The sequence below is a fragment of the Podarcis muralis genome, chromosome 13 (genome assembly GCF_964188315.1).
Source record: "Podarcis muralis chromosome 13, rPodMur119.hap1.1, whole genome shotgun sequence".
Taxonomy (NCBI): Eukaryota; Metazoa; Chordata; class Lepidosauria; order Squamata; family Lacertidae; genus Podarcis; species Podarcis muralis.
The window spans coordinates 9,770,045-9,911,002 of record NC_135667.1 but is presented as its reverse complement, the minus strand read 5'-3'; the positions used below and the strand labels follow the sequence as shown (position 1 = coordinate 9,911,002).

The 140,958-nt window shown below is 44.3% G+C and overlaps 17 protein-coding genes across 17 annotated transcripts; 8 read left to right on the top strand and 9 right to left on the bottom strand.

Moving 5' to 3' along the window:
* Positions 1-19,701: 19,701 nt before the first annotated feature.
* On the bottom strand, positions 19,702-23,149 carry DAD1 (defender against cell death 1). The gene is made up of 3 exons (XM_028702379.2): positions 22,833-23,149; positions 20,696-20,842; positions 19,702-19,874 (listed from the first exon to the last, which is right to left on the bottom strand). Exons 1-2 carry the CDS (start codon positions 23,074-23,076, stop codon positions 20,712-20,714), a joined length of 375 nt encoding a protein of 124 aa, XP_028558212.1. The 5' UTR covers positions 23,077-23,149; the 3' UTR covers positions 19,702-19,874; positions 20,696-20,711.
* Positions 23,150-24,335: 1,186 nt separating this feature from the next.
* Positions 24,336-36,698, top strand: ABHD4 (abhydrolase domain containing 4, N-acyl phospholipase B). The gene is made up of 7 exons (XM_028702376.2): positions 24,336-24,601; positions 28,314-28,402; positions 29,942-30,317; positions 31,271-31,425; positions 32,607-32,718; positions 32,857-33,043; positions 34,610-36,698. The coding sequence occupies exons 1-7, from the start codon at positions 24,579-24,581 to the stop codon at positions 34,697-34,699; spliced, it is 1,032 nt and encodes a 343-aa protein (XP_028558209.1). The 5' UTR covers positions 24,336-24,578; the 3' UTR covers positions 34,700-36,698.
* Positions 36,699-60,995: 24,297 nt separating this feature from the next.
* Positions 60,996-62,176, top strand: LOC114583740 (olfactory receptor 6M1-like). The gene has a single exon (XM_028705168.2). It carries the CDS (start codon positions 61,004-61,006, stop codon positions 62,000-62,002), a length of 999 nt encoding a protein of 332 aa, XP_028561001.2. The 5' UTR covers positions 60,996-61,003; the 3' UTR covers positions 62,003-62,176.
* A 2,442-nt stretch (positions 62,177-64,618) lies between these two features.
* On the top strand, positions 64,619-65,613 carry LOC114583483 (olfactory receptor 6J1-like). The gene is made up of 2 exons (XM_077917996.1): positions 64,619-65,520; positions 65,556-65,613. The coding sequence occupies exons 1-2, from the start codon at positions 64,619-64,621 to the stop codon at positions 65,611-65,613; spliced, it is 960 nt and encodes a 319-aa protein (XP_077774122.1).
* A 5,759-nt stretch (positions 65,614-71,372) lies between these two features.
* LOC114583484 (olfactory receptor 6J1-like) lies at positions 71,373-72,341 on the top strand. Its single transcript, XM_028704799.2, has one exon. The coding sequence runs from the start codon at positions 71,373-71,375 to the stop codon at positions 72,339-72,341; it is 969 nt and encodes a 322-aa protein (XP_028560632.2).
* A 3,558-nt stretch (positions 72,342-75,899) lies between these two features.
* Positions 75,900-76,874, bottom strand: LOC114583485 (olfactory receptor 6C74-like). The gene has a single exon (XM_077917995.1). It carries the CDS (start codon positions 76,845-76,847, stop codon positions 75,900-75,902), a length of 948 nt encoding a protein of 315 aa, XP_077774121.1. The 5' UTR covers positions 76,848-76,874.
* Positions 76,875-81,416: 4,542 nt separating this feature from the next.
* Positions 81,417-82,367, bottom strand: LOC114583486 (olfactory receptor 6E1-like). Its single transcript, XM_028704801.2, has one exon. It carries the CDS (start codon positions 82,365-82,367, stop codon positions 81,417-81,419), a length of 951 nt encoding a protein of 316 aa, XP_028560634.2.
* Positions 82,368-82,383: 16 nt separating this feature from the next.
* Positions 82,384-86,928, bottom strand: LOC114583487 (olfactory receptor 6E1-like). The gene is made up of 2 exons (XM_028704802.2): positions 85,986-86,928; positions 82,384-82,403 (listed from the first exon to the last, which is right to left on the bottom strand). The coding sequence occupies exons 1-2, from the start codon at positions 86,926-86,928 to the stop codon at positions 82,384-82,386; spliced, it is 963 nt and encodes a 320-aa protein (XP_028560635.2).
* Positions 86,929-91,291: 4,363 nt separating this feature from the next.
* Positions 91,292-92,233, bottom strand: LOC114583489 (olfactory receptor 6E1-like). The gene has a single exon (XM_028704803.2). It carries the CDS (start codon positions 92,231-92,233, stop codon positions 91,292-91,294), a length of 942 nt encoding a protein of 313 aa, XP_028560636.2.
* A 3,590-nt stretch (positions 92,234-95,823) lies between these two features.
* LOC114583490 (olfactory receptor 6C74-like) lies at positions 95,824-96,768 on the top strand. Its single transcript, XM_028704804.2, has one exon. It carries the CDS (start codon positions 95,824-95,826, stop codon positions 96,766-96,768), a length of 945 nt encoding a protein of 314 aa, XP_028560637.2.
* A 6,961-nt stretch (positions 96,769-103,729) lies between these two features.
* LOC114583491 (olfactory receptor 6C74-like) lies at positions 103,730-104,662 on the top strand. Its single transcript, XM_028704805.2, has one exon. It carries the CDS (start codon positions 103,730-103,732, stop codon positions 104,660-104,662), a length of 933 nt encoding a protein of 310 aa, XP_028560638.2.
* A 3,363-nt stretch (positions 104,663-108,025) lies between these two features.
* On the top strand, positions 108,026-108,970 carry LOC114583492 (olfactory receptor 6E1-like). Its single transcript, XM_028704807.2, has one exon. The coding sequence runs from the start codon at positions 108,026-108,028 to the stop codon at positions 108,968-108,970; it is 945 nt and encodes a 314-aa protein (XP_028560640.2).
* A 7,147-nt stretch (positions 108,971-116,117) lies between these two features.
* Positions 116,118-123,970, top strand: LOC114582270 (olfactory receptor 6C74-like). Its single transcript, XM_077917975.1, has 2 exons — positions 116,118-116,999; positions 123,950-123,970. Exons 1-2 carry the CDS (start codon positions 116,118-116,120, stop codon positions 123,968-123,970), a joined length of 903 nt encoding a protein of 300 aa, XP_077774101.1.
* LOC114581951 (olfactory receptor 6M1-like) lies at positions 120,892-121,872 on the bottom strand. The gene has a single exon (XM_028702682.2). It carries the CDS (start codon positions 121,870-121,872, stop codon positions 120,892-120,894), a length of 981 nt encoding a protein of 326 aa, XP_028558515.2.
* Positions 123,971-127,413: 3,443 nt separating the features above from the next.
* On the bottom strand, positions 127,414-128,358 carry LOC114583493 (olfactory receptor 6M1-like). Its single transcript, XM_028704808.2, has one exon. The coding sequence runs from the start codon at positions 128,356-128,358 to the stop codon at positions 127,414-127,416; it is 945 nt and encodes a 314-aa protein (XP_028560641.2).
* Positions 128,359-134,761: 6,403 nt separating this feature from the next.
* On the bottom strand, positions 134,762-135,703 carry LOC144325268 (olfactory receptor 6M1-like). Its single transcript, XM_077917994.1, has one exon. The coding sequence runs from the start codon at positions 135,701-135,703 to the stop codon at positions 134,762-134,764; it is 942 nt and encodes a 313-aa protein (XP_077774120.1).
* A 3,783-nt stretch (positions 135,704-139,486) lies between these two features.
* LOC114583494 (olfactory receptor 6M1-like) lies at positions 139,487-140,434 on the bottom strand. Its single transcript, XM_028704809.2, has one exon. The coding sequence runs from the start codon at positions 140,432-140,434 to the stop codon at positions 139,487-139,489; it is 948 nt and encodes a 315-aa protein (XP_028560642.2).
* Positions 140,435-140,958: the final 524 nt, after the last annotated feature.

Genomic DNA, 140,958 nt, shown 5'->3' with positions numbered 1-140,958 from the left:
TTTTTCTTATACGGAGGTTTCCACTATGTAGCAAAAATGGAAACGATCTCATATGAAAACAATCTCAAATAACCTAATCAATCTAAATCAGGAACTAACTGCAACTCCCATCATTCCTCACCATTGGCCATACTAGCTAGGGTTGATGGGAGATGGAATCCAGCATCTGGAGGATCACATATTACCTATCCCTGATCTAGATTCCTTAGGTCATTTGAAATCTACTTCATATGTGCCATTTTATGCTACATGGTGACAACTGCTCTTAACTCTCTAGGTTGCTTTAGGTGGATGGCTGGATCTGCCCCATATCTGGAATATGAGCATAATGTTCCTGACCTAACTTGTAAAAATATAGACTACACAGATTGCTGCTGTGAACATACAGGCTACAATGTATGTAAGTTTTGCAGAAGACAAATTTAGCAGGGAGCACTACCTGTTCCAACATGGTGTAAAGGTGTGTCTCATAGTGTTAACACTGGTGGATGGAATAAACCCATATTTGGAAGTGGGACAAAACTTGTAATTCTGCCTAGTAAGTGAACTTCTTTATATATTTTTCCTTCATGTTTTTAAGCAATATTGATATGATAGATCAGGGGTTCCCAAGCTTGAGTCTCCAGCTGTTTCTGGACTACAACTCCCATCATCCCTGACCACTGGTCCTGCTAGCTAGGGATAATGGGAGTTGTAGTCCAAAAACAGAAGGCGACCCAAGTTTGGAAACTCTGTGATTGATTGATAGATAGATAGACTGAGCAATCAATAGAATTGAGAGGAGGACAAAAGTTACCTGTTAGAGAGGTGCCTTTTGTCTTGATTCATCCCATAACACAGTCAAGTGGGACTTTCTATTTTCAAGTTATGGTTACATTAATTTCCAGAGGACTCTGTTCTTGTAGGCTGTGAGATTTCTATACATTGTTATAGGTTCAGGGATGGAGAACCTGTGGCCCTCTAGCTGTTGGTCCCATCGCCCCAGACCATTGCCCATGCTGGCTGGGGTTGCTGGGAGCTGGAGTCCATCATTATTTGGAGGACCACAGGTTCCCCTTTGCTAGGTTGGATATGTGTCAATTCAATTAAACCTTTGGGCATTCAGTGCTGGTGACTAGCAACAGGAACTGACTAACTCATTCATGTCCTCTTTATCACCTTCCAGAAGGGACCTAACTGATGTCAGTTTGCATTCATAATGTTGAGGTAAATGCACAATTAGTCCTATGTCTATTCTGAGGAGGACAATACTATTTAGTCTAAAGATGGCAAGGTTGAAAGTCTGGATTCAACCCTCATACATTTCAGTTGTAGAGCAAACAAGTTTTTTCTTTTATAGATATGGTCTATAGTTTTTCTGTCTAAAACACGACTACATTTTCATATTTCCCTCCATGCAATAATAACCAAATGGGCAACTTGACTGATACATGTCAAATCTCACAGAGCCACCATTTTGTAGAGACGTGTCTTACAGTGTTAACAATGATGGTTGGTCTCAAATATTTGGAAGTGGGACCAAACTTCTTGTTATACCGGGTAAGTTAGCATTTCTGCCTATACTGGCATTATGGGAAACTTGTGTGTTCATTTTATGTGTATTTATAAGAAGACCGGTGACCTATGCAGGTAATACAATTACAGTGGTACCTTGGGTTATATACGCTTCAGGTTACATACGCTTCAAGTTACAGACTCTGCTAACCCAGAAATAGTACCTCGGGTTAAGAACTTTGCTTCAGGATGAGAACAGAAATTGTGCTCCGGCGGCGCGGCGGCAGCAGGAGACCCCATTAGCTAAAATGGTGCTTCAGGTTAAGAAAAGTTTCAGGTTAAGAATGGACCTCCAGAACGAATTAAGTACTTAACCCGAGGTACCACTGTATATTTGGGAGAGAGACAAGGTTGTCAGTGGGACATGGTGAGCAAATAACATTATTTGCTTATTTTGGCCAAGATCCCAAAGGCTACTCTATGCACTCCCAAAGGCTTTGGGTTCACCCTTTTGGATTTCCGTTTTCTCTTATTCATCTTAGAACAGTAGGCCTTATCACAAAGAAGTTGTGAAACTGTTCTGAAAACTAGTTTTTGTTGGGTGGGAAGTAAGGAGTGTGGATGAAAACAAGCAAAAAACCCCATATCCAAACCACTCATTGGTCTGTTCTTTGGATCTCAGACTACTGATGCTTTTTTAGACTGCTTAGAGCATCAGGTAGTATAAAATTAAACCAGGTTAGTTAGTTTTCAAGGTTACCAGCATGAGTTTGACCAAACTGCGGGAGGTAGTGGAGGACAGAGGTGCCTGGCGTGCTCTGGTCCATGGGGTCACGAAGAGTCGGACACGACTAAACAACTAAACAACAACAACAACAACAACAAGTCTGACGCAAAGAGACATGTACTGACCCATCCAACCATGTATTCTGTAGATTTGTTGATTTTTACCTTACCCAGGAGTCTCAAACCTCTTGTAGATCAAAATATTTACAAGACACTCAAAAGTGGACTTTTCATTCTGAAATATTACTTTTTTTAAGTGGGAAAGTCCCCACATGGTTCTAATAACATGCCATCCAGCAGGCTGAACCATGGCACACGTCAGCTTCCACAGAACCACCATTTCGTATAGACGTGTCTCACAGTGATAATAATGCTGGATTTAAATTCACATTGGGAGGTGGGACCAGACTTGTAGTTACCCCTGGTAAGTTGACACTTCTGTTTGTGCTGGTTTTGAGGGAACATAGAGAATGGTATAAAAATGTCTGTTATTTTCCTCCCCGCCCTCCATGCACACAATTTTAATGCATTCTATAGTTCTATAGCCATCTCTTGGATGGGAAGTTGTGATGTCATTTTCCAACCACACAGGTTCCAAAATGTTTTCTAAGCATTGGTCTGGTCCATTCATTCTGGTCCAGTCCACCATCTATTTATTAGAATTTTCAACTACCCCAAAGATCTGATTGGCTTGCAGCGAGTAAACTCTCATGCCCCCTTACTACTGGATTTGGTACCTCTTAGTTCCTTTGAACACTTAGTATAGTTAGCACTGTATGGGTTTTGTCTACCACCTTGACAGAGCATTCACACACTCATGCAGAAGAAGGCTCTTGATGGCTACTAGCCACGATGGCTATATTCTGCCTCCACAACTGGAAGCACCTGCTGGAAAATACCATTTTCTGGAAACCATAAGTGGTTGGAACTTGGATCCTCCTGCTTGTGGGTTTCTCACAGGTATCTAACTGGCTACTTTGGAAAGAGGAAGCTGGACTAGATAGGTCACTGAACTGATCCAACAGGCTCTTCTTATGTTTTTTAGACTCTCTCAAAATGCTTCAAACGTTCAGAGATGGCCACCAAAATCCATAGGCAGCTCAAAGATAAGCAAACAGGATTAATTTAAAACACTGCATATGTATATATTTATTTATGGAGCATTGGCAGTAGATTACGATAACTGTGTTAATAATAAATGGCGATAATTGATGGTGATGAATGACAACAGCAACATTGATGATGATTACATTGGTGGTGTCGACTGAGATTCAAAGAGCTAATGTAGCTACCCCAAGCCGTTGTCAGCAATGTACCCTGCCCACCTGCCCTGTTGATCCACAGAGAGATTGGGTGCACATGCAGCCCAACAGAGTTTCATCCAACACAGTTCAGCCAACTCATATTCGGACTGTTCCAGCCACCCATTAAGCCAAACCCTGGGGGTGGGGGGCAGGACAGGGAGAGAAGAACATGGGTTATTTACAGTGCTATCAGAGTACACACATTGAAACGAATGGGCATGACTAACTTAGATCCATTAATTTCAGTGTACCAACCTTGACAAGAACTTAGTTGGATACATCCTTATGCTCTTATGACTTCACCCCTAAACATAAAGGTGGGAAGGGTTGGAGGTCTGTGTTGCAGCATCTGCCTTGCATGCAAAATGCCCCCTGTTCAATTCCAGTTGTGTCTTTAAGTAGGGCTGTCCTGCCTGAAATCCTGGAAACCAAACAAACCCCTGTGTTGCAAAGAGAATGTCAGCAATGTCTAGGCAACACGATGACCATGTACATACACAATAGACAATCTTTATAGAATTCCTTCAAACCATAACAAGTACAAAATGAAATCTTTAGTTTCAAAGTCTCTGAAAATCTTTAAATGAAGCGAGGTACCAGACTTTGTACAATGAAAGACAAGCTGTGAAGCTTTGTGTATTCGGCAAATATGATGTCCAACACTGAACAGTGATTCCGGATATTGACTACTGTTTCGTAGAATTCTTCGTCAGCATGGTGGGAGGATATAGAATTGCTTCATAAACTGAAAATAAAATTTCACAACCTGAAAATAAAATTTTACAGACGATGTAAAATCGTCTGTAAAATTTTGTTTTCAGTTTATGAAGCAATTCTATATCCTTTTTGCTGAATACACAAAGCTTCACAGCTTGTCTTTCATCGTACAAAGTCTGGTACCTCGCTTCATTTAAAGATTTCAGAGACTTTGAGACTAAAGATTTCATTTTGTACTGTTATGGTTTGAAGGAATTCTGTAAAGATTGTCTATTGCGTATGTACCTGGTCATCGTGTTGCCTAGACATTGCTGAAATCCTGGAAAGCCGTAGCAAGTTAGCATCAGCCTTACTGAGCTAGCTGGGCCATTGGCCTAACTTGGTTGGAAGTAGCTTCCTGTGCTCCCATGACATTCTCTATTATGTCAATATGTGTTTTTGTCGTACCGTAACCCACTGGGTGACTTATGGAGGAACTGCTAACAAATTGTTATTTGGAGGTGGGACTCAACTGAGTGTTAAACCAAGTAAGTCAAGTATTGGAAACATTCAAATAGGGATGGAGCCGTGGCTCAATGGTAGAGCATCTGCTTTGCATCTAGAACGTACCTGGTTCAATCCCCTTCATCTACAGGTAGGGCTGGGAGAGACTCTGGCCTGAAATCCTGGATAACCTGTTCCCAGTCAGTGCAGACAGTACTGAGTTTGATAGACCAAAGGTCTGACTCAGACTTGTCCAGGAAAATACCTGTTTAAACATCTATTTACAGCAATAAATATTAGATAAAAATAGGTCAGTTAAAACAGAAACGTATTTTGGTTTATATAACATCACAGTGAAATAATCTAATGTGTACAGTATGTACATTACAGAATGCACAGTAATTGTTGTTAAAGCTTTTCTAGAATATCCTGAATTTAGGAATCTGCTACCCTAAATGAAAATTATTGTCTTGATCCCAAACAGCTTTTGTGGAACTTCCATTCATTTCAGTAGGAGTTATTTTCATATAAAGTTTTTGGGATTGGGGTGCAAATGTAATGTTAGCGTGCTGAATTGATTTTAGAATGAATTGATTTTAGAATGTATTTCAATTAATTGATTGTGATTTTATGTAAACTGTGTTACATTTACTGTTGTTAGCCACTCTGTTAGCGGCTTCGGCTGGGGAAGGTGGGATATAAATAAAATTTTATTTTTATTATTATTAAGGTAGCTTTCTGCGAGTGTGTCAGGGTGTATGTATGTGTGTGAGAGAGAGAGAGAAAGAGGGAGAGAAATAATATGCTCTGGAATATGTTTGGATCCAGTTATTCTTCACTGCGCAAGAGGCATATGCAGAATTAAGTATATTTGAATGAGAAGGGGGAATCATAGAGTTGGAAGGGACAAAAATGGTCATCAAGTTCAACCTCCTGAAATGCAGGAACCAAAGTGATGGGATGACCGGGTGTAGGGCGGTATATAAATTCAATAAATAAAATGGCTTATGCAAAAATTCCAACCGTGCCCCAGCGTCCACATGGAATTCTGGACCTTGACTGTTCAGTACCATCCAATTCACCATTACGCATATTTTAAGCTTTATTATAGTTATTGGTGGGATTAGTCGTTGCTCGTCAGCTGCTGACCCTGGAGTTGCTCTATAGCAGGGTTGGGGAACCTGCGGATATGCCTTCACCTACTCACTGAACTGTAGAGAAGAGCTGTGGGTTGCTTCTCATGTTGTGCCGTCATCCTCATAGCGAAACAACAGCCCACAGCGAGGTGTGAACTTTGTGGGCGCTTCTGGGAAATGGTTCCTGAGAGCTGGAGGAGTGTGCTCTCGGTTGCACTGAGCGAGAGCTCGGCGGAGCAGACGGGGTCCTTCGGTGCAAACTTTTTGCCAGTTGCTCACTGCAGAACAATGCAAAACAAGCATCTGCTCACTTGGGGTTGTAGCTAATGGTAATTCTACTCAGAGCAAGCTGTTGCAACATACATTCCAACATATGCTTGTTGAAAAGATTGGCTAACATAGAAGCATTATTTTCTCTGTTTACTCTGGGCTGCATTCATTCCATACATTTATAGTGCTATGATACTATTATTCCTGCATTGCGAGGCTGGTGGGCTAGTTGGTCTTTGGGGTTCCTTCCAACTCTATGATTCATGATTCATGATTCATCTTAAACAATCATGGCTTTTCCCCACCCACCCAAAGGATTCTGGGAGCTGTAGTTTGTTGAAGGTGCTGAGAGGTCTTAGCAGACCCCCTATTCCCCTCACAGAGCTACAGTGAGTTGTTTAACCATCAGCGCATTTTTACAGGGAACGCTGGGTATTGTAGCTCTGCGAGGTGATCAGGGGATTCCTAGGAACTCTGCACCTTTACCAAACTACAGCTCCCAGAATCCTTTGGGGGAAGCCATGATGGTTTAAAGTGGCATCACTATAAGTGCATGGTGTGAATGTGGCCTAAGAGTTGGATACAAACCTTTCTTCGGTTCGTTTATTCCAAGGATAAATGGAATCTCTCCAGAATCTCCAGCTCCCATAAGTCACCACAGCCAGCATGGCCAATGATCAGGGATGATGGGAGTTGGAGTCTGGCAATATCTGGAGGGGCAGAGATTCTCTGCTACTGATTTATTCTGATATTTTCTTTGAAGATTATTGTTGAGTGGTGCATTTTTATATTGTTTTACGTGAGTTTTCATTCTGAGATGCCTTGAATGCCTTTTTCTTGAAGGACCGGTGAAAGAGAGAGGGGAGATCATATGTAATTAGAGTCAGATTTTTGCAGAATGGATGGATAATTTAATCCTGCCTCTCACCCACGCCTTTGCCCATTATTAGTATGGCATTGACTTTCACGGCATATGTCAATTTCAGCTGCAGTTTCTAACCTCTGGTTATCCTTTTGTTTCTCCCCATTCAGAGCTTGAGGAATCTGATCCTTCCGTCTACAAACTACAGTCACCCAAGGAAGAAGACAGAGACATTTCTGCCTGCCTTATCACCGACTTTTTCCCCGCACCCATCAGAGTGGGGGCTGATGGAATTGATGAACATGAGGTCAACGGCTCAATCGTCATAGTGAAAGAAAGTGGCAAGGAAACACCCAGCTACGGCAAAGTGATCTGGGGCAAAGCCAAAGAGGCTGATGGTTGTTATGCTGAGCAAAATAAGAATAGATTTCCATCGGAGTCAGCAGGTAAAAAGCAGACTGTGTAAATGTTTGCAAGCCAATTGGGCGATGATCTGAATAGCTATATATTCTGCCTGGTCTTCAAAAAGTCTCAAGGCAGCTTACCATCCAAAATGCTAAAAAGCAATGAGGAGACAACAGTGCCCGCTGAAACCACAGCTGTTGGCGTCTCTGCTAAGCCCCCATAACCACAACCCAAAATAGCCATCAAAACAAAGGTCACATAAAGAAACATTCTTTAAAGCACATTATTTCAACCCAGAATAATTCTGCAGTTTCTCAGGCGTGCTAGACACTGTAGCTCAGTGAGGGGTGATCTGCAGTGTCCCAGGATTATTTTGGGGAAAGGATTGATTATTTGTGCTTTAACTGTCCACAAAGGCGAACCGGCCAAAGCAGAACAGTGGTGTGAAAGCATGTTTAGAAGCAGTAGTTTTCTTCTTACCAACCACCTAAAACAATTCAGTGAGGAGACACCACACCTGGCCAGTTGTGGTGTACAGGTTGGAAGCTGCAATAGCTTCGCCACCAGCCTTGCTTTCTGAGGTCAAGGGATCAGGAAATTCAATCCCATCCTTTTACCTCATATTTTGCATTGATGCTGCATAATGCTTTTCTTGCAACTTCTTTCTCTCTTTTCTTTCTCCAATTCCCTCCCCCCTTTCCTTGTAATTTTAAAACTTCACTAAAAATTACAGTATATGATAAAGGAAAGAGAATCAATGAAAACTGAAAATGTAATAATCCTTTATCATCATCATTAATTGTCATTCCCATCATTGTTACAGACGCTGCAACCACCTGCTCAGAAAAGAAAACAGGCGGTTTTGAGACAGGTACGTATGTGCAAAAAAGGATGTACAACTTGACTGGGAACCGAATGAAAATCAAATCATAATCTTGCCCCCGTGAGCAAGTAGGGTTGACAACCAGCCATTCTGCCTTAGCTGTCTGTAGATTAGTTGCCAGAATTTGACTAAAGCAGACCCAGTGAGAATATTAAAAGGGGGGGGGGGTATTCTACAACATGCCATTGGTGTAATAATAGCGCACTCTGGCCTAAAAAGAAAAGTAGGTTTGTTGCTTAAGAAGGTAAGAAGAGCCCGTTGGATCACGCCAATGGCCCATCTGGTCCAGTATCCTTTTCGCCTAGTGACTGAACAGTTGCCTGTGGGAAGCCAGCAAACAGGATTTGAGCACAGGAGCCCTCTCCCCTCCTGTAGTCTCTAGCAAGTGTTATTCAGAAGCATTTCTGCCTCCAACTGTGGCAACAGGGTGTCGCCATTGTGGCTAGGAGCCCTCTCCTTCATGCGTCTGAGCACGTTAATCCACTTTAATTGGGCCAACCTAAATATGCCAGTTTGTGATTGAATCCCTCCCACAAAAATGGCGAGAGTCCAGAAGAGACCTCGTTGCTTTAAAAACAACAACACTCACCGTCCAAATTGTCCATGACAGTAGCTTGCAAACGGACACCTGTTCTTTTGTGACATTTATTCTCTCTTTCTCTCTCCCCCCAACCTTTGTTTTAATCAGACGAGAGGTTGAATCTCCTCTCCCTCACCGTGCTAGGACTGCGAGTCATTTTCCTCAAGTGTGTTGCCTTCAACCTGCTGTTCACCTTCCACGCTTGGTCTAGCTGAGGTAAGCAAGGAACAGACTCACTTAAGAGTCCTGGCTGGGGCTGATGGGAGCTGTGGTCCAAAATGTATCTGGTCAGTGAAGGTTGTCTTTGGAGCTCTGGGTTTTTCCCTAATATGATCTCCGTATCTCACAGTTATTCACAGTCCACCATCAGTCCACCATTGGGCTATTGATTCACAGTCCACCATTGGGCTATTGCCCCAGAGGAACCATCATCGCTCCTTATCCTTGCGCTCTGGTACAGGAGTGAGGAACCTTTTTGGCCTGGAAGGTGGTGGCAGTTCTTAATCTCCCCACCTTCCCAGAAGGCCCCACCACCACCTGACATCATGATGATGTCAGCACCATGCCAAAGTTGACCTGCTGGAGAGGAGTGGTCAACAAGGAACATGCAGGCTTGAACTTTCCATTCACCAGCTGATGAGCAGAGGTGCCAATCCTGCTCTTTGCCGAGGTTTCGTTATGCCAGAGCATTCCCTACTGGGAACACATTGGGGAAGCTGCGCAAGGCAGGACTGAGCCATCAGCTGATTGACAGGTGGGCGTGGTTTGGGGAAAGTGGTGTCGCAGGGCAAACTGGCTGGTTGACCTGCAGACCGGAGGTCCTCTCCACTTCTGTTCTGATGAATGGGTACCAAGGTGTTAGCACAGAGGTACTTAGGCTTTGATTTTACATCCTCTTGGACTGAAGAACTGGATTAGTTATGGAAGCTTAATTTATAGAATTCACTGCCTGAGATGAATCCACAGAGGCTAAGAATTATCCTGAGGCTTTCAGTCCATGAAGGCCAAATGGGACCTTCAACCTGAGAGTGGTAGGCCCCTGGATACTGGATGGAGAGGGCTGATCTGTTTGTGGGCTTCACAAAGGCATTTGGCTGGGCAATGTTGCTTGCTGGGGGTGGGAGAGAAGAATGCTGGAATAAACAGACCCTCTAGATGTGGGAGTGTGGGACGCAGGTGGCGCTGTGGGTTAAACCACAGAGCCTAGGACGTGCCGATCAGAAGGTCGGCAGTTCGAATCCCTGCGACGGGGTGAGCTCCCATTGTTCGGTTCCAGCTCCTGCCAACCTAGCAGTTCGAAAGCTGAAAGTACAAGTAGATAAATAGGTACCACTCCAGCGGGAAGGTAAACAGCATTTCTGTGTGCTGCTCTGGTTTAGATATATTTAGCAGGTGCAGGGAACCTATGACCCTCCAAATGTTGCTGGACTACAACTCCCATCATCCTTGGCCATTGGGGATGCTACACAGGACTGATGGGAATTGTAGTCTCATCAAGATCTGAAGGACCACAGGTTCTCCATCCTTGACTTCTTCTGCAGGGCTTTGTTATTATGCAATTGCAAAAGTATCTAGGGGACCAGATTGCCTTCCCCACTCCCTGTAACAAATTCTCAGCTAGTTCTTCCCTGGTCTCCTCGCTGACCCAAATAGGACTAATTTAGCCAGCTAGCCCTGGTGATCATCTAATGTTTATTGGATGGATTTCCCCCGTAAGCTGATTTTTGAATTCTGAATTTATTGTTATTCACATTTTATACTGTATTTTATGCTGGTTTTTTTGTTGCATCAATTAAGTGTTTTAAATTTGTTGTTAGCCACCCTGAGCCCGGTTTTCTGAACTGGGAAGGGCAGGGTATAAATAAAATTTTATTACCATTATTATTATTATTATTATTATTATTATTATTAGCCATAAACCCTGTAGCTGAATGTATGTTTTCCTGTCTTTGATGCTTGCATCTTTCTCCAACTGCCTATGCAATGGCTTCCGATCTAGATAATAACCAGGATTTCTCAATCTCTTCTTCCAGTTCAGAAATGGCAGAAACATGGGGAACATATCTGGTACATTGTGGAAGAACAGAGACATGTACAAAGTCATCTCCAGCACAGAGCATACATGAGGAACATCCACAACTGCTTGGAAAGAACCACACTCTTGCACTCCTTTCAGCTAGGGGTGCCGCCAGCTTTTATTCTGGCAGGGGGAAAGCTTCAACTTCTGGATTTCTGCTTTGTTGTACAGCCACTTAATGCTTATGAGCTCTGGGAGAGAGATAAAGTCAACAAACCAACATCCTGCTTCATTGTATCGCACTATTTTGTGAATATAATCTACACGAAGCATCCTGTATTGTTACAGATTATTAAAAGTGTATATGTTTAAATCCTCTATGCATGTTTGGTGCTTTATGAATATGTGGTGGTTTTTCTCCACACACACACACACACACACACACACACACACACACACCCCGATCCACAAAAATGAAACAGTAGAATGCTTTCAAACCTCCAATGAAGCAGAGCCCAGCACTTTCTGAGGGAGTCTGTTCTACTGTCGAACAACTCTTGCTGTCAGAAAGTTCTTGCTGCTACATGATAGACAAATAAGAAATTCAGAAATGACAGTAACATAGGCGTGAAATGCATTGTTCTGAATTCTTATTCAGAAGTAGCTTCTAAGGAGAGTTCACATTTGTAGTCAAGAGGGAGAAATGAGAGAGACCGGAAGGGTTAGAGGTTAACACGATGCTAAAATATATCATACAATTACAATAGTACCTCGGGTTACAGACACTTCAGGTTACAGATGCTTCAGGTTACAGACTCCGCTAACGAAATAGTACCTCGGGTTAAGAACTTTGCTTCAGAATGAGAACTAAAATCACGCACTGGCGGCACAACGACCGCAGGAGGCCTCATTAGCTAAAGTGGTGCTTCAGGTTAAGAACGGACCTCCAGAACGAATTAAGTTCTTAACCCGAGGGACCATTGTATCCCTCAACTCAGTCTGCAACATCCTGTTTGCCCTTCTCGGGAACTGGATCTCATATTTTGCTAGTTATTTCTTGACCCCCCCTCCCCCAAGTTAGCAATGTGCCCTTATACAAATGTTATAAGGACACAAAAGCTAAACACCCAGATTGCATTTCCATCCCTTTGAGGCATAATGAGATGGAGTGTGGGAACTCTAGGAAAGGGGGAGAAAAAGTTATTTGCTTGTTACTTAATTACTGAAATGAGAGCTGTTGAGGCCTCATATGTCTGCAAGTCAAATACTCTAATCTTGAAACCCATTTTCCAATAATAGGTAGGCAGGTGAGCGAAGTTACTGTGAAGTTAGGGGAAGGCACTCTGCACATGCCCAGGGGTACTTTCTTTTGCCAGGTTGCGGTTTTGGCATGAAGAGCAGGACTCGTCCTTGAGTATGCTTCCTCCAAACTAGAGTGCTGTAGTGAGATGGAAAGAGCCCATCAATAGCAACTAGACATGATTGCTCGGTTCTGCCTCCGCAGTCAGAGGCAGAAATTCTTCTCAATACCAGTTGCTGGAAACCACAGGTGGTGAGAATGATCTTGTGCTCAGGTCCTGCATATAGGTTTCATATAGGCATCTGGTTGGCCATGTTGAGAATGGGAAGCTGGTCTTGATGGGCCATTGACCTGATTGCCTTCTCAATCCCCCCCCCTTTTTTTTACATATATTTTTTATTACATTTTCTGTTTTACAATTTAAAATACTCATTTAAACATCCTTAAAATATCAATGACTTCCCTTCTTCTCTTTCCATGGTTCATTTTACATATCATAGATCCCTGCATATTTTACAAAAATGCAACCATTCAGTATTCCATTATTACATCCATCAAAACTTATTTACACTGTTGAATTTATCTTATTGCTGCCAACGTTTTCAAGTGTACACAATTCCCCCCCCCCCATATATTCAATAAATGTTTTCCAATCTTCTCTAAACGTATGTTCTTTTTGTTCCCTGCAAGCTGCGCATATTCTGTCAACTTACGGTAAGTTGCCATTCTTCTTTAGTTGGGACCTCGCTCGTTTTCCATGTTTGGGCTAACAAAATTCAGGCCGCAGTAGTGGCACACATAAATAACCTTTCTTTCTTTCTTTTTTTGACAACTGGGAATATCCATTTGAATTATCCCCAACAAAAAAGGACTTTGGTTTTTTGTGTTTTTTTTGAAAAGCATTTTTAAACCTTTATGGATAATTTCCCAATATTCTTTTACCCTTTTACAAGTCCACCACATGTGAAAGAACGTTCCCTCAACCTCATTGCATGTCCAGCACATATCTGATTCAGTCGTATGTACATCTTAGCAAGCCTACTTGGAGTTAAATACCATCTGTAAAACATTTTCAAAGAATAGCATGCTGTAAACTTCAAATCGTTTTTCCCAGTGGTTAAAATCACCTTCTCAGTCCTTTATCTGCCTACAATGCAGTACATATTTTTTCTTTAGTGAGAGTTATTGGAATTGAAACGTGGCTGGGCATTAAGTCAGGTTTTCAGCCCTAAGCCCACATCAAAATGACATGTGTACACTCTTTCACACAAATGCTTGCACATGCGTAGAGATAGCTTGTACCTGTGTGTGTTCAGTGTAACATGTGAAAGGACCTTGGATCTCATGCTCTTAAGGTTACTACTGAAGGGTGGATTTCAGTTGAACACTAGGAAACGCTTCTTAACAATTAGAGGAGTTTGGAAATGAAACCAAGTTTTTTCAGGCTACATTCCTTTGGGGGAAATCGTCCATGGGTCACGTGGCAGTGATGGGCAGGGCCAGAGATAAAAATGGGTGGAGCAATGGATACGAATTTCAGTCACCTTGCTTTTAAAGCACATGCCCAAAGAAATGTAGGAACTAAAATGTGTTGAATGGGCTGGGAACTGTATACCTGCGAGGGGTACAGGATTCTTTGGGGGAACCAATGCACTTTGTTTTCCATCCAGACAGCAAGAAGCATTCTTGCAGTTCCATCACACATTCCAGCCTGACAAGAGACACCCAAGGAGGGTTATGAAGCAGGGCTGGTGAAGGAGAATAGCTTTGGGTGAGTCCTGAGGGGCAGATAGACAGACCTGGAGGTCCACATTTGGCCTTTGGGCCTGAGCTGTTCCACCCTGGCCTGCAACTCTGTGATTCCATATCTGATCAGTTACCATCACAACTGTCCAATGCACATCAGCAGAGGAGTGAAAATCCAGGTGTCTTCTGGGTCCGGTGTCTGCAGAAGACGTACAAACATTAGAGCCTGCTGAATCAGGCCAATGGCCCATCGAGTCCAGCAACCAGTTCTCACTGTGGCTTGTGGGAAACTGGCAAGCTTGACCTGGGCAGGAGAGCCCTCTCTCCTCCTATGATTTACAGCAACTGGTATTACTCTCTTTTAGGAGGCAGAGCAAAACCATCACGGCTGGTAGCCATGTAAGATCCCTATTTGTCCCAGATAATACTTTACTGATTTATTTAAAAAAATAACACCACCATCCATCCCATCAGCAAAGTGCTCTCTCCCACATAGATGAATAATGATCAGATTCAGCAGGGGTCAGGGTCCACACTCTTAGTGGAGGGAATTTTGGCCAGAGCTGCTTGGCATGGCAAGACCAAGAGAAGACGGCAAAACTCTCTCTTGCCCAACTGTTAAAAGGCAGAACTATAATAATTATTAATAACAATTGTATTATTCGTGCCCCAGCCACTCTAGAATCTGTTCCACTGCTTATCTTAAAGTTGGCACTCCTATCCTAAGTCCCATAGCTGTTGTGCAATGAATGGGACTTGGGTCACATCCACACCAAACATTTATCTGTCATTTATTACATTTATATCTCCTCCTGAGGAGGCTCATAGACTTCTCCCCATTTTACTCTGCCAACAACTCTGTGAGGAAGGTTAGGCTGAGAGAGTGTCTGCCTGGTCCAGTGGGCTTCACAACCGAGAGAGGATTTGAACCCGGGTCTCCCAGGTCTTACTCCAGCACTCTAAGCACCACAGCACACTGGCTCTTTAAAGCACTATTATACCACTTTAACAGCCATGGCTTCACTCAAGGCATCCTGGGAACTGTAGCTTGTTAGGGAGTCACGTAACAAGTCCCAGCACCCTTATTTCCTTCACAGAGCTACAATTCCCATTTCTCCGGGAAAGGGGATTGTTAAAGCACTCTGGAGATTTTGATTCTGTGAAGGGAACAGGAGTCTCCTAACAATTCTCAGCACTCCTAACAAACTACACTTCCCGGGATGCAGTGGGGGAAGCCATGATTGATAAAGAAGTGTTTTAAATGTATGGCGCAGATACCCTTAACTCATAGTCACATGTTCTACACAAGGAATCATCCACAAATAAAATGAACTATGACTGCAAGAAGATCAAACCTATCCATTCTTAGGGAAATCAGCCCTGAGTGCTCACTGGAAGGACAGATCGTGAAGCTGAGGCCTCCTCATGAGAAGAGAAGACTCCCTGGAAAAGACCCTGATGTTGGGAAAGATGGAGGGCACAAGGAGAAGGGGACGACAGAGGACAAGTTGGTGGGACAGTGTTCTCGAAGCTACCAACATGAGTTGGACCAAACTGCGGGAGGCAGTGGAAGACAGGAGTGCCTGGTGTGCTCTGGTCCATGGGGTCACGAAGAGTTGGACACGACTAAAAGACTAAACAACAACAAAGCAGATGTGGACTTATTGTGGGGGTGACTGCAGTTAGCACTGGTGTGCAAGACCGAGAATAACTTGTGCACAGCCAACCCGGGGGGGGGGGGGGGAGGGAAGACTTTGATGTTCAGCCAGCCTAGGTCAAAGACCCACTTTCTTTTAGAAACTTGACCTCGCGAGCTTATTTTTAGCCTCCGCCAAACAGGTGCCTTCAACCCCTAACCCAGTGACCCTATTTAAGTTTTAATTCTCAAAAATAACTTCTCCCCGCCACCCCCAAGCTAGGTACGGTGGCAACAAGGCAGCAGGAAGTGGAAACTATGTCAACCCCCTAAATGGGTCAAAGCCAACCAGCTCACTTCCATGACGTCAGAAGCGCGTGGGTTTTTCTGGGTCAGCGTTTGAAGCTCACCCCACAGAAACCGCTTCCTCTTGAAAAGAAGGGTTGTTTTCCAGAGAGGTGGGGAGCTTCAAAGAGGCGGCACGTGGCAGGGCTCGAGCAGGCAGCCAGGGAGGCGGAGAAAACGTTAGACCGCAAGCGCAGGATGCAAGGTGCTGCGTGGAGATGGAGGCTACAGGTGCAAAGTTGGGGGGGGGGGTGAGAAGCAGAGAATAGCTAAGTATATCACCACTCAAGGAGTCTGCAAGGTCTAAGAATAACTTTGTGGCTGCTTTAGTTGTGGGCAGGTTGGAAATGAAATCTGGGGCAACTGAAGACCTCCAACACCCTCTTTGAACGGGAGTCTGCCAGAGTCAAAACTGAATACTTTTATTTATTAAGACACCTATATATTACCTATCATGCCCTCCACTTCAGGGCAACACACATTAATGCACAGGTAGGCAAACTAAGGCCTGGGAGCCAGATCCAGCCCAATCGCCTTCTCAATCCGGCCCGGGAATCAGCATGTTTTTACATGAGTAGAATGTGTCCTTTTATTTAAAATGCATCTCTGGGTTATTTGTGGGGCCTGCCTGGTGTTTTTACAGGAGCAGAATGTGTGCTTTTATTTAAAATGCATCTCTGGGTTATTTGTGTGACAAAGGAATTCGTCCCCCCCCAAAAAAAAAATGTAGTCTGGCCTCCCCACAAGGTCTGAGAGACAGTGGACCAGCCCCCTGCTGAAAAAGTTTGATGAGTCCTGCGATTAATAGGCAAGATGCAAAAATGAAATCAAACCTAAACAGACCAGCTGTTAGGAATACTTTTTTCATCGCTCCCAGGTCTATCAACTTGGACAGCTTTAAGACGATTGAACAGATATATGGAGAACCTATCAATGGCTACCAGCCACGATGGCTATATTCTGAGGGTCTGGTGCAGTATTGCTTCTGAATACGTTGCTGTAAAGAGCAGGAGGGTATGTCTTGTGCTCAGGTCCTGCGTGCTGGATTCCCACAAGCATCTGATTGGCCACTGAGAGAAGGGGATGCTAAACTAAATGGGACGTTGACCTGATCCAGGCTCTTCCTATGTTTATGTTCTTAATACTTAAAATGCAACAGCATCAAAAGCCAGCAAAGGACATGGTGAACAGGATCATCATTTTTTTTTAAGTATGCACTCAAATTATATCAGCTGGTGCATGCCAGACCGTGGGGGTTTGGGGAGGAGAGAGGGCCATTCCAGAGTGCGGGCATCAATGCAGAAGACACTCTTTGTGGTGGTTGCTAGATAGACACCTGCAGGCTGTGGTACAAGGATGGTCTCTGATCTCTATAACAATCTATGCTGCCTCCCAGGTAACCTAGGCCCAAGCAGTTGAAACCTAAATCTAGCCCAGTATCAAACAAGTTATCAGCGCAGGTTCTTTAGCGATGCTGTTAATAGTCACTCGGTTGCCTCTCTATCCATGTACCAAATATTCAGCTCTGTCCATGTAGTCACTAGAGCCCAAGTGAAATAGGTGCAGATTTCCCAGCTACATATGGTGGGAAGTGTTATTTGGTTGGGTTATTTGGTAGACAGTGGAAAGATACGGAAGTGTTTATGAAACATGGGTTTTCCTTCCTGCAGTTCTGATATTGGCTAAGGCACCAACCATTGGCAACAGCTGTGTTCATCAAGATCAGACTGAGGTTCTATCTGTCCCCAGATTCTCTTTTCCAAGTGGTCAGTCAATGACCCCCAGAAGCCCATTTCAGGGAAATAAACCCAAAAGCGATCCCCTGCTATCTGCCCACAGCTTTTAGAGTATTCATAATTATGCTACCTCTGTACAGAAGAGATTCCACCTCTGGTGAGGAGTGGATAATGAAAAGCTATTATCAGACCTATCTACCTACTAGTTCACCTAGATACTGTTGGGAGACATCTACACCAGTAACCATTTATAGACGGGATGTAAGAGTTTGTACCCTATTTTCACTTCTTTGACATTTGTTTTGCATAGTATCTACTGGTCCTGGGACTGGTAAGGCACTATGGAGGCTCATCAAGCTATACTCACTAGTTACTAAGAATCCTATTGAACCCAACAGCTATTGAGATTTCAGTTATAATTGCTTACACTTTTGAGTATGCTGAATTTATGTATCACTTCCCACAACAGCAAGTCCCCATTGCAGCTTTTGGGGACTTCTGGTGAAGATGGTGAAAAGCTGCAATCAAGATGGCTAGTGGCCTATCTTGAGCAACAGACTGATAATTTTTTTATATTCCTCCACACATACACACACTTACCAGAGAGGGAGAACCCACATCTAAACATCACTGGTTTCCTTTACAAGCATAGATCACTGACTACACAACTCCAAACTGTAAACTGGCCCAAACCAGTCAACCAAGTCAAGGGAATAAGTCATATGACAAAATTGTACAAATCTAGCATATAAATGGGAAATAAGAGCCAAAAGCTTGTATCAATTGGGATGGGTGAATTCTAATATGCCATCCTCTGCATGCATATCCAAGGTGTCATGTTCCTATGAAGACTGTAGCAAGTAGTCTGCTGGGTGTTTTGTGAATTCTGACTTACTGATCTCAATACAGTTGTGCAAATGCCCATTTAGTCTAGTCTGGGAAGGTAGGTTTTTCAAGGTTGCTGGATCCAGATTTCAACAAACATGGGCAAGCGAAAAGCTATGGGCATTGGTGGAATTGTGCTGTCTTGAACTGTGGAAGATTTGTTTTGTTTCCTACAGATCTCAATATACTTTAAGGCAGTGCTTTTTTCTTTTAAAAATGTTTAGGGGTACTCTCATTTTGACTCAAGAAACTCACCATTTTATAGTTCAAATCAGGAAAAATACATGCATTAAATGAACAAAAGGACAAAGATTCACAAAATGTTTAGGGGTATGCGTATCTCTGCATCCCCCCAGAAAAAAAGCACTGCTTTAAGGACTTCTTCTAAATCTACCCTCCCAGTTAACATGAGGTTTGAAGATGCACTTCACAGAATCATACACAAGATGGCAGCAAAAGATAGTGAAAGAGAAAAATATTGCAAGAACTGTTGAGTAAGAAGTTCCTAGTCATCTGGGCCTATACTGGATTTGAGGATTTGGCTCTGTATTATCACTTTCTCTCTCTCCTGCCAGACAAATCTTTCCATTCCAATCATCCTAGTTATAAGGAATCATTATCTTGTTACTTCAGTTTAGCAGAGTTCAGGTGATGCCCTGTACTCAAAGGTTTCTGGACTGCATCTTACTCACTGGCTTGTCATTTAGTCCACGGCCTGGAAGCAGCTGGTGTGGAGAAGCAGCACCTCAGGAACATGTTCGCACTAAATGATAGTTTGGTTTAAGCTATGGTTTAATGTGTCATGCGAACTATGCCACACACTGCCACAGTGCGATTTTTGTTTAACTCAGTAGGGCTCAAATGACAGAAAGAGAATCCTGGATTAAGGTAATACTTAGCCTGCTGAGGTTAGTTAACACAGAAGTTTTAGGATAGGCTATTTATTTGTCATTTCCAGGACAGATCACAAGGAGTGATCTCCAAAAGAACAATACTCCAATAGGTTCTCCAAGATGGCCTTCATGAGTTTAAAGACACAGGAGAAGGATCTCACCCCAAAGCTCATCAAGGCAGGCCCTCTTCTCCACTTATCACCGAGAGTTAAGATACATGAAATGTAAGAACAGAGTTTTATTGAAAATCATAGAAAGTGAAGGCGATGGCCATATGTTTCAGGGAACATTCCCATCCCTACTGCCACCACGGAACTTATTCAGAGTCTGTGATGTGTGGTGTGATGCCTGTTCAGTGGAATGATGGGTTTTCAGCAAACAAGACAAATCCAGGACCTACAAGAAGGAAATAAAAAAGTGAAGAGTTTTTAACATGGAGGTTGCAAGAAATTGAGGACTTATATTGTATACCAAACACACTGTGTTGCAAATGAAACACACATACAAGTCAAATACTATCAGTCTCAACGTCAAACTGGAATTTAAAATGATTGGTAGCCACTAAACTCAGCCACATGTTAATCTTCTCTTTGGTGAAAAGCCCACCCAATGCTCAGATTCATAATGACTTATCGCCTTTTCAGTCAGTGCACAGGAACAGGGCTTTACAATCAAGAGTATAAAACTAAAGTTATGCCCGAAGTCCACACTTTATTTACTTATTTATTTATTTATTGGTAACACAAATAGTGTACCTTCACAAATATGGACTTCTAACATTGGTTCAAGCTGTGAACCAATCAAGCTGTGACTTCACTGACTCAAGACAAATTCAAGACAATATTCCAGGGGATTCTCTAAGATGTTCACAAGCTGAAAAGACACAGGAGGAGAGGATCTCACTCCAGGCCCTACTAAAGCAGACCCTCTTCTCCACCCATCTTTGAGACTCTCCGACCTTATTTGTATAATGAGGTTCAGCTGTAAGAAGTCATGATAGGAATGAAAACTATACCAAAGTAGTAGATAATACTCAGGCCACTTCTAAGCATTTTTTCTAGCCTACACTAGTACACAATTTCTAAGAGCTAAGTCTTGAATCTTACCTGGGAAATCTACCACCTACATAAGAGATGAATGTAAGGATGGCATCAGCCAATATTTTGACTACCAAGTCTTCCCTTCTAAAATCATATACCCCGACCAGGTATACATACCTCCTAGTCTTCTGTATCAGCCCACAAAGTTGATGACTACAAGATGCAGGATAGTGCTGGCAAAGAGGAAGTCAGCAAAGGCTCGCTCTGGTGAGATCCCCTGAAATTCTCCTTTGTTCTGTGGGTTGATCTGGATCCTCAAACAAACTTGAGAGGGAGAGAGAAGAAAAACCAAACTGTAATGGATTGTCGGAAGAAAATACAGCACATCACACTAAACAGTGGATCAAGCTTTAAAGAACGACCATAACCTCATACTCCAATTTAAGAACTACAGAGTGAGTCTGTGGATCCTTGCCACCAGTTATCTATTTTGGCAAGAACCTTTGCCCTTTTGAGTTTAGAAAATAAATCTCCCAGACCTGCTTTTATAGTAGGAACAGTCATCACACATCACTCCACCCTCTGGGCTCTGACATGTTTGCTTGGCAGTCAGGCAGGCCCTGTACTTTGTAAAGCACAACAGTGCTCTGACATCCAGGTATTGCATTTTTGGATATCTAAGATGGCAGCTTCTTCCTGCACAATGCTGATACTTCAATCACCAGTCAGAAATACATCCAGGGGAGGCAAGTGATGGGTAGTAGCATTCACACCAGGTGCCCAGCACTCACTCTGCAGCAAGGCCAGGTAGGTGCCTTGGGGGCATGGGAATGAGCCCTTCTGGGCCCACTGGCAGGTGTGCTGACCCCCAACGCTAGTCCTGGGGCTGAGTCACAACCATGACCATGGGGTAAGAGGCCCCAAATAGGGCGGCTTACTGGTCAGAATGAGATGCTTAAAAGGAGAGATAGGGACTATCTCTCTTTCAAATCAGAACCAGTGAAGGTGCCGAAGGTCCTGTGTGAGTGTCTGGAGGTGGTTGGAGGATGGATGGCGGCAAGACAGAAGTACTGTTTTGAGGGGACAGGAGGTGCGCGGGTGTGGAGGACTCCCTGGTCGTGAATGGGGTAACTGTGCCCCTGAAGGACCAGGTGTGCAGCCTGGGAGTCATTTTGGACTCACAGCTGTCCATGGAGGCGCAGCTCAATTCTGTGTCCAGGGCAGCTGCTTACCAGCTCCATCTGGTACACAGGCTGAGACCCTATCTGCCCACGGACTGCCTCGCCAGAGTGGAGCATGCTCTGGTTATCTCTCGCTTGGACTACTGCAATGCGCTCTATGTGGGGCTACCTTTGAAGGTGACCCAGAAACTACGGCAGCCAGACTGGTGACTGGGAGTGGCCGCCAAGACCATATAACACTGGTCCTGAAAGACTTACATTGGCTCCCAGTACATTTCTGAGCACAATTCAAAGTGTTGGTGCTGACCTTTAAAGCCCTAAACGGCCTCGGTCCAGTATACCTGAAGGAACGTCTCCACCCCCATCGTTCTGCCCGGACACTGAGGGCCTTCTGGCAGTTCCCTTGCTGTGAGAAGCCAAGTTAAAGGGATCCAGGCAGACGGCCTTCTCGGTAGTGGTGCCCGCCCTGTGGAACGCCCTCCCACCAGATGTCAAAGAGAACAACTACTACCAGACTTTTAGAAGACATCTGAAGGCAGCCCTGTTTAGGGAAGCTTTTAATGTTTGATGCATTACTGTATTTTAATATTTTGTTGGAAGACGCCCAGAGTGGCTGGGGAAGCCCAGCCAGATGGGTGGGGTATAAATAATAAATTATTATTATTATTATTATTATTATTATTATTATTATTATTATTATTATTATTACTACTACTACTACTACTACTCCTCCTGCAGATGCTGTACGAGTCCCTAAAGCAACTGCTTATATTGGCAGGGGCTGATGGGAATTGTAGTCCTGCTTGAAGGAAGCCCCAGGGGAGCGCAGAGGTGGGAGTCACTAGCATAGCCCCCACTCCCCTCCCACGCACACTCCGCAGTTGCCATGGCAATTGTCATAACCCCGCCCTGTCTCCATTATCTGAACCTTCGCGCCCCCCACCATCCCTAAAGGCTAAGTTTCTACGTCACCACATGGAACCCCCGCGACGTTGCCATGTGAACATCCCCCCTCCCTCACGGAAAGACCGTTGGTAGGCTGACCCGGCGACCGTTGCACACGCCCCCCCCCCCTTTAATTTAAAAAGCAACGGCTTCGCGTTCGAAGCTGCCAAGTCAAGGCGCGTCCTCACCGCCCAGGATGAAGCTCCCCACGGCGGAGATGAACCCCGACAGGAAGGAGTTGAAAGGGAAGGTGCCGACGCCGAGGCAGTAGCCGAACTGCAGCGCTCCCGTGAGCATGACGTAGAGCAGGTAGGCGTCCAGCACCTTCAGGCGGCTCGGCGTTCCGCTGCTGTACTCGGCTAGGAAACGCCGCACTACCGAGCCCACCGAGCTCGCTCCGGCCCCGGACGACCCAGAAGCTGCGCCTGACATAGCGACGGAGAGGGTTTCACACAACTTGAATTAAAGAAAAAATAAAAATGAGGTGGCCGGAAGCGGGTAAACGCTTCCCGTGTCAGTATGGGGCAAGGCGCATGCGCAGAGACGGTATAGTTCCCCACTACGCATGCGTGTTGTGCATTTCGGTTGCTGAAAGGGCAATTCTAGAATGGGCTGATTCGTGCGCATGCGTTGTGCAAGAGGGCAGCGCAGGCGCACAATCGGATTAGAAACTATCACGGACCTTTTCCTGGTAGGGGCTTTCTATTGCGCATGTGTAGTACACTCATCCTTACACATAAGCTTTTGGTTCAAGGGAGAAGTTAAAAGAAAACACGTCTTAAATTTAAAAAAATGAAAAGAGCAAAACTAGCAGCAGTAGTATGCTGTTAAGGGTCTATTAATCTGCGCTGCAGGCATCCGATTTAAGGAGAGAATTCAATGCGCATGCGTTTGTTCAACTGGCAGTTACGAGAAGGTGTCATATAGGTTACATATAGGTTCTGATTGCGCATGCGGAATCAGAACTCCCTGTTTCCAGCCTCACGGTAACGAAAGTAAACAGTCTTGGCTTTGCAAGCTGCAGCTTGAAAGGAAGGCGCTTTGCACATCATTATAGCTTCCCATTCCATAGCATGCCGCTTTCCACCCCATAATTATACCCTCAAACGCCCCATGCTACTAACAGCATAGGCTACCTAATACAATTACAAATGCCCTATGCGGTCGTTTCAAAATTACCTTAGAATTCGTGGTGGATGGAAGTAGCAGCCCTTAACTGAAAAAGAGGCAATGCCCCTCTGCTTGTGTTCAGAAACTCTCCCGGCCAACAACCCTGAGAACCATTTTTTAATGATGAGCGGGGAAAGAATAGTGGACATTTAATAAAGGCAGAATACAGTAATTTGCTAATGTCGCATCATAAGGGACGAAATAAAAAAAAATGATTTCAGTAAACGAATGCATGCAAGAAAGCATTAGCGTTGACACCGAAAACTAGTCCGGGGTGCAGGATCGTAGATTGCCCTTTTTCCTCCTAACTGGGACCCACACTACGAACGCTTTCCCCTCCCAACACTTGCAAGTTCTCTTTTCGGTATTGCACAGAAAAAACTCTCCATTATTTCCCCCTTTTTCTAATCCTGCCCCTCCTCGCTGCAGCCATCAATCACCCCCGCTAGACTCCTCCCCTCTTTATGATGCCTCCGCCCACATCAGGGGGGAAAGAGCCCGCCCTCTTGTTCTCTCTCTCACTCCAATCTACCCGGCAAGCGGAGGGAGTCCAGGGAGGGCTGCTGCGCTCTCTTTTGGAGAATCCCTCCCGCCCCCCTTATATAACCCAGCAGGAAGATTATACAACTGGCCTCACCCACACCTCCCCGCCAACCCCAAGCCATTCATAAAATATGAACCACGCCCCCAAGTTCTAGTTCCACCCCTTCCTTACGCACGCCTTTCCTCACCAGCTGTTGTGATGTTTTCCTTCTTGGGAAGTAATGGAGGAAGACCTTGAGCAGTCGTGAGTTCACTGTGGGATATTTCCGGGTCGCGGAGCCACTCAGTCATAGATTAATTTAATTTTGCTGCTTTAATACAGATCCTGGTTCTGGAGGGAAGGGGAGAGGGGATTAAGGTTTGAAACGGGGTGGTTGTTAATGTAGGCCCTACAGTGTATGGAGTTGTGCATTTCACTCGCTCCTACAGGTGGTTTCGGGTCCGATGTGCTTTGTTGTGGGGGTTGTTGGCTAAGCACTCTTTTGGCTCAGCACTTGGAAGGAGTTAAAGAGACCTGCTGATGGAAGCGTTGCTCTGGATTCTGCTGAGGGGGAAGGTGTTATGATCTGTCACCAAGATACCGTCCTTAGAAAGGGATGAGGCAGGCTGGGTTTGCAAAGAAGCTGACAGGGGAAGAAGGAAGAAAAGGCAGGCCAGAATCTATATAGCCTTAAACCTTAAGCCTAAGGTTTTCTTGGCTAAACCTGCCTTTCCTCCTAAGGCAAATGGGTGCTCAGGAGAAAGTTAGGTGTGGTGGGCAGGCAAAAGACCCTCCCAATGGTAAGGGAGGAAGGATTTAACAGGGGAAGATACTGAGGGAATCAGGCCTGTGAGATGAAATTATAGCCTGCAAGCCAAAGGGAAGTATGTGAAAAGAAGGAGGGGGATTAATTTCCAGGAGTTCATAAATTAACTTTCCCAGCAAACCATAATTAAACTATGAAGCTCGCTTCCACAGGAGGCAGAGATGACCACCAACTTAAATGGCTTTTAAAGAGCATTAGACAAATTTGTGGAGGAGAGGGCTATCAAAGGCTACTAAGCATAATGGCTTTGCTCTGCTTCCACAGAAATGCCAGTTGCTGTAAAACAAAAGAGGGGAGAATCCTCTTGCTCTTGGGCCTTCTTGTGGGTTTCCTACAAGCATCCGCTTGGCCAGTGTGAGAACAGGATGCTGGACAAGATGGGGCATTGGCCTGATCTTACATTCATATGAATTGAAAGGCAGAATATCAATCTACCCCATGCCCCATGAACTGTTTTCTGCACTAGAGTGTCTAGCTGGAATGTGTGAAGTCCAGACTGCATGTGAGCATGAATACAGTGCCCTCTCTGCTAGTTAAGCATAACATCCCTCCCTCCCACATAGAACTAAGTAACAAGGCTTGCAGCATTTTATGCAGAGTTTCAAGGTCTTGGCAAGAGACAGACTGCTATTCATAATTCCAGAGGCAGTGATGATTAAGTTCTAAATGAGAGGTGCTGGAATTCAGAGTTAGTATGAAAACAGATCTCTCTCTCTCTTCCAATCCTAGCTGGTGGGGTGGGACTATTCAGTGGTGAAGTGGGGTGGGGGGAGAAATCCTCTGCATGTGCTCAGAGTTTCTTGCATCTTTACATAGTCTGGGGTTAGGTGCTGGGTTCTTGAACTGATTTTGAAGGGGAGCAGTTGCCCAGGCAACAAGAGAGGCAAACACCTCTGAACTCCAGATGCTGAAGAAATATCCTTTGTGCCCAGATACAATTATTAGCTGTGGTGCTATCGGAAGGAAGCAGACTTGCCCGGTTTAAGGAAAGACTTTGGAATGGCTACTAGTTTTACTTGGCCCTGCAATTAAACCCTTTCAGAATGTCTCTCGCTGTGTAGGTCTGTGCTGTCTCTAATTCAAGGTACCAGGTGGTTGTGAGTTGGAAGTGATTCAGCAGAAAAGGAGAGTGACTAGGCAATTTGTCTAGCTGTCCTTATCATTGCATCATAACAGTAGAGCCTTGTTCTCCCAAGCTTCCCCTCCACCCTGGACAAGGAAGGCAGCCAATGTCTTTTCAATGTAACCATTTTCCATTCCCACAAAGACTCTGCAGGGGGTGTGAGTGGTGCTGTTTGGCAACTGACCCAGTGCTTGCGATGACTCTAAATGTGCTGATGTGTGCTATATGTTAGTTACAGTGTTGTTATCAACTTCCTTGGCTGAAGTTTGGAAAGGGAGGACCCTTACCTCTCCACTGCTTCTTTGCAAACTAAGCTCTCATAACTAGAACTTTGATAGTGGGGTTTATGTGGAAATGCAGGGGGCAGGAGATGAAATGGCAGAAACTTAAATGCGAGTCCAGTAGTTTAATCTCTCTCCCCCCCCCCCCCGCTCCGTCCACTGCAAACTGTTAAGAGAGGGAGGCAGGCAGGCAGGCACTGAAAACTGCCTATCTGATCACATGACTCTGGCTATAGGGGACCCTGTCACTCACAGGATCACGGAACGGACTCTGATACCACCATAAGGATAAAGTTCAGCGTTTATACAACATATTGGAAGTTTCATTGCATGTTGGAATAGAGGAAGCTGCCTCATGCTGAGTCAGTCCATCTAGTGCAGTACAGGCATACCTCGGAAGTCAAACACCTTGCAAGTCGAATGTTTAGGCTCCTGAATGCCACAAACCTGGAAGTGAGTGTTCCGGTTTGCGAACGTTCTGTGGAACCCAAACGTCCAACGCCAGTCGAAAGCCATGCCTTGGTTTCTAAACGTTTTGAACGGACTTCCGGAACGGATTCCGTTCGACTTCCGAGGTATGACTATATTGTCTACACTTGACTAGCAGCTACTTTCCAGAATTATATATTATATAGAATTATATATATATAGGTCCCTCTCCCTGGGACCTTCTGCATGCAAAGCAGGTGCTCTACCACTGAGTTAAAGACCTTCCCCCAAAATTTGATGATGGTGTACACATTATTCCTTACAACAGTCCCACAAGCTTGGCCGGTATTATCTAATCGTGTTTTTATTCTAGAGTGTCAGGCTAGGACCAGGGAGACCCAGGTTTAATCCACACTCTGCTGTGACCGTCATGGGCTGCCGTTCCCTAAGTGAAACAAAAAGATGAAAGTGGCTAGTCTTCAGGCTGTGGTGAAAACTGTGCATGCTTCAAAACTGAAAAGCACTGCTAGGATATTGGCAGGTTTTCAGCGATTTCAAGGATAGGTGTGCCAGTATCCTGCAGAACCTGTATTATCACCCTTGCAGTGAGAAAGAGAGGCTAAGAGAGAAGGTATTGCCTTTGGGCCACTAAGTGAGTTCAGGGCTGATTTTACTTAGGGATTTCCCAGCCCATTAATAAGCGTATTTACTTAGGTATTAACTCACTTTGCCCTTAATGGTTGCCCTAGGTTCAGAATGTAGGGTGGCAGCCTTGTGGAATCACAGAATTGTAGAGTTGGAAAGAGACCCCAAGGCTCATCTAGTCCAACCCCCTGCAATGCAGGAATCTCAACTAAAGCATCCAGGACAGAAGGCTATCTAACCTCTGCTTTGAAACTTCCATGTGGCCGCCCTTTCTGTTCATTTTCAGTATTTGTGTGTGGAGTTATTTGCATTGCATCAGCTCTCACTTTCGGGAAGTGAAAGCTTTGCATTTTGCTGAGAAAAACAAGGTGGCCCATCAGGAGTGACGCCTAGAAACATGGTAGCATTTCCTCTGGGTGCTTTTTGGGGAAATTTGAACATATCCCTTCTCTTTGTGCTATAGAGACCCTAGTTATTCAAGGGCTTTTTCCTGCTCTTATCAAGTCACATTCTCCTCCAAAGATCACAGAGTTGCAAAAGCTTGCTATGGGAAGCAGCTGTTTATCACTGACCCCCTCGACGTCTTCCTTTTCCTTCTCCCAACCCCTTTGCTCTCCCTTTCTGCCTGCCTCTGCCCACCCATGTCTCAACAAAACTATATCCCTTCCACAGGACCCAAGGCTGGCTAGGGGGCTGGCTGCCTGCCTGGCGTCCCACCTCCATGTCCCACCTCAAGAACGTGGAAGCTCGGATCCTGCAGTGTAAGTAAAGGAGGGCTTGAGGAGCGTCCTCTTTCTCCTTTGTCCAAAATAGAGATGCTAACCGATATCCTATAAGATCTGTCCAAAGACCCATCTAGTCCAGCATCCTGTTCTCACAGCAGCCAACCTATGGGAAGCCCCGTAAGCAGAACCTGAGCACAACAGCACACTCCCCTCTTGCAATTCCCAGCAACTCCCCTCTGACAGTGGAGGGAGAACAGAGTCATCAGGGTTGGTAGCCACTGATAACCTTGCCCACTAGGAATTTTGTCTGATCCTCTTTTGAAGCTGTCCCGAGTTGGCAGCCGTCGCTACCTCTGGTTGGGAACGATTTAAAAAAAAAAAAGCCATGGCTCCATAATAATCTTAGTTGACAAATAACAATTGGTGGGCGGAGTTTCTGTGGTTTAATTAAGATCCACCAGGAAGTGGAAGGGTTTTGTTTCTTACCTTGAGCATCAGTTTTAGGGTGTCTACACCTGGCACCCCAAGGCTCACTGTGGTTGCCTGCCCAGGGCTTCCCTGGTATTTGTTTTCCCCTGGCCCAGCACTCTTGAGCAAAACCAGGTGGTTGGGCCTAAGGTGCCATTTTTATTTCCCACAAGGCTCCTCGTGTACTTGTTCATGAGTTGTATTAGCAGTCGCACAATAGAACAAACAAGCAAAACAATTTTGAGCCAATTTTAAAAGCGGGTAAAAACACTTCCAAGCAAAAACAACTCAGTATAGATTTACCAGAGTAAAAGAGTTGGGTCTCATAACAATTGCCTAACTGTCAGGGTAAAGAGGTGTGACTTCAGCATACATCGGAAGCTGTGTAATGAAGATCCTAGATGTACCTCTGTGGGGCAGGAGTTCTTCAGCTTATAGGTTACCGCAGAGAGAGCCGTTCCCCACACTTCTGAGCGTGGCTGTCAAGAGAGCCCTCTCTGTCAACGTACAGCGTATAATACCTGGTAGTATTGTGATCCTGAATATGAAGATTTCCCCCCTAGATCTTATTGCTCATAACTAGAGCCACCGCCTGTTTAAAGAAATCTTGGTTGCTTAATCAGGTGAGTTTTAATGGATCAATCAGTTTATACATGCATGCATTTGCACAGCACACAGACAAATGCTTTTTGTAGGAAGAAAAGCTTTCTTTTGTCTAAGCTTCTTGGGTAGAAGAAGCATTTAACCGAGTGGGGTGAGAGAAAGAGGAATGCCTCTTCTAAAATGGATCTCTGCTGTCTGATTGTGATCTGATCTGGTATTTGAAAATTGCCATGGGCACCTTGCTAATTTTTAAGGTGGGACCTGAAGACAACAGCCATCTTTCTGGAAGATTGGCCATGCTGGGTGGGACTGATGATAGTTGGAACCCACAGGTTCCCCTATATCCGGGGTACATCTTTCCCCCCATCAAATCCCTTTCTGCATCCATTAGTGCTAGTGTGCCTCGCAACATCTGACAAAACCTGAGCCCCATGATATGTATTGGGTTTTTTGGGGTCCTGGGTAATAGATGCTCACCTTCCCCTTTCTGTCTCCCATCTTCAGGCCTCCAGAACCGATTTGTGGCCCGATACATCTCCCTCCCAAACCATGCCAAGATCTGGACCGTATCACTGTCTCCGGAACGGGGCAAGGGGCGTACCCCCCTGGTGATGGTGCATGGCTTTGGTGGGGGCATCGGACTCTGGATCCTCAACCTAGACTCGCTAAGCCAACGTCGCCCTCTCCACGCCTTCGACCTCCTGGGGTTTGGCCGCAGTTCCCGGCCCCCCTTTCCCCGGGATGCCCAGGGGGCCGAAGAGGAGTTTGTGAACTCCATTGAGGCCTGGCGTCGGGAGATGGGCATCCCCAGCATGATCTTGCTTGGCCATAGTCTTGGTGGCTTCCTGGCAGCCTCCTACAGCTTGCAGTATCCAGAGAGGTACGTTTTGTGGCTTTAGGCACGGATGATGGGAATTGGACAGGTAGGTCTTACAGAAGTTCCAGAAAGATCCTAAGGCTAGGACAGCAGAGAGTCTGTAGTATTGTCATAATTTCTAGTGGAATAGACCTGCCAGTAATGCCTGTCTTTCTGCCATTCCCATCTAAGTCAAGCATATAGAATAGATGTTATTAAGAAGCTGGCCTCCTTGGAGGTACTTAATTGGGTACCTAAGTAGGTTAAACATTGGATGGTATAGCCTTTGCTGGTTTGTACACTTGAGAATTTAGGTGTGGGAAATCAGATACTCAACTAAGTATCATAAATGAATGATCCTCGTATATAGTAAGCTAGCATATCAGAGAGAAGATCTTCCTAGCATGCTATTTTTCCAACATGCAGAGTTTTTAGAGTGGGGAATTATTATTTTCTTTAGCAGTCAGCTGGATTTGTGACCAGTGTTAGAAACTGAGATATGAAAACTAGGAGCTAAATGACACCATAAACCTGGGTTATGGGCACAACAATGGAATGTCTAGGTGCTCTTTAAAATAAGAATACAATGCTGAAAATGAATGAACTGCAGCTAAAATTTTGTGCTCATTTTTGGTATGGTCTAGTCCTTCTCCTGCCCAGTCCTCTAATAATCTTAAGAGGGTCTCTTCTCCAGTCTTCAGAGAGTAGCTGAAAGTGGGGAAGCAGAAAAAGGTCCTCCTTTCATTTCATTCTGCAGTTTTAATCTGAAATCTTAGGCGCAGTACTGCACCCAGAGCCCAGAAACGGCTCGTGCTAATGAAATTCCTGGTTGCAAAATGTGCATAGATTAAACAATGGAGATTTTGAACACTGTTTGTGAGTGGCCTCTGTGCGCATGTACCCTGAAGTAAATCCCACTGACTTCAGTGGTGTAGGATTGTAACCTTAGACGGATTTTCATGCCTCTCCTGACCCAGGGTGAAACATCTGATCCTCGTGGACCCCTGGGGCTTCCCCATGCGTCCGTCCGACCCGGCTCAGATCCGCGCCCCTCCAACCTGGGTCAAGGCTGTGGCGACGGTGCTGGGACGGTCCAACCCTCTGGCTGTGCTTCGAGCTGCTGGGCCCTGGGGTGAGTGAAATTGGCAAGAAGATTAAACGGAGGGTGGCAGGAGAATAAGCAGCGGGATGTGCCGGAATTGTCACAATAGTAGAAGTGGCCAAGCTTCTTATCTCTGTTGCTGAAAGTTGCTGAGGCGAGTGGGACCTGCAACAAAAATGTTATAGGTGAAATACTTCTGTCAGGGGTGACAGCCAGCCATACCCACTTTCATGGTACTCCATTGCATTCCGTTCTCCCTGGTTTTCTGGATCCCCCACCCCAATTAGTTAGCATTCTGTTGCCACCGTACATTCTCAGTCCTCTTTGGGCTATTTTACTCTGCCTTTGATTATTTCTATTTTTCCTTAAAACATTTTTTTTTTTTGTACTTTTGTAAATCTCAGGGTTTCCCCAAGCCTGTTGATAGCATGCATTTTGGCTACCTAAGTATCCATGCTCAAAGAATTCTGTTTTCTGGTATTTAAAAAAAGTGGATTCCCTTCCTGGAATACTTCATGCATCTGATGTGGATTATCCATCACAAAAGCTTAAGCCATAGCACAATTATTGATCTTTAAGGTGCCACAAGACTCTCTTGTTCTGAGTTGTTTCTACCTCTCTTCCAGAATATTCCCAAATTGGGTGACCCTAATATCTAATATTTAAACAAGTGGGAGAAAAGCTCTTTTCACTTTCTCCATTCCATGCAAACCTTCCTTTACTTATCTCCCCCCCCCCCCCTTAACAAGCAAACAATCCCAGAAGACCAGTTCCATAGATATTGGGGGGGACGCAATCCCAAGGCCATATGGGTAGGTTGAGATTGCATGGATGACGAAAACATTTGCCCTAGGACTTTATTCCAGGACACCTAGTCCCATATCTCACACGCTTGCGGGATGACCTCAAATGAGGCATCACCCACTTCCCTTAGCACTTCCATCTGTAAAATGGGCAGAGCTGTGTTTGGAGATAAACACAGAGAGAGAGCAGTTCTCACAGGAATCACTTGGGATGGCAGTTCTTTTGGAGATGTAAACAATGATGTTTTGAGATCTACAGTCCTGCTGATGGACCCTTGGCAAAGAGGAAGGCTGCTACCCAACTTGAAAAGAGAAATTCATTCATCGCTATGTTTTTATTTTTTATTGGAAGCTCAAGGAAAAGTTTGATGAGAACCTACTGACTGCATCCTCCACCCTTTCCTCCAGGGCCTGGGCTAGTGCAGCGCTTCCGTCCAGACTTCAAGCAGAAGTTTGCCGATTTCTTTGATGACGATACCATCTCGGAGTACATCTACCACTGCAATGCCCAGACACCCAGGTGAGGGCCTTCACTATTTCATGTCCGCTGTCAGAGGCAGAATGCCTCGGAATACCAGCTGCTATGGGGAATGTGCTGCAGTCCATGTTCCTGTAATTAACTCTACTGCGTTTCCATCCATGCACTCCCTCATTGCAGTGGCGAGGCCGGGTTCAAGGCCATGTCGGAGGCGTTTGGTTGGGCCCGGCGCCCCATGTTGGAACGCATCCACCTGGTGCGTCGCGACTTGCCGATCACTCTCATTTACGGTGCCAATTCCTGGATTGATACCAGCACCGGGGAGAAGGTCAAGATCTTGCGGCCAGGGAGCTACGTCTGCGACATGGTAGGAACTTTGGCATGTAGAGATGGGGAGCATAGCATGATCGTAGCTGTCATTGCATTGGATGTTCCCAGTGTGGGAATGGAGGCCTAAGTGGAGAATCCTGTAGCCCAGCAGTTTTCAACCTGTAGTTCTCCATGATGTTGGACTACAACTCCCATCATCCCTGAGCTCTGGCCTTCCTAGCTAGGGGTGATGGGAGTTGTAGTTCAACAACATCTGGGGACCCACAAGTTGAGAAAGGCTGCAGTCTAGCCTAAAATCCTCAGCATTTTTGCAATTCAGATTTCCCCATCCCTATGACTTAGGGGGAAAACGTGGCCAAATTCTAGTGACAGTCAGGAGCTAAAGAGGACTGAGCATAGAGGGTAGGAGAGTTAGAGTTCCAGTTTTCAACATACGTGCATAGGAGAATGAATCAGTGATACCCTGGCTCTGCCCCCCCCCCCCATAATCAGGCACTGGAATCCTTCTGCATAGTGACTTCTCCCCATTCAGTGACATATGACATTTTAACTTCTTCAGCTGCCCTGAAGACCTTGTGGTCAAAAAGCCAGCTAGAAGCACTTCTGATGTGTAACTCCAAAATGGTTTTGCTCGAGGCATCTCAGTAGAGCACTTTGGTGTGTCAGGGTTGGTTGGGGACTGCAGGGAAGCTGTCCTGTTTCATATCAGTCAGATATGCAGGGCCCTAAGCTCGACTCATGCACAGTGAGGCAGTCCATGAGTGGACCAATAGCAGCATCATAAGGGAAGACCAACGTCACACACAGCAGAGCAGGCCAAAGGCAGTCAGGATTCAAAAGTGCAGAGGTATTCACAGGGGTCAGTAGCACAAGGAAGCCAGTTGCACACAGCTAAGGAGCTGTGTTAAGCAATAAACCCTCAGGGTCTGAGTGCTCATGTAGGCTGAAGGCTCTGACTCAGGTGCAAATGGTTAGCCCAGACTTCAAGCTTTATTGCTTTGAAGGAGACACCTTGTTCTTGAAGAACCTTATTGATGGGGAGGTTGGTTCTTCTGGACCTTTTTAAAAATTTCATATTCTTTATTGAAAATAAGAAGTACAGTCATACCTTGGCTCTCGAACGCCTTGGTACTTGTACGTTTTGGCTCCCGAATGCCCAAAACCTGGAGGTAAGTGTTCCGGTTTTTGAACGTTTTTCGGAAGCCGAATGTCCGATGTGGCTTCTGCTTGAGTGCAGGAAGCTCCTGCAGCCAATCGGAAGCTGCGCCTTGGTTTTTGAATGTTTCGGAAGCCGAACGGACTACGCTCAAGAACCAAGGTACGACTGTAATTACAAGTGCACAAAGTAAGATGATACACAAAGAAGAAAAAGAAAAAGAGACAGCAAAAATAAGAAAGTTTATTATTGTAGTTAACCACACCTTAACCTAAGTCAGTATTTATAAAAATGAATTCCAAATATTGTTAAATTTGTCCATGGCGAGTCCGCGTCTGTACGCAACTTCTACCTCTGGACTTTGAGGGGCATGCTTTGTTGACGGGTGGCTGCCTGAGGCTGGGGCGTATTTCTGTCTCCCCTTCTGATTCTCCCCCTTGCCCTCAGGCTATTCCGGGTGCCTCCCACCACGTCTATGCCGACCAACCCCATGCCTTCAACGCTGCTGTGGCAGAGATCTGCGACTCTGTTGACTGACCGCCCGTGGCCCAGAAGAGCTGGTGCGACGCACACAAGACACACAGTGCACATGCAAGACATCGCTCGTGCGCCCCGAGAAGCGGGGACGCCAGCTCCTCAAGATGGCCGCAAGCTGGTCTTGGAGGATGCTTGCCCCCCTCCCCTCCTTCCCAGATTTGTCCCTGAATCTTCATTCTAACTTAAAGGTTGCAGGCCGCCTGCTTTGGGTTAATCGAAGCTCCAATCATTTTATTTTCCCCTAATTTCATGTGCCTCCTGGTGTGCTTTATCCTCCCTCCCTCCTCCAAGACATTCCTCTTTCTGTGCTGCAACAGGACTGTCCTCCTCTGCTACCTCACCCACCTTTCTGACCCACTTGGCTGTTGCTTCTTCCCATTCATTTTGTTTTTGCAATGCCATCCACAATATTTGCATGCTGGCAAGCTATTATTTTTTTTTTTAATTTCTGTTGCAACCACTGATGTCACACTGTGGTAACATTTGCTTATACCTGCACTCTCTCTCAGGCCAGTGGTTAAATGTGGAGACTGTTTTTCTCCCTGCCAGAGATGCTATTGCTGATCTGGTCAGTCAAGGCTACTTGGTTTATAAAGCTGGAGGGAATATGATTATATTTCCCTTTGGCAGATGCCACTTTTAACCTCACCTAAATCAAGAAGACAGCCAGGATTGGAGGGGAATTGGGATATGTGTTCCTATTGCCCCTTTCTCTTTAAGGTGGCGCCGTTCTGTACCGATATCCACTTGAATGGTCATTGGCTGTGGGAGAGGGCTGTGGCCATGTCTGCTCACCAATGGGAGAGCACGATCAGGGTGTGCACATCAAGGGAGTCTGAGCCCTTCGTGGGCTGCCATGCGATGCTCCAGACACAATGCAAAGACAGCAACTTGAGGCAGTCCTAAATCAGGACAGTATAATGAGTTTGGGAAGCGGGGATGCGGCTAAGACCTCTAGCCACATCAGATGGGATCAAGAAATCGGGGGGGGGGGGGCAGTTGTTGCTTGAGCATGATTTGCTGGCCCTACTACATCCTCTCTGATGCTAGGGGAGAATCAGATCACTAGAACAAGGAAACGATAGGTTGTCCTTCTAAAGGAAGACCTTTTTAGCACTTTTGTGGCAGGGAGGGGATGCTGAAAACAGCCCAGCACCCTCCATCAAACACAGAGCAGGCCAGTATTTGGAGCTGTTTGTATCCCTCGGCCACAACCATTTCTGCAATCTCATGGTATTCACAAATTCTGTTTTTGCCGTTTGTGAATTGGCCTTTTTTTTTTTTTTTGCAGGGGCAGAGGAATTTAATATTTTAAGAAAGCTTGAGAATCCTGACATAACCTCAGAAGTGTTCGGTTTATGTACCGTTGTCCAACTCCGGACGGCAGCAGTCAAAAATTGCCTAGAGAGGGAGGGAGAGAGAGCAAGCACGGTTGGCTTTCACAGCGCAAGGGTTTGGGGAATCGCTCCTGCTCTTCTCTCTCACTTGCCCCACCTAGTGGTGGAAAACAGACAACGAAGGCACCTAGTGGCGCAGGTTGTGTGACCATTTACCCCATGTGATGGGTTCCTGCCTGCAAAAGATGCTCCTTTCTTTCAGACACTTACACGTCCACAATCCCTACTAACTGCCATCTTGGTGGGAGGGCAGGAAAGAACCCCATGTTGCCTGCTTTCCTCTTCCTTTTCTATTTTTGCTGAGATGTTAGCTGTCTCGAACTCGCCCCCAACTCCCCTGCTGCATGAGGCAATGGCTGAGGTGGGGGAGATGCACTTACTGAAAGGGCAAAAATAAAAGAATCTATCCCGTCTCCTTAGGCCCATTGGGAGCTGTGGCCTTCTAGTAGCGCATGCCTGTGTAACCTGCTCGGTGGTGCCATGTTAACGTTATCTGTGGGAGGTTGTTCCTAATCGCCTGCCGGTGCTTTGTATAGAATTCACCTCGGTTTGTACTAAATTTTGTATGTTTAGTAAAGTAAAACAAAAGTGTTGTTTTGAAAGAGGCCGTGTCATTTCTCTGCGTTTCCTCGCACCCCTTTTCTCTACCGTTCCTTCATGCCCCATGTTTTTCTCTGAGGCATGAGCCATTTCCCTCATGGACCGTATGTCCGTGGTGGGCGGGGCTTTAGGCAAAAGTGGGAGGGGCAAAGGATGCAACACTTAGGATTGTGGAGCAGCCTTGCAAAATTCGGAGGTTTGTCAAAGTACATCCTGAAATGGACCGCTCAGTCAGTAGAGTGTGAGATTCTTAATCTCAGGGTTGTGGGTTCGAGCCACATACGGGGTGGAAGATTCCTGCATTGCAGGGGGTTGGACTAGATGATCCTTATGGTCCCTTCCAATTCTATGATTGTATGATCCAGGCACATTTTTCCACGCAGGCAGGCCAGAGGCATTATCGAGAACACACTTCAGCCAGGAAGTAGCATTTGAAGCTGAAGAGCAGGGGTGGTGAGGGGGGTATCCTGGGCACAGAGTCCTGAGAATTTGATAGAAGGAGCAGGTTCATAGCTTGGGGATCCTCCTGGATCCTTTGCTGTTGCTTGAGGCTCAGGTGGCCCAGTGTGCCTTTCATCAGCTTCAACTGGTGGCCCAGCTATGCCCCTATCTGGACAGGGATAGCCTAACTACTGTTGTCTATGCTCTGGTAACCTCAAGGTTAGATTACTCCAATGTGTTATACATGGGGCTGCCTCTGAAGGCGGTTCAGAAACTTCAGCTAGTGCAGAATTCAGTGGCCAGGTTGTTCACCAGAGCAAGACAGTTTGAGCATATTACACTGATCCTGGTCCAACTGCACTGGCGACCAGTTAGTTTCGGGGCCCAATTCATAGTGCTGGTTTTGACCTACAAAGCCTTAAATGGCTCAGGACCGCAGTACCTCAAGGACCTTTTTCCATATTGTCAGGGGTTCAGGGAGAGAGGCGCAGATGAGGGAGGAGACTGAGAGCGAGGGGGAAGGATCCCAGGGCGACGAGGAAGAAGATGACAACGAGTCAGGGACTTCCATGAGTCTCTCCAGTGAATCGGAGGATTCCCAAAAGGGAGCGCCCCTGGTCAGGCCAAGGGGAGCCACAGGGGGGAGTAGTCAGGAGCAGGGCAGCAGCAGGGGAACCCCCAGTGGGAGTTGGAGATCGGGACCGGCTTCTCCGCCGGAACGGAGTGAAGAGGGTGGAGTTCCCAGTGTGTCAGACGGAGCAGAGCAGGAAGCAGAGAGGGGAAGGAGATCGGGACAAGACGTCCTGCCGGAAGGGGCGGAGAGTAGTACCGAGAGCAGTGTAACTGTCAAAAGGAAGGTCAGAAGCAGCGTACGCGCGCCAAGTTCAAATGTGGAGGCGCGCGGAAGTGAGGAGAGCCCGGAGGAGGAGCCTGGTCCCAAAGCACGGAGGAGGGGGGAGCAGGCGTCAGAGGATTCTGCCTCTGGGGAATCCCGGAGGGAGGGAACTCAGGGGGGCAGAAAGACCCTGCGGAAAAGGAAGGAGAGGAAGAGGTGGTCCAGTGCAAGCCTCTTAAACTGGTGTAGAGGCGGGACTGATTCAGAAGGGACTTCAGCGGTCTAAGCCTAACAGACGTAGGGTCACACGCCTCGGATGTGGAGCTAACAATGTTCTTCAATAAAAGCTTTTGTACATAAGCTGGACTTGGCGTTGGTCTCTTGTGAGCTGGGACCTCGGGTGGCCCTGACACATATGAACCTACTCGGACCCTGAGATCACCTTCCAAGGCCCTCATTCGTGTGCCTCCTCGAGAGGTCTGGAGGGTGGCATCACGAGAACAGGCCTTCTTCCCCAGTGAAGTTCGCCTGGCACCTTTATTTTACAGCTTTAGGTGCCACGCCAAAACATTCCTTTGTAACCAGGCCTTTGGTTGATCCTACAGACATCCAACACCCTTTTAGAATGTGGCTTGAGGGGGGTGTATTGGGTTATTGCTTTTGGTTTGATTTTATATGTCGTGGTCTTGTTGTGAACCGCTCTGAGACCTCTATATATAGGGTGCTGTATAAGTTGAATTATTATTATTATCATAATATAATAATATATGATATATAATAATAATAGGGACACGGGTGGCGCTGTGGTCTAAACCACAGAGCCTAGGGCTTGCCGATCAGAAGGTTGGCAGTTTGAATCACCGCAACGGGGTGAGCTCCCATTGCTGGGTCCCTGCTTCTGCCAACCTAGCAGTTTGAAAGCATGTCAAAGTGCAAGTAGATAAATAGGTTCCGCTCTGGTGGGAAGGTAAATAGTGTTTCCATGAGATGCTTTGGTTCGCCAGAAGCAGCTTAGTCATGCTGGCCACATGACATGGAAGCTGTACGCCGGCTCCCTTGGCCAATAAAGCAAAATAAGCGCCGCAACCACAGAGTCGTCCGCGACTGGACATAACAATCAGGGATCCCTTTACCTAATTATTATTATTATTATTATTATTATTATTATTATTATTATTATTATTAAATAAAGTGACCTAGAGTTTGAACCTCCATGTGTACAGGCACCTTACGCCAAAGAATAAACGGACATAAATCTGACATCAAGAATCACAAGACAGAGAAACCAGTAGGAGAACACTTCAATCTCCCAGGACATTCTATACAAGATCTCAAAGTAGCTGTTTTACTACAAAGGAATTTCAGAAATAGACTGGAAAGAGAAGCTGCTGAATTGCAACTCATTACCAAACTTAAAACCATGGAGAGACCTGGTCTGAACAAAGACATTGGATTCTTATCTCATTATACATGACAAAGCCATTCTTCACCTTCTCACCCCTTGCTTTTTCCTGTAAGACCTATTGCAGTCGTTAAGAGTCGTCAACAGGCTCATCACAACTATCTGCCAATCACCCATTCCCACCACCCTTCTGAGTAATACCCCTCCCCACCTTCTCACTATATAGAAGGATCTGGCAACTTCTGTTTCAGTGTATCTGAAGAAGTGTGCATGCACACGAAAGCTCATACCAAGAACTAACTTAGTTGGTCTTTAAGGTGCTACTGGAAGGAATTTTTTGTTTAGGCACCAGTAGGTTGCTGTATCACATTGGAAGAGACGGTTCACATTGGAAGACATAGGTTCAGGTAAGAAATACTGAATGCTTGACAATGGGTGGGGTATGCTCAGTTGCAGATTGACTTGGGCACTGCTCAGTGAACAGGGAGAGGAAGGGGTGTGCAGTCAAAAGACACAGGAAAAACAGCATTCAATGCACATTTGAATTTAAAATGTGAACATAGCCTGAGAAACTTAGGCACCACCTGAAAGTACGGAGGCGTAAAGCTGAACTCTGCTGCCATCAGGTGGACTTCAATAAGCAACATCGGAAACAGCTTATATCTGTTAAATGTGATTTATTTTTTTGGGAGGGAGGTGGAATACTTACAGCTTCTCAACACATGAGAATGTACACTCCATATTTTGAGCCATGGGCTTCAAACTGCAGGAAACTAGCTTTCAAAATGTCCAGTTATCTTTGGCGGGGGGGGGGGGGAGTTGCTAAGTCTAGTTTGGTTTTGTCATGACTTAGAATGCCAGAAATGAAGGAGGCCAAAGCCTGTGGCATGGAGGCACGTGATGCAACCCATTTGCTGAAGCTAAGCCGGTCTAGGCCTGGTCAGTGTTTGGATGGGAGACTTCCTGCCCCCATGCACATCACTTAAGAGTTGCATGACGAAGGAAAGATGAAGTGTGAATGAAAAATAAGTAAAACCAATCAAGTCTCTGTGCACTGTTACCCTAAGTAGTAGATTTCACTGCCAGCCCCTTCCAGTTCCTCTCTTTGTGTAATCCCTGGCCGTTGGCCATGCTAACTGGCGATGATGGGAGTTACAGCCCAACTATAGAGGACCTTACGTTGGTCTGGAGAGATGGAAGAATAGAGAGCACAACCGAAACTACACCACAGTCTTATGGTGAGGATAGAACGTGGGTGGCGAAGGGGGTAATGTGCTGAGCAGCATGAAGGAAGGACTGTGTATAAATACAATAAATTTAAAAAGGAGGAATCTTCCCTATTCGGTCTGCCATTCTGCCTTGAAAGAGGAAGTCGCATTTGAAGGTACAAACTGGGATCCCAAGGCCCAGGTTGTGTCTGGAGGGGAAAAGAGAATTTGGGCATTGATCACATGCAGCATATTTCAGGGGTGCTATTCCTAGTGATATGGAAGTGAAAGCTGGACCATAAAGAAGGCTGATCGACAAAGAATTGATGCTTTTGAATTATGGTGCTGGAGGAGACTCATGAGAGTCCCATGGACTGCAAGAAGATCAAACCGATCCATTCTGAAGGAAATCAGCCCTGAGTGCTCACTGGAAGGACAGATCCTGAAGCTGAGGCTCCAATACTTTGGCCACCTCATGAGAAGAAAAGGCTCCTTGGAAAAGACCCTGATGTTGGGAAAGATGGAGGGCACAAGGAGAAGGGGACGACAGAGGACGAGGTGGTTGGACAGTGTTCTCGAAGCTGCCAGCATGAGTTTGACCAAACTGCGGGAGGCAGTGGAAGACAGAAGTGCCTGGCGTGCTCTGGTCCATGGGGTCACGAAGAGTCGGACACGACTAAATGACTAAACAACAACAACAATTCCTAGTGATATCTAATGTCACTCCCTTCTTGTCATCCAAAGCTGTGCAGTCTTGCTGGGAGGGTTGCTTGGTGGAGACTGATCCGGGCCAGGGCTTCATGACTCCTGCTCTACAGACATCCTCCTCCTCCCTCTTCAGGCAGGAGACAAAATTGCCATCCAGGTTGCTGCTGCTGCTGCTGCTGCTACTGCTTTCACCTTTTATTCTTCCCATTCTAGATCCTCTGCTGCCATCCAGCGGCCATCTTGTGGACACACAGCTTTCATGTCTTCCGTGTTTCCTCTGGAGTGACAATAATATTTAGCCTTGTTTTGTTGTGCGTTTATATTCCTCCACAGACTTCAAGGGGTGCACCTGGTTCTCTCCTCATTTTGTCATCACAATACAGTGGTACCTCGGGTTAAGAACTTAATTCGTTCTGGAGGTCCGTTCTTAACCTGAAACTGTTCTTAACCTGAAGTACCACTTTAGCTAATGGGGCCTCTCGCTGTCGCTGCGCTGCCAGCGCGTGATTTCTGTTCTCATCCTGAAGCAAAGTTCTTAACCCGAGGTACTATTTCTGAGTTAGCGCTGGAGTCAGTAACCTGAAGCGTCTGTAACCTGAAGCGTCTGTAACCTGTACCACAGGTTAGGCAGGTTAGGCAGAGAGACAGTGACTGGCCTAAGGTGAGCTTCATGGCTGAGTGAGGATTTGAACTCAGAACTCTGAGGCCCGAGCACTCTTAGCCACTAAAGTAGCCACCGCAGCTGTTTCTTTGAGGCAATGAAGGATAGAGGAGGGCTTCTTTACACTTACTTCTCCATAACTGTTCTTTTGCGTATCCAGGGCCAGGGAATTTCTTTAAATTAGACATCCTACCCCCCCCCCCCCATTGTCTCTTTTTTCCTCTTGGACCCTTTTAGGTTCAAGCACAAAATGGCAAAACATTTAAGTTTATTTTGCTGCAACAATTATGACCTTCATGCTTAAAGGTCCGAAACAAAAAAAACACAAGCAAGAAAATGAACTTGAAGATGACCTAAAAATCATTCAAAGCCCCACCTCAAAATTAACTTAATTCATATTACTTTCACCCAGCCTTTATGGTCACTATTGTCTGGCATAGCTTGGAGATTTTTGAGGTAATGCATTTAAATTTGTTAAACCAAACCAGTTCACTCCAACCACTAGATCTATCAGTCAGCGGAAGAGCAAACGATCAGTTCTGTTGCAGATCCTCCCCTCCTCTCCATGTTCTTTTGGAAATCCTGGTTTTTTGGGTAAGGGATAGATATTAGGGCTGTGCGCCAAATTTGGCTAAATCCTAGCCCCTGATCAGAATCAAGCCGATCCAGAAGGATTTGCGCTTCAGCTGAGTTGGGTGGTGATAAAAAAAAGGTAAAGGAAAAGGACCACTGGACAGTTAAGTCCAGTCAAAGGCGACTATGGGGTTGTGGCGCTCATCTCGCTTTCAGGCCGAGGGAGCCGGCATTTGTCCACAAACAGCTTTCCAGGTCATGTGGCCAGCATGACTAAACCGCTTCTGGCACAATGGGACACCGTGACAGAAACCAGAGCACAAGGAAACACTGTTTACCTTCCTGCCTCAGTGGTACCTATTTATCTACTTGCACTGGTGTGCTTTCGAACTGCTAGGTTGGCAGGAGCTGGAACAGAGCAACGGGAGCTCACCCCCTCACAGGGATTTGAACCACCAACATTCTGATCAGCAAGCCCAAGAGGCTCAGTGGTTTAGACCACAGCGCCACCTGCATCCCACTTGGGTGGAGATAGCCCCAGGCTGCCCTAGGTTGAGTCGAGTCACCTGGAGGAATCTGGTCCCTGCCACAAGGTGAGGCAGTAGTCAGGAAGTAGAGGCAGGCTGCCCCAGCAGGATTAAACCCTCCTGCTCACAGTGTGGTTGAGAGGGAGGGAACAGAACTTAGTGTCTCCTTGCTTCCCCTCCCAAATGTATCTTTAATTAGAAACCCTAATTAAACATGAGCCCCATCCTTGAATTGATATGGGGGCAGATCCAGATCAGGCATGATTTCCCTTGGGTTGTGGCCCTGTTCACAACCCTTACAGATATTGCAGAGATAGTGTGCATGGTTCCTCTGTGATTTCACCTTTGCATTGTGAGGTCAGGCGAGGTCTTGAAGCCACCAGAGCTGCATGGGAAGGGCTCCTTTCATTCCACATAGCCAAAGCCACGGCAGAGCCTCCGTCCCAACCAGCACCCTGGGGGGCTGATGGGGAGTGTTCCTTCCCAAGTTGGGCTCAGCCAGGCAACATCCAGCAGCCCAAGAAGACCGGAGAAACAGCTGGACCTGTTTGACTGCTGTTGGCCAAGGATTTGTTGTGCTGTGAGTATGGGGGAAGTGAAGGAGGAAGACAGGGAAGGCAACGTGAGGTTTGATGTTTTAACTAACATGCCAATGGAGGGATGCGGGTGGCGCTGTGGTCTAAACCACTGAGCCTCTAGGGCTTCCTGATCAGAAGGTTGATTGGAATCCCTGCAATGGAGTGAGCTCCTGTTGCTCTGTCCCAGCTCCTGCCAACCTAGCAGTTCAGAAGAACACCAGTGCAAGTAGATAAATAGGTACCACTGTGACGGGAAGGTAGACAATGTTTCCGTGCGCTCTGGTTTCCGTCATGGTGTTCTGTTGCACCAGAAGTGGTTTAGTCATGCTGGCCACTTGACCTGGAAAGCTATCTATGGACAAACGCCAGCTCCTTCGGCCTGAAAGCGAGATGAGCGCTGCAACTCCATGGTCGCCTTTGACTGGACTTAACCACCCAGGGGTCCTTTACCTTTTTACCTTTACCATTGGACGGAGATCTTCAGAAGATTCACTGCCACAAGCCACAGGGCATGGGTGGTTTTTCTCATAGGAACCCAAGAAACTGCCTTATGTTGACCACTGGTCTATCTAACTTAGCTTTTCTCAACCTGTGGGTCCCCCAGATGTTGTTGAACTACAACTCCCATCACCCCTAGCTAGCAAGGCCAGAGCTCAGGGATGATGGGAGATGTAGCCCAACAACATCTGGGGACCCATAGGTTGAGAACCCCTGATCTAGCTCATCGCTCTTCAACCTTGAGTCCCCAGATATTGCTGGACTGCAACTCTGATCCCCAGAAAGCTTAGCCAACGGTCGGTGATGATAGGAGTCCAACGACCTATAGAGATCCAAGTTTGAAGATGGCTGATCTAGCACACTTCTGGCCATGTTGACTGGCAGGGTCACTTCTGAGTTTTGGACAAAGGTCTCTCCCAGCCCTGCTTGGAAATGTTGGGGATTGAAATTGGGACCTTTGACATCCAAGGCAAATGCTCTACCACTGAGCTATGGCCCCAACAGTAGCTATCTATGTGGATATTATTATGCTCAGTCAATGTAAGATTAAAGTTTGCTTGTTGGTGCAGCCAATCTCATTCAAGGAATTATTTCTACTCCCCAACCAATATCGATTCAGAGTTAATGCCTGTCATGGCGCCATCAGGCAAGAGATGTGCAGAGTCAGGAATTACTGAATTTTTCCATGTATAAGACAATGTTTTTTGCTAAAAAAAAAATTAGGCAAAAATTGAGTGTCGTCTTATACATGGATAGTGAATTCAGGGGGGGGGGGTGATTAATGGCAGCAGCAAGCAGGGGAATGGCAGCGGCGATTGGGTGGGTGATTGGTGGCTGTGGCGAGGCAGGCAGATGATTGGCAGCTGTGGCAAGTGGGCGGGTGGGCTGTTGGTGGCGGCGAGCGGGCAGACAGTTGGCGGCTGCGGTGAGATGTGTGATTGGCAGTGGCTGCGGCAAGGGGTCAGCAGTGGCGGGCAGGCGGGTGAGCGATTGGTGGAAGTGACCTCCCCCACTCCCCCTAAAAGGGAAAAAAATTCTTAATTTTGGGTTTAAAAAATAGGGGTCATCTTATACATGGGGGCGTCTTATACACAGAAAATACGGTAACTCTTTATTATCAAAAGTACACTTACTTTTGATAGGGGTGCTAACTCCAGGGGGGGGGGCTTGGGGGCACCCATACAAAAATTTTTGTGGGTGCCCGGCCTCTTGCCACCAACACCCCGCCACATGCTGGCTGTCGCCGCTGAATTGGATTAGCAAGATAAGCACATGATTAGGGCATCGAGGGAAGAGGAGCACCACAGAAATTTTACATTGCTGGATTTTTAACATAAATAGTCACAAACTGCTCAGAGGAACCGGGCAACTGCAGATGACCCTGGGGGGAACCTCTCAGTGCTACGGGTCTATTGTTCTGTGATGATTCTGTGCTGCCCCCTGCTGGTGGAAGGGCACCTTTGCGTCTGCTGTTGAGGATCTTCTGGATCACACTGGATTGTGCCATTTCTGAGGACTGGGGACAGATTTCCCATTCCCCTCCCCCCATTTCACACTGGCAGCTGCCACATCCATAGAAAGGGGTAGACAGGCCTCCACCCCAGCTTGTCTTGTCATTTTAGGCCAAAGGACGCCGTTCCATTGCACTTTATTTATTTATTTTGATGGTGCTGTTGTTTGCCATTTGCCTCCGAAGCAGCTCCCACTCCATGTTGTGTGCTGTGCTGGCTGTGGGGTGGGGTGAAGTAAATTGCTCAGTGGAGCTATTTGTTTTCTCATTTGAAATATACAGTGGAACCTCGGTTTTCGATCGTCTCAGAAGTCGAACGTTTCGGCTTTCGAACGCCGGAAACCTGGAAGTAACTGCTTCGGTTTTTGAACATTTCGGAAGTCGAACGGTCTTCCAGGATGGATTATGTTTGAAAAACGAGGTTCCATTACATTAAAACAGAAGAACTATGCAATGAGGCAGGCTGAATTCTTTACTAAGTATAGAAGCAGATGTGTTATGTAAGTTTTGTTTTGAAGATACGATACGATACGATAATCTTTATTGTCATTGTCTCATACAGAACAACGAAATTGAAAATCTACATCAGACATTCAGAAACCAACAAGCATGCTATCCCAGCTATCCCAGCCTGGTTAGCCCCCTAAAAACTATGGTACCCCATAATTAAATACAATATACTCCCATAGAGACCACCTTACCTTGCGTTTAAAACCAAAATCTCATTTGAATAGAAACTGTTTCTCAGGCGGCTAGTCCTAGTCTTTATAACCCTGTACCCTGAAGATCTGATCAAAGACTTTGCAATTAGAAAACGTAGGGAGGGAAATTAAAAAATTAATAAAGTGGAAGTATGCAAAAAAACCCAACAACAACCCACCACATTATTTTCCATCCTACCATAGTTTTCATTTCATTTCGAAAAATAAAATATTATTTTATGGTTTATTATTGTTTATGTTTTGAATTAGATATATACGGGGGCACCAAAATCCTGTAAGTGCTTAAGGCCTCTAAAGGTCTTAATCTGCCCCTGGTAGCCCTGCCACAGGTGGCAAGAAATGAAAATGCAACCCTGTTGCGTAACCAACTCTGTGTTACAGGGGCAAGTCAGAGGCTGGAAAGAGAATTTCCGCTACCGGAACCTGCGACTTTCCAGTGCCACGCTCCGTAGGCTGGAGGCGGCTCTTTTGGAGCTGACGTCTCAGGATTTCAAGAATTCCTACGAATGGGAGAAGTTCCAGCTCTGGCTCCAGGATGTCATGTACGCAGAGTGGTGGCTGGACCAAGCAGCTCGTGAGATCAAGCGCCGATGGAAAAACCTGACAATGTTCTGAGGGGCTGTAGGGGGGGGGGAATTTTGAAGGGGTAAATTGTGCGTTTTGCTGGACAATAAAGATCGGAGAGCTAAGTCTTCATTCCAGGCCATTTTGATTACATTGTTGGTCGGTAAGAAGGGTGGTCCCCCGCCATACATTTTGTGGTGAGGTGTTTTCACACCAAAGGTGGGGATCAAGGGTCACAAACATTTTGAGGGGCCACATGAAGTAGTCAGAAGGGCCAGTAGCAAAATGGGGCAAACTTTGTACAGTAGACTAGTTTCTACCCATACAGTGGTGCCCCGCAAGACGAATGCCTCGCAAGACGAAAAACTCGCTAGACGAAAGGGTTTTCCGTTTTTTGAGTCATTCCGCAAGACAAATTTCCCTATGGGCTTGCTTCGCAAGACGTTTCGTTCTTGCGAGTTTGTTTCCTTTTTCTTAAAGCCGCTAAGCCGTTAATAGCCGCTAAGCCGCTAATAGCCGCTAAGCCGCTAATAGCCGTGCTTCGCAAGACGAAAAAACCGCAAGACGAAGAGACTCGCGGAACGGATTAATTTCATCTTGCGAGGCACCACTGTACCTTGCCCTCCCTATGCTCCTTCCAGACAAGCAAGAGCTATTTTCAGAGTTCAATAACGCATTCCAGCCAGGCCAAAAACACGCAAGGAGAGTGAGGGGTTTGAGTCCTGAGGGCCAACAGTCTAGTTTCTCTTGTACAGACTCTGGTAAGCTCTAGGTTTACCCAAGTAGGACCAATTCAGCCAGCTAGCCTTGGTGATTATTAATGCTTATTTCCCCTAAACTGATTTCTGAATTTTCAATTTTATTGTTATTCATGTTTTTATACTGTATTTTATGCTGCTTTTACAATTAAGTGTTTTAAATTTGTTGTTAGCCACCCTGAGCCCGGTTTTTGAACTGGGAAGGGCGGGGTATAAATAAAATGCTGTTGTTGTTGTTGCTGTTGTTAGGTTGGATTGTGGAAATGTGTTATAGGTGGGGCTGCCTTTGAAGACAGTTTGGAAATGTCCCCTTGTAGCCTTATGAGGCTTTGCCCTCGGGTGGGAAAAATATTGCGCCTGGGAAAGGGAAGTGGGAGTCAACAGACACTCAAGGAATAGTTTCGGAGAAAAGGCTTTTATTTCTACCATCCATGAACTGGTAGAAGGAGCAAGTGTGATAGTCCGCAAAAGCATGCACAAGTTCACGATCATGTGCACAAGCATATATACCCTTCTAGTTCCCTCCTCCTTTCTCCTCCCTCAGGAGTCCTGCCCCATGTTGAGGTTCCTGAGCATGTACAGAAAGCTGTCTTGGGACTATTGTGGACTCTTGGCAGGAAAGGGGGTGAGGGGGTTTTCAGAGTGTTCCCGTTGTTTCATTCTTGTGCTTTGGCATGGTTCCCGGAGAGAAAGCAAGTTGCAATGTGGTTCTGAGAAAGGCCTGAGAAGACAATGGGCTCCGTTCTCTACCTTGTTGCAATCTTTTTAGTTACAGCAAGCGGAATGTTTCTGATGCTTAGCTAATGCCTTTTAGCTGCTGAGAAAAATGATTTTGAAAAGCTCTGAGAAGCTTTGAGCCTGCTTGGGGGTGGGGGTGACTTCGGGCCTAGGTGAGGTCACCTGTCCTCACCTTCCTTCACCCTCAGACTTCCATGACATAGGTCATCCCCTAAAAGCAGGGATAGGGAATGTCCCTATTTGGTCTTTAGAGTTCTCCCAAGGATGCATCTCTCACTGCCCCCAAGTGGAGTTTCCCCTGGCTGGATTGTGTCCTTGAACTTTGCTTGCCTGGATGAATCTCCAGTTGAGATCCCTGCATTGCAGGGAGTTGGGGCTAGGTGACCTTCCAGCTCTATGGTTCTATGAGGACAAAGAGAGATGCATTGAAAGCAGCCTCCTAAACCAGAGTAACATTTGCATAACCACCCCGCCCACGTTTGCCTCTGGCCCTTGGTGTGTGGCCCTTGGAAGGTCTCTCAGAAGAGAAGGTGGCCCTCAGGCAGTAAAAAGTTCCTCACTCCTGCTCTTCAGACAAAATAAAAATAAGGATTGTGTTGGTCCGACAAGGGATGGACGGATTCCTCTTCATGCAGACAGGCAAAATTGCACAAGCTCCTGAAGAGGTTGGAGTCAAGGCCATAGGTCTCAAGGTCTCCTTGGCAGCAACCAGCTGAGGTCACAATGGCTCCATCCCCACCACAGCCTTCGGCCCCAGTGGTGGTGGCCACATAGGGGAAAGCCGGAGAAAGGGGAGAAGGGCATCTCCCAGCAAGAGGGGGGTGAGCCCCCTGGAATGGGGAACTGGGCCTCCGGAAGGAAGCTGGAGGCAACAGGCGATGAAGAACCTAAGTCGGAGAAACCAGACAGGGGAAGTCAGGGGTTGATGAAGTTCTTTCGGAGAGGCCAATGGGCAGTGAGTATTGGGGTATGGAAGTGGCATTGCAAGGCCGTTGGGTCTCAAGGGCCTTCTTCATGTGCCACCTCCTTGAGAGGTCCGGAGGGTGGAAGCACAAGAACGGGGCCTTCTCTGCAGTGACTCCCTGTCTGTGGGATTCTTTCCCCAGGGAAGTTCGCCTTCATTATACACCTGTAGGCACCAGGCAAAAACATTCCTTTTTAACCAGGCCTTTGGTTAATCTGATTGACACCCTATGCCCTTTTTAAATGTGTGTGGGGGGGGAGGTTGGAGTTGGGGGGCGTGTTATGGAGTTGTTGTTTTTTTCTTTTGATTATATGTTTTGTGGTTTTATATTTTGGTTTTGTTCTATGAACTGCCCTGGGACCTCAAGGTAAAGGGTGGTATATAAATTCAATAATAATAATAATAATAATAATTAATACAGTGGTGCCTCGCAAGACGAAATTAATTCGTTCCGCAAGTCTTTTCTTCTTGCGAGTTTTTCGTCTTGCGAAGCACGGTTTCCCATAGGAATGCATTGAAAATCAATCAATGTGTTCCTATGGAAACCGACTTCAGACCAGGTCTGGGGACAGTCTGTCCCCCGACCTCTTCTGAAGGCTGGGGGGGGGCACAAGGGCTTTTCTTCCCACCCCCAGCATTTTAAAAAAACCCGGGACAGCGGAGACTTCTCCGCTGTCCCGGGGCGATCTTAAAATGCTGGCGGGCGGCAGCGAAGCCTCCGGGCGGCAGCGAAGCCTCCGCTGCCGCCCGCCAGCATTTTAAAAAAAACCCGGACAGCGGAGGACTTCTCCGCTGTCCGGGGCGATTTAAAAGCCCCCGGGAAGGCAGGCAGGGGGGAGCAAAGACTTTTGCCCCCCACCAGCCTTCAGAAGTGGTCCTGGACCTCTTCTGAAGGCCGGCGGGGGGCGAAAGTCTTTGCTCCCCCCCCGCCTGCCTTCAAAAGCCGTCCGGGATAGCAGAGAAACGAAGGCTGGCGGCGGGAGGAGGTCTCTCCGCCCCGCCGCCAGCCTTCGGAGGAGGTCCGAGGACAGTGGGGAAGACGCGCTGCGCTTCCCCGCTGTCCCGGAGATTTCCCTATGGGCTTTCGTCTTGCGAAGGAAGCCCATAGGGAAATTCATTTTGCGAAGCGCCTCCAAAACGGAAAACCCTTTCGTCTAGCGGGTTTTCCGTCTTGCGAGGCGTTCGTCTTGCGGGGCACCACTGTAATAGCTTCTTAGGCCACATTCTCACCCTAGATCAAGAATGTCCAAAGTCCGTTTCGGGGGCCCGTTGGTCGGTTTAATCTGGCCCCTTTGGCAGTTTATTTCCTGTGGTAAAATCTTTCATAAACCTCAACAACTTCAATCCTTAAAAAAGCTCCCTCAGTCATGGGGGGCAACGGGGCATGCTTGACCGATGTGCATTGACCCCCCCTTTTTCTGTGTGCCCCCACAGAACATTTCCTCTCAGAAGAAGGGCGAGTGCTGAGAAAAACCCTTTAATTCTGATTTCATTTTATTCTTTGCTAGATTTACAAAAAGGGAAAATACCACACACACACCAGTAAATTAATTTTAGAAAGGGGCAAGAAATTTGTGATTGCAGGAGATGCACAGTCGAACATTGGTGGTCTTCACAGAAGGTATGAAGCAACAATACTAATGGTGAATTTAGTATTTTGCATTTAAAAAAAGACCTTCAAATGAAGATCTTTAACAGAAAATGCATAAACATGAGAAGCATGAGAACATATCATTTAATTTTTGAAGCCCATTTGTCAGGAGGACCCAAGTCAAGATTTTTCTCCCCCCCCCCCCTTGCTGCAATTAGTTTGCTTTGAGTTAAACTGAATATCACTAGAGGCTGCAATTTATTGTTAAAGAGAAGGTCAAAGTGCATTTATTGGGCTGTCCTATGCACCCATTTACATGAAGGTGACTCCCATTCATGTTGATTATTTCAAGTTAAAAACACCACTTCCTAACACCCATTGCTCGCCTCAATTCTTGAAAAGTGTATGTGTGTGTAAAATGAAGTGGAATGGTTTCATTTCAAATTAGGCCAGACTCAATCTAGCATATAGTTCATTCACCTTCCTTATAACAGCATAAGTGATTTTGTAACAAACTGAAATGATTGCATTCGTACTCTGAAACAAGTACAGACACTTTTCAATCAATACCATGAAAAGAAGAGAAATCACTATGAAACAGTATACCTGAAGAAGGAGTGTCTCCACCTCCATGATTCAGCCTGGACGGTCTTCTGCTAGTTCCCTCACTGTGAGAAGTGAAGTTACAGGGAACCATGCAGAGGGCCTTCTCGGTAGTGGCACCCAACCTGTGGAATGCCCTCCCTTCAGATGTCAAGGAGTTAAGAACTATACAACTTTAGAATGCACCTGAGGGCAGCCCTGTATTGGGAAGTTTTTAACGTTTGACATTTTATTATTTTATATATTTTGCTGGAAGCTGTCCAGAGTGGCTGGCAAAACCCAGATGGGTGGTGTATTATTTATTATTATTATTATTATTATTATTATTATTATTATTATTATTATCAAAGTCAAACCCATCCATGAATGTGGCCTACCATTAGGCATGTCATACTTTCAAAACCCTTCTTGACAATGGTCATTTGTGTATGCATGGATAAGTGTCATTATACAGTTTAGCCACTGGATGGCGCTGAACATAGCCCCCATTTGTCTATTTCCATTTAACCACCAGGATTTCCAAAGGGAAACAAGGATGTCAAATACAGTGGACCCTCCAGATGCGAATTAAATTAATTCCGGGGGTCCAAACTTAACCTGAAAAGTCCGTAACTGCTGGCGCCCTTTTCTGCACACGCGTGTGGTGCGATAGAGTGCTTCTGCACATGCGTGCCCGGTGAAACCCAGAAGTATACACTTCCAGGTTTACCACATTCGCAGCCCACAAGTTACGTATCCAGAGTGGTATGTAACTTGAGGGTCCACTGTACCTTGCAATTTGCTATTGTTCTTGATTGTCTCTCCCCACTCCACCTAAGAAAGGGAGCCATTTCACCTCAAACCTTTTGTTCCAGCCCAAAGAAATATCGCTTGCCCCTAGTGAGATATTCTACCAAGACCTGGACCCCATTCGAAAGGAGATGCTGTCTTCCTGGGGACGTAGAGGTGCCCGTCTCCGCCGGGCGGCTCAGAGATCTTGTCCTCCACTGTCCTCTTTAACGTTGTGGGTGGCCGGAGATGGGGGCGAGCGCGAAGAGAACTACAGGTATCACCGCTTGATGGGGAACCTCGTCTCTTCCATGGTGGCAGAAGAAGACTTGCCTCCCGCCACGTGGTATGAGGTCCCAAGAGACGATGCTGTGGGTCCACCTCCCCCTCCTCCCCTCCGATACCTGGCTAATGGCATGATCATGGCAGAAGGGCATCCCTTGCCCCACCTCAACCTTGACCATGGCACCCAGAGGGGAGAATAAAATGAAACATCTGGTAGAAGCATCTCTTGGCGTGCCTTTGTGTCTCCTTATTCCAACCATGGCTATGTCAGTTGTGAAAAACAGAAGCACATACAGTGGTACCTTGGGTTAAAAACCCTGTCAGTATTTTCATCCCTCCCATTGCAAAGATCACCAAATCATGTTTGTTTTACTTTCTGTCTCTGAGAAAGGAGGGGGCTGAGACCATTCTTCCAGACTTCCGTCCCTAGCGCTGTGCCTGTTTTCTTTTGATCTGTCTAGAGACAGGAAGGCAGTATGAGAGACAGTGGCGTAGCGTGGGTTGTCAGCACCCGGGGCAAGGCAAGTAATTTGCGTCCCCTAACCCGTGGATTTTAGCACTCGAGTGTGAGCGCATCCCCCCCCAGATGTTGCGCCCGGCCCCCCTGACCCCCCCACGCTATTCCACTGGGGCTGGGGGCAAGCGAAGGAGCCAAGGACCCCCCCCAAAGGCTCAGCAGGAATTTATTACATTTATTATTTGCGGAGCCCCCGCGGGCCGAGGCAGCCTAAGCCCCCTCCCCTCAGGCGCCTCCCCGCCCCCTCCTCTCCTTGGGCTGTAGGTGGAGCTCCAGATCCGAGCTTGGCGAGCGCCTCTCCTCCTCCCGGCCGGGTCCAGGGGCTTCCAGCCGTGCTCCGTCCTCGCCCCCCCCCCCGCGGCTGAGACTTGTGCTGAGAGCCGGAGCCAGCGGCGCCCCCTTCCACCGGGAGACCCTCGCCCGCCTGCCGGCTTCCTTTCAGAGGGTTTTGGGGAGTGCAGGGCGCGGCGAGGCCCCTCGGAGCTCTCCTCCCTCCCAGTCGGCAGAAGCAGCCGCCGCCTGTGGCTGGGCCGAGGGGATGGCGTCGGCGTCGGGGTGCGGAGGCTGCCCGTGCCCGGCCAGGCATCGGTGGCGGCGTCGGTGCTGCTGCAGCGGCTGCTCCTCCTGCGAGCAGTGAGTGGAGCGCAGCCACAGCGGCGGCGGGGGGCGCGCGCGCGCTAGGGCGCAAGGCTGGCGGCGGCGGCGGGGAGCCCGGCGGAGGAAGGAACTTGTCCCTTCCCTCTGGACTTGCGCCCCCCCAGATGTTGCGCCCGGTGCGGCCGGCACCCCTGGCACCCCCCACGCTACGTCACTGATGAGAGAGCTGACTCTCTCGTACGTGTTTGTTATGTTCTTTTATTTGTTTAACCAGCAGAAATAAAATTAGGTATGCAACAAAACTTCCACAGTTTTGTTTCCGTTTCTCTGCTGCTTTTGAGGTGCTCACAATAGCAAATGCGAGTCCACTGCACCAGGACCTGTTCCAGCGGGATGCTGTGCTGCTGTTCCTGTGATCGGAAGGTTGAAGAAGGTGCTACCGACACCCAGCCCATGCAAGCGCTGAAGATGTGGGCTGTATATGGGTGTACGGTCAAACACCTTGGGTTATAAACACTTCGGGTTACAGACTCCACTAACCCGGAAGTAGTACCTCGGGTTAAGAATTTGACCTCAGGATGAGAGCAGAAATCATGCAGCGGCAGCAGGAGGCCCCATTAGCTAAAGTGGTACCTCAGGTTAAGAACAGTTTCAGGTTAAGAACGGACCTCCAGAACGAATTAAGTTCTTAATCGAGGTACCACTGGTATTGTTAAAGGTTTGGAGGGTCAGTCTTGATGATAACCATAGCTCCCTTCTATGCCTGTGATCTTCTTCCCAGAGAGGTTCAGAATAGGATGCTGAACCAATCTCCAACCCCATTGGTCAGCCTGAGATCCAGATCTGAGAGCCTTCTGGCAATTCCCTCATTGAGAGAAGTGAGGTTACCAGGAACCAGGTAGAAGGCCTTCTTGGCAGTGGCGCCAGCCCCATGGAACACCCTCCCATCAGATGTCAAACAGAATAACAACGGACTTTTAGAAGACATTTGAATGCAGCCGTGCGTAGGGAAGGTGTTAATGTTTGAGGTTTTGCAATTTACTGGAAGTTGCCTAGAGTGGCTTGGGCAAACCAGTCAGATATGTGGCATCATCATCATCATCATCATCATCACCACCACCACCACCACCACCACCACCATATAGGAAGGCTTATTTGTTAGCTAGTGGCCTTAGCTGCTCAGCTAAGTATCCATCACCAGCATCTTAAAATTGAGCCCCTTTTCCGCCTCACCTGGTGATACGCCACTCATTCTAGGATGGAGGAAAATAGGCCAAACGTTAGACCTTCATTCCATGGACACCCAACCCTGGGTAAACACAGTGAGGTGCACACAAATATATGCAATTGAATATACAGTGGTACCTCGGGTTAAGTACCTAATTCGTTCCAGAGGTCCATTTTTAACCTGAAACTGTTCTTAACCTGAAGCACCGCTTTAGCTAATGGGGCCTCCTGCTGCCGCCACGCTGCCGGAGCATGATTTCTGTTCTTATCCTGAAGCAAAGTTCTTAACCCGAGGTAATATTTCTGGGTTAGCGGAGTCTGTAACCTGAAGCGTATGTAACCCAAGGTACCACTGTATTTTGAATATATTTTTAATGAAAGTCAGGGCCAAAGTGTTTTGAAGCAATACATGCCTAACTGCTGTGCATGACGGACAAGTCTACAAGCCCTCACCATATTAGGGGTGGCTTAGGACAGTGGATGCTTATTCTACTAGCAGTTTGTTGGCAGTGATAGAAAGAAACATAAAAGAAATAGGATTATTTCATCCGTAGACAGTGGGAGGGGGAAGCAGAACCATGCTCAGGTGGGACTTTTAAAATCTGTGGAAACTCTCCTTTTCCCCTAAAATAAACTAAGGGGGACTGGGGAAAAAACAAACTCCTTCTAATTAAGGAGAAGATCACCTGTCCAGGGATATTCTTTGACCCAGGGGATCCTTTGCTCTTAATTAGGTCTATGAGCTGCTAGCTCCCAGTCCTGTTTTTTTGTTTAAAAGAAGTTCACCACAAAGTTTAATTGGGCAATTTCTTAAGGGAATGAGGATCTTAGACCAAAGTTTTGTAGCTCATTACTAATTATATTCTCAGGTGCAACATCCAGCATAGTTCAAAGGAACTTACTACTCTAGTGATTCCAGAAAGGTGGTACATTTCAACTGTAGATAGCATCACGAGGTCAAGCGGAGACTCTGAGCTGAATTTGAGCAACTTTGATTTCCTGGAGTCCAACACCATTTATCCCCATTTACAGTCTCAGTCCAGTATACCTGAAGGAGTGTCTCCACCCCTATCGTTCAACCTGGACACTGAGGTCCAGCTCTGAGGGCCTTCTGGCGGTTCCCTACCTGCGAGAAGTGAGGTTACAGGGAACCAGGCAGAGGGCCTTTTTGGTGGTGGCGCCCGCCCTGTGGAATACCCTCCCATCAGATGTCAAGGAAATAAACAACTATCTGACTTTTAGAAGACATCTGAAGGCAGCCCTGTTTAGGGAAGTTTTTAATGTTTGATGTTTCATCGCTATTATTATTATTATTTCTGTTGGGAGCCACCCAGAGTGGCTGGGGAAACCCAGCCAGGTGGATGGGGGTATAAATAATAAAATATTATTATAAATTACTAGACCCCAATGGATACATCAATGCAAGGTGTAAAAGCATTGAATGTTAAAGACAATGGACCATAAGGCAGCATATTGCAAGATGCTGATGTTACACAAAGGACTGTTTTGTTGTGTGGAACCAGTGGCACCAGTATGGCTCAAGGGCATCCCAAAATAACTCCATCCCCTTAGTGGCAGTCAACCACAATGTCTTTCCTCTTTTTTTAAAACCAAGTTGGTGCATTGCAGAGCAAAGCACCAGACAGTCCATTGTGGATATCAATGGCTATGTACCACAATGGCTATATTCTCCCTCCACTGTTCTAAGTCTTATGCCTCTGAAAATACCACATCCTTTGCTCACATCCTGCGTTCAGGCATCTGGTTGGCCACTGTGAAGAACAGGGTGCTGGACTAAATGAGCCTTTGGCTTGATCTAGCAGGGCTTTTCTTAGTTTCCTGTGTTGTTCTGGTCACCATCTTTATTTCCCAGAGTGCTTTGCCTCTGGTAAAAGGTAAAGGTAAAGGGACCCCTGACCATTAGGTCCAGTCATGGCTGACTTAGGGGTTGCGGCGCTCATCTCGTTCTATAGGCTGAGGGAGCTGGAGTACAGCTTCCGGGTCATGTGGCCAGCATGACTAAGCCACTTCTGGCGAACCAGAGCAGCACACAGAAACGCCGTTTACCTTCCCGCCAGAGCGGTACCTATTTATCTACTTGCACTTTGACGTGCTTTCGAACTCTAGGTTGGCAGGAGCAGGGACTGAGCAACAGGAGCTCACCCTGTCGTGGGGATTCAAACCGCCGACCTTCTGATCAGCAAGTCCTAGGCTCTGTGGTTTAACCCACAGCGCCACCCGCTTCCTCTGGGACTGCATGGAATTCTGTGAAACTGTGATGGAGGACACAGCTCTCTGGAGCTTGGCACTGTGGTCTTCCTAGCTCTGTTACAGAGTTAAAACTCCAGTTCTCGAGCATCTTCAAGCCTACACAAGAAACTGTGCAGCCCACCTCAATCCAATATACCTCACAGGGGTGTTGTGAATATATAATGCAGTTGGGGGGGGGGGAACCATGCATCCTTGAAGGAAGGGATAGCTATATATGTAATATTTAATATTTTCATGGAACTGTAGCTTAAGGTCTCTGATCACTTAAATGCAGGGCTCTTCTGCACATTCAAGCAATAAATTTATCATGTCAACATCTCGGGCCAATGAATCCTAGATTAGCTTTACATACTTCATCTTTTTTTCAACAGCCACTTTTCTATTGGGATTTCTGCCCCTGGAGAATTGCTTCCTTTAAACTCTTCTGAAATCAGGGAAACGATCCGCACTGAAGCATTAAGACGCTAAGACGCTGATGCTGAGCCCCATTCTAATCCATCTGCCTATGTCTCTCATATGCACACAGTTCATCATCCTTTTCCTCTTTTGTCAAGACATCACCTTGCTACTGACGTTGCTCACCCAGCCTCTGTGACGGAAGACAAAACAGCTTCTGAGGGGTGATCTTGGCTGTGAGCACTAGGGTAGGTATGTGGAATTGCTATGGTCTCTCTAGTGCAGGGGTGCCCAAACTTTTTTCAAAGAGGGCCAGATTTGATGAAGTGAACATGCATGAGGGCCAACTTTTTTTTTTTTAACGATTTTAGTAGGATGTGGGTGGTGCTGTGGGTTAAACCAAAGCCTAGGGCTTGCCGATCAGAAGGTCGGCGGTTCAAATCCCCGCGACGGGGTGAGCTCCCGTTGCTCAGTCTCTGCTCCTGTCAACCTTGCAGTTCAAAAGGACACCAGTGCGAGCAGATAAATAGGTACCACTGCTGCAGGAAGGTAAAACAGCGTTTCCGTGTGCTGCTCTGGTTCGTCAGAAGTGGCTTTGCCATGCTGGCCTCATGACCCGGAAGCTGTATACTGGCTGCCTCAGCCAATAAAGCGAGATGAGCATCGCAACCCCAGAGTCGGTCACGACTGGACCTAGTGGTCAGGGGTCCCTTTACCTTTACCTTACCCCAAAGTTTTTTTTTAGGATTGAAGTTTTTTTTTTTAAAGAATGAGCTTGTTGAGCTTTTTAAAGGATTTGACCCCAATAAATAAACTGCCACAAAGGCTGGATAAAGACAGCCCCCAAAATGGACTTTGGACATGCCTGCTCTTCTGGTGTGACCCATCCTGGCTGGCAATCAACCCTGGAGTATGGGGAATCTTGAAATGACCAACTCCCACTCAATCTTTTCTTTACAACATGGTAAGAAAACTCTTACCATGGCAATGGATTGGTAGAACAATATTGCGACCTTGGTCCTGTCAGGCAGAATTGTATTTTGGCCTTTACTCAGAAAGAGATGCAGTCATACCTCGGGTTGAATGCGCTTTGGGTTGAGTGCATTCGAGTTGCGCTCCGTGGCAACCCAGAAGTAATGGAGTGCGTTACTTCCAGGTTTCGCCACTTGCGCATGCGCAGACGCTCAAAATGATGTCACGCGCATGAGCAGAAGCGGCAAAAAGCAACGCGCGTGTGCGCAGACGTGCCGTCGCTAGTTACGTTTGCTCCTGGATGCGAACGGGGCTCCAGAACGGATCCACTGTACCACTGTATATGGTTTACTAAGATGACTAAAAACAATCCTAAATATATATATATAGCAATAAAAGCAGACTTGTAGAACAATTGACATAATAAAATGATCAAAATATAGCTAAAATCAACAGTGTTTAAGTGCAAATGCACATAAAATCAAGTTTGGCTTGCACGAATCCAAAGGTTTCAGCAAGCGTTGGAACAGTCTGATGAAAGTACCTGCCTAATATCAATTGGAAGTCTCACAAATATGGAATGAACATTATGGAACATTTGTCAAGTGCCTGTTCCATAGAGAAAAGGTTTTTAAGGAGGACAAACCAGCACATAACTATTCCATCATCTCTTTCTGCTCTGATCTATCTGTGTGAAAGGAGAGAATGAGAGAGAGAGGGAGGAGAATGACATACAGTTGTTTTTTTGCGGTTCTCAATAGAATCCCAGATCACCTGTGACTTTCTTTTTTAGGAGCATAGGAATCTCTCTTATACTGAGTCAGGCTATTGATCCTTTATACTCAGTACTGGCTACACTGACAGGCAGAAGCGCTCTATCTAAAGATACTGGGGGTTGAACTTGAGACCTTCTGCATGTAAGGCAGATGTTATATCACTGAGGTGTGGCCCTTCCCTTAAATGTACATAACAGAATTGCATCTCTCTTTGTTTCTCACCCCAAACACACACAGGTAAAATGCAAATATTCAGGTCGACCTGCTGACCTTGGGCTCTATTCACACAGAGCACTGAATTGTATATGTGCAGATGTAGAAAACACAAATAACCCAGAGATGCATTTTAAATAAAAGCACACATTCTACTCATGTAAAAACACCAGGCAGGCCCCACAAATAACCCAGAGATACATTTTAAATAAAAGGACACATTCTACTCATGTTAAAACACGCTGATTCCCAGACTGTCCGCAGGCCGGATTTAGAAGGCGATTGGGCCTGATCCAGCCCCCAGACCTTAGTTTGCTTACCCATGTTCTAACACATTTACTGGCTCACTGACAAAAAAAGGAGCCACATTTACTTGATCAAACAGCTCTCCAGGGGCTGTACAAATAAAATTGTAGTTTAAACACAGCAAACAACAACAACAACAACAAATTCTACAAAAGATATATCTGCTCCATGCTGTAGAATACACACCTGTTTGAGGTAAGGGATTATAATGAGCAATGTGATATATATTTCATTGGAATGTTCTAATGACATTTCCTGCTAGAAGCTCCTCACATCATCAGTTGGGGGTAATGCCATTGATTTCTCTCTTTTTTTGAAAACATTTTTATTTGGCTTTACAAATACAAAGTTATCCAAATATAAATCCATAAACAGAGATTCCTCTGAATCTCAGGACTTCCCCTCATCCCCTCCATGGGGTGCAATTTTAAACATTTAATACTGCATATTCTTCGATACTCCAACTTTTATATCAATCCATAATTATCCATGGTAATTGGTACACAACAAGTGAAATCAAAATCCCGCTAATGTTTCCTTCTGCTTACAGTGGTCTCCTAAATAGTTTATAATTTTTTTCCATTCATTTATAAAGTTTTTACCCTCTTGGTTGAGGTAATGCCATTGATTTCAATGGGATGAACATCTGCAGGGGTGTACTTAGAGTCAGAGGGTAAAATATGTACAGTTTGGTTTCTGCTCCCTCCAAATCATCAGGCTCCCTTGACACTGTTAGTGAGCACACAAAACCAAGCAGAGCATCCCAAGCCTCTTGAAGGTAGAACAGATCTTAGTTAGAGAGCTGGGGCTCAGCAAGGGATGGGGCAGAAACCCATTCAATTCACATTTAAAGGTAAACCTGCCCAATGTGCACTTTCTAGAATGAAATGTGATTTGAAGCACAGCCATACTTCTCTGAAATTTGCAACGCAATTCTTCAGCCCAGTAATGTGTACCAAAATGCATATACGAGGGCAAAGTTTCAGGAAACTCAAATTAAACGTGAACACAATCTGATTTCTCCCCCATCCAGAGTTGAATGTCATTTGCGAATTTTGTTTTGCCCCTACAGAAAAGACCAGAGCCCACCATCCATCCATGCCTTATGCCAATTCTTCAGCCGTGCGGGAGTTCTACCTGGTGGGCTTCCCCACAGAACCTTCCACACAGTTGCTTCTCTTCTTCCTGGTGTTGACCAACTACCTCATCACACTCTCAGGGAACACGGTCATCATCTGCATCACTCTGTCCGACCATCGCCTGCAGAGCCCCATGTACTTCTTCCTCCGCAATTTCTCCTTTGCAGAAATTTGGTTCACGACGGTGACGGTGCCTAAGCTTTTGGCCGGGTTCCTCTGGGGAAGCCACACCATCTCCTTCGCTGGTTGCATGACTCAATGTTACTTCTACTTTCTCCTCGGGGCTGCTGAGTTCTTGCTTTTAGGAGTCATGTCCTTTGACCGCTATCAAGCCGTGTGCAACCCCTTGCGCTACCCAGCACTGATGACCAGGAAGTTCTGCCTTAAGCTGGTCTGTGGGACATGGGTAGCAGCCTTCTTCACTATCCTTGGCCCGCTCATCATGGTCACTGGTCTACCCTACTGTGACTCCAACGTCATCAACCATTTCTTCTGCGACCGCACGCCCTTGGTGAACCTGGCTTGCACCGATACCGAATGGGTGGAGACCATCAACTTGGTTCTGGCTGGGGGGCTCATCCTCGGATCTTTGGTTCTGACTGTCATCTCCTATTGTTTGATCACCCTGGCTGTTCTGAGGATCCCCTCCATGCAAGGTCGAAGCAAGGCCTTCTCCACTTGCGCCTCCCACATGGTTGTGGTCACCATAGTATACGGCAGCCACATCTTCATGCATGTCCGCACCACACACACCTATACTGAAAGGGTGGACAAAGTGGTGGCTCTATTGACTAGTGTGGTAGCCCCATCGCTCAACCCCTTCATCTACACCCTGCGGAATGAGAAGGTCAAGGAAGCCCTTCGAGATGTTGCAAGGAAGAGAGGACTGTGCCTCAAGGAAGAAGTAAAGGAAAAGACTGGCAAGAACTTTCACAAAATTGTGGCGGGTGAGATGTGAAGCTGCTGGTGTGACCGGATGTAGGTCTTGGGGGTCCTGCTACATTTCCACAGGGAAGGATGGGAGCTCCTTCACTGAGTACCTTCAAGGCAATGTTGGACTAATTTCTATTTATGAAACAAGTATATTCTTCTTTCTCCCCCAGAGCAAGATGATTTACTCAATGTAACCCAAGAATCACTTTCAGTTCCATTTATTTGCTTCTACTTCTAGGTTAATAAATACATTTTACATCTCAAATGTCTTAAACTCCATTCAGCATTCATATGGTTTCCAGGAGGTCTCCCATCCAGGCACTGACCAGTCCTGGACTTGCTTAGCTTCAACAAAGTTGCTGCACTATGTACTGTCAGACCCTAGCCCCAGACCATGATTCACACATGTTGAATGGTCCAGATGAGTAGCTGAAAGTTTGAATTGAGTACACTGAGAAGGACTGTCCCCTTGTGGTCAACACACAAAATGAGTCATTTTGTGTGTGTGTCAGGCGCAGTTGCTGATATACAAGAAATGTTGGCCTGGAATTGCAGGTAGCGGGAGAGAGAAAGGAGAAGAATCTCTCAAGGGAAGAATTTGAGGTGGAAGACTGTCATAGATATTCTTGCTAACTTTCACAAAATGACATTTATGTTGATTTGAACTGATTTAAAGTTTGCATGCCCAATTCTTGTATGGTGCAAGTATAGGCATTCTTTGAAACAGTGCTTTTTAATAGAAAAAAAGTGCTGGTACTGCATACCTTTGAGTATGCACTGAATTCTCATCACATCTCATCCTATTCATCTGGCAAAATATTAGAGACATGATATGAATATTCCTTTACTTGGCTTATGATTCTTAGCAACTCATAAAACTCATCTTGAATGTAAGTTGGAACACTATAATCCCCTGAGTTCTTCTCTGGCTTGGATCTTGATTTGAGCCAGAGAATAACTCAACTTCTTTCTGTCTGACACTGCTGCAAGGCTTTGACCCCCTGCTCCCAGTTTTCCATTTTAAGGAAGTTGCTCCCAGAAGAGCAAGCATCCTGACCGAGCAAATGGATAGCTTTAAAAGAGGATTAGACAAACTCATGAAGACTACAAGGGCTATTCACTATCCACAGTGTCTATGTTCTGCCCCAACCATCAGAGGCAGTATGCACCTGAACACCAGTCACTGGGAATGACAACTTGTGTTGTGTTCACATTCTATTGTGCAGTTATTCCTATGGGTATCTAGCTGGCCACAGTGAGAACACAATTCTTGACTAGATGGGCCTTTGACTTGATGCAACAGGGCTGTGTTCTATTCCAATGCTCCTTTCCACTCAGGATCCCTGTGATGTAAATTTGGCTGAGATACACGTAGTGATGATCCCAAGGCCACCCAGTGCATTTCATAGAAGACGACCATTTTTTTGAGTCCAGAACTCTCCACCTGAAATTGAACACTCATTCCAACACAGTACATTGATAAAAGGAAGAATAGGATGATGATGATGATGATGATGATGATGATGATGATTTCATTAGAAAGGAACTGGTTCAAAAGAACTAAATGAAATTCCCATTTCATCGACTACCACATCAACCTTTGTATTAGAGAATTATTCTAACAATATCCCTGGAGTCTGTCTCTCTAAAAGGTAAAGGTACCCCTGCCCGTATGGGCCAGTCTTGACAGACTCTAGGGTTGTGCGCCCATCTCACTCAAGAGGCCGGGGGCCAGCGCTGTCCGGAGACACTTCCGGGTCACGTGGCCAGCGTGACATCGCTGCTCTGGCAAGCCAGAGCCACACACGGAAACGCCATTTACCTTCCCGCTAGTAAGTGGTCCCTATTTATCTACTTGCACCCGGGGGTGCTTTCGAACTGCTAGGTTGGCAGGCGCTGGGACCGAGCAGCGGGAGCGCACCCCGCCGCGGGGATTCGAACCGCCGACCTTTCGATCGGCAAGCCCTAGGCGCTGAGGCTTTTACCCACAGTGCCACCCACGTCCCTTTAAGTCTGTCACATCAACCTTTGTATTAGAGAATTATTCTAACAATATCCCTGGAGTCTGTCTCTCTAGAGCCCCACTAATGATTTCAGACTCTCAATGCATTACTAAATGGGATTCCTCAAACCTGTCCTCTCTCATTTGCACACATTGGGAACAATTCAATTCTAACTACAAATGGGTGGGTTACTTGCCACAGAGCATGGCAGGAGGAAGATTTTTCAGTAGAGTTCATCTTTTAAGAAAACATGGACAGCTGAGATTAAAGAGGGTTGAAGAATGGAGTATTTTACAAATCCAGTTTGATAGACAGACAGCAGGTTTCTTGACAGAACACAAAATAACATTGAGTATCTAGAAGCATCTTCCTTGCAACCATGCCTACAAATCCAGTATTGGACATGACTGGATTTTTGCTTGCTTCAGTAAGTAAATGTTCATGTTTGTCATAATTGTGTATTTGATTAGTCATTTAGTAGATTTATATCCCATCCCAAATAAATGCCTAAAAAGTGTGGTGGGAAAGGTGAATAAGGATTGTAAAGCACCACCTGTGTTTTGGGTTCAAAGTTCTGACTCTCACCATTCTACTGTTCCTTCAAGAAAATGTGCTGAGAGTGACGAGTGGAAAGTCTGATGGAGAACCAGAGCGTGTCTGAATTCATCCTGCTGGGCTTCTCCATTGACCGCCATGAAGAGATCCTTCTCGCCCTCTTCTTTTTGGTCCTCTACGTTGTGACCGTGCTGGGCAACATGGTCATCCTCTTTGTGGTGTTGGTGGACACCCGGCTCCACACCCCAATGTACTTCTTCCTTGGCAACTTTGCTGCCCTAGATATCTTCTTCACCTCGGCCATCAGCCCACAGTTGCTGTGGAACCTCTTTTCCAACGACAAATCCATTTCTTTTGCTGGCTGCATGACCCAATCCTATTTCTACTTCTTTCTGGGCACGGTGGAGTTCATCCTCTTGACTTCCATGTCCTTTGACCGATATGCTGCCATTTGCAGGCCCCTGCAGTATCATGCCATTATGAACAGCCAGGTGTGCATTCAAATGCTGGTGGGTTCCTGGCTGGGTGGATTCCTCTCGGTCCTCTTTCCCACCATCCTGATCACCAGATTGTCATTCTGTAGGTCCAACGTCATCAATCATTTCTTTTGTGACAGCGGTCCACTGCTGGAACTGTCGTGCAGCGATACCAGTTTCATTGAGCTGATGGACTTTTTTCTGTCTGCTGTTGTCATCATATGCTCATTAACTGTGACTCTGTTTTCCTACATGTTCATCATCTCAGCGGTAATGCACATCTCCAGCACCACTGGCCGGGCCAAGGCTTTCAACACCTGTGCTTCACACCTGACCATAATCTCCATCTCCTGCAGCATCAGCATCTTCATCTATGTTACACCTTCTCAGAAAGAGACCTTGGAAGTTCACAAAGTGCCTGCCGTTCTCACCACCATCGTCTGCCCCTTTCTGAACCCATTTATCTTCACATTGAAAAATGACACTGTGAAGCAGGCACTGAAAGATGTGTTGAGACAATACAAGGTGTTGGTCACTCAAAAAGCTTGGGGCTCCTTGCAAAAGAAAAGGCCGATTTAAGTAAGTTTGGAGGTGATTCATAGGCACAAGGGGAAAATGGAAGAAGCTAAAACAACATCCAGTTGTTTTGTTTGGGAGTAACTGTGTAGTCACTGTGATTGAAGGGAGGAGAGGCAATGGCAGATGTAGATAAATTCTCTATTTTATTTGTGTAATTTTTATTTTTTATGCTTTATTGAAACTTTTCAGCAAGAAAATAAAGTGAATGAATAGAAAAGAAAAACGACAAAAAGAAAAAGAAGAAAACTTGAAATTGTGATAGGATACAAAATATAGGTTTATAAGTAATACTGTATATATACCATTTTGGAGGGGGGATTTAAAATTCTCAAATATTATTATTTTAAACCATACACCAATTATTTGAAATTTGACAGCATATAAATGTAGGTGGACTCTCCATGCTCTAACTTCTGCCAAAGACTGATATTGATCATTGCAGGGGTTTGGACTAGATGAGAGCCTTGGGCCCCTTTCAACTCCTTGAGTCTATGATTGGAAAGATAATACCATGGTCCCCTTTGAACAACGGACCAACGGTATGACAACTCTTGCAACGTATGAATGGATTGCTTTTAGACACAGATGGTATATGGATAAATACAATGGTGTTTGGAATGCATTTATTAATATATATATATAAGGTGTTTCATATTGTTTGGAAATCTCTATTTCCTTTTAAAAATACCCCCCACTTTAAACATGGTGAATCTGTGTGAAATGCAGTACGTAACTCGAGAAAGGTGAACTTGTGGACTAGTTGACGTTGCCTGGCACAAATTCTCATCAGTGATGGTCAATAAGGCTCCAGTGATCAGGGATTGTGGGAGCAACATTTAGAGGGCCACATGTTCCCTGTCCCTGATATGAATAAACTGACTACAATCAGGCTTCTTCTGGGTTGGGGTGCTGAGGAAACATTGAAAAATGACACTGTGAAGCAGGAACTGAAAGATGTGTTGAGGCAGTACAAGGTGTTGATTACAGTGGTACCTCGGGTTAAGAACTTAATTCGTTCTGGAGGTCCGTTCTTAACCTGAAGCTGTTCTTAACCTGAGGTACCACTTTAGCTAATGGGGCCTCCTGCTGCTGCCGCCGCCCCAAAATTTCTGTTCTCATCCTGAAGCAAAGTTCTTAACCCGAGGTACTATTTCTGGGTTAGCGGAGTCTGTAACCTGATGCGTCTGTAACCTGAAGCATCTGTAACCCAAGGTACCACTGTACTCAAAAATTTGAGATCCATGGTGGGGAAAAAAGGGCCTTTTAAACAAGTTTGGAGGTGACTCAGAGGATCAGGGAGAGAATGAAATGAAACGCAATAGCAGATGAAGTTAAATTCTCTATTTTTTATTAAAAAAACAAAACACTTTGAGCATGATGCATGTGTGAAATGAGGTATATAAATTAAGGAAGCTGAACTTGTGGACCTGCTTACATTGTTGGACATGAGCTCTCATCAGTACCAGTCAGTTTGACCTGGTGGTCAGGGATTGCGGGAGCAACATTTAGGGGGCCACCAGTACTCTATCCCTTATATCAGTGTTTCCCAAACTTTTTTGGGCAACGGCACACCTGTTTACTGAAAAAAAATCTCACGGCACACCACCATTAAAGCCCCGCCCCGTGACGTCAGCGCGCAGCGTCACGCCGGGAGGGACGCACGAAAGTGAAAGTTTTTTCCCCTCCCCCTTGCCGGGGAACCTCCAAGCTTTGGGGGTGGGAGGAGGCAGCAGAGCGAGGGACTGAGGGACGGCGGCAACTGAGGCGGCGGCGGCTGTTGTGGTGGTGGCGGCGATAGCGGGCGGAGGAGGGGGCGGCGGCGGGGCTTGAGGAGCCGTCGCCGGGAGTTGCTGCTGCTGTTGTTGCTGCTGCTGCCCGGACATGCCAGCCTCCTCCTCCTCCGCTGTCTCGCGCTCCTCCCTTTTGCACGCGCTGCCCCGCCGCTCGGCACCACCACCGCGGAGCCGCCCCCGGCTCGACGCGGATCCTCGCCGCCGCCGCCTCTCACCGCCCGACTCGCCCGCCTCCCTCCCACGGCACACCAGCCAATGTCTGACGGCACAGTAGTGTGCCGCGGAACACCGGTTGGGAAACACTGCCTTATATAAATGAACTGACCATGACTAGGCTTCTCCTGGGTAAGGACACTGCTATAACACCCTAGGTCACCCTGATATTGACTGGTAGCAGATTTAGAACATACCAGATAAAATACTTTTTCACAAAATACTAAACTTCTGGAGCTCACTGGTGTGACAAGTGGTTTTTAGATTGCTTCATAAGGATATGAGGGAGGGAAATCACAGAACAACAAAAGAGTATTGTTGCTGAGGCAGAGTCCAGGGATGGTGAACCTCAGGCCCAATGACTGACAGCAGCGCTTCATGTCCCTTTCTGGCCCTTAGGACTATTTTCAGGCCACCCCCCTAACCAATCCTGCTTCACAACCTTCTTGAGTGTTTCCCCCCAGCTACAATGTATCCCTGAACCCTGATAAAGTCTCTTGGTAAACTGGATGGAGGATGGAGGTGTCTGTGTGTACAGTGGTAAAATTAACATTCTTAGCTCCATCCACTTAACACTCCTAGCTGACGCATCATTGTTATGTGGCCCTGAGATGGTTGCCCAGAATTGCACGTGATCTTTGGGCTGAAAAAGGTCCCCCATCCCTGGACTACTCAGTGTAGGCCACAAGATTATGGGCTACACAGGAAGCTGTCTTATTCTGAGACAGGTCGTTGGTCCATCTAGTTCAGAATTGTCTTCACTGACTGACAGGTGCTCATTGAAGACAACACTGAGCTTGATGGATCAATGTTCTAACACTGATCCATCAAGCCAGTGTGGAGAGCCAGTGTGGTGTAGTGCTTAAGAGCAGTAGACTTGTAATCTGGGGAACCGGGTTCGCGTCTCCGCTCCTCCACATGCAGCTGCTGGGTGACCTTGGGCTAGTCACACTTCTTTGAAGTCTCTCAGTGTTTGTTGTGGGGGAGGAAGGGAAAGAAGAATGTTAGCCGCTTTGAGACTCCTTCGGGTAGTGATAAAGCGGGATATCAAATCCAAACTCCTCTTCTTCTTCTAACAGGAATTTTGGTCTGATGCAGCTGCATATAACTTTGTAGTTTTTGTGTTTTTTTAATCAAGGGCAATACCATATGAAGGCACATGATACCACCACTGAAACTAAGTAGGTCTGTGTCTGGTCAGTGGTTAGATGGATTACCACTTGAGAACCATATGCACACACCACCTTGGATTCCATGATGGAAGAAAGGCAGAACGTACGCATAAGAAAGGAAATAATAAAATTCAGAATTTTTGTTATGTATAGACACAGTGCGGGAACTACGTAGATGCAAGCCTTGGCATGATGACTGGAAAATATACAAATTTGCTAAAAAGCATAGAAATACAGGAAGCTGCCTTTCACCAAGTCAGATCCTTGGTCCATCTGGCTCAGTATTGCCCACAGTGATTGGCAAAAGATTCCCAAAGCTTCAGAAAGAGGTTTTCTCCTTGCTCCAATGCAACCATAACCATAACTCTAACGCCAGCCCTGTCAGGAGATCCCAAGGGGCAAAACCTGGGACCTTTAGCATGCACAATATGTGCCCTACCACTGAACTTCTGTCCTGAAGTCTCATTAAATTCAGTGGTAGATGTGCTTCACCTTGTAGGGTGACAAATAATGGAATCCCTTAGCTTCCTGTTAACAAGTAAGCCTTGCCTTGGAATGTTCTTCTGATTGCATCCCTAGAGAAGATGAATAGAATCATCTTAGGAAAGTGAACACACAACGGATTGAGAAAGTAGGCTGCAGGAGGGGAGGAGGGATGAGATTTTGGGTGAGAAGAAGCTTCAGATTTTTCTGTAGAGTGCAAATTGAACATTGACTTCTTGTTCAACTTGTGGACTCACCTCACTTCCCATTTTTCCTTTAAATACTTTTTGGAATAATTTCTCTCCTGTTAGTAAGTGGGCCTTTTCCTGTCTCATTCCCTTTCCTTCCAATCCATTCTGCTTATACATTTTCTATCAATCAACTCCACACAAACAGCATTTGTATTTTAGGAGGAAAACACCCCCACATGTTGTGATCTCTTATTGAAGAAAATGTTCATTTAAGCTCCCCAAAATTCATGCTTAAAACACTGATAAGCAGGGAAAGTGCGGACTGACCGTTTCATGCTGTCTCAGTTGTTTCCCTGGAACAACAATATTGCCATTTCTATATGCTTCCAAAATGGATTAAGCTAATGGTAGATTAAGCTAATACTACATGAAGTGGTTTGTGGGAAGTGTGACACTTCAGCCACAAGGGCAGAAGACCAAATGACCTTTGAGGTTCCTTCCTTTCAATGCAGTGATTCAGCAAAGTCATTTCGAACTCAGGGGGACTTACTTCTGAGTCTTACGAATGTGCTGTTAGACAATTAAAAAGAGGATAGATGGTCATTCACCACTAGATGGATACAGCAAAGAAGAAGAGCACCTAGGGTCTCTCATTAAATGAAATGGGACTAAAAGGAACATCAGACTGCATCTTGTTCATATGCTAAAGTGAGTATTTTTACACAGCCGTTTTTCACTTTTTCAGGCAAGTTGCCTTCCATTTATATTGTAGGATGAGGCTAGTCTTTCTTGTGTGAATAATCTGGAGGGTTCTACTAAACAAAAAAAAAGTGTACAAACATGTTGATAATGGGAGAGAATGTGCACAAAAAGGGTATTACTTTGTTTTCAGGACAAATCAGAAGTCACTTTGTAAAGTTTGGCTTATATGCCACGGTCCCCTGCTCCTGTTGTCCTCTCTAAGCCTCTTGGGTCAATTGTCTTACAGATTTAAAACCATAATCAGTGAACAAATCAGTCGGGGTGCCACATATCTGAAATTCCCCGGACGTATATGGACTATTGTAGTTGGTAGCTGTGTCTGGGTGGAAATCGGCAGAAATATCTGGCAAAATCTGGACGTATAGCAACCCATGTCAACAGTGTCATTTTTGCTGATTTCCCATAAAAATGGCTCAACAACTTTTCTGTCTGGATTTTCATTTTTAAAAATTTAAAACATGGCAACCCTAAAATAAGGTTGATCATGAGCTACTGGGAGTTGTGTAGCTGATTTGCAGTAGACCAGAAAGGGTTTCAAACTCCCAATCATTGGGCACCGAGAGCAACAAAATCGCTTCTTCTGCTGAATTGGACTGTGGAAATGAAGAAAGCTAACCAAGAGAGTACTTCTCAGTTTAGCTCAGTTCCACTCAGAGGCACCATGGTCTCTCAGTCTATTTGAAAGTCTTTTCCACCTGGTTCTGCTTGGTAGATCTTAGGATTATAGTTCATCATCATCGTCATCCAAAATAGATCTGACAAGTCAGAAATCTGCAAACCCCTGCTGCAGATCATCAGGTTGTGGTTGTAGATGGGGGATGAGGAGGGAGGAAGAAGTAGTTTTCAATGCTGATATACAATCCTTAAAACTGTATTTGAAATTTAAGCAGCTGAATCTGTATATGATTCCATGGGCTCCCAGATTTCATTAGAAACTTTTAGGCAGATGCTGGACGACAGCCTTTCAGGCATGGTGTAGCAACACATAGCCTACATCAGCAGGCAGTTGGTCTACAAGATTTCTGAAGTCCCTTCCAACTCTTTGAAACTCAAATCTGCGCTAGAAATTAATTAGATTGCTGTTGCATGCCAATTTATGGAGCAAATTCTCTTTGTGTTTGTTTGTGTGTGTGTGTGTTTTGTTTTGTTTTGTTTTGAAAGATTAGAGATGGGAAACCGCACCGGATATGAAGACTTCATCCTGATAGGTTTTCTAATGCAACGTGAAGCAGAGATTCTGCTGGCAACAGTTCTCATAGCTGTGTACATCTTGACACTGTTGGGTAACATGGTCGTTCTGTTCATTACCTCCACCAACAGCAGCCTCCATACACCCATGTACTTCTTCCTTGGCAACCTCTCCATCCTGGACCTTGCTTTTTCGACTGTGACTGTTCCGAGCTTGCTAAGGGGCCTTCTTTCTGGAGCCAAGACCATTTCTTTTGCTAGCTGCATGGCCCAATCCTACTTCTACTTCTTTTTGGCCACAGTGGAGTACTTCCTCTTGACGTCCATGTCCTATGACCGTTATGTAGCCATATGCAACCCATTACGTTACCCCATCATTATGAATGGCCAGGTTTGTGTCCAATTGGTATTGGTCTGCTGGCTGGGTGGGTTCATCTCTGTCCTCTATCCAACCATCATGATCACCAAGTTCTCCTATTGCAAGTCCCATGTCATTGACCACTTCTTCTGTGACAGTGAGCCTCTGCTGAAACTATCCTGTACCGATACAGGCTTGATACAGATAATCACTTTTCTGCTGTCAACAATGGTCATCCTCTGCTCCTTGGTTCTAACTCTCATCTCCTATGCGTACATTGTCTCCACCATTTTGGCCATACCCACTGACACTGGGAGGAAGAAGGCCTTCAACACATGTGCCTCTCATCTCACCTTGTTCCTAATGGCTGTAAGCATCTCCATCTTACTGTATGTGATCCCATCTAAGAAATCTGCTTTGGGGGCTCGCAAGGTTCCAGCATTACTGAGTAGCATAGTCAACCCATTCCTGAGTCCTTTCGTGTATACACTGAGAAATGATTTGGTCAAGGGCATCTTGCAAGGGATTTTTGGTCAGGGCAAAGCTTCAGAGACTCAGAAGCTTCGGAAGTTGCTCATGAATCATGCTTAATTTTGTGGGCAAAGCATTGACTTCAGTACATAGCTGGAACTTTCCAGTGACCCTCATGTTCAATTCCTCAATATTCTGTCTTCAGCTACACTTTTTCAATGTAAGCCCTTGTTCATTTGTGAGAAGATCACCAGAAACTTTGTATGATAGAAAGAATTGTGGTGATTTTACCTGCACTTATACCTTACAGTTGAACTAAATGTACTGTAGTGGACCATAACGTCATTCTCTGAAATGAAGAGGGAACTATATAGTCCTAAGACAGGTGCATTTTGTTTAGCAGGGGTGAGGTACATCAGGCTTGGGAGACAAATGTGGTTCTCCTAGCCTCTCTTTTTGATTTTCAGGACTTTCCCCAAACCACACACTATGTATGAGTGGAACATATCATTGAACTATGATAATGCCTTTTCAGTAGCCAGATTTAGAAGGTGGAGGAGATTTTTAACTGCTGTTATTTTCAGACAGTCGAGAGTCAGAAACTTTGCCTGAACTACTACAAATCAACCAGAGATTTAACAGTAGCTATTCTAATATACCTTCTGCCCATCCCTGGAATTTAATACTATTTATTGATCCATATAATGAATCAACATTAGAATGCACACAGAGAGGAATGCATTTCCTAGACCTTGCAGCTAAGTGCTGCCCTCCTGCTTTGTAAAGTAGCACACACACGCATGGTTACAGGAATAAATATAGCCTGGTTGAAGGATAATGATTATTGGCATGTAGTTTAAAGCGGATTTGTGTGTTGAAGGGGTTAGAGTCCAGCTAAGCATGGGGAGACTTGAGATCATATCCCTACTCAGACATAAGTTAATGAATTGATTTCTGCTTGACTCCTTGGAGTAAAAGGAGAATAAAGTAAAGTAATGATATGAAATGCAAAATCAAATACACCTGAAATACATTTTTGTTCAAGTGCTTGGAATATACTGTGAATTGCCCCAGGAAAACTGGTTTTTCCAGCAGTTTGTTAAAACTACCTTGGTCCTGAATACCTGAAGGAGCGTCTCCACCCCCATTGTCCAGCCCGGACACTGAGGTCCAGCGCTGAGGGCCTTCTGGCGGTTCCCTCACTGTGAAAAGTGAGGTTACAGGGAACCAGGCAGAGGGCCTTTTCAGTGGTGGCGCCTGCCCTGTGGAACGTCCTCCCAGCAGATGTCAAGGAAATAAGCAATGATCTTACTTTTAAAAGACAACTGAAGGCGACCCTGTTTAGGGAAGTTTTTAATGTTGGGTGCTGTATTGGTTTTAATATTCTATTGGAAGCCGCCCAGAGTGGCTGGGGAAACCCAGCCAGATGGGCAGGGTATAAATAATAAATTATCATCATCATCATCATTATTATTTGGTTGGTAGTACTCAAACCAATAGCTTCAAGTTACAAGAAAGGAGATTCTAACTAAACAACAGGAGGAACTTTCTGAGGGTAAGAGCTGTCCTACAGTGAAATGGACTCCCTTGGAAGGTTGTGGACTCTCCTTCCTTGAAGGTTCTATCAAGAACTGTACTCGCAGGAAAGCATGGTTGCTGACACAGCCATTGACTGCATCCAGACTCTGCCTATCTTGGAAGAGTTAGATGTCCTTCCTCCCCCTGATGAGCTGAAGAACACCATCAACTCCCAGGATAAGACAGAATCCCAACAGAAGTGTTGAAGGCCTGCCTCAACTCTTCCCTCAGGGTGCTCCTCCACACCTTTTCTTGCAACGTTGGGAGACAGGATCCATGCCACAAGACATGTGTGACCCCATGTCAGGGGCTGGACTGAGGAGGAATGGTGGAGGCCAATCCCCTTTCTCCTGAACCTTCCTGAGAACAGGAGGACAGTATAGATTTAGAAGAGTATTTAGTAAAACACTGCAGAGGGCAGAAGCTGGGAAATATTGGAAGAGGAACAGCAAGAAGAAGAAGCGCCAGGAGAGAGACAGCTGACAGACTCAGTGACCTTGGAAAGCATACCTGACCCGCCTCCCAGGACCAGGCGTGCACTGAAGGTAGTAGAACAGAAAGCTCAGATGCAGAAAGCTCAGATTAGCCGATGCAGGGGTGATGCAGAATAGGGAAGACACATGGGGGGTGGGACTTTATTTGCAGCAACACCATTATTAGGGAAGGCTGCATTCCTTCCTCACTCTCTGTGAATTATTGAATAAATTGCTTGGTAAGAACTATCATTTCTCTGATTCTTGGCTGACAACGCAGCCTGACACCGCAGCACGATCAGTCATGATTAAAAACATAGCTTTTTAAAGTGCCCCATTCTTTAACTTGGTAATTTTAGAACAATTGGAAAGTAATCCCGTAAGATTCAAGGAAAGAACTCACTATGAGTTAATTGTTTTTTTGTTGATTTTAAAAAGCAACCTCCCTCTGGCTTTATTTTTTTTAAACCAAATTTATTAATCAGCAAAGGCAAAAGAGATAACTAGATTGAGATATCCAAATAAATACAAAATAGCAAGGGATCCAATACAAACAAATTCAAGGAGGTGCAAATTTCAAAGAATGGCCATGTTTTGGTTCTCACATTATTTCAGAAAGTGTGAATTAGGTGGGCTCATCTTGAAATGTGAACTGAAAAAACTCTTTCCCCATCACTAATTCTGTTGAGCACATACAATATTCATTCAGAAAAAGCTCCCAGCTTTTACTGCTAATGTGTAGAGAAGACCTGATTCTTCCAAAGATTACAACAGAAAATATTCACAACTGATAAATGTGAGGACTTCCATTAGCTCTCAAATGGGCTCATCCCTCACTTCCTGGGTTAAGAGTTGTTAAACCACTCCGGAAGGGAAAAAGGGATCTCCTAATGTCAGGCTTCAAGGAATCGGCTTCCTCCTCCCTTGGCAGTAGATAAGCAAAACAAAGTGAGCGGAGTCTTCTTACTAGTTTGAATTCTATAAGAATCACAGTGAGGGATAACAAATGTCTCCCACTAAGAATGGCGGTATTCCCAATTAAGGCCACACACGCACGCGCACGCGCGCACGCACACACACACCCTCCCAATCTGCGTCACCCCTATGTCTGGTAACCCGAGCCTGTAGTTGCTGTACTTTCTGTTCAGCAATTTTCTCAGCTCTCCTAGAATGTGGAGAGGGAAGGGTAGGGGGATGCTATCCAACAACTGTGAATCTGTTAACCCTCTCTCTTCCAGTGTTTCTTCTCCAAGCTGCTCTTCATCCATTTTCCCAGCTTTCCCCTTCTGAACTATGCCCCTCTGCAAACCACTGTTCTACATCTATACTGTCCTCCTGCTCCTGGGGAGATTCAGGGTCAGGGGGAGGCGGTAGCTCCCACCATGCCTCCTCATTGTAGCCCTCCTCAGCACAGTCCCTGACACCTAACAACTCTAAGAACCCTTAATATACTACAGTTCCTGGGATACTTTGAGGGGAAGCCATGGGAGTTTAAAGAGGTGCAACACTGCTTTAAATGCATGGTGTGAATGTGACCCGTTCCACAAAACAGAATTTAATGGAAATGGTTACCTATTGCAGCCGGCACCCAAAGGTTCCTGATTTTGATGCCAAATCCTACCCAAAATCAATTTGGAGTCTTATAAAACCTCCCAACAAATTGCCTAGTTGTTCCTCTCAAGGCATCCTGGACCTGTCTGTTCCTAAGGCAATATATGAAAGGGATGAGAAGAGGGGCCACCACAGTGTTCAGAAGAGCCACCCCTTTGTTGAAAATTAATTCATTGGCGCCTTTTGGTTTTATGTACATGAAAATGCAACTGCCGTAGCCGAGAGAGACCATGATGCTGTGAGAAGCGCAAGTGGAGAAAGCCTTTTGCCTCCCTGCAGTTGATGGGATGCGCATGATGGTGGAAATAATATTGATGTAGGATACAATGTTTATAGCCAAGGTCCCGAGGAGAGAAAGAACAGCGGTGAGGAGAACCATGAGTTCCAGAAGACTTGTATCTGTGCATGCCAGTTTAATCAGAGGCCCAATGTCACAGAAAAAATGGTCCATGGCATTTGGACCACAAAAGGGCATTTGAAATAATGTAATTGCTGGAGCCATGATAAGCAAAAATCCCCCAGCCCAAGAGCAGAGCACCATCAATGAGCAGGTTCGGCCATTCATTATGGTTGAGTAGTGAAGAGGGTTGCAGATAGCCACATATCTGTCAATGGACATGACCGCCGCCAGAGCAAACTCTGTGGTTCCCACAACCAGGTATAGATACATCTGCATGAAACAACCAGGTAGGGAGATAGTCCGTTGGCCATTGGCCATGTTGGTCAAAGCTTTTGGAAGGACGGTGCTGGTGAAACCAATGTCCACAACTGCAAGATGTCGGAGGAAGAAATACATTGGGGTGTAGAGCTGCTTATTCACCAGCGTGATCAGAATAATCACTGTGTTTCCCAATATGGTCAGAAAATACGTGGTGGAGAGCAGGAGAAAGATCAAGATTTCAAGCCAGCATTTGTCACTGAAGCCCAGGAGTATGAATTCCCTCACAACAGTGTTGTTCCTCATTTCTGGGCACTTCTCTGAAAACAAAGTGAAGGAAAATGAGTCAATAAGGCTGGCCTCTCCAAAAGCAGAAGTCATTTAGTGTTGATTCACTCCCATTAAATCAATACAGTAATTCCTCATATATTTAAGAATGGACTTGCTGAAACCAATCAAGGTCTCTATGTGTCAGGGACTGGCTGGATGAGGAAGAGTTTGAATTTGATATCCCGCCTTTCACTCCTCCTTCAGGAGTCTCAAAGTGGCTAACAATCTCCTTTCCCTTCCTCCAACACAACAAACACTCTGTGAGGTGAGTGGGGCTGAGAGACTTCAAAGAAGTGTGACTGGCCCAAGGTCACCCAGCAGCTGCATGTGGAGGAGCGGAGACGCGAACCCGGTTCCCCAGATTACGTGACTACCACTCTTAACCACTACACCACACTGGAGGAGTAGGGAGGGAGTAGACTCCATGCGTTTCTGCTTGATACTAATATATGAACTGAAGAAGAAGCTTGCTGCATGCCTGGTTTCTCTTGACTGTTTGCTAAGTGTGTTGCCTGTCAGCTCCCTCGCGACACTAAGCAATCCATCATATTTTTTCTCCCACAGTGGCAAACCAGATGTCTGAGGACTGTGACCCTCAGTTGTTTGTCTCTAAATTTTTGGTTGTCTCCATGTATCAGTGAATTTTGGTGCCAGTGTAAAGTTATGAGGTCCCCATTTTTCAGCAGTTCAATATGAATTATTTTGGCATGGATTCTTCAAGCACAGCTGAATTGTTTGAGGAAGGAGGAAGAAATGTGGGCACTGTAAATCTGGAATTTATGTAAATAATATGGTGCGGCTATGTAATAATATTACAGAAACTATGGTAAACTACTAAGTAGTAAATGTGTAGGTAACAATAATATATGAATTGGGGTATGAGTTTGGTTGGGAGAGGAAGAGCGTCTGCTTGGAATGTGGGAAGTGAGTGGTGCTTGGATAAGAATTTGAAAGGGAGTGTGAATAATGGGAGACAGTTCAGAGAAACAATTGTGTGGTAATTGCAGTGAGATATTGGGAGAGTGTTTGGGTGGTGGCAAAGTTAGTTTAATAAAGGAGGCCCAGCATTGTTATTAGTCACTGTGCTGTATGTAACCAATAAGACACTGTAAAACTAGAAGCATACACTTCTGTAACACTAATCAGTCATCAGATCTTTTAATATTTGTATCTCAATAAATTATTTTATCATACACACTTGCCTTTTGATTGGTAATGATAGCAGTGGGAAATATATACAGTTACAGTGGTACCTCAGGTTACATACACATCAGGTTACATATGCTTCAGGTTACATACTCCGCTAACCCAAAAATAGTGCTTCAAGGTTAAGAACTTTGCTTCAGGATAAGAACAGAAATCAGGCTCTGTCGGCATGGCGGCTGCAGGAGGCCCCATGAGCTAAAGTGGTGCTTCAGGTTAAGAACAGTTTCAGGTTAAGAATGGACCTCCGGAACGAATTAAGTACTTAACCCGAGGTACCACTGTACTTACTATCTGTTGTAGCTGATGCGGTTGGCGGATGGATGGCAGCTAATAGATTGAGGTTGAATTCTGACAAGACAGAAGTACTGTTCTTGGGGGACAGGGGGTGGGTGAGTGTGGAGGACTCCCTGGTCCTGAACTGTGCCCTTGAAAGACCAGGTGTGTAGCCTGGGAGTAATTTTGGACTCATAGCTGTCCATGGAGACACAGGTCAATTCTATGTCCAGGGCAGCTGTTTACCAGTTCCATTTGGTTCGCAGGCTGAGACCCTTCGTGCCCGCAGACTGTCTTGCCAGAGTGGTACATGCTCTGGTTATCTTCCACTTGGACTACTGCAATGTGCTGTATGTAGGGCTACCTTTGAAGGTGACTGGGAGTGGCTGCCAGGACCATATAACACCTGTTCTAAAGGATCTTCACTGACTCCCAGTACATTTCCAAGCACAATTCAAAGTGTTGGTGCTGACCTTTAAAGCCCTAAACAGCCTTGGCCCAGTATACCTGAAGGAGTGTCTCCACCCCCATCGTTCAGCCTAGACACTGAGGTCCAGTGCTGAGGGCCTTCTGGCAGTTCCCTTACTGCCAGGTTATAGGGAACCAGACAGAGGGCCTTCTCGATAGGGGCGCCCTCCTTGTGGAACGCCCTCCCATCAGATGTCGAGGAAATAAACAACTATCTGTTCTTCTAAAAGGCAGCCCTGTTTAGGGAACTTTTTAAGGATTGATGTTTTTATTATGTTGTAAGCTGAGGATAATAATAATAATAATAATAATAATAATAATAATAATAATAATAATAAATTCAGATGTAACTCTCAGAAACCTAGCCCCAAGCTGCGCATCTTACAGAGAGAAGGAGAAGTTGTTAGAAGAGAGTTGCAGTGTTATATTGTTTATAACACAGCCATTCACCATCCGGATACGAGTTCTCTGCAAAGTACTCACCACTTACAATCCACACTCACCAGAGGGCTTCAGCATATTCTCCTTGGTCCTCTGCAGAATGGTGCCTAGACTCTGATTTCTGCAGATGGTAGATGAGTGCCTAGAACTTGCAAGCTGCAGCTGTTAAAGGATCTTAAATGCAAGACTCAGTTGTGCTGAAGCTGATTTCCTGCTTGCTTCCCAAGCAAAGGTAAAGGCTAAAAACTGCACACTCTAACAGAGCAAGGCTCGGTATTATAGGGGATTTACTCCTGGTTTAGAACACATAGGTTTCCCATTTCCCATTTTTCTCAGTTGACTATGCCTTCCTGAATATTCTTTGCTTCCTTGCTTCATATAAGCTTATCAGCATGACTGTATGTATTTCTACATCTCTTTGCATCAGGACTGAACATGGAATCAGCCTCTCAGACATAGTGGTTCATGCTGACATCCCTAACCACAAAGCATAAGAGATATTGGGTCTTTACTAGGTAGGCTACACAAGAGACGTTTGTTCTAATTCTCTGAGGAGCAGGAAACCTACTGTACAACTGATGAATAAAGCTAATTTTGTAACATATTAGTCTGTAAGGGTCATAGGTTCTGGATGTGCATTCCATGTGCATTGGCAAGTTCTTTTTAGGTATTTCATCGTATTATTTTTGTAGATGCAAACCAATATGTAATATAGTGCTCAACCTTTACTTACCTCCTTGATAGTTTATGATCTGTTCCTTTTAGGAGTCTTTTGGTGTGTGCTTATTTTGTTGCTTTTTCATTTTGTAGTTTTAATCTTTGTATTAGCTTGCTGGAAAACAATGTGTGCAAAGCCTAGAGTGAATTGTATTATGTGAGATGTTACTCATACAACTTAAAATCTTCATTGGTTTACATGAAAATTACATATACAGTGGTACCTTGGTTTACAGCCATAATCCGTTCCGGAGGTCCGTTTGTATTTTTTTTTAAAATAATTTTTATTAATTTTTCAACAAAGGGGTATAAACAACACAATAAACAATAACAACAAACAAACATACACATACAAACATGTATAATTTCATAGCATCCTTTTCTTAAACCTCGTTTCAATGACTTCCCCGTACCCCCCTTTTCTGCATTCTGAATATTTAAGTTTTTTCAGCAACTTCTCACTTCAATTATCGTTTTAGTAACTTTTATTATCCTTTCTCCATCTTACCCCATCATTTACAGCTGTGATTCTATTTTTGTTACTACCCTTGGCATTTTAGCACTCATAAATATTATAGCAATTCTTGAGATAATCCTTGAACTTCCATTCTTCTTCCACCGGAGGTCCGTTTGTAAACCAAAACAGGTTGTAACCCAAGGTGCGCTTTCGCCAATGAGGCCTCCCCCCAAAATTGTTCGTAGTCCAAAAATAAAAATAAAAATGGGTTGTAATAAAAAAAAAAGAGGTTGCAAACCCGGACACGCACTTCCGGGTTTGACGTGTTTGTAATCCAAAACGTATGCAAACCAAGACGTAGGCAAACCGAGGTACCACTGTATATTGGCAGTAACTAACAAAAGAAAACTATTTTCTCCCAAAACTTTGCTTTCTTCCTTCTTTTACCCTCCTTTTTATTTTATTATCTCAGCAGTTTTCAAGTTTTTTGCCAACCATTCACACTGAATGCCTTTGCGTTTGTTGCCAGAATATCAGTTGAACTGAATGCCATTAGGAAACAATGAGAATTCATTCTGCTGGTAACAAATTCAAACCTGAACCTGGATGCTCTTTACCTAAATTGTTTTAATCACTGATACTATGTAATGAACACTGTTGCTGTTTGATTCAGAGGGGAGTGAATAGAAGGAGCAGAAAGAGGAAAAGGAAGGATCACCATTAGCAAAACAATAACAGTGTTTGTCTGGGCAGAACATCCACCTTTTGTGTGGGGGTAGCATGTATTCGACTGAGCACACAAAAGGTCACTGGTTCAATCCCTTGCATCTCCAGATAGGATTAGGAATGTCCTCTGTCTGAACCCTTGGCAAGTCTCTACCCATCAGTATAGAAAATACAGGGCCAGATGCACCTAAGGTCTCTCTCAGTACAATACACCCTCCCATGTTTCTAAAACCTTTCTACAGTCCCATTTCAAATCATCAGTGCTTGAAAATCCCAGGAAACTTAATTCTCTGACCAATGACATCTTTCAGGGCCTCCTTGACCTGCTTGTTCCTCAAGCTGTAGATGAACGGGTTGAGTAGCGGAGACACCACATTGTTCAGAACACCCACCGTTCTGCTGAGGTCCAGTCCCCCACTCTGCCTTGGTTTGACATACATAAAAATGCAGCTTCCATAGGTGATGAAGACAACCAGAAGGTGGGAGGCACAGGTTGAGAAGGCTTTCTGCCGCCCTGCCTTTGAAGGGATGTACATAATAGTAGAAATAATCTTAATGTATGAAACTATGGTCACAGTTAAAGTTCCCAGGACACTGAAAGTGGCCAGGAGAAAATCAAGCAATTCTAGGGACTGAGTATCAGTGCAAGCAAGCTTTACCAATGGCAGATTATCACAGAAGAAGTGATTGATGACATTTGGGCCACAGAAGGGTAAACGGAACAACAAAATAAGAGGAACAATAAGGTATAGGAAACTGAATATCCAAGAACCCAACACTAAGTGGGTACAGAGACAACTGTTCATGATGGTTGTATAGCGAAGTGGATTACAGATGGCCACGTATCTGTCAAAGGACATAGTAGCCAAGAGGAAGAATTCAGTGGTCCCCAGTATGAAATAGAAAAAGGACTGAGTGAAACAGCCTGCAACAGAAATGGTTTTGTCATCAAAGGCCAGGTTGAGCAAAACCTTGGGGATGGTGGAAGAGGTGAAACCAATTTCCAAGAGAGAGAAATTTCTGAGGAAGAAATACATGGGGGTCTGGAGACGATGGTCAAGCAAGGTGATGGAGATGATGAGGACGTTCCCACCAATGGTCATGAAGTAGATGATGAGGAGAAGTACGAACAGGAGAAGTTGTAGCCACCGGACACTGGTGAAGCCCACAAGGATGAATTCAGCAACTATGGTAGACTTGTTTTCCATTGTAGGCATTCATCATTCATTTGTAGGGAAGGTTTTCTAGAAAAGAAAAGAAATCCAATTGGTAATGGAAAACTCAAGATGTCTCCAGCCATTGTTATAATGTCTAAAGGCAGCATTGACAGCAATCTGTAGGAAATGCTGAAATATGAGCAACCAAGAATAAAGCAATTTGGAAAATGAAACAATGGGAGGAATTAATCAGTGTATGTTAAGTTAAACATTTATATCTTTCTCAAATAGTCAACACATTGACCTTCAGTCTTTACAGATCCCGGATCTGCTTTTAAGGCAAATATACATTTATGGACCTATTTCTTAATATTTGCCATATATTTTCTCCTGTTGCAATCCACCTTGGAACAGGTCATGATCTATTAGTGGGTACTGACCCACTAGCTGAAGATTGGTTGATTATTTAATTTATTCTCCACTTAATATATTAAAAATATCTCTAAACAGTGTACAAAAATCTCAAGCAACCACAGACAACTTAAACAAAATATTACAAAAATATACAGTTACATATAAAAATGTTACATTAATACAACTCTCAGCCCCCAGGTTTTCACCCAGGGTCGAAACAAACTCTCACCTCACCCACAAAAGTTCCACAATGATAACAGTTCCAGGTCTCTCACTCTAGACTTGTTTCTTCCTCAAGCTGCCCACAGCAGTGTCCCATTCAGGCCAGTGGAACACAGAGAAAGAAGGAAAGAGCGGCGAGAGGAAAATTTGTGGGGACTGGGGTGGGGAAAAGAAGGAGAGATAAATCTTTCAAGCTGCTTCTCGTGCCTGTATAAATAATGATCATCTTTCTTGGTTCAATAAGAATGACATCATCATGCTTGCCAAAGTTTTTCCTCCTTTGCTCTTGTAACTATTCCCATTGAGGTTAATTGGTGAATACCATAACTAAATTCACTAGAGAATTCACTTTGTGTACGGGGATGTGGGAGGCAGGGACTGTTTTACTTCAAAGCTGGGATTCATTTAGTTTATTTTACCCCTATTCATGAATCACTGCCTATAAAATATCTAGAATATATTTTATAATAAAAGCACTGATGATAAAACAATTACAACAGTTTTGTATGTAAAACATTTTTTTAAACGCCATATATAGAGACAATTTCAAATTCAATGTAGATACAGCCAGGGATGGTAAAAATCTCCACTTAAATGCCTTGAAAAAGAAGGTCATCAGTTGGTGCTTTGAAGACAACACAGGTGGTCCCTGTCAGGCATGAAATGGGAGAGAGTAGTGTCACCACACTAAAGACCTAATTTCTACATCACACAGAACTGACATACTATTGGGGTGGTATCAGTTGGCTATCTAAGGAATGCAATTTTTTTGTTGGGATGCTTTGTTAATTTTGTTTGATTTGGCCAATGGACCAATGGACAGTGCTGGAATGAGAGGGCCACTTCATGCAAGGATGGTGAGCAGCAGGGAGCAATGATGTCAGAGACCAGGCTGAGGAATACTGCTCTGATGAGGAAGGTGGGAGCCGCCCCCTACTCCTGACCAGGACTGTGAAGCTGCCCAGGAGCAGTGGAGCAGTATAGATTTGAAGCAGTGGTTTGCAGAGGGGCATAGTTCTGAAGACAAAAGTTGGGACGAACTGGGGGTGGTGGTGGTGAACAGCTAGGAGAAGAAGAACTGGGAGAGAGAGAGAGTTATCTGACTCTCTCACTTGAAAGCCCACATCTGCCCAGCCCAAGATCACAGCGAGCAGATAAGGTGGCAGCCGAGAAAGCAAAGCGGTTGCGAGATCAGGTTGCAAGGCGGTGAAGTGACTAGAGAGGAAGTGGGTGGAAACCTTAATTGGGAACACCATCATTCTGAGAATGGCTGCTTTGTTCTTTTGCTGTGATCATTCAAGACTCTTTAAATGGTACGCAACTCTTTTTGCTTTGTTCTGCTTATCTCCAGCCAAAGCGGGGAGGAAGCCGAGTCCCCAAAGCCTGACAAATGGTGAGGTGTTGAAGGACAAAACTTTGTGTGCCCTCAGCACAGTGCCCTCAGGTGACTGAACAGACATTTCTAACAAATGCTCCATTCATAACAATTGAACAAATAGTCAGCCTTGTTTTCTGTGTTGTCCTTCAACTTAGGGAAGGTGTTTTTCAGCAAATACTGTATCGTGTTTCTCTTCTAGCTCCCAACATCATGTCTCATGCTGTTCCACAGGGTCTTCCAACCTTCTAGAGCAGACTTGAAGGGAAGTATGGGACAATGTAGAGAGAAGGAAAGAGCAGGAATTACCTTCTCCTCCCCTTTGATGAAATATTCCTCAAAATCAATAAGCCTTCTGCAAGCAAAGACGCATCAGTATGTTTCGGTCAAGAGACCGTTCAAGTATCACTTTTCCCACACAGCATCAAACCCCAAAAAGTGTCCACTGTCTCACGCCTACGAATTATGTATACACATATGTAACTATGTATGTATGCATTTTCTGTCTTTCTTCATGGAGCTCAAGGCGATATATGTTGATTCTCCTCCACACTTTATCCTCGCAAGAAGTCTGTGAAGTAGGTAAGGCTAAGAAAGATTGACTGGCCTAAGGGTCACACAGGGATCTTACAAGTTGAGTGCAGATCTAAGCCTGAGCTATCCAGTCCCAGTCCAATACTCTTAACTACTAAACCACACTCCTTACAAACTTCATACCACAACTTCCTGAATTCCTGTTTTGGAATGTAGGCTAGTGGGGAGTTCTGTGTCCAGATTATCTGTATTTGCTCTTTTCTTGAAAATGTCTCACATTTCCTGAATACAGTGTTAGTGAATCAGTGCTCTCTCTCTCTCTCTCTCTCTCTCTCTCTCTCTCTCTCTCTCTCTCTCACACACACACACACACACACACACACACTTCCCACATACATGTTGGTGGCAAGGAAAAAAATATGGTATTAAAAGGAGAATTCCTTCAATGCCAATATCCAGATTTGGGGCAAGTACTCTTTGGTGAGAGAACCGCAGCAGAGATTTAAAATCGCAAACTGTGCAGCAAAGTAAAGAGTAGAAATATAGGCCATTAGACCTTTAAAATATGCCCTTGTGAGTTCCTTCCAAAATTTCCCTCTTCCATTATGATAGAAAAAGACCCTGCGTCTGGTAAGATAAAGAAATGGTTTACTTACAAACTTTCCAAAGGTCACGTTCATGTGCTTTTCCATACAGCATTCAAAAAAATGTAGCACAGGCAGTAAAACTTGGCTTAGTTACAGTGGTGAAGTTTCTTAAATAATTGGTGTAGGAACACAAGAATGTCTCGTAAGAGCCACACAGTCTGAACTTGGAGAAACTAGTTCAGACCTCTTTCACCACTATACTTCTCTGGTTGACTGAAGTACAACAGTAGGCCTGTGTGAGGTGGAGGGAACTAAGACTGGCAGGGCAGTTTACACCATGGCATTAACCCTTTCATGCATTAATTAAACTTAAGCATGTTGCTTATATGAAGCTGGTTATCCCACAATACATTACCAGAATATAAATGACATTGAGTTCCTAGAAGTTGACAAAAGAAAGTTAGTTTCTAAGTACAGCTTCAGCAACCATATGTATCAATATTTACTGTTTAGTATTATTTTTTTGCTCTGATATACCTGAATCACCCTTCCAGAATGAAACAAGCTGTCTAATTGTTGCTCTCAAAGCATCTTGAACCTGTTTATTCCTCAGGCAGTATATGAATGGGATCAGAAGAGGAGAGACAACAGTGTTTAGAACAGCCACCCCTTTCCTGAAGCCTAATTCACTGGTCCCTCTTGGTTTTATGTACATAAAAATACAACTGCCATAAGTGATGGAGACCACAGTGAAGTGAGAAGCACAAGTGGAGAAAGCCTTTTGCCTCCCTGCGGTTGACGGGATGCGCATGATGGTGCAGATAATATTGATGTAGGACACAATGTTTATGGCTAAGGTCCCAAGGAGAGAAAGCACAGCAATGAGGAAACTGAGGAGCTCCAGCAGACTTGTGTCGGCACATGCAAGTTTCATCAGTGGTCCATTGTCACAGAAAAAATGGTTGATGGTGTTTGGGCCGCAAAAAGGCATCCGAAATAATACAACTGCAGGAACGATGATCAGCAACAATGCCGCAGCCCAAGACCAGAGCACTAGCAATGAGCAGATCCGATTGTTCATGATGGTAGAGTAGCGAAGAGGGTTGCAGATGGCCACATACCTGTCAATGGACATTGCCGCCAGCAGAAGGAACTCTGTGGTTCCCAGGACAAAGTACAGAAAGGACTGTGTGAAGCAACCAGCTAGAGAGATAGTCTTCTGGCCAATGGCTATGTTGGCCAAAGCTTTAGGAACAATGGTACTGGTATACCCAATCTCCACAAATGCAACATGTCGTAGGAAGAAATACATTGGGGTGTAGAGCTGTTGATTTACCAGTGTTATTACAATAATCAGTATGTTTCCCATTATTGTCAAAAGGTATATCCCCATTAGCAGTAGGAAAAGGATAATTTCAAGTTCATGGTTGCTCGTCAAGCCCAAGAGTATTAATTCTCTCACTATGGTGTTGTTCCTCATTTTAGGCACATCTCTGTAAGTAAAGGGACACCAATCATTTCAATACTGACCATTTAAAATAAGGGCAAGTTGTTCAGTTTTGATTCTTGCATTGCCACTAATATCATGAAGTATTGGATCATCTCAGGGGTTGCAGTAATGGACTTTGGGCTTTCAAATTTCAGCAGCACCCTGTGTGATGCCAAAATTTGGCACCCCACCACCTCTGGCCTTCATTATAAGTTATTGCTGTGGTGCCCTCTGTGCCATCCTCTCAGCTCAGCATCCAATGTGGATGAACTGGCTGTGCTCCCCTGAATCCACCTCTGTTGGTTGTCAGCCACAGGCAAGCTGATGGCTGTTCTCTGTTGTGTCTTTCCCTCCACCCACCCCATATCTGGTAGTCAATGATCTGCTGTCTCTGTCCAAAAGGACTCATAACTACCATGTAAACTAGCCTTCACTAATGTGGTGTCCTCCAGATTTTTTGGACTACAACTCCCATTATATCCGGCAAGCACATAAATGTACCATAAAGCCTTAATCAGTTTCTGTTCTCATTTATTCTTCCAGCTAAAGATGCAGATTGTTTTTGTTTTGTATCATGCCATTCAGAATTTATTTATATACCATATATTTCAGAACAGTCTCTCTCATATAGAATGTGACAGTCCTTCAGATACTTTGCTCTCAGGCTATTTAGAATGGTATGGATTAGGGATGGGGAACCTGTGACTTTCTCGATAACGTTAAGACTCCCGCTGCAATCTTTCATGACTATTGGCCATGCTGGCGGCAGTTGGAGTGTAGCAACATCTGGAGAAAAACAGGTTTCCCTTACCTGGAATCCAAAGCAGAAGATTTTCATTGCACATGGGGGGGGGGGGTGTCCTGGAAATATTAAAAGTTGATGTTCCATCCCCAGCAGACCAATGAATTAGTGCAGGCCCCTCTAGGTCACCATCCAAAGGCTCATCATAATCAATTCCATACATGATCTAATCTAAATGATGTTGTAAATATGCATGCATGTACAATCAGTTCCCTTTTTAATTTTTTGCAATACTTCGCAACACTTCTTGCACTGCCAAAACATGAGGTTGTAGTGAAATACTCACCAATTACCAGTAAAATCAAATTAGGGAGGAGAGACTATACTCTTATTTTCACAAATGCAAACCAAGTTGTTGGAACCTGCGAGTTATGATGGTGAAGAGTAAACCATCAGTTGTGATGGTGGCAATGTTCTCCTGCTAACTAAGTAAATGGACCTTAGGCTCCCACTCCCTGTTTTCACAACCCATGAACATGCCACATCCTTAACGCTTTGTGGAGGATTACTTGCTTTCTTTCTGCACAAACTAGTTACCTTAGTAATATTTTGCTGCAGGGGTGAAGACTGAAGCAATCTCTAGGTGCTGGTTCGTGTTCCTAAACACATGATGCAAGAGGTATTCACTCTTTGCTTGTTAGGATACACAAGGGACATGCATATTGCTTCTCTAAAGAGCAACAGACTTATTGTAAGTTGTATGAAAATTGCTCAGGAGGGCTTCCCATAGGCACCTGGTTGGATTAGATGGAACTTTGGCCGAATCCATCACATGCTCTAATGTTCTGCAAATGACATGTAGTGTAATGGCTTGGGTCTCTCCCACACACGCAAGACGACTCTGGCAGTTCATTATTTCAGATTTATTAATCAAATAACAAACCCTGGGTCAGAGCTCAGCTAGGCTTTGGCATCATCCGATGGCACAGTTGCAGGAACTAAGCTCTGCCCCCTTTTCACCCAATAGGAAAACCCCCACCTTCTCTTCCTTTCCTTTTCGCACTTCTCGTAAAGTCTCATGACCCTATGAGATTTTGGAGAGAGCACTGCTGGTGTTCTTGTGTCCGAGTCCATGTCTGAGCTGACAAGCTGCATTCTTTCACTCTGGCTCTCCCTTCCGGTATCTCTGTGCTCAGAGATCGTTACTGCTGCTCTCTGCGGATTCTCCCCCCCCCCCACACACATTACATTCCTAGCTGCTCTCTCTCTATGTTATATTCCTCATTCCCTGTCAGCGAAGGAGCGTAGCTGACATGTAGGTTGCCTACCTAAGCTTCACTTACATATACTGAGCTTGTACAATATGACGTGATTCCATGAATATTGTCATAACCAGGCCTTCTATGCCCCACTGCATTCAGTTTTATAATCCTTATCCAGGCCAGAAGTGAAATAGACATTAACAGAAGAAATATATAAAAATAAGATGAATCCGTTAGAATTCCTGCTCCATGATTGCAGTCATGGGATTGTTGTCTTTCATGTGACATTATATGTTTTGACTCCACAGAGTGGGAAGTGACGGAGACAGGATGTTTATGTTACTGTGTTCCGTGAAGTGGGGCTATTGTCCTTTGTTCTTTTTTTCTCTCTCTTTGCTGTCTGGCGCTAGAGAGAGCGGGAGCTATGCTGCAGTGCTCCGTGTGTGTTTATATGTAAATAAAGTAGATTAGCCAAAACGCTGAGTTGCTGAGGTCTGTCACGCGAAATGCGCAAACTCTGCGGATCCTTAAGTGTGCCAATGTCGGTTGGCATCGGTCGCTGTGATGTTTAGGCTGAAGAAAGCTTATGAAGCTCCCAAATGATCAACCAGGAGGGAGGGAACATGCCAGTTGGGCATGTGTCTCTGCCAGGGTCCTACTCGAGTGTAGGCTGAACTCCTGACAGAATCTACCCCACACAATATGACACAGAGGGACAAATTTGGTGGTGGAGGATATGAATGTCACCAGTGGGTGTGAATGTCATGAGGAGAAGGGCTTATGCTTTGGGGCACACTGAAATGGATTGGCTGTATCTGAATGTTCATAAAATGATGGTGGGGGTGGGGAAGCTGGTTATCCATAGGCAGGAAAGGACTGAATGGGCAATGAATGGAGAAGGAGAAACACAAGGGAATGTTTAGTGACTGAAGAGAAGGCTGAATTGGGAAGATGTAGGGAACTAATGGAGCAAGGGACCAAGAAGAGAGAGAAATCTGAGGGAAACTCACAGCATTTAATGTCTGTAGGCATTGTATGCTAAGGTATTTAGTTGCGAGAGGCAAGCGTATCAGAGCTACATAAGGCCACTCAAAGTGAGTGAGGTTAACTTGGACACAATGCATTGTGCATAAAAAGCAAGGGATTCCACAGATTTACACAATTTCCTGTCTGGGAAAAGGAGAAGATGGGCCAACCAGATTCCACACACAGAACCTTATCAGATCTATTTCAACATCATATATTGGGGACAGCACCCTCCACTGTGTCCAAGTACAGCCATCTAGGTTAGCAATTGAAGAGCAGGCTAACTTCTGGGACTCTGGGGGAATGATGGATGAAAAGTATAAGCCCCCAGCATCTGGTACCTGAGGCATATTCCTCACACTGTCTAGTAGTAGGGCCAGCTCTGAATGGTTTGGAATATCTTGCTAGTTCTTTAGCTGCAAACTCCGGTTTAATAGATTTTGCTGGCTTTCAACATCATGCCTCAATGCTTCTCCTTTGGAGTCTAATTCTGATAAACTTCTGATTATTTTTCATGACTACATGGCTCACTTTTCCAGTTGACATTGCTGGAGTAAGATTTCAAAATCAATTCTGTACCTGTGGGAAATTATTTATTTGTTTGTCTTTAATATACAAAATCAAATATATATAATAGCATAATAATATAATTTGTTACATATAACCAAAAGACAGAAAAAGAATTTTAGTTTATTATTTACTTATCATTTGCTATTTAAAGACTTATCCTAATTCTGGCTGCATAAAGTTCCTTACAAAATATACAGGTCAATGTTATCTTGCAGTTTGTTCCACCCATAGTTAACAAAAAGGGTTCAATTTTTCAATAAATTGATTACTGTGTTGTCTTCTCCCTCACATGTTAACCAGATCTGTCAATTTAACCATATGAACATCCTCTCGCAACAGCATTAATCGATCAGCCAGTGTCAGAAAACAAAGATTATTCTCACTGCAGCTGATTATTGTACAGGCAGCTTCTTGTAAATGAATGGCCATCTCTCAATGCAGTAAAATAAGTCAATAATAAACATAACCAAAAGGGAGTAGTTGGCAAAACATAGTCTCTCATTTCATTTATTACATGAATTATCAACTTCCAAAAAGAATGTATGTTTTGCATTTGCAAAAAATTATATTGAATTTCATCTGATTTTTCTTATTTGATTTTTCTAAACAAAGGTATAGATTTTACTTATGTATGGTACTAGAATATAACTGGCATTCAGATATTGAAAGAAATCTAGTATTCAGATTTCGAATGGGTGTCTCCATGATCAGTGCTTAATATTAATGTTTATTCTGGTGTCAATTGAACCCCAAATCATCTTGAGTCCTTCCTAATGGCAACAAGCTGTCTACATGCTCCTCTCAAGGCATCCTGGACTTGTGTGTTCCTAAGGCAGTATATGAATGGGACAAGAAGAGGAGCCAGTACAGTGTTCAGAAGAGCCACCCCTTTGCTGTAGTCCACTTCACTATCATGGTTGGGTTTTATGTACATGAAAATGCAACTACTGTAAGTGATGGAGACCACCGTGATGTGAGAAGCGCAAGTGGAGAAAGCCTTCTGCCTCCCTGAAGTGGATCGGATGCGCATGATGGTAGAGATAATGCGGACATAAGACGCAGTATTTACAGACAAGGTCCCAAGGAGGGAGAACGTAGCAGTGATGAAATTGAGGAGATTCAGCAGACTGGTGTCCGTGCATGCAAGTTTGACCAATGGCCCATTGTCACAGAAAAAATGGTTGATGGTGTTTGGGCCGCAAAAGGGCATCCGGAATAGTACAACTGCAGGAACGATGATCAGCAACAATGCTCCAGCCCAACACCAGAGCACCAGCAATGAGCAGACCCGATTGTTCATGACGGTTGAGTAGCGAAGAGGGTTGCAGATGGCAACATACCTGTCAATGGACATTGCTGCCAGCAGAAGGAATTCTGTGGTTCCCAGAACAAAGTGCACAAAGGACTGTGTGAAGCAACCAGCTAGAGAAATAGTCTTCTGGCCAGTAGCCATATTGTCCAGTGTTTTAGGAACAATGGCACTGGTATACCCAATCTCCACAAATGCAACGTGTCGTAGGAAGAAATACATTGGGGTGTAGAGCTGTTGATTCACCAGTGTTATTACAATTATCAGTATGTTCCCCATTATCGTCAAAAGGTATACCCCAATTAGCAGGATGAAAAGTATAATTTTAAGTTGATGGTTGTCCGTCAAACCCAACAATATAAACTCTCTCACCATGGTGTTGTTCATCGTTGTTGGCACTTCCCTAAAAGGAATGGGAAATCAAACCTTAGAGCTGTGTTAGCCTTTAAAAAATCAATTTTAACTCTCTGCAATTGCCTGAGTGTGACAGTTACTGATATCATGAAGAATTGGATCAGACCAGTAGATCTGTTTCAGTCCTTTAGAGACCCTACTCCCAGACTATTTAGATCAGAGATGGCCTTCCAAACATTATTGGACTTAAACCCCCATCAACCCTGAGTTGGAGTCCAGTGACATGTGAATAATCACAAGTTTACCATCCCTGGAACAGAACCAAAGCAACATATTTTCATTGAACTTGGATGGGTGGGTGGGACATGGGAATTGTCTGCACTGATATGTCCACCAAAGCAGGCCCTTGCCAGTTCCCATCCAAATGCTCTTCAAAGACATCTCCATATATGATGCATCACAATAACAATAACAATAACCATAGCGAAATCTAAATGATTCTGTGAATAAGCATCTCATATGCAAAATCATTTTCTTTTACAAAAGCAAATACTTTGCATCACCTCATTTCATCACCAAAGTCTGTAGCAAAGTACTCACCTCTTAACATCAACTTAGAAAAGGGGGTGGTGTTATCATTTGTATAGATGCAGAGTTGGTTGCTAGAACTTTCAGGCCATGGTGATGACCCTGACATTCTTCCACTAACCAGGGAGATTGAACAATTGTAAAGATTCCTCTCCTTAAGCCTATTTTTTGTGAGGCCTCTGAACATGCCACGTCCTTAACACTTTGCCAAAGAGTCTTTGCTGTCTTGGCTCACAGACTAGTGACCTCGATGATATTTTGCATTTCTCCTTCTCTTTGCGCCAGGAGTGAACACCGAAGCAACCTGGCTCATGTCCTTAAGTGCTGGTTTGTGTCCCTAAGCACATCTCACAAGAGATATCCAGTCTTTGCTTGCTAACAATACACAGTAGACATGAATGTTGCTTCTCTAAGGTGCAACAAACTTATTGTGCGTCATATGAAATAGGGTCAGGCTGAAACCAATTGTGTGTGTGGGCTTCACATAGGAACCTGGTTGGCCATTGTGGGAACAAGATACTGGACCACAGGGGACTTTGGCCTAATCTGGCATTGTTCTTCATAGAACTATCATATTTTGGAAAGCCAGATACAGGGCATGACCCCATAAATAATAAATAATAAATGATGATGATGTTGATGTAGTGTTGTGGCCTGCCATCACCAATTGCAGCCCAAGGGAATCAAGAGACCTGAGAACTCTCTTGCCAGCTGGAGGACTTGAATTTGGCCCACCTGCCATTGGCATCTTGCTGGGGAGGGGGCTGTCACATGGTGTTGGTGAGTGGGGAACCAAACATAATGGATACATAGACAAAACTGACACCACCTCCCCAGCACTGTGATGGATCCTACTCCTACAGGGTGACTGTGGTGGGTCATCTGCATCCCTGATTCCTACTGGTTGGGTAGTGGACAGGGGCATGAAAATAACGTGATTGGAAATTTAAAACAAAAGTCTATATGCCAGATCTGAGGTATCTGCAGTGGCCTTAAAGGGACAAGACACACTCCCCCAAACAAATCTATGTTCAATGGACCCTTTGCATGGGGGGGGGGGGTAGGAACTACACAGCACGACTCCATACATCGAAATGTGTAATGTATATATGGTAGACCCCCACTCGCAGGCATAGCTTACACAATACCATAAAACAAACAAAAAACAAAATAAAATTTATTTATGAGAAATTGATATCAAGTGATATCAAATTTATATCAAAATGTGAGATTTCAAGGAAAACGGGTGGGGCTTCTGCTACTTTAAGTCTGATGACTGGTAATCCCTTTATTTTGCTTCCCATCCCTGCTGTAGATAAGATAAAAAAGATCAAATGTTAAGTAGCTTTTCTGCTCCTTCAGAGACCAAAGCGAAGGTCCCTAGTGCATCATGATGAACTAAGAGCTAATATCTGTTACGCTAAATGCTTGCTTAGGGACATGAAGCTGCACCATTGCCTATAAGATGTTGAGTCTGAGAAGTAAAGGCTGAATATCCTTTGCACTATCTGCTCAAGGACCTGAATGGGTACCATGGAGATAGCCAGGCAATAACATTGCAGAGATTGCTGGAATGCAGATTGCTGAGAATATAGTTATGGTCCTTTGGTTTTTAAGAAAGAGAAGGTCTCTCCTTCACTGGACCTGAGAGGTCATAGCTCCATGGCAGAGCACATATTGCATGCAGAAGGTCCCAGGTAGGCATAGATGGGCCTTTATTCATTCCATGTTGAATTTGTACATATCACCCTGATTCAGTAGCCTATTCTGACATTGTTATGGTTTTATGTTCCTATGTTCTTAAGACCTTGCTTTTATTTTGCAGAGAGAAGAATGTAGATGCAAAACTTTTGGAAACCAGGAAAAAATGGATGTGAACATTTCAGTTAGGTCAGTTGGTTAGAAGGTAAAGGTAAAAGGTAAAAGGTAAAGGACCCCTGGATGGTTAAGTCCAATCAAAGGTGACTATGGGGTTGTGGTGCTCATCTTGCTTTCAGGCCGAGGGAGTCCGCATTTGTCTACAGACAGCTACTGGGTCATGTGGCCAGCATGACTAAGCCGCTTCTGGCACAACAGAACACCTTGATGGAAACCAGAGCCCCCAGAAATGCCATGGACTTTCCCGCTGCCTATTTATCTACTTGCACTGGCGTGCTTTCGAACTGCTAGGTTGGCAGGAGCTGGGACAGAGCAACAGGAGCTCAGTCCATTGCGAGGAATATGGTCATGGGTTCAATGTCCATATGGGCCTCCTGCATTGCAGAGGATTGGACAAGATGACCCTCTGGGTCAATTCCAACTCTACAATTCTATGATTCTATCATCTTCCAGTTCTATGATTCTATGATCTTCCCGTTAATGTGAAGTGCAAGAGGTGTGTAGTTTACTCTGGTTTCTCTTCAGATTGTATAAATCTTTGACTTTTGCTGAGAATTTACTATTGAGTGTCAATGGAGATGACTTTAAACTTGTATTTAAATATTGTGATCCAAAATCAGTTACTGCATAGAAAATAGGACATTCTTGTTTTCTTTCTTGGTAACTAATTGTGAAGCGTATGATTATTTAAAGCACTGTTTAAAAGTGGCATTTTTGTGTCTGCACTATGTCTTTTGCTATCAGATTGCATGCGATGAGCCAGAGTATGGCCAAACTAGATGACATGAAAGAGATGTGAGGAAAGCATTCTGATTCTGACTTAACTGAAAAGCAGGTTGAGAGGTTGTGGTCAGGGGGAGAACAGTGGTGTAGAAGAGGCATCACAATTCTGGTTATAAAGTTCTAGAGGCTAACTAAGTATAGACACGGCTTAGCATCTAAACTAAAGATGGATCTGGGTCTGTTCCAGTAAATCACCTATTGAATCTCCTAGCAACTGTACAGCAGAGACCTGATGGCAAAACAAACAAACAAACAAACAAACAAACAAACAAACAAACAAACAAACAAACAGCTACTTGAATTTAAAATGACTTACAGACATTGAATCCAGACTCTTCATTTCTCTTCATTTTGCTTCTAGGAATGTGCCAACAATGAGGAACAACACCATGGTGAGAGAATTCACACTTTGGGGATTTACAGACAGCCGACGAATTGAAATTTCCCTTTTTACCCTCCTGCTTGGCATGTACTTTTTGACAATAATGTGGAACACTGTGATTATCACAATCACACTTGTGAATCAACAGCTCAAAATCCCGATGTACTTCTTCCTAAGACACTTTGCAGTCTTGGAGATTGGATTTACCAGCACTGTCCTTCCGAAAGCATTGGGCAATATGGCCAATGGCCAACAGACTATCTCTCTACCTGGTTGCTTCCTACAGGTGTATTTATACCTGAGTGTGGGAACCACAGAGTTCCTTATGCTATCAGTCATGTCCATTGACAGATATGTGGCGATCTGCAACCCTCTTCGCTACTCAACCATAATGAATCATCGAACTTGCTCATTGCTGGTGCTCTGCTCTTGGGCTGGAGGATTTTTGCTCATGATGGCTCCTGCAATTACATTATTTCAATTGTCCTTTTGTGGCCCACATGCTATAGATCATTTTTTCTGTGACATTGAACCACTGATTAAACTTGCATGCGGGGACACAAGTCTCCTGGAACTCATATTTCTCCTCAGTGCTATACTCTGTCTCCTTGGCACCTTGGCCATAAATATTGTCTCATATACCATTATTATTTTCACCATTTTGTGCATCCCATCAACCACAAGGAGGCAGAAGGCCTTTTCCACTTGTGCTTCTCACATCATAGTGATCTCAATCACTTACGGCAGCTGCATTGTCATGTACATTAAACCCAGAGGCACAGGTGATTTAGCATATACCAAAGGGGTGGCTCTTCTTAACACTGTTGTATCTCCTCTTCTGAATCCCTTTGTTTACTGCCTGAGGAACAAACAGTTCCAGGATGCCCTGAAGGCTGGATTTAAGGCACTTGTTGGGTTTTCTAGGACAAGGGAATAGAAACGACCTCAAATCACACATGAAAATCAGAGATCAACTTTGGAGCAAATTGGAAAAGCTTGCATTCCCTGGATTTCTTTCAGGAGTGAATATCAATTGGAGACTGATATTGTGTGTCAGATAATGTCGAATTTGGTCCATGGAGAGGTGGATTTAGGTGAGCATGACTTGTTCTGTCATACTGGGTGCAGAGCCTCGGGGGCTCCACAGTGGGACATGGCAATGATGATGTAGAATGGAATGATGTGAGAGATGGGAGAACACAGAATTTTGGCATCACACTGGGTGCTACTGAAATTTGAGAGCCTAGGGTCCACCACTAGTCCATGTCAGCTGTTTCAATTTACACTGGTGTTTAAGAGGATCCTATTTATCTGCCATCTGAGAAGCTTTAAAATATGGAATTTTTGTAATGTTTCTTTGCATTTTTGTAACATTTTTTGAAAGTAAATCACATAGAACAGATTTTTTTTGAAGTATGAAAAATGTGAAATAAATAAAACCATGCAGCCTGACTGTATTGTATTTATTACAGAAGGGCCCTAACTCAGGGGTGGAGCACTTGTTCTGTATGAAGAAGGCCTGAAGTTCAACCTCAGACATCTCTTTTTGACCTTTTTTTTACTGATATCCCCAAAATTTTACAAATTTACTTAAATTTCAATATGTATTTTTCTTAAAATTTTGACTTCCCATCCTTAACTCCATGTTTTTATTCCCACCTTATACCTACTGCTTTATATAACATACTTTTATCTAATACAATTATTCTCTGTTTCACTTATCAATGTTTTCATTCCACTGCTCATAATTCTCATATATATATATATATATATATATATATATATATATATATTCATTCTGTTTTATAATTTAGAATATTCATTTAAACAACCTTAAAATATCCATGACTTTTCTTCTTCTCGTTCCATGGTTTATTTTGCATATCATAAATCCCTGCATATTTTACATGAACTAAACCATTCAGTATTCCATTATTACATCCATCAAAACTTACCACATTTTTTGCTCTATAAGACTCACCTTTTCTCTCCTAAAAAGTAAGGGGAAATGTGTGTGCGTCTTATGGAGCGAATGCAGGCTGCGCAGCTATCCCAGAAGCCAGAATAGCAAGAGGGATTGCTGCTTTTGCTGTGCAGCGATCCCTCTTGTTGTTCTGGATTCTGAGATTCAGAATATCTTTTTCTTGTTTTCCTCTTCCAAAAACTAGGTGTGTCTTATGGTCTGGTGCATATTATAGAGCGAAAAAATATGGTATTTACACTGTTGGATTTATCTTAATGCTGCCCATGTTTTCAAGTGTACACAATTTCCTCTCATATATTCAATAAACATTTTCCAGTCTTCTTTAAACAAATGTTCTTCTTGTCCTCTTATTCTATATGTTAGGTCCACAAGCTGCGCATATTCCATCAGTTTAAGTTGCCATTCGTCTTTAGTTGGGACCTCACTTGTTTTCCATTTTTGGCCTAACAAAACGTGGCCTGTAGTATGGCCTACATAAATAAACTTTTTTTGACACTTGGGAATTTCTGTCTGAATTATCCCCAGCACTCTGGGGTTTTTTTGGGGGAAAATACTTTTAAACATTTTTTTTTTCCAATTCGTTATGGATTATTTCCCAATCCTCTTTTACCTGTTGCTCATAATTCAAACCCTGCCTTCATTTTAATTTGACTGTAACAGTTCTTCAAATACTCCCCAAAGCATCTCCACCCTTCTGTGAACAGTTCAGCTCTTTTATCTCTTATTTTTGCTGTCAATCTTGCCATTTCCACACAGTCCATTAACTTTTGAAGCCATTCCTCCTTGGTTGGTTCTTCTTCTTTCCATTTCTGTGTGTACAGGATTCTGGCTGCTGTTGTTTCATACATAATTACAACCTCGGGTATCTCCAGTTTGGGCTGAAAGAGAAACCCCTGCCTGAAATCCCAGAGGGTTCATTGCTACTCAGTACAGTGGTACCTCGGGTTAAGAACTTAATTCGTTCTGGAGGTCCGTTCTTAACCTGAAACTGTTCTTAATCTGAGGTACCACTTTAGCTAATGGGGCCTCCCGTTGCCTCCGTGCGATTTTTGTTCTCATCCTGAAGCAAAGTTCTTAACCCGAGGCACTATTTCTGGGTTAGTGGAGTCTGTAACTTGAAGCGTCTGTAACCTGAAGCGTCTGTAACCCAAGGTACCACTGTATAGAATACTGAGCTGGATGGACCAATCTTACCAGATTGGGAAGCTGGTACTTTCTGTATCCAGAAACAGATGCTCTGCTATTGAAAAGTTGCTTGAGAACTCCCTCAATTTTACAAAGGGGTGTGGGGCATCAAATCCTTACATATTCCTCAAAGTGTGGTTGCAGTTTGGCTACTCTGAATGGGATGGTGGTGGTACGCATAAAACAGCTACAGACAGATTCAGGTCTACCTGACTGTATAGCATTTTGAACCTTTAACAGCACAAGTTGGCACAATTCAGACTGAGCCTTTTTGATATTCAGACAAATTATTAATTAGTGTTCCATGGTGGCTGTCAAACGCAGTCAAGCGTCAAATGGCAGCTATCAGATATGCAGACTAATTCATTGGCTAAAAAGCACACCTATGGCGTGGTGTGGTGGTTAGAATGTTTAGACTGTTGGACTAGGACCTGAAAGTTCAGGGTTCAAATCTCACAGCGATGAAACTCAAAATTAACAGAAAATTAACCTCAGCCTGCTCCACCTCACAGGGTTATTAGGAAGACAATTTGGGAAGGTTAGAACCATGTTGTCAGGGGCTCAGGAGCAGAGGCACAGGGGAGAGAGGAAATGGAGAGCGAAGGGGAAGAATCTGAGGGCAGCGGAGGGGAGAATGACAGTGACCCGAGAGATTCCATGAGCCTCTCCAGCGAATCAGAAGATTCCCAGAAGGGGGCGCCGATGGTCAGGGCAAGGGGGGTCCCAGGGGGGACCACCCGAAGCAAGGGGCCAGCGGGGACTCCCAAAGCAGCAGTGGGAGATCAGGACCAGCTTCCCCACCAGAGCGCAGTGGGGGGGAAGAGTCCCATGTGTCAGGGCCAGCGTCTCCTCCAGCAGGGAGAGAAGATGAGTCAGGGCTGACCACGCCCCTATCGGAGAGTGGGGGAACGGAGGGGACGTCAGGTCCAGCTAGCCTCCCCGAAGGGGGAAGCAGTGACAGGAGCAGTGTAACGGTCAGGAGGAAGGTGGCCAGCTAGGCACGCGCGCCAAGTTCAAATGTACAGGCGCGCGGGACAGCAGAAAACCTGGATTGGGAACCAGGTCCTAAAGCCCGCCGGAGGCAGGGGGAAGACTCAGGGGACTCAGTGTCAGAAGAGTCTAGGAAGGGCAAGACCCCAGCGGACAGGCGGAACCAGAGGAGGAAAGAGCAAAGGAAGAGGTGGAGCAAGGCTAGAGTCTTAAACTGGTGTCTGGGGGGAGGAGATTCAGACGGAGCTTCGGCGGTCTAGAGTTGGAGACGTAGAGCTGCGCGCCGCGGCTGTGAAAGCGAAACTGAACTTCAATAAAGACTTTTGTATATAACAACGAAGTGGCGTTGGTCCTTTGTGAGCTGGGACCTCGGGCAGCTCTGACACATGTGCACCATCTTGAGGTCCTTGAAAGAAAGGTGAGGCAGAAAGGCAATAAATATATAAACAAATGCTCAGTGAACCTTCGGCAAAATATTCACGGGATATCCCAGCCAATATCCGAGATCGAAACTCAGAGGAGAAAGGAGACGGTGAGAAGGAGCAAAGTGATTTCAACTCTAGATCACAGAATAATAACCAGCCAGATAGTAGCCACATAGGCATACCTTGTCCTTTATGGTCTAGTTTGCGGTCGTGTGATCTGAGCCTCTTGCATCAGATTTTTTTTAATGCTCCTCTGGGAAGCAAAGCTAAAGTCCTCCTTGGTGTATTCTGACAAAATTAGAGCTAATCGATCTTGTGGTGAATGCTGGCTTGGGGATCACCATTGCCTAGAAAAGGCCACCCTCAAGCATCATATCTGCACTATCTGCTTAAGGAACAGAATGGGTACCATTGCATATCATAAGATTCTTCATTGTAGTGAAGGTGGAGAAATGCATGACATAAAATTTGCAGGGCTTGTTTTATGAGGTAAGGAAGGGGGGATTTTCATAAAAGCTATGGGACAAGGATAACTGTGACTTTAAGGATGAATGGGAACCCTTTACAAAGTATCTGAAGACGCAACAAAGCGAACTGGACTCCTTGGCAGGTTTTGAATAAACACTCACAATTTTTTTTTATTGATAATAATCAGCTAAATAGTTTGAGGATCTATACTATATTGTAACATGCAGAAAACATCATTATTAGAGAAACCAAAGACTGGAACTGAGGGAAGTCGGGGGGTGGGGTGGGTGTGGGTGGGTTTTGTGTGGGAGGGGGGAAATGGGGAGGGAATAAGGATGATATGTTTTTGGATAATATGTCTTGTTATAATTTTGAATAAAAAAAATAAAAAAGGGAGGGGGGGGGTTTCTTGAAAGCATGGAGGATATAGGCACCACTCACCGGAAAATTTGTATTCTGTATTGTAATGTATTTTGTACTGTGGTTCTAACTTTATTTGAATGTTTCATTTTTAGTTGCTAGCCTCCATGGGCTCATGAGAGAGGAAGGGGAGAGAATAAGAATTCTTAGTTAAAAGCGGAGTTCAAAAAGTTATACTTCTAAGACAAGTACTTCTGCCTGTGCAAAATATCCATCTTGTGCTTTGAACTGAAAATGTATCGCAGAATTCAGAGAAGTGTGTCCTCTGATCAATAACTCCCCATGAATTAGATTGCAGAATTTCCCTACATCCGCAGCCCCAGATTCAATAGTCAGCACTTCCTATTAAAAGGATCAGGAAGCAGATGATGTTAAAGCCCCCCAGATAAGAGCTTTGAGGGCCATTGCCCTTCAACTTGCAAAGCACTGGGCTAGATGGAGAAAAAGTCTGACCTTGTATAGGGCAGCTCCCTGATCTGCTTCTATAAACTTAAAACACTTTACTGGAATAGATGTGCATGGTTGGAGGCAGTAATATTTTTGCCAGTTGCGATTGAGGGCCACTGACCTGATTCATCAGGGCTCTTCTTATGCAGTTAAGACCTTGTTTTTATTCCACAGAAGGAATAAAGTAGATGCAAAACTTCCAGAAACCGGGGGTGGGAAGAAAATACAGTAATGTGAATATCCTCCGGTTAATGTGAAATGCAAGAGGTGTGTATTTAGCTCAGAACTGACTTTTGAGTGTGAATGTAGATGGCTTGAAACCTGTATTCCATATCTTGAGCTCCTAATTTTTTTATTGTTTTCTTTTTTGCATATGTCCCTATAAGCTTATCCACCTTTGATTCCCACTCTGCCCTCTGCTCACCTGTGGCTCCTATAAGGGAAATGGCTTCTACTGGCTGGCTAAACAAGTGAGGGTAGCCAATGGGCTTCAACCCTCAAGGAGTTAGAAATTTCCCCTTCATGTGAAGACAGGTTCTGGTAGAAGGCCGTGACTGCATGTGTTGTAGAGGGAATTGAGTGGCAGATGGGGCTCATCCACCTGGGAAGGTAGCCCAACCAGAAGAAGGAAAACTCTGGTCCTAAACCTCCGCTGTCTTGTGGCTACATACGCATTCATGAGAAAAGCTTTGGGAATAAAACCAGAGGAAATATTCATACCTGCTGCTTTGGTGGACATCACTGGGCGATCTAAAGGTACCTTTGCCATTCTTTATGCTTTTATGGACGCGGGTGGCGCTGTGGGTAAAAGCCTCAGTGCCTAGGGCTTGCTGATCGAAAGGTCGGCAGTTCGAATCCCCGCGGCGGGGTGCGCTCCCGTCGTTCGGTCCCAGCGCCTGCCAACCTAGCAGTTCGAAAGCACTCCCGGGTGCAAGTAGATAAATAGGGACCGCTTACTGGCGGGAAGGTAAACGGCGTTCCGTGTGCGGCTCTGGCTCACCAGAGCAGCTTCATCACGCTGGCCACGTGACCCGGAAGTGTCTGCGGACAGCGCTGGCTCCCGGCCTCTAGAGTGAGATGAGCGCACAACCCTAGAGTCTGTCAAGACTGGCCCGTATGGGCAGGGATACCTTTACCTTTACCTTTTTATGCTTTTGATGTTTGAATATTATTAGCAACTCAGTCTGCCTCACTATTTCCACCTTATGATCACAGCCAGCATATCTTACCTCACAAGAAATTATTTTCCATTGCTGGAGTAATGGTTGGTTTACTTTCAGTTCTTTCATCTCTTTAGTGGCAAGCAACAGGAAAATGGTTAGAGATTTTTCACGCAGAGGATTCCCTCATCTGTTTATAATTCTTATTGTCAACCATAAATCAGGCATTTTGCTCTACCTTAGACAGTTCAATGTCCACTTTTCCATTGTGTACTTCTTAATGACAGAATGTGGTACATACAAATTTTCAGACTGTTAATTTTCACTAGCAGGTAGAGGGGTCTCTCCAAGTTATACTTTTCCTTGTCCCAGAAGTGTTTAAAGAAGGGAGGGCGTGGGTATTTCTACCTAGAGAAGGTATTTTTGTGACTCCTCAGCTTGCCAGCTCATTCTAACTTCTGTCTGAGCCACCAGGCACAGACAGCATAAAAAGCCTCAATCAAAGCATTTGAGGTTGCTCACAAATCCCCCTCCTCTTCCTGAGTGATTTAAGGTCAGCCCATCTCTCTATTATCAATCACCACAAAATTATCTTCTGTCAGGGGTGAGCTAACAGACAGACAGCTGAACTGCAATTCTTCTCTCTTGAAGTCACCACCTGGAACTGACTGTATGTGAAGCATATTATTATTCACAACAGTTTTGACCTGTTTTTTTTTTAAATCAAAATGGAGTAGCAAAATATATTTAAAGTGGAATTGAAAATTTTGTTCCTAGTGGTTGATTTCTATTCACTTTAGTTGCAGGAATGTGCCCAAAATGTGGAACCACAGCATGGTGAGAGAATTCGTACTTTCGGGCTTTACAGACAACCGAAGAGTTGAAATCTTGCTTTTTACCTTCATATTTAGCACGTACCTTTTGACAATAACGGGGAACGCTGCAATTGTTATAATCACTTGGCTGAATCACCAGCTCAACACCCCAATGTATTTCTTCCTCCGACACTTTGCCTTCATGGAAATTGGATTCACCACCTCTATCATTCCTAAAACATTGGCCAGCATGGCCGCTGGCCAGAAAACCATCTCTCTACCTGGTTGCTTCACACAGACCTTTTTGTACTTTGCGTTTGGAGCCACAGAGTTCCTTCTTTTGGCAGTCATGTCCATTGACAGGTACATGGCCATATGCAAACCCCTTCACTACTCCACCATGATGAATGCTCGGGTCTGCAAACTGCTGGTGGTCTGCTCCTGGGTTGGGGGGTTGCTGTTTACTATGGTCCCAACAGCCGTGCTGTTTCAGATGCCCTATTGTGGCCCAAACACCATCAATCATTTTTTCTGTGACAGTGGACCACTGATGAAGCTTGCGTGTGCAAACACGAGCCTCCTGGAACTCAGATTTCTTCTCATCGCTGCACTCTGTCTCCTTGGGACCTTGACCATAAACATTGTTTCCTACGTCAACATTGTCCTCACGATCCTGCGCATCCCTTCGACCACTGGGAGGCAGAAAGCTTTCTCCACCTGCGCTTCTCACATCACCGTGGTCTCCATCACTTATGGTAGTTGCATTTTCATTTACATAAAACCAAAAGGTGTTGGTACTTTGGACTTCAGCAAAGGGGTGGCTGTTCTTAACACGATTGTGTCCCCTCTTCTGAATCCATTCATTTACTGCCTGAGAAATAGACAGGTCCAGGATGCGCTGAAAGCTGGATTTAGACAGTGTGTTGGGTTTCATTAGAAGCCAAGATGATTGCCATCAGCTGAAACCTTAAAATCAGATATTAACTGTGACAACACTGTGTTAGGAAAACATCAAACAAATTAGATCAAATTTATTGTCAAAGAGCATAGAATGTTCACATCACAGAGGAGTTTCAGCTATACATAAACAGGATACCAAGTGTTAAATGTCAGGTGCTATTCAGTAACCTAGACTGAGGTTGGGAGATTCGTTTAAGCATGGAGTCCACATTACATTCTGGGTACCTTACCAGTGTTTGGTGTGGCCGAATGGTTGGTAGGTGGAGCAATCAATGAAAATGTTACCTTTGTGCAGGAGACTAGTTTCTACACTTACTCCCACATCTAAACACCTTTAAACATCCATATCCAGGCAAGCATGAGGCATTATCAGAGTTCAAGTATACCTCCCAGGTAGGCAGATACACTCATGAAATGTGTGAAGCAGGATGTGGCCCAAGGAAAAGATCTGTGACTGGGGAGAGCCCTGGGGACCAGCTAGAGAGGCATGGAGGGCTACATCTGACCCTCAAATCTGAGTGCTCCCGACTTGCACAATTCCAGCCCTTAGCAAAGGCAAATCAAGCAGGATGATCAGAGCTGAGGAATAAACTTGCCCTTTAGTGGCAAACGCCTTAGAAATCATAGAACTGTAGAGCTTCAAGGGACCATGAGGGTCATCTAGTCCAACCCCCTGCAATGCAAGAATCTTTTGACGAATGTGGGGCTTGAAGAAGAAGAAGAAGAAGAAGAAGAAGAGGAGGAGGAGGAGGAGGAGTTTGGATTTGATATCCCGCCTTTCACTCCCTTTAAGGAGTCTCAAAGTGGCTAACATTCTCCTTTCCCTTCCTCCCCCACAACAAACACTCTGTGAGGGGAGTGAGGCTGAGAGACTTCAGAGAAGTGTGACTAGCCCAAGGTCACCCAGCAGCTGCATGTGGAGGAGCGGAGACGTGAACCCGGTTCCCCAGATTACGTGACCACCGCTCTTAACCACTACACCACGCTGGCTCTCCACAACTCTGAGTTTAAGAGTCTTATGCTCTACTGATGATGAGATGTGCTTTGATCTGAGATTCTAATGGTTGGGTTTAAGTAATTAATCATTGTATATTTACATCTCACTTTTCCTCCAGGGAGCCCAAGGTGGCACACATGGTTTTCCTCTCTCCCATTTTGCCATCACAACAACCCTGTGAGGTAGGGTTAGGCTGAGAGCCAATGAATGGCTCAATATCACACAATGGGTTTCATGGTTGACTGGAAATTTGAACCCTCATCTTCCAGGATCAAGTGAAACCATTTTAGTATGAACCCATGGCTGTCCTCCAAAAATATGAATCTTCATGAACCATTGATCAAAATGAGAACCCACAAATCGAATAGTGGGCTGGATATTTCAAAGCAGTGGTTGACATAGTTCCATAGACTACAGATGTCCTTGGCTCAGAGTATGTAACTCTGATCTGTAACCACAATTAAATTTCACTCATTTCCATTCTAACTGAGCAGGACAGGGGCATTTGGGAGACGTTAGCAGGGACCTCCAGGGTTGGGATGTCTGTTATTTTGTCCATCCTGTCAAATGTATGAATGTATATTTGGTGGGTGAGGATGATTTTCTATGTTGTGTTTCTGAGTTTTAGTCTGGTGCTATATAAGAGGACACCTGGCTTGCCATTAGTACATGTGAAAAGGATCTAAGGATCTTAGTAGACCACAAGTTTAATATGAGTCAACAATGTGATGCAGCAGCAAAAAAAAAGGTAACGCTATCCTAGGCTACAGCAACAGAAGTCATGCTGGCCACATGATCCAGAAAAATGTGTACGGACAAACGCTGGCTCCCTCAGCCTGTAAAGCGAGATGAATGCCACAAGCCCAGAATTGTCTGTGACTGGACTTAACTGTCAGGGGTCCTTTACCTTTACCTATACATTATTATTATTTCCACTATCATACACATCAACCACAAGGAGGCAGAAGACTTTTTCCACTTGTGCTTCTCACATCATCGTGATCTCAAACACTCACGGCAGTTGCATTTCCAATTATATAAAACCCAAAGGTGCAGGTGAATTAGCATTTACCAAGGGGGTTTCTCTTCTTGACATGGTTTTGCCTTCCCTTCTGAACCCATTTGTTTACTGCCTGGGGAATAGACAGGGTGCCTTGTAATCTGGCTTTGGACAGCGTGTTGGGTTTTGTGGCAACTCAAGGTGCTTGAGCTCAAACATCAGCTCAAACATCAAAATATGTAAACCTTGCAGCCGACTGGATAAACCTTGTCTTTCAGTAACACAGGATTTCCTACAAGGAAATCCTTCAAGTTAATGATGTCAAGTACTGACTATTCTGTGCTGGTTGTGAAAAGCTATTCAATGACAGAAATCAGGGTTGAGGGACCATGAAACTCACCAGGTGCTAGTGGGCCAGTCACTGCCTTTCATCCTACCTCACCTGACAGGCTTGTTGTATGAATAAGTGAGGAAGACAAAACCATATGCACCACCTTTAGTTCCTTGGAAGAAAGGTGGGGGTAGATATATAAGAAGGGGAGAGGAAGGAGCTCAATAGTTTCAACTCATGACCCCAGGATAGTAACCAGCCACGTAGAAGTCCTATGCACCATGACTCTTCCATCGAAGCTTGCAGTAGTAGGACAGTAGCCTCTTACATCAAATGTTCAGCAGTTTTTTCTGCTCCTCTGGGAAGCAAAGCTCATGTCCCCGTTGTGGGAAAACAAACTAATATCTCTCATGCTAAATGCTGCCTCAGGAAAAAGAAGCTGCATTCTTGCTTAGGAGAGGTTGCAACCAAGAAGCAAATAGCTCATGTTCTGTCTCCCTTAAAGAACAGACTGGGTACCATCGCTTCTCATAGGGTGTTTCCATTTTGCAAAGAAATGCATGTCCTAAATTGCAGAGTTTTGTGTGGTAAAGAAGAAGAAGAAACTTTCTAGAGACCACTGAGGCTACAGACATCACTGTATGAGATATTGTATGTTTTATTTTAAATTATTCCATTATTTTAACTGTGCTTTAAAATTGCATTCCAAATGATGTGCTATAAAATTACATCCTGTGTCAAAATGAGAGAATTATATTAAAAGAATTTATTGCCTTATTTCCATCACAAATATGTTTGTGTTCCTGTTTATGGAATATTAAATAAAATTCCTTTTTAATGTACCATTTTCTACTTGGGACCTGACTGTGAAGTATACAAGACGCCTTATTATTCACAGCACTGTGGACTTGATTGCCAGAAAAGGAAAAGCAACATTTGCTTAGTATAGTTTATAAAACATTGATACTAATGAATGATTTCTATTCACTTTAGTTGTAGGAATGTGCCCAAAATGAGGAACAGCACCATGGTGAGAGAATTCATACTTCGGGGCTTTACAGACAACCGGCAAATTGAAATCTTGCTTTTCACCCTTCTGTTTCCCATGTATCTTTTGACAATAACGGGAAACGCTGTGATTGTTATAATCACTCAGGTGAGTCCCCAGCTCAGCACCCCAATGTATTTCTTCCTTCGACACTTTGCTGTCCTGGAGATTGGGTTCACCACCTCTGTCATTCCTAAAACATTGATCAACATGGCCATTGGACAGAAGACCATCTCTTTGCCTGCTTGCTTCACACAGTGCTTTCTGTATTTTGTCCTGGGTACCACAGAGTTCCTTCTGCTGACAGTTATGTCCATTGACAGGTATGTGGCCATTTGCAACCCTCTTCACTACCCAACCATCATGAATGATCACTTGTGCTCACTGCTGGTACTCTGCTCTTGGCTAGGGGGGTTGTCACTCATTATGGTTCCAATAGTTGTCCTTTTTCAGATGCCCTTTTGTGGTCCAAACACCATCAACCATTTTTTCTGTGATAGTGGGCCACTGATGAAACTTTCATGCGCAAACACGTCTCTATTTGAACTCCTCAGTTTCCTCATTGCTTTGCTCTCTGTCCTTGGGACCTTGGCCATAACAATTGTGTCATATATACGCATTGTCTCAACCATCATGCTCATCCCTTCAACCACAGGGAGGCAGAAGGCATTCTCTACTTGTGCTTCTCACATCATAGTGATCTCCCTCACTTATGGCAGCTGCATTTTCATGTACATAAAACCAAAAGGCACTGGTACGTTAGACTTCAGCAAAGGGGTGGCCCTTCTGAACACTGTTGTATCTCCTCTGCTGAATCCATTCATTTACTGCCTGAGGAACAGGCAGGTCCAGGATGCCTTGAGAGCTGGATTTAGACAGTGTGTTGGACTTCGCAAGTCCCCGAGGTGATTTGGAATAGGACTGACATCAGCTTGAACATGAATATCAGGCCTTTGGTTTGCCTCCCAATAACACTGCAAGGATGGGATACCATCTATGGGTGAATACAGTGTGTGAAAAATGTCAAATAAATGCCAAATCAATTTTTGGCATAAAGTTCTGAAATCAGCGGACTACCTGTTGTACATTCTTTGGTGATTACTGGTAGCTGAGTAAGATTATCTTCCATGAAGATGGTCTTAACGGTGTGTCCATAAGTGACTGCGGAAGTTGATTCTGGTTGTGAGAGTGTGAGAGTGGGGAAATGTATATTACATATTTACACACACACACACACACACACACTATTATAGGGGTTTCATTGTCACCCTCTGCACACAGCATCAGTGAGGCTGAGTTCTTTACTACTGGGCCAGATGTCAAACAGCAATGTTCAAGGCCATGTTAGGGAGGAATGTGTGTATGTGGTCTGGGAGGAAGCAAGATCATCATCATCGTCGTCGTCGTCGTCGTCATCGTCATTCTCAGTCTTTATTACAGTCCAGAGACTCAACAAATCGTTACAAAGAAATGCACAATTCAGACAGCCTATCTCCAGGTAAAACAAGCATTTTGTTCAGACTTAAAGATAGGGATCATTAGTTCTTGCAACCACCGATAAAAACTTTGCCACTGCTAATGTCCTAGCACTTGTCTGATTTTCCAATAGGAACATGACATAGTGAGCCTCTGATTTTCCTGAGAAATGTACCAGCAAGGGTAATATCTGTTCAGCCCTGGCTTGCTCATATTTCACACAGTGCAGCAAAATATGTTTTATAGAATTGATGTTTTGGGCACACTAGCAAAGTCCGTCCCGGTAGGGAACTCCTCTCAACCTGCCATCCAACACTGCAGAAGGAAAAACGTTTAGTCTGGCTTTGGTGAATAACCTTCGGTAATTTGTTACTGTCAGGTTTTTAATGTGAGGTGTTAACTTAAAGATATGCCCATATTGTACTCCTACTGCCAGTGGACTACAGACTGCGTGTGATTGAGAATGGTTGGGGAAACTTTGCGAGTACCTGGAATTAGCAAAACTGACGGATATAATAAGGAGAAAATCCAAAACTATGGTTATGAAGCAATGGGAGTTCTTAAATGATTATTTACAAAACCAGGGCTCAGCTACAAAAATCTGGTTTTGTTTAGAATAATCTTGTGCGTAATATAAAAAATACAAAGTGAGACATTAAGGAAATCCAAAGGGAAAATATGAAGAACAGAGGTTCTGACGAACGGATTATTAAAAACGCATGAGGTAAGCGATGGAAGTCTTTTTTTTAAAAAAAACCCAACAATTTATTTAAGGTAGATTCGGACAAGATGAAATTATACAATTGAATATAAATATAGATGGGAAACGGCTATGTATTGTGAGTACTTATCTACTTTTAAAAATGTTCACTTATGATCTTTTTCTTTTACTTCTTTATTCTTTCTTTGTTCTTTTTTTCTTTTTCTGATATCTTTCATTCACTGCTTTATTGTGAATAGCATTTTATAGAGGTATAAATAACTGTAAATATGAAAAGAGACAAAATATTCTCTAATTCTTTTTCCTTGGTTAGATGTATTTTCTTTTTCTTTTGTATTTTCTTTTGTTGTGAATATGTATGTTTTCTAATTTGTACTTAATAAAAATATTAATAATAATAAAAAAGAGATCGCAAGTCACTGTGTGTTGCATCCCATAATCTTTGCGTTAACGTCTTTAGGGTGCCTTCATGATCCAGGTAATAAAGTTGGGGGAGGGGGGGCAGACCAATAGAGGTGGCTTTTCTAGCCATGGTTTTCTGCCATTTGCTGACAAACTCCTCATTGGCCAGATGTTGATACAAACCCTTCCCTAGTTCAAACACTGAAATCCTGAGCCAATGTTTTAGGGCAGCCCACCACGCTTTAGTTGAAATTGGGCATTCACCAGCTTCTAACAGAAGTATGAAGTTGGGGACACAGTTGGGTACCTGGAGCAGAGATCATAGAAATTTTGCCTGAAAGCCATCTAGCTTAGGCAGGTCACCATTATGCCAGACATTTGCAGCGTACAGGAGTTGGGAAATGGATTTTGCGTTGAAAACCCTTAAGGCTGCTGGAACATACTTGCCGCCCTTTGTGAAAAAGAATCTGAGTATGGCTAGCTTTGTGATCTCCACCTTTTGATGGGAGGTTTGCCAGTGGTGCTTCCAAGATCTTGTATGATGGAATGTGAGCTCTAGATAACTGAAGTTCAAGGTTATGGCCATCCAGTACCCGTTTAACTTGGGAGAAGCTTCTTTTGAATACTAAAATTTTAGATTTTTTCATAATTAATGGATAAACCATTTCCAGAACAGTAATCTGAACAAATGCAACCAAATTTCATCAAACTGTTTTAAAGATATGACTTCTGGGGAGCAATCATTGAGGAATGAAGGTCTCTTGCCAGCTCTTTACTGGCTGTAAATTATTGTAATTATTGTATAGTGTAAATTATTGTTCCATGGCAGCTGTCAAACACAGTCAGGCATCAGATATGCAGAATAATTCTTCGACTGTAAATTACAGATATGGTTTAAGGTGTGATATAGTGGTTAGAGTGTCCAGGGTTCAAATCACCTCTGAGCCATGAAGCTCACTGGATTCCTTGGAAAAGTCAGTTCATCTCAGCCCAGCTCACCCCACAGAGTTGTTGTGAGGAAGACTGGGAAAGGTTAGAACAGTGCTTTCCAAACTATGTGTCACAATATGTTAGTCTGTCGGCTACAGTATATACTGCAAGGGCTCCCTGCACTCCTCCCAGGAACTGGAAAGGTGGTAGTTAACCTTCGGTTTGCTAGTAAAACTGAATTAAAAGGTAAAGGGGCCCCTGACCATTAGGTCCAGTCGTGACCAACTCTGGGGTTTCGGCGCTCATCTCGCTTTATTGGCCGAGGGAGCCGGCGTACAGATTCCAGGTCATGAGGCCAGCATGACTAAGCCGCTTCTGGTGAACCACAGCAGCGCACGGAAACACCGTTTACCTTCCTGCTGGAGTGCTACCTATTTATCTACTTGCACTTTGACGTGCTTTCGAACTGCTAGGTGGGCAGGAGCTGGGACTGAGCAATGGGAGCTCACCCCGTCGCGGGGATTCGAACCACCAAACTTCTGATCGGCAAGTCCTAGGCTCTGTGGTTTAACCCACAGCGCCACCCGCGTCCCTATGGGATACATAGAATATCCCAGCCAATATTCAACATCAAAATTCAAAGAAGAAAGAAGGCAGGGAGGAGCAATGTGATAACAACTCTTGATCCCAGAATAGTAACCAACCACTTAGAAGCTACATATACAGACTGTGAACTTCACAAACTAGTTTGTGGTAGTATGATATGAGCCTCTTGCACCAGATTTTTCTTTCTTTCTGCTCTTCTGGGAAGCAAAGCTAAGGTTCTTGGTGTATCACGAATAACTTGGCTTGGGGACAAGAAACTGCAGCAGTTCCATAGCTGAGCCCCATACACAAATATTCTTCCAGATTAGTTTGTTGTGGTGGGAATCAAAGCTCATGTCTCTGGTGTATCCTAATAAAGTGAGAGCTAATATCTCTCATGCTAAATGTTGTCTTAGGAACAATAAGCTGCACCATTGCCTATGATGAGTGGTTGCCTCTTTAAGCTTCAGAGAGTGAATAGCTCTCCTGCAAGCTGCACAAGGACACGAATGGGTAACATTGCATGCCGTAGGATTCTTCATGGTAGCAAAGAGATGGATAAATGCATGGCATAAAATTTGCAGAGCTTGTTGGCTTGTGATGTAAGGAAGTGGAAAAAAAATCTTTTAAAGAATGGAGGATACAGAAATCGCTGGAGGCAAAATTGTATGCTACATTGTATTTTCCTTCGTATGGTGGTTTTAATTTTGCTGGACTGACACATTTTTAGTTGTTAGCCTCCGCAAGACAGGAAAGGGAGGAGAGATAATATCACAGTTTGGAGTTGGATCCAATGATCTCTGCACCAGGATTTGTCTACTTTCTCTGTGCACCCTCCTGCTTTCCTAGATCTGTTCTGTGGGCTCCCCAAACCCTCTGGATCTGATTTGGACAGGTGCAGAGAGAGGAAGTCCTGTTGTGCAGGCAGAAGTACTTCCACCATTGGGACAACTTGATTGGATACAATGTAGTGACAATGATACACTATGCATGCGAAATACACATATTGATGTGTTTGGTGTGGTGAAAATATATTGTGAAATTGTGTGTCCTCTAATCCAGCACTGTGCTCAGATTCATATATACTTTTCTTCAATGTGGAAAGCACTAGTCCAAATGGAGAAGTCTGAAATTGCATATGTTTCTTTAAACTCAAGGTACTTTCTCAGTCCTGGCTTAAAGGTACATGGCTGGAGGTAGTAAGACTTCTGAAAGCCAGTGGCTGAGAACCACATGAGGGGGAGAATGCTCTTGTGCTTGGATCCAGTTTGCGGATTTTCCAGAGGTATCTGAGTGGTCACTGTGAGAATAGGATGCTGGACCAGAGGAGCCATCAGCCTTATTTAAGTATGAGGGCCACAATACATTTTGAGCAACTTTCTGAGGTCACATACCTATAGCTGGTGAGACCAGACACAAAAGTTGGTAGAACAATTAAAATAATTTATACCTTTGCATAGTAGGCTAGTCTCTCTCTCTCTCTCTCTCTCTCTCTCTCTCTCTCTCTCTCTCTCTCTCTCTCTCTCTCTCCCCACACATACACACACACACACTTCTGTCCATCTTCCATCCAAGCAAGGAAGATGCATTATCAGAGCTCAAACTTGCATCCCAGGCAGTCAAAGTTACTCGTGGGTGATTGTGAAGCAGGGGCAGTGCGGGATGTGACCAAGGGAATGGATGTGAGGATGGTGAGAGTGTTGAGGACTTGATAGAGGGGCCTGGAGGTCTGCATTTGCCCCTTAAAACTGAGGTTCCCAACCCTTGGCTTAGACCAATTTCTGCCCTTAGCAAAGGCAGCTCAATCAGGAAGTTGAATCAACTTGTCCTTTGATGGGAAGTCCATTCGCAATGATTATACATGGCTTGGTCTGAGATTACCAAGGCTGAAAACATGAGGCAAAATGTTTAATTAAATAAGTAATCATTATAATTATAGCCCATCTCTCCTGCAAGTAGCTCAAGATGACACACATGGTGCTTCTCCACTCTCATTTTATCCTCACAAGAACCCGGTGAGTAGGGCTTTTTTCAGCCTGAACTCGCAGGAACTTGGTTCCATCACCTCTCAGGTGGGTGCCATTGCCATTCTAAGAGGACAAGGGAGGCATTCATGGTGAGGTCCAGCACCTCTTTTTCTAGCAAAATAGTACTGCCTGTGAGGTAGGTTAGGTTGATTGGCCTAAGGCCACCCAATGGGCTTCAAGGCTGAGTAGAAATTTGAAGCTTCCTATCCTAGGTATTGATCTGCCTCTTCAAACATGAAAACACGCTGGTTCCCTCAAAATCTGAAGGTTCATGAGCCATCTGTTAAAATGGGAGCCCTCAGGTAAAAATAATAATGAAATAGGCTAGACGTTTAGAAACAATTATTGTCCAACTCCCCTCAGTTATACCTGGCTTGGTTCAGAATATCTGGACCTAATCCCTATTAAATTTATTTCCAGCCAAACCCAATTTGTTTCCTGATCTTTTCCCCAACCTACCTAGCCCAGGCATTTCATTATCCCTTTGACCTGCCCATCAGAGTTCCTTTTAAGCTCACTTCCCAAATCTCCCCCTCTACCTCCCAGCCCACCTCACAGGGCTGAGAGAGACCCTTGCCTGAAAGCCCCTGACTGAAATACCTTTTGTGTTTGTTCACATCAGTGCATGAAATCTGGAGGATGTTAGAATTCCTGCTCCATGATTGCAGTCATGGGATTTTTGTCTTTCACATGACGGTTTATGTTTTGACTCCACAGAGTGGGAAGTGACGGTGACAGGATGTTTGTGTTACTGTGTTCCATGAAGTGGGACTATTGTCCTTTGTTTTTCTCTCTTTGCTGTCTGATGCTAGAGAGAGAGGGAGCCATGTTGCAGTGCTCAGTGTGTGTTTATATGTAAATAAAGTAGATTAGCCAAAATGCTGAGTTGCTGAGGTCTGCTACTCAAGCTGCGAAGACTCTGCTGATCCCTAAGTGTGCCGATGTCTGTTGGCATTGGTCGCTGTGATGTTTGGGCTGAAGAAAGCTTTTGAAGCTCCCAAATGATCGACCAGGAGGGAGAGAATATGCCATTCAGTCATGTGTCTCTGCCAGGGTCCTACATGAGTGTAGGACAAGCTCCTGACAGAGACATGATGGTCCCTGGAGAGGGGATTAACCCTGCTGAATTTCAGGCAGGTTGCTAGCCAATAAAACCATTTGTCCTCCAGGTTGTTGTTCTTTTAAAGTCTGTACTACACTGATGTTTTTAATATTGCACTTTACTGTGTACTGACTGTGTACAATGTTCTAGATGGTGCTCATTGTGTCCACAAGACCTAGTGACACACATACAGAAGTACTAATAAAGAAAGGATCAGAAAATAGAACACAGCTATTTAAAAAATTGCACTAGTAACCTAACAAAAAAATATGGCTGAAAATATTTTTTATTGAATTTTCCATAAAGGCCCATTTTATATTTAGAAGTATATAAAGCACATGGTACATATGATCATGAAGGGCATGGTGCATAAAAATATTTGCAGCCCTTGTGTAAAAGTAGCATTACTGCGCCTACAAAATGTGTCTCTTGCTACCAAAATAGACAAGACAGGACAGATCATGGACAACCTCAATAACATCAGGGAGATGTACTGATTTGGATTTTCTGGACAAAGAACATGAGAAGCTGAGGTCAGGAGAGAGAGAGAGAGAGAGAGAGAGAGCGCGTGAGAGAGCGCAATTGTGGTTACAAGGTTCTAGAGGTTAAGCAAGGATGGGCAAGAGATTGCCCTGGGTCAGTTCCAGCAAATCACCTATCATATCTCCTAGCAATGGTACTGCTGAAACTTAATGGTGAAAGAAAACAAATAAAAGAATAAAGTTGAATAGAAACCCATATTTACAGTGGTTTATAAACACTGAATATTGACTCTGGATACCTCTTCTGTTTACTTCTAGGAACATGTTAACAATGAGGAACAGCACCATGGTCAGTGGATTCATACTTTGGGGTTTAACAGATAACCGACAAGTTGAAATATTGCTTTTTAGCCTCCTGCTGGGCATGTATCTTTTGACAATTATATGGAACATAGTGATTATTACAGTTACACTCGTGAATCACAGTCTCAACACCCCAATGTACTTCTTTCTGCGACACTTTGCAGTCTTGGAGATTGGGCTCACTAGCACCGTCCTCCCCAAAACTTTGGCCAACCTGGTCAATGGCCAACGAACTATCTCTCTGCCTGGTTGTTTCATGCAGATGTATCTATACCTGGTTGTGGGAACCACAGAGTTTGCTCTGCTGGCGGTCATGTCCATTGACAGATATGTGGCTATCCGTAACCCTCTTCACTACTCAACCATAATGAATGGCCAAACCTGCTCATTGATGGTGCTCTGCTCTTGGGCTGGGGGATTTTTGCTTATCATGGCTCCAGCAATTACATTATTTCAAATGCCCTTTTGTGGTCCAAATGCCATGGACCATTTTTTCTGTGACATTGGGCCTCTGATTAAACTGGCATGCACAGATACAAGTCTTCTGGAACTCATGGTTCTCCTCACCGCTGCTCTTTCTCTCCTTGGGACCTTGACTATAAACATTGCATCCTATATCAATATTATTTCCACCATCATGCGCATCCCATCTACAATAGGGAGGAAAAAGTCTTTCTCTACTTGTGCTTCTCACATCATGGTGATCTCCATCAGTTACGGTAGTTGCATTTTCATGTACATAAAACCAAAAGGCACCAGTGAATTAGACTTCAGCAAAGGGGTGGCCCTTCTGAACACTGTCGTGTCTCCTCTCCTGAATCCATTCATTTACTGCCTGAGGAACAGACAGGTCCAGGATGCCCTGAGAGCTGGATTTAGACAGTGTATCACATTTCACAAGAACCCAGTATGATTGGGGAGAGCATCAGGCAAACATAACTTCTGATATGAAAATACGTTTTACAGCCAGCTTAAAGGTTAAGGCTCAAGAGACTAATTTTAACACCTGGGACCAGAAACAAAGAAACAAATAGCTTTGCATTAAGACTTTTTAAAGATGGACATTCCTTCCCGCTTGGTGAAAAGCATGAAAGACTTCTCTCAGAGCCACTTTCCCCTGTTGCGTCAGAATGAGCTTCCCTAGCCAGACTCCCCATTTGCAACTCACCCCAGGGAAACAAAGGTAGCAGCTATATTAAAAAAAAAGTCAAACACACACACATGAAGGCACAAGAAGCTTAGAACTTTATTTAAATGCCTTGCAGGATGACAAGGGAAACCCATGTAAAACTTCAGCACAGCAGTACAGCTAAAAGTGATTATGTTAAACCTGTCAGATCGCCTAATATCTCCCAGTTTAAGGATGCCAGGATATATGTTGAATCTTATTGGCAGGAAGGGTTATGTTAAGTTGACAGGAAGGCAGTGCCAGATTTATGTATAAACTAAACGAGCTATAGCTTAGGGCCCCACTCTCTTTCGGCCCGCCAAAAACAAATAAATCACTATTAATATACTTCTTAATTGTATTTCAGTTCAACAATTACTTTGATAAAATACATATTTTGTTAAGTTCAAATGGCTTTAGATACATATTAGGTTCATAAATTACCATATACTATTCATCACAAAAAACAGTGACAATTTGTTGTTGACAAAGGACAGCTGGACATATAAAGGGCCCCATTACCTTTAGTAGCTTAGGGCCTCATCAAACCTAAATCTGGCCCTGCAAGAAGCTGAATCAATCAGCTAGGAAATTCAAATGCTCATCACAGATCCCTTTGGTATTTAATCTTACAAATGTTCCTAGATGTGTTTCTTTGTAAAGTAGTGGGAGTTGTTTGTTTTAGATATTAATATGTAAATAAAGCCAGGGAACTTCCCTGGCAGCAGAAAACATATATACAGTGGTAGCTCTGGTTAAGAACTTAATTTGTTCTGGAGGTCCGTTCTTAACCTGAAACTGTTCTTAACCTGAGGTACCACTTTAGCTAATGGGGCCTCCCGCTGCCGCCATGCCGCCACCGTTTTTGTTCTCATCCTGAAGCAAAGTTCTTAACCCGAAGTACTATTTCTGGGTTAGTGGAGTCTGTAACCTGAAGCGTCTGTAATTTGAAACGTCTGTAACCTGAGGTACCATTGTATAAACCCTGTATGTTTGTACCATGAATCTACCTTTCTTTCCTGTAATATTGGTCCTATTGCAGTGGTATTAAAGATGCTCTAGTTTTCTGGGGTTTTTCCTTTGAAATTGTGTGTGTCTTTTTATTTTTGGTAAATTCCCCACCTGGAAAACGGACCTTCGGAAGTGATTTTTTCCCCTCATGACACTTCTCAACTATGATTTTATTCCACCCCACTCCCTAATCCTGCAATCTTCAATATAGGCAACAGAATAACACATAAATATTTTAGAACGGCTTTTATAACATGCAAAATGAATTCAATTAGATAGTAATAGAAATGACTTGCCATATTTATTGTTTCTTTCTTTGAAAAAAATTAAACCCACGATTCAGCCAAATAAGATAGTCATTGCCCTCAAACTTACAATTTAAAAGTTACAACACACACACACACACACACACACACACACACACATTGAGAGGGAGAATGGGGAAAGGGCAATCAACCACTAGTTCTTAGATACAAAGTCCTTATAACAATCAGCTGGAATGGAAATAGTTGGAAAAGAGGAGGGGCCAAAAGTTGAATGTTTCTTGGCTGAGTCAATGGAGTGACCCTGCCCCCTCCATCTGTTGTAGCCTTATGGAATGTCTGCTGCCAAGTGATGGTTGAGGGAGATGGAGAACATTTCTCAGGAAAGCTGATGAAGTGGCTCTTCCTTCTATTACACATTGACTTATTATGCAGTAGGCTTCAAAAAACTAAAACTACCATTTGTAAATTGAATGTTTGGAATAGAATTCTCAAAACATCTGGGTGTTAGAATTCCTGCTCCATGATTGCAGTCATGGGATTTTTGTCTATCGCATGACGATGTATGTTTTGACTCCACAGAGTGGGAAGTGACGGAGACAGGAAGTTTGTGTTACTGCGTTCTGTGAAGTGGGACTATTGTCCTTTGTCCCCCCCCCCTTTGCTGTCTGATGCTAGAGAGAGAAGGAGCCATGTTGCAGTGCTCCGTGTGTGTTTATATGCACTTAAAGTAGATTAGCCAAAATGCTGAGTTGCTTTTTTTAATAATGTTTATTACTTTTACAACAATTTAAACAAAAAAGAAAAAGCACAGAAAAAACAATACATTACAATACAAAAAACACTAAAACATTAAACTAACAAGACAAAAGAAAAACAGTTTAAAAAACACATCAAAACAAAAAAGAAAAATAAGAAAAAAAATTTTCCCCCAATATCTTATCTTTCTTTCTTTCACATATTTCCTCGACCTCCTCACACCTCCTTTTTTGTATTCCACATCTATTAATTATTTCAGCAATTCCTTTCCATCGTCCCCTGTTTTCTATCCTATAATTATCTTAACACATTTTAACCTTATTTTTCCTTTAATACTCTATTAATCTATTTATATTTAATTCCTTATAACATTTCTACTAAAGCCATATCACTTCATTCCAACATTCTTCTAGCATTCATTAATATATATTTTTTATGACACCAAAATGCTGAGTTGCTGAGGTCTGTTACAGGAGCTGTGAAGAATCTGCGGATCCCTAAGCGTGCCGGTGTCTGTTGGCATCAGTGGCTGTGATGTTCAGGCAGAAGAAAGCTTTTGAAGCTCCCGAATGATTGACCAGGAGGGAGGGAACATGCCAGTCGAGCATGTGTCTCTGCCAGTGTCCTACTCGAGAGTAGGACAAGCTCCTGGAAACGGGAATGTTTTAAAAGTTCCTATGTTTCCTGGATGTAAGGAAAGTTTCAATATGTTTTTCAAACTCAGGAATGCAACAGGGAAAAAGAAGGAAAGAAGGACACATGGTTTCTAATAGGCTATTGGGCAGAAGGAGGATGCTGTCTCCAATGTCTGTGTGTTCTCTTTCATCCTCCACTGAATGGCGATGGTTATCAGGGCTGGAATTAGGTTTGATGAGGCCCTAAGCTACTGAAGGTAACGGGGCCCTTTATATGTCCAGCTGTCCTTTGTCAACAACAAATTGTTGTTTTTTGTGTTGAATTGTAATTTATGGACCTAATAGGTATCTAAAGCCCATTTGCACATAACAAAATATGTATTTTATCAAAGTAATTTTTGAACTGAAATACAATTAAGAAGAAGTATATTAATATTTTTTTAAAGATATTTATTAAGATTTTCAAAGTATTACAAAATGAAAAAAGAAAAAAGAAAAATACAAAATAAAAATAGTTAAAAACAATTCCATCTTTCCATTACTTATCTTTCATTTGCTTGTTTCCCGGACCTCCTCACACCTCCCTTTTTTGTATTCCAATTCAATTTGTTGGTTCAGCAAATCCTTTCCCTCTTTGTTTATCCTAGTCTTTAATCTTAAAATATTGTAACATTAAATTTTTACCTGTTAATAATCCATTTTTTTCATATTCCTTATAGCATTATAGCTAAAAACCACTTAACTTCTTATCCAACATCATTCTAACATTCATTAATTTTACAACATTTCTGTAGATAGTCTTTAAATTTCTTCCAATCTTCTTCCACCGACTCTTCTCCCTGGTAAGAAGAAGTATATTAATAGTGAATTGGGGGGGGGGGGCTAAGCTGTATCCAGCACTGATGATTACCCTTCCTTCCTTGGTAAGCTTGTCTTCAGCTTCTTTGTGGTGCATGGGAGTCTGGACACGGTGTCTTTCAGCACCTCCTTGACCTGCTGATTCCTCAGGGTATAGATGAATGGATTGAGCAAGTGGGTGACAATACAGGTCTGGAGGGTCACAGCTTTCTTGAGGCCAAAGGAAAAGCCTTTGTTGGGCACGATGTACATAAAGATAGCACTTCCATAGAAGACGGAGGCCACCGTGATATGGGAAGCACAAGTGGAGAACGCCTTTTTCCTACCTGTTGTAGATTGGATGCGGAGGATGGTGGTGATGATATACAGGTAGGATACCACTGTCAGCATCAGAGAGCTCAAGAGCACAATGGTCGAAAGGGAGAACTCAATCATCTCCAGGAGGGCAGTGTCAGCACAGGAAAGTCTTATCAATGGCTCAATGTCACAGAAGAAGTGGTCAATTATGTTAGGACCACAAAAAGGTAGCTGAGAAATAATGATGATTGGAGAAAGGACTGAAAAGAAGCCCCCAAACCAGGAGAGAAGCATTAGCTGGATTGTCAAGCGTATATTCATTATGATGGAATATCGGAGTGGGTTGCAGATAGCAACATACCTGTCCAAGGACATGACAGCCAAGAGGATGAATTCAGTGGTGCCAAGAAAGAAGTAGAAATAACACTGAGCGATACAGCCAGATACGGATATGGCCTTCTTCTTTGATAAAAAGTCCTTCATCATCTTGGGAGCAATGGCTGTGGCCACCATGGCATCCAGGAAGGACAGGTTACAGAGAAAGAAATACATGGGGCTGTGGAGTCGGCGGTCAACCCATGTTGCAGTAATGATGACCACGTTGCCAGTGATGGTCAACATGTAGACCAAAAGGAGCACCACAAAGAAAACGATATCCACCTGCCAGTCTACCGAGAAGCCCAGCAAGATGAATTCGTTGACTTTGCTTGTGGTTTGGTTGTTTTTGTACATCTGGGAGGTACCTAAAAAACATAAACTGATTTCAATGTGTACTCGTTAAGTAAATGCACTGAACTCAATGTACTCAGGAGATAAATATCTCAAGCACAGGTGATACTTCGATACAGAAGTATAGAGAGAAGAGTGGGTGGGGGAAAATGAACAAGGACTTTGTTTTGTCTTCTCTATTAGATGTCCCCAAGTCCTACTTTTATGAGAGAGGGATATAAATGTATGTAGGGTTCATTTTTTAAAAAGGATTTTGAGTTTCCAGCTTTAGTATTTTATCTGTGGATTGATCGACCTACATACTTTATTTTTTATGTACACTGCCCAGATAACCTTAGTTGTGGGATGGCATAGAAATACCATGAAAAATAAATACATAAATAGTTCTGTATTAGTCTGCAGTGTGACAGTTCAGAGGCTACAGGAGGGAAACATTAAGCTGTAGCCTAACAAATTTTACTCACTTTCGACCTGTTGAAATTAAAGGACCTTGCTTAGTCGTGCTCATTAATCTCAATGAGGCCAGTCTAATTAATATCGGATACAGTCCACTAAGTACTGAACTTACCAGTTGTGTTTCCTCTCTTCTGCCTGTAAAGATATGAAGAAAAAGCCATTTTAAAATGTGTTAAATAAAAAAGCAGAGCACATAAATCTCATCCCATCACATAATGAACATTGTAAGCTCCTGGCAATTGTATTCTAAAAAGCAAAACACAAAATCAAATAACAGAAATCAAAGCAAATGCCAAAATAGAAAAGTTGTGCTCTTTGATGCAGCCTTAGGAGCAACAATGCAGATTTCAGAGCACGTCTATGTGAGTTTTGATGATGTTTGTGTGCTGCTTTTAGTAAAAGTAAAAAGCAGGAGGTGGGGGGCATGGAATAATAGCAAGAGAAGGCATTCATTCTCACCATTCTTTGTCCCTGGTATCTGTAGGATATCTATGTGATGAGGTGCCTTCATTGGTGGTTTCTAACTCAAATTCCCATAAGTCTTCATTTTCTGTATTTCATGGAGAGATTCCCAAAGGAATAATGGTTGCAAACAATTAAGAATTAGTAGGCAAAATGTTAGATGCTCTAGACCAGGGTGGTTAATTTGTCACCATCTAGATGCTGAAGAATTCCCAAATCTTGCCGGCCCATCAGCATAATCAACATCAAGGGATATTGGGAGTTGAAGATTCGCACTACAGTGGTACCTCGGGTTAAGTACTTAATTCGTTTCGGAGGTCCGTACTTAACCTGAAACTGTTCTTAACCTGAAGCACCACTTTAGCTAATGGGGCCTCCTGCTGCTGCCGTGCCGCCGGAGCACAATTTCTGTTCTCATCCTGAAGCAAAGTTCTTAACCTGAAGCAATATTTCTGGGTTAGTGGCGTCTGTAACCTGAAGCGTATGTAACCCGAGATACCACTGTATATGGTTTACAACTTCTATTTTCAATACTATTCTATTCTATTTTCTATTCTTTTCTATTTTCAACTGACAGTGCATGTCTACTCAGAGGACACTCCCACTGAATTCAGTAGGACTTTCTCCCAAGTAAACACGTACAGGGCTGAAGAGCAAGTCCCACTGAACTTAATGTAGCTTTCTTCTGAGAAGACATGCATAGAATTTCACCGTTGTGGATTCAAGATGGTTCGAGCACAGTTCAGAATTGTGGGGTTTTTTTGGGGTGAGAAGCAGCAGATCTTCTGTAATAGCAGAAAGTTTGTGCTACTGCTACTACATGACCTTTGAGGTCCCTTCCAGCTCTCTGATACTAGGTAGGAGACAGTGTGTCTCAGTGGTCACTCAAGATTTGTGTGTGCAGAGGCATTAACTTTGACCCATCTGTGGCACTCAGCTGGTCAGGCAGCAATGCACCTACACCTATGGGGCTACCAAAAACCTGTAGCTCCTTCAATCCCACTTCTGTCCCAACAAACGCAGTGCTACCACCACTAGGACACTGCTGTCTCAGCTCTCATGAGCTGATGGTGATCCTTACTTCTCTCTTTTCTAAGGTCACATGAGTAAGGATTCAAAGAATTGGAACAGCAATACGAAAGTGTTTGCATTGGAATAGGAGGTGAAACAGCCATGGAAATGATACTTTGGGGAGTAAATGAGACTTGTGGCTTTGGGAGAGTTACATGGAAGAGATAGCAAGGCTAGAGAGTTACACATTTTGCTCTTGGGCTTGAGGTTCCCCATCTTCCTTCTCTCGGCGGTGCTACATGAGATTCCCATGGGGGCTATTATCATCTAGGGTTGCCATTTTTCAAAAAATCCAGGCAGAAAAGTTATTGAGATTCCTCCCCCCCCCCGAAGTAGTTGGAGCTACTTTTTAGCTATTTGGAGCTATTTTTCGATAAATCGGCAAAAACAACACTGCCGACATGACTTGCCATACGTCCTGGATATGTCCAGGGAATTATGGGCATATGCCAACCCTACTTACTCATTCTTTAATCATCAATTCCATCAAGCCTGACAAATGATCGTCATATTGAAATCCGAGGTAAAGTTGTTTCAGTTTCATTTCCTTGGCTGATAGTCAAGGAAAGCTCTGTTCTGCTCTATTTACTAATCCCAGCAGGAAATGAGCATGCTTCATTTTTGTGAACAGAGAAATTGAGGGGGAACCATTTCACCAAAATTTATCCAGGAAGGGGCTCTTGAACAGTTTGCTGAGGGTGGGGCTCACCATTACCACAGCTTCTTCTCTCTCTCCTAACAACCACCACCAAGCTTGGAAGTGGTGTGGTGTGGGGCAGCAGCAAGTGTGATGGGAGCCTGGCCATTATTTTTCACTCCTCACAGTACCCAGATCTATTGCTATTCTAAGGCATTTTGGTGGTGATGATGAAGGAAGATTTACTACCCTCCACTCAAAATGATGGGAAATAATTGGGAGGAAAATCTACTTCCTTTATTGGGTATGTGTGGATGACATGATCTGTGTGTGCCCCCCCCCAGCCTTCTTGTCACCTGACCCAATTTTATACTTCTGTTACTTTAACCTACTTTAGAGGTAACTGATTTTATGAAATCACTTATTTATACTTATCCCCGTCCCAGAGGATCAAAGTAAGGATGAGGCACTTTTGGAACAAAACTAGAATTTTATTTACATAATCTTGATGAGAGATACAGCTTAATGGGTTCTCTAATAAGGCAGTGGAGGCAATGAGAGATTTTACTTTCTTGGGCTCCATGATCACTGCAGATGGTGACAGCAGTCACGAAATTAAAAGTCGCCTGCTCTTTGGGAGAAAGGCTATGGCAAACCTAGACAGCATCATAAAAAGCAGAGACATCACCTTGCCAACAAAAGTCCGTATAGTTAAAGCCATGGTTTTCCCAGTAGTGATGTATGGAAGTGAGAACTGGATCATAGAGAAGGCTGATTGCCGAAGAATTGATGCTTTTGAATTATGGTGCTGGAGGAGACTCTTGAGAGTCCCATGGACTGCAAGAAGATCAAACGTATCCATTCTTAAGGAAATCAGCCCTGAGTGCTCACTGGAAGCTGAGGCTCCAATACTTTGGCCACCTCATGAGAAGAGAAGACTCCCTGGAAAATACCCTGATGTTGGGAAAGATTGAGGGCACAAGGAGAAGGGGATGACAGAGGACGAGATGGTTGGACAGTGTTCTCGAAGCTACAAACATGAGTCTGACCAAACTGCGGGAGGCAGTGGAAGACAGGAGTGCCTGACGTGCTCTGGTCCATGGGGTCGCGAAGAGTCAGACACGACTAAACGACTAAACAACAACAAAATAAGGCACAGCTCATTGTTTCACTCACTCTTTACAGAACTTTATTGAAATTCTCACTTTGAACCTCTCCCTGAATACAACAATGCCTTCTAGAGTGGCTAGTGGTCTGGTCCCACTGCATTGTCTCTTGAGACAGATGGGTGCCAATATCAACCAATAAAACACTCCCAGTCCCTTCTAAGATCTTCCCTCACGAAAATGATCTGGCTTGCCCTGCCTAGCTAACTTCTAATTCAGTCCTAAGCAGGCTCTGAACTACGCCCTGTCTAGGTACTCTCTAAGCCCTAACAAACATTCACTGTCAGAAAAGCCCTATTTGATATTTAAACCGTTGTGTTCTAACTCACTCCTCTCATAGAATCATAGAGTTGGAAGAGACCACAAGGGCCATCGAGTCCAACCCCCTGCCAAGCAGGAAACACCATCAGAGCACTCCTGACATATGGTTGTCAAGCCTCTGCTTAAAGACCTCCAAAGACGGAGACTCCACCACACTCCTTGGCAGCAAATTCCACTGTCGAACAGCTCTTACTGTCAGGAAGTTCTTTCTAATGTTTAGGTGGAATCTTCTTTCTTGTAGTTTGGATCCATTGCTCCGTGTCCGCTTCTCTGGAGCAGCAGAAAACAGCCTTTCTCCCTCCTCTATGTGACATCCTTTTATATATTTGAACATGGCTATCATATCACCCCTTAACCTCCTCTTCTCCAGGCTAAACATGTCCAGCTCCCTTAGCCATTCCTCATAAGGCATCGTTTCCAGGCCTTTGACCATTTTGGTTGCCCTCCTCTGGACACGTTCCAGTTTGTCAGTGTCCTTCTTGAACTGTGGTGCCCAGAACTGGACACAGTACTCCAGGTGAGGTCTGACCAGAGCAGAATACAGTGGCACTATTACTTCCCTTGATCTAGATGCTATACTCCTATTGATGCAGCCCAGAATTGCATTGGCTTTTTTAGCTGCCGCGTCACACTGTTGGCTCATGTCAAGTTTGTGGTCAACCCAGTGGCGTAGCGTGGGTTGTCAGCACCCGGGGCAAGGCAAGTAATTTGCGCCCCCTAACCCATGGATTTGCGCCCCCTAACCCGTGGATTTGCCCTAACCCCAGATGTTGCGCCCGGTGCGGCCGCCCCCCCCTGCACGCCCCACGCTACACCACTGGGTCAACCAAGAGACCACTCTCTCCTGATTTTACAATAATAGACACAGTCTTGATTGGTTTCTGGGTCAATAGGAGGCTAACCCGGGGTCTGTCTGTCATACCCAGTTAGAAAAAGAAGAGGAGGAGGAGGAGTTTGGATTTGATATCCTGCTTTATCACTACCCTAAGGAGTCTCAAAGCAGGTAACAATCTCCTTTCCCTTCCTCCCCCACAACAAACACTCAGTGAGGAGAGTGGGGCTGAGAGACTTCAAAGAAGTGTGACTGGCCCAAGGTCACCCAGCAGCTGCATGTGGAGGAGCGGAGACGCGAACCCGGTTCATCAGATTACGAGACTACCACTCTTAACCACTACACCACACTGGCTCCCAGTTACCCAGTTTTCTATTTATAACCATTTTACACGTGGTGATACCTTGCATTTTCAATGTTCATGCAATCATTTGCTGGTGATATAGTAGCTGAAAGACAGGACTTGCAACCCCCCCCCCAAAAAGACCTTCAGCTCAGAAGGAACACCACAACCAGCAGTCCATCACATACTTGCTCACATACTAATCAACCTGTACAAACTGAATCATGATGGTGCAATGAAGAAAGGAAAGGGTACATCAAAGAGCTTTCCTCTTCTTCAAACAGTCTTTGAAGGCCTCCTTGACCTTCTCATTCCTTAGACTATAAATAAAAGGGTTCAGCAATGGGGTAACCATTCCAGTAAGGACAGCAACTGCTTTCTGGACATCCCGAGAGCGTCCCTGGCTGGGTAAAGAGTACATGAAAATTGAGCTGCCATAAAAAATGGAGGCAACAGTGATGTGAGATGCACAGGTGGAAAATGTCTTTTGCCGACCTTTGGTGGAGTGCATGCGCAAGATGGTGACGATGATGTAGATGTAAGAGAGAAGAGTGACAAACAAAGAACTGAGGAGCACCACTGAGGACAGGACTGAAGCCAAAGTTAGATTGAAATGTACATCATTACAAGAAAGCTTTAGCATTGAAACATAATCACAGAAGAAATGGTCTATAATATTAGAGCCACAGAAGGATAGTGGATAGAAATAAATGAATGGGGCAACAGGAGAAAGGAATCCAGCAAGCCAGCAGCCAAGGACCATATAGGTGCAGACCCATCCATTCATGATGATGGCATAGTGAAGTGGTCTGCAGATGGCAACATAGCGATCAAAGGCCATCACAGCAAGAAGGATGGTTTCACACGTGCCAAAGACAAAGTAGAAGTAGCATTGAGCCACACAGCCCAAAAAAGAGATGGCCTTGCTCAGGGAAACCATGTCCACCAGCATCTTGGGGATAATAGATGTGACAAAGAAGACTTCCATGAGCGAGAGGTTGCAGAGGAAAAAGTACATGGGGGTTTGGAGATGCTGGTCCAAACATACCAGTGTGATGATGGTGATATTCCCAGCTACTGTTATCAGGAAAACAACAAGAAGCACCACAAAAACGATAAGCTCCAGGTGTCTAGGAAGTTGAAAACTAGTTAAGATGAACTCGGCCACTTGCTCCATGCTGCTCTGATTCCTCAGTCCCATGGTGAATGTGGAGTTGTGGAATGATCAAGCAGAAGAAACACATTCACACACATGCAATCCATCAGTCAAGGATGTGCTATGTGCTATGTGCTATGTGTTTTGTCTCTCCTGGGTTTTCCAATGTCCGGCTTCAGTGGATGTCCCCAAGCTTTAATCTTATGAGAGAGGGAGCAAAACTTTTCTCTCTCCACATTCTTCACTGGTCTTTATGTCTATGGCCACTCTTTATTTCTCCACTGTATGTTGTATCCAACTAATTTTTACTCACGGTAGACCTGTTGAAAAATAAAGGACCCCAATCATGCTCATTAATTTCAACTAATATAGTCTACAATCCATTATTGCCTACAATCTATTGTCTGCTGAACTTACCTGTCGTGTTTCCTCTCTTCAGCCTGTGAAGAAATAAATAAAAAGCTATTTTAATATATGATAAAAAGCAGAGCATTCAAATTTCTTCCCATCCAACAAGGAACACTGGAATCTCCTAGCAACTGTATACTTAAAAAAACAAAACAAAACTCCCACTAATAACAGTAAGAACACTAAGAAGCTGTTCTTAGCACTCTTTGTCATGGGTATCTATCATCTACCTGATGAGATAGATGCCTTCTTAGGGGCTTGTAAACTCAAATTCCCAGAAGTCTTCATTTTCTACATTTCATGGAGAGGTTCCCAAAGGAATAATAGTTACAAACAATTAAGAGCTGAAAAGTAAATGTTTGATGCTTTAGAACCAGGGGGTTAACCTTTGGCCATCCAGATGCTGCAGAACTCCCAAATCCCAATAGCCCAGGGCAGCAAGGTCAATCACCAGGGATGCTGGGAGTTGAACATCTGTAGGGCCACTCCTATTTTTGATACTATCAATGCATTAGCTATGCATATCTACACAAAGGGAGCTCCTTCTGAATTCAATAGGACTTACTCCCAGTTAAACATATATACGGTTGTATCATACCAGGGAGCAAGTCCCATTGAACTCTGTGGCTTTCCTCTGAGTAGACATGCATAAAATTTCACTCTTGGGGATTCAAGGTGAATCAAGCACACTTCAGAATGTTTTCTCTTGGGCTAGTAGGAGCAGATTCCCTGCATGAGAAGGTTTGACCTACAGTGGTACCTTGGTTCTTAAACTTAATCCGTTCCGGAAGTCCATTCCAAAACCAAAGCATTCCAAAACCAAGGCACGCTTTCCCATTGAAAGTAATGCAAAATGGCTTAATCCATTCCAGACTTTAAAAACAACCCCTAAAACAGCAATTTTACATGAATTTTACAATCTAACAGGACATAAAATGAAAGCAATAACCAATGTACTGTACTATAAAATAAATAAGACAATATTGTAAATGATAAAAAATAATTAAATTCTTACCTGCACTGATGATAGTCATTGTTTGGATGGGGGGCTTTCATCCATTTCTGCAGTCACACAATAATCAATCAGTAGCCTCAAAAACAAAAATGCAAAATAAATAGCAAAAACAAAAGCGCCAATACAGTGGTACCTTGGTTCTCAAACTTAATCCGTTCTGGAAGTCCATTTGACTTCTGAAAAGGTTTGAAAGCCAAGGTGTGGCTTCTATTTGGTGCAGGTGCCCCGGAAACAATAGCTGACAACCGCATTGGACATTCGACTTCTGAAAAACGTTGAAAAACCGGAACACTTACTTTCGGGTTTTCGGCATTTGGGAATCAAGGCGTTTGCGTACCAAGGTGTTTGAGAACCAAGGTACCACAGTACAGCTAAATTACCCTTGAGGACCCGCCCCGTTTTCTGATGCTGTTATTTTAATGCGCATTGCTGTTACTAAGTAGGAAACGTGTTTCCTGGTTGGGTGGGTACAGAGGTAAATAACCTCCTGTCATTGGCTGCATTGTGCTGGTCAGGACAGCAGTGGAACAGGGAGAGGCAATGTCTGTAAGGTCAAGAGTGCTCCAGGTTAGTGGTGACCCTGCTGGGTCATCTGCACCTGTGGGGCTACCATGAACCTGGGGCTCCTTCAATCTTATTGCTGCCCCAACAAATACGCTAGGACACTACTGCATTGGCTGTACTGAGCCACCAATGGGATATCTTACCCCTCTCTCTTGTTAGGTCACCCTACTGTGGACTCAAAGCATTGCAACAGTAATGCCAGATCATTTCCTTTGGAATAATGGGTGGCAGGGTGGGGCAGCTGCGCTTGCTTGACTTCTCACCAGGAGAGTCACTGATGCCCACTGGGAGGAGGAAGGTGGCTAATTTTGCACAGACCAGTATCTGCATGGAAACACAGAATTGTAGAGTTGGAAGTGTTAATGGAGAAATCTGAGGGCTCCCTTGGACAAAAAACAAGGACACCAGCCAGGAATACCAGAGCAAAACAGCAGCCAGTAAGCTTGGTCTTTATTGAAGACTCCCACCTGCCACAAGGTGAAACAAGATGGAAGCCTCAAACAAAAGAGCACCCAAACTTTTATTAGCTGCTAATCCCCATGTTACAACCCCCCCAAACTACATCACTAATACATCATGAAAGGGGAGGTCTGGTGGCAGTAATCTGAGCATCCTGCCCCCTGCCCCATGGTTCCCCTTGCCCTCCACCAAACACCCATCAAGTGTTTCCCAGCCAAGTTAATCACACCCTTTTGTCTTCATCTGGTGAAATATACTCGGAGTTGAGAGTGGATTTCATGCTCTTTATTCAGCTCATCCTGGTGAGGAGGAATGAATGTTTCCCCAAAATATCTGCTTTATATACATTATTTACACAATGGGCTGCACGTGATTGGCTAATTCTGGGATTCTCCTGTAGGCCAATCAGGTTGTGGATTCACTTCCACCTGGAGCTGGATTGGGTGGCTCCTGTGGACCAATCATACTGCTGCATTGTTCTAGGACCAATCAGACTGCTGCATTTTGGATCCTATTCAACTCAGTACATAACATCTGGGTTTGTTATTTCTGGAATGGCAACCTTTTTGGCACTCAGGTATCAGGATGCCAGGAATTATCACTCAGGCAGAGGGGCTGCTGAGTAGCTGAGCTCATATGTCTATATGTATTTCTGAAGTTTTCCCAGTACATAGATACAATTATCAGTGAATTGTTACATTTGGTATTGTGCAGCAGAGGCCCTTTGAATAGATAGGAAGAAACTGTGATGAAGTGTTTTGTGGGGACAAATTGCAAAAGTCACAAAAGTGATTGTGCTGATTTGGTAGTGGGCTGCATGTGCATGTCTGCTGGAGGGGCAACCCCGCCCCCAAACCTATACATAAATTTCTGCAACAGAAGAGACCACGAGGATCCTCTGTAATGCAGGAATCATTTGCCCAACATGAGGCTTGAACCCATAACCTTGGGATTAAGAGTCTCATGCTGTACTGACTGAGCTATCCCAGCTCAGTCCGAAGACAAGCAAGTACAGACAAGCAAGAAGCAGAGTTCAAGGACACATTCCAGATGTGGAATAACATGTGTGGGTGTGAAGCAGAGCAAATGAAGGGTGTGACCTGAGGAGAGTTGGGATACCAGATAGAGAGGCTTAGTGGGCCACAAATGTGGTACTTCAGGATGAGGCTCCCCTTCCCTTCAACGGGTTCACTCTAAGTATGTTTAATATTGGATAGAACTCAATATATTTGTTTTGTTGTTTCTTCACATTGCTTCAGAGGCAGGAAGGCTTACAAAGAGAGCTGGCTGGTGTTAGGGTAGGTGGTGAACCCCATTTCTGGGCCTGGCTCAACATGTGCCTTTGCTATTTGAATAGGTAATATTCTTCAATTTAAAGTTTGCCTTACGTGTGTGTTGGGGACTAGATTCCACCAATTGTCTCCCCTTGACATATTCACAGCTAGAAGTGTTTGCTTTGGAGGAGGCCTCAAGGGACCATGATAAACTTAGATAATGAAGTGATAGTTGGCATCATTTATCTGCTTTGTAAGAATTAGAAGGGGAAAGGAAAATTAAAGGGAAAGAAAGTATGCATACCTGTCAACTGTTCCAGAACAAAAATGGAGTGTATGTCTTCCTATATGCATAAAAATGTAAGGTTATCATCACGTAGCCTCCACTGGAGGTTTTCTAGTCACACATCACAATCCTGAATTTGCATGAAGTCAGGGCAGGGAAGGAGAGAAAAAATGAAGGCAGGTTGTACACAGTATTCAATCCTAGTAACATGTGTGATCTTTGAAGCTCCAGGTTCAATGTATGAATTTAGAAGAGATATTTTATTAACAAGCAAACACCCATATATGTACAACATCCATCAGCTGAACTTAAAATTCTCCAACAGAACAGGGGGGTTGCTGAATGAAGCGAGCATGGAAGATAGCCCCTGATACATAATATTTGTGAATTGTTAATTTTTCTTACCTGTCAGCTTTAGTTTCTCTCAATTTCCCATAATCATAAATTCAGTTCTCTACATTTCCATATCGGTTTTCATTTTTAAAAAATTCTACTTAAAATTCATTAGCATCATTTTATTGCACATTTCTCAAATACAAACATTGTTGCAAAGCAACTGTCACTAATATACACATTTATATGCACACTTCACTCTAGTACGTACATTTTTGTACATATTACTTGGTGGAATGACGGCATTGCAAAATTTGAGAAGCATACTTTTGGGGAAATGGTGGTTTTTTGGTTCACCTATTTTCTTTTGGAAGCCAGAAATAGGTAGGTTCTCCCCTCATTTCTATTAGCCACACATTCAGCATTAATGAAAAGAAACTTAAAGACAGATATCTCTTTGAGTAACTAAATTTTGCCTCAGAGTTCTAATGCATACAGCTGTATATGAATAGGACCCATTCCACAAACACTGAAAACAAAGCTTTAATGTGTGTGGACGATAGATATGATTTCACACTGAATGTGCAAGTGGGAGTATCATGTAAATAGTATCATATATGCACCTCTGTTAAAGACACTGCATGACATACAACACAAATCAAAATATGCCCCTATTTCTTTGCTTCCCTTATTGTGAAATTAATGTCCAAGGGATTGTGGTAACCATCTCCAAGATGACGTATGAAACACAGATGGTATATTCCTTCTGCTTATTAAACCTAGAGACAAAGTGGATCTGGACTCATTGCAGGGATGGTGGGAAAGATTTAATTCAGCTTGCATTTAAACACAAACCTACCTAAGTCACACTTTCTGAAATAGTATGCATACTGAAACTCAGCTGTCCTTGAGCCACATAATGTGTACAAAAATGTGTCTCTAGGAAAAAGTTTGTGATAAAGAATAATTTAAGGATGTTGACAAGGCGGAGCATGCACAGAGGAGGGCAACCAAGATTAGCAAGGGTCTTGTAACCAAGCCTTATGAGGAACAGATGAGGGAGTTGGGTATGTTTACTCTGGGAAAGAAGAGACTGAGAAGAAATATGCTAGCCTTCTCCTACTTGTAGACTTTCGTGTCTCAAATTGTTGCAGTGCCCCAGAAGTTCCGTGGCCAGTGCAACCAAACCAGTTTTGTTCCCCTAGATTTGCCTTTGCGTCTTCAAATATCTAAAGGGCTACCACTTGGGGAATATAGAGCAAGCTTGTTTTCTCCTGCTCCAGAGAGTAGGACCTGAATCAATGCATTCAAGTTACAAGAAAGGAGATTTTGGCTAAGCATCAGGAAGAACTTTCTCACAGTGACAATTATTTGATATTTCAGCTCAGTTCTAATGAAAACTCTCTACACTATCCCCTAAAAACCCTATGCCATAATCAATCCCAATAAATTTCTCAAAGAATATCAAATTACAATATAAGTCACAATAACTTAAACTCCCAAGGCATGCAGATAACAATCATACACACAGTTATGACAGCTGTCTGTCTGTATCAGATGGAGCTCAGTTTCTACAGAAGTATGAGAAGGATAGAGCATTCCAATAGTTTCAGGCAGTGGGAAAACTCATGAAGATGCCAGTAGCAGTGTCAATATATACTTTCCCTGGATTGGGACTTATTCAGGAAGAGGGGGAGAATTAAATTTGAGACTGCATCCCCAAGAATACTAGCAAGGGATCCACAGGATATTTAATCCTACTTTTCACCCTTTATTCCAGCAGCTCTAATTGCCAGAAAACATAGACTGGAACACACAGAGTGAAGGTCAAACCCCAGTTACCCAGTTTTTTATATACGGTCATTTTACATGTGGTGACTGAATTGCACTTCCAACATTCTTGCAGTGATTTGATGGTGCAATTGTTTAATTACCTTTATTGAAGTTGAAATAAAGGGGTCACTTCTTCCTATCAAACTACATCAATGCAGAAGAAACAACACAACCAGCAGTTCAACACCCTTGTTCGCATTCCAATCAACCAGTACAAACTGAATCAGCAGGATGCTATGACGAAAGAGCAGGGTGTATCAAAGAGTTGCTTCATTCTCACAGTGTGAATCTCCTCTTCTTCAGAAAGTCTTTGAATACCTCCTTGACCTTCTCATTCCTTAGACTATAAATAAAAGGGTTCAGTAAAGGTGTAACAGCTGCTGTAAGGACAGCAATGCCCATCTGGACATCCTGGGAGTATCCCTGGCTGGGTAAAGAGTACATGAAGATTGAACAGAGATAAAAGATGGAAGCAACAGTGATGTGAGATGCACAGGTGGAAAATGTCTTTAGTCGACCTGTGGTGGACTGCATGCGCAAGATGGTGGCAATGATGTAGACGTAAGAGAGAAGAGTGGCAAACAAAGAGCCCAGGAGCACCACCGAGGACACGACATTCTCCAGAGCCAGGTTGAAATGTACATCATTACAAGAAAGCTTTATCATTGGGGCATAGTCACAGAAGAAATGGTCAATGGTGTTAGAGCCACAGAAGGATAGGTCCAAGAGCAGGATGATGGGGACAAGTGTAGTGACGGAACCACAAACCCAGCAGCCCAAGACCAGATCGGTGCAGACCCATCCATTCATGATGATGGTATAGCGAAGAGGTTTGCAGATGGCGACATAGCGATCAAAGGCCATCACGGCAATAAGGATGGCTTCACTGCCGCCAAAGGAGAAGTAGAAATAGCATTGGGTCACACAGCCCGAGTAAGAGATGGCTTTGTTCAGAGAAACCATGTTCACCAGCATCTTGGGGATGATAGATGTGACGAAGAAGACCTCAATGAGTGAGAGGTTGCAGAGGAAAAAGTACATGGGGGTTTGGAGGCGCTGGTCCAAGCATACCAGTGTGATGATGGTGATATTCCCAGCTACCGTTAACAGGAAAACAAGAAGCAGCACCACAAAAAGGAAGAGCTCCCATTGCCTAGGAAGTTGGAAGCCAATTAAGATGAACTCGGTCACCTGTTCCATGCTGCTGTGATTCCTCATTCCCATGGCCAAAGTGGAATTGTGGGATGATCAAGCAGATGAAACACACACATATACACTTTAGGGTTTGTATGATTTAAGGAAAACTGTTCTTCATCTCTTCCAGTAATCTGGGCACTAACAGGATCCCCCTCCCTTACAGTTGCCAAAAGGCTTACACTTAAAACCAGAGCATCCCAATCTTCTTAAGGAATACAAATAATAATAATAATGAAATCAACATTTCCTCATACATTATTAGTGTTCAAATTTCCATTGAATTCTGTGGGACTGACTTCTTACTGTACTTAAAAAACCCCAATTTATTTTGCAACATTTATGTACTGCTTGGTTGCATTAAAACCTCCAAGCAGTTTTATTGGCTCCTAGACATCAAAAATTTGCCCTTTAAATACCTTCCTGGAGAGGAGAGGCTCATATGCATTTTCAGATCAAGCGCTGAAACAATTAAAATGCCAACTTTTTGCTATGTAATGATTGGATTGTGTAGTATAGCATAGATAATAGTGTGTCTGTTATTTGCTTCATTAAATTTACTGGTCACTGTTTTACTAAAGTAATTTTAAGAGACTTACAATATATAAACAAAAGAACAGAGACATTAAAACCAACAAAAAAGGAAACAAAGAGAAAAGTAAACATTACACAAAAAGCAAATTTGCCCATGTTGATCCATAAGTTAAATAATAGATAAGTGTTCCTGTGTAGGGTAAATTTGTAGAGTGTTGCCTAAGTATGGTGCAGTTATCAGCTGAAAGTCTCAAACAGAAATGATGTAAGTTTTCCAAGTCCATGAATCTTACCATGGCTGGGTGCCTTTCCTAATCCTCTCTATAGAATACCAGCAAGGCACAATTTATTTAAAGGTACCTTGGGAAGATGACAATTATACTGAGATGGAACAGACCAGGTTTCTGCTGCATGAATCAGTCTTCTTCATCCTTGTTCTATCATTGTGTTTGGATTACAATTCCCAGCAGCCCCTGCCAGCTTCAAACAGTCCCATGTTCAATCCTATATTTGGGTTGGGTTGGCAATTTCTCCAGCAATTTCTCTGCCTGGACATGGTGGAGGTCAAACCTGGGACCTTATTCGGGCAAAGCAGACAATCTATGATTCAGCTACTATATTCTCCTACTCTGAAACATGTGTGCTGGCATGATATTGACAGGTTGCATTCAAAAGGAGAAACATCTTATAATACTATTTCATCAATTATTTTCCAGAGGGAGGAGTTATTTCCCAACAGTTCATTTAAAGTGGGGCTCACCTTTAGCAACAGTAAGCACTTTTGTTCTTACTGTTTGTGGAATGCTCTCCCCAGGGAGGCTCGCCTGGTGCTTTCCTTTCATATATTTAGGTGCCAGGAAAAAACCATTCATCCTCTGTGTACCTTTGGCTAATTAAATAATCTATGGCCTTTGAAACTGTGTATGTGGTTTGGGGGAGGGTTTCATTTGTAATTATGTTATGCATTGTTGTGTTTTTATGCAGGTGACTCCCCACTTATCTTGGGGTTACATTCCGGGCCCCCTCATGCTTAAGTGAAATCACATAAGGTGGGGAACACCTTTTAAACACCCTTTAAACTCCCTCTCTGCCACTCTCTCTTCAACCCATACCAAGAATAGTAAAGGTAAAGGTAAAGGTACCCCTGCCCGTACGGGCCAGTCTTGCCAGACTCTAGGGTTGTGCGCTCATCTCACTCTATAGGCCGGGAGCCAGCGCTGTCCGCAGACACTTCCGGGTCACGTGGCCAGCGTGACAAGCTGCATCTGGCGAGCCAGCGCAGCACACGGAAACGCCGTTTACCTTCCCGCCAGTAAGCGGTCCCTATTTATCTACTTGCACCCGGGGGTGCTTTCGAACTGCTAGGTTGGCAGGTGCTGGGACCGAGCAACGGGAGCGCACCCCGCCGCGGGGATTCGAACTGCCGACCTTTCGATCGGCAAGCCCTAGGTGCTGAGGCTTTTACCCACAGCGCCACCCGCGTCCCCATTGGACCAAGAATACTGTGTCCAAAAATATCCACAACTAGAATTGAAGCTCTGAGGTGGGCAGGAGGCTGGAGGACGTGTGGAAAAGTGACTGCTGCTGCTGCGCTGCCCCACACACCGTCTGTTAGGCAGGGAGGCTGAGCACCCTAAACAAAGCCCCACTACACTTCTGGTCTCTAAGGGGCTTCCTCTCTGAGCTCCGGGGATGGCCTATCCATGAGCCACAAGCACTCTCCAGCTCTCTCCCAACATTTCCTGGTTTGAATTGAATTATTTGATTATTTCCCAGCACTGCGTGTATACACAGTTGATTACTAATTGATCGTGTGTATGTGGAAGGGATGTCTGTACTGCAAACTGCCCTGTGATCCACAGATGAAGGGCGGTATAATAAATAAATAATAATGATTACAATACATTAGCTTATCTTCTTCTTTCTCTCCTCCACCCCAAGGTTGCAAGTGGAGTCGGGCACAGCAGCAGCAAGTGTGTTGGAATTCTGGCCAGGAGTTTTCATCCTTCCCAGGATCCCAGACTTAGTGACATTAGAGGGAAGGCAGTGGAACATTCGGCTCCACCCTGTAGAGCACAGGTGGCCAACTCCCAAGAGACTGCGATCTACTCACAGAGTTAAAAACTGACAGTGATCTACCCCCTTTTTTAGGGTTCAGGTCAAAGTTATTGAGCTTTTTCAGGGAGGAGGTAAAATGCTGAGCTTTTTTAGGGGAGCCACAGTTGTTCAGCTTCTTTGGGGGGAGCCAGTGATCTACCAGTAATCTACCACAGACATCCAATGATCTACCGGTAGATCATGATCTATCTGTTGGACATGCCTGCTATATGGCAACGATTGACTGTTGGGTGGACACCTCACTTGGCAATCACGTGGCATCATTATGAAGTCACACGATTGGTAGTTCTGCCAATGTGCCTAAGTCCCCAGCATGGGACAACTTCAAGGAACATCACTGGGAGGAAGAAGTGATTTTCACTGAATGGGGACTACTTCACCTTCCTTGAGCAAGGTGTGTGTCAACATCTGATCAGCTGCTGGACATTGGAAAGCAAACCTTCCTTGAGCAAAGGAATAATCAGGAGCCTGCTTTTATCTCGTAATAGTTCCTTTGAAACCGCACCCTTATCTGCCCCATAACTTATGCAAATATCACATCATGTGTATGGTGGATGGGTGCAGCTTTCCCTGAAATGGTTTGAAGATCCCAATGGGGGCACCTGGAACACCATATTTGGCCCATATGTCAGAGATTCCCCATCCGTGTTCTAAAGGAAAAAGGTGACTACTACCCCACATGCACAATGTTCTCCATTTTCTGGGCATGTGTGTGAGAGAAAAGGTGCAATTTTTGGTTTGTTTTTTTAATAACCTTCTTGTCATATGACCCAATTTTGTATTTCTGTTTCTTTAACCTACCTCACATAGTTGTTGTGAGGGTGGAATGGGTAGTGCGGAGAACCATGCACAGCACCTTGTGCTCCTTGGAGGTAAGGTGGGATTTAACCCATCCAGTGCTTTTTTTCTGGGAGTATGCAGTGGTACGCATACCGCTAAACATTTTGTGAATCTAAGTTTGGCCTCGTTGAGGGGCAGTATTTCAATATGAGTAGGAAAATGAGAGTACCCCTAAACATTTTTTTAAAGAAAAAAGCACTGACCACATCTCCCTACAACTTGCCCTCATTCTCCAGGCAATGTGTAGAAGAACAAATCAAACCAATGACAGTTCAACAAAGGAAGAGCAGGATGGATCAACAAGTTGCTTCATTCTCAGAGTGTGAATTTTCTCTTCTTCAGACAGTCTTTGAAGGCCTCTTTGACCTTCTCATTCCTTAGACTATAAATAAAAGGATTCAGTAAAGGAGTAACTACCCCAGTAAGGACAGCAAGGCCCATCTGGACATCTTGGGAGTATCCCTGGCTGGGTAAAGCATACATGATAATTGAGCTGCCATAAAAAATGGAGGCTACAGTGATGTGAGATGCACAGGTGGAAAATGTCTTTTGTCGACTTTTGGTGGAATGCATGCGCAAGATGGTGCCAATGATGTAGATGTAAGAGAGAAGAGTGACAAACAAAGAGCCCAGGAGAATAACTGAGCAGAAGACATTCTCCAGAGCCAGGAGGGCCTGCACATCACTGCAAGAAAGCTTTACAACTGGGGTGTAGTCACAGAAGAAATGGTCTATAATATTAGAGCCACAGAAGGATAGTGGGTAGAGTAAAATGATTGGGGCAACAGGAGCAAGGAAGCCACCGATCCAGCAGCCCAGGACCAAATCAATGCAGACGCATCCATTCATGATGATGGCATAGCGCAGTGGCTTGCAGATGGCAACATAGCGATCAAAGGCCATCACAGCAAGAAGGATGGTTTCACTGGCCCCAAAGAAGAAGTAGAAATAGCACTGGGCCACACAGGCCAAGAAAGAGATGGCTTTGTTCAGAGAAACCATGTCCACCAGCATCTTGGGGATAATAGACATGACAAAGAAGACCTCCATGAGTGAGAGGTTGCAGAGGAAAAAGTACATGGGGGTTTGAAGGCGCTGATCCAGACATACCAGTGTGATGATGGCGATATTCCCAGATATTGTTATCAGGAAAACAACAAGAAGCACCACAAAAAGGATGAGCTCCAAGTGCCTAGGAAGTTGGAAGCTAGTTAAGATGAACTCAGTCACCTGCTCCATGCTGCTCTGGTTCTTCAATCCCATGGCCAATGTGGAAGTATAGAACAATCAAGCAGTTGAAACATGTATGCTTTAGAGTTTGTGTGATTCAAGGCAGACTCTTTTTCCGCTCTTCTACTGTTCTGGGCACTAACAGGAGCTTCCTCGCTGACAAGAATTATCAAGATGTTTTCTGTTGACACCACAACTAATTCTTTGTTACTTTTGTTCTGTTGCTCATAAAAAAATACAGAATGTTTTGTTTTCTTGCCAGCAGTAGAAGTTTAGAACAGAAAGCTCAAAGTAGGTTTTCCTCCAGATCATGATTCTGTAAAATTGTCATTGATTTTGCAGTACTCTGCACTTGGAAAATGACCAGCATTCTTCACTGTACATTGCATGTAAACATGTGTTGTTCAAGACGGTCAGAACTTCACTGGACCTTATTAAAAGAAAGATAGCTGCTTTACCTTACCTCTAATTATGTGTTTGTTTTATTTCTATTGCTTCTTTATAATATCATTTACAAGATAAAGTTGTTGATCACAAAGAGCCTTATTTCTCATTTA

What these genes read in the sequence shown, in the direction of transcription:
- LOC114581951 (XM_028702682.2), bottom strand. Translation starts at nt 121,872, where the DNA reads ATGTACAAAAACAACCAAACCACAAGCAAAGTCAACGAATTCATCTTG.
- ABHD4 (XM_028702376.2), top strand. Translation starts at nt 24,579, where the DNA reads ATGGAGGAAGACCTTGAGCAGTC. An exon ending in GAGGAAGACCTTGAGCAGTC is followed by an intron (nt 24,602 to 28,313) that starts GTGAGTTCACTG and finishes TCCCTTCCACAG; the next exon opens with GACCCAAGGCTGGCTAGGGG. An exon ending in GGAGCTACGTCTGCGACATG is followed by an intron (nt 33,044 to 34,609) that starts GTAGGAACTTTG and finishes CCTTGCCCTCAG; the next exon opens with GCTATTCCGGGTGCCTCCCA.
- LOC114583486 (XM_028704801.2), bottom strand. Translation starts at nt 82,367, where the DNA reads ATGGAAAACAAGTCTACCATAGTTGCTGAATTCATCCTTGTGGGCTTC.
- LOC114583492 (XM_028704807.2), top strand. Translation starts at nt 108,026, where the DNA reads ATGAGGAACAGCACCATGGTGAGAGAATTCATACTTCGGGGCTTTACA.
- LOC114583493 (XM_028704808.2), bottom strand. Translation starts at nt 128,358, where the DNA reads ATGGGACTGAGGAATCAGAGCAGCATGGAGCAAGTGGCCGAGTTCATC.
- LOC114583485 (XM_077917995.1), bottom strand. Translation starts at nt 76,847, where the DNA reads ATGAGGAACAACACTGTTGTGAGGGAATTCATACTCCTGGGCTTCAGT.
- LOC144325268 (XM_077917994.1), bottom strand. Translation starts at nt 135,703, where the DNA reads ATGAGGAATCACAGCAGCATGGAACAGGTGACCGAGTTCATCTTAATT.
- LOC114583491 (XM_028704805.2), top strand. Translation starts at nt 103,730, where the DNA reads ATGTGGAACCACAGCATGGTGAGAGAATTCGTACTTTCGGGCTTTACA.
- DAD1 (XM_028702379.2), bottom strand. Translation starts at nt 23,076, where the DNA reads ATGTCAGGCGCAGCTTCTGGGTCGTCCGGGGCCGGAGCGAGCTCGGTG. An exon ending in GGGGAGCTTCATCCTGGGCG is followed by an intron (nt 20,843 to 22,832) that starts GTGAGGACGCGC and finishes CTCCCTCTCAAG; the next exon opens with TTTGTTTGAGGATCCAGATC.
- LOC114583483 (XM_077917996.1), top strand. Translation starts at nt 64,619, where the DNA reads ATGGAGAACCAGAGCGTGTCTGAATTCATCCTGCTGGGCTTCTCCATT. An exon ending in AAGCAGGCACTGAAAGATGT is followed by an intron (nt 65,521 to 65,555) that starts GTTGAGACAATA and finishes TCACTCAAAAAG; the next exon opens with CTTGGGGCTCCTTGCAAAAG.
- LOC114583494 (XM_028704809.2), bottom strand. Translation starts at nt 140,434, where the DNA reads ATGGGATTGAAGAACCAGAGCAGCATGGAGCAGGTGACTGAGTTCATC.
- LOC114583489 (XM_028704803.2), bottom strand. Translation starts at nt 92,233, where the DNA reads ATGAACAACACCATGGTGAGAGAGTTTATATTGTTGGGTTTGACGGAC.
- LOC114582270 (XM_077917975.1), top strand. Translation starts at nt 116,118, where the DNA reads ATGAGGAACAGCACCATGGTCAGTGGATTCATACTTTGGGGTTTAACA. An exon ending in ACTGCCTGAGGAACAGACAG is followed by an intron (nt 117,000 to 123,949) that starts GTCCAGGATGCC and finishes TTGGAATAGGAG; the next exon opens with GTGAAACAGCCATGGAAATG.
- LOC114583740 (XM_028705168.2), top strand. Translation starts at nt 61,004, where the DNA reads ATGCCTTATGCCAATTCTTCAGCCGTGCGGGAGTTCTACCTGGTGGGC.
- LOC114583490 (XM_028704804.2), top strand. Translation starts at nt 95,824, where the DNA reads ATGAGGAACAACACCATGGTGAGAGAATTCACACTTTGGGGATTTACA.
- LOC114583487 (XM_028704802.2), bottom strand. Translation starts at nt 86,928, where the DNA reads ATGAGGAACAACACCATAGTGAGAGAATTAATACTCTTGGGCTTGACG. An exon ending in ATTCTGGAAGGGTGATTCAG is followed by an intron (nt 82,404 to 85,985) that starts GTATATCAGAGC and finishes TTTCTTTTCTAG; the next exon opens with AAAACCTTCCCTACAAATGA.
- LOC114583484 (XM_028704799.2), top strand. Translation starts at nt 71,373, where the DNA reads ATGGGAAACCGCACCGGATATGAAGACTTCATCCTGATAGGTTTTCTA.